This window comes from Bacillus rossius, chromosome 1 (genome assembly GCF_032445375.1).
Source record: "Bacillus rossius redtenbacheri isolate Brsri chromosome 1, Brsri_v3, whole genome shotgun sequence".
Classification (NCBI taxonomy): domain Eukaryota; kingdom Metazoa; phylum Arthropoda; class Insecta; order Phasmatodea; family Bacillidae; genus Bacillus; species Bacillus rossius.
This window is the reverse complement of record NC_086330.1, coordinates 367,929,673-368,073,851: the sequence shown is the minus strand read 5'-3', so window position 1 is coordinate 368,073,851 and position 144,179 is coordinate 367,929,673. Positions and strand designations below refer to the sequence as shown.

General features: G+C 39.2%; 8 protein-coding genes across 8 annotated transcripts; 2 read left to right on the top strand and 6 right to left on the bottom strand.

The window, feature by feature from the left end:
- Positions 1-29,297: 29,297 nt before the first annotated feature.
- Positions 29,298-30,014, bottom strand: LOC134528593 (histidine-rich glycoprotein-like). Its single transcript, XM_063362348.1, has one exon. It carries the CDS (start codon positions 30,012-30,014, stop codon positions 29,298-29,300), a length of 717 nt encoding a protein of 238 aa, XP_063218418.1.
- Positions 30,015-30,095: 81 nt separating this feature from the next.
- LOC134528585 (uncharacterized histidine-rich protein DDB_G0274557-like) lies at positions 30,096-30,425 on the bottom strand. Its single transcript, XM_063362338.1, has one exon. The coding sequence runs from the start codon at positions 30,423-30,425 to the stop codon at positions 30,096-30,098; it is 330 nt and encodes a 109-aa protein (XP_063218408.1).
- A 27-nt stretch (positions 30,426-30,452) lies between these two features.
- Positions 30,453-30,944, bottom strand: LOC134528577 (histidine-rich glycoprotein-like). Its single transcript, XM_063362325.1, has one exon. It carries the CDS (start codon positions 30,942-30,944, stop codon positions 30,453-30,455), a length of 492 nt encoding a protein of 163 aa, XP_063218395.1.
- Positions 30,945-42,958: 12,014 nt separating this feature from the next.
- LOC134530578 (uncharacterized) lies at positions 42,959-49,967 on the bottom strand. Its single transcript, XM_063365541.1, has 3 exons — positions 49,865-49,967; positions 47,300-47,577; positions 42,959-43,303 (listed from the first exon to the last, which is right to left on the bottom strand). The coding sequence occupies exons 1-3, from the start codon at positions 49,869-49,871 to the stop codon at positions 43,055-43,057; spliced, it is 534 nt and encodes a 177-aa protein (XP_063221611.1). The 5' UTR covers positions 49,872-49,967; the 3' UTR covers positions 42,959-43,054.
- A 7,757-nt stretch (positions 49,968-57,724) lies between these two features.
- LOC134530571 (uncharacterized) lies at positions 57,725-61,139 on the bottom strand. The gene is made up of 3 exons (XM_063365529.1): positions 61,104-61,139; positions 59,072-59,349; positions 57,725-58,051 (listed from the first exon to the last, which is right to left on the bottom strand). Exons 1-3 carry the CDS (start codon positions 61,108-61,110, stop codon positions 57,824-57,826), a joined length of 513 nt encoding a protein of 170 aa, XP_063221599.1. The 5' UTR covers positions 61,111-61,139; the 3' UTR covers positions 57,725-57,823.
- Positions 61,140-77,835: 16,696 nt separating this feature from the next.
- Positions 77,836-82,262, top strand: LOC134528406 (probable chitinase 10). Its single transcript, XM_063362005.1, has 3 exons — positions 77,836-77,941; positions 80,595-80,872; positions 81,910-82,262. The coding sequence occupies exons 1-3, from the start codon at positions 77,935-77,937 to the stop codon at positions 82,141-82,143; spliced, it is 519 nt and encodes a 172-aa protein (XP_063218075.1). The 5' UTR covers positions 77,836-77,934; the 3' UTR covers positions 82,144-82,262.
- Positions 82,263-89,131: 6,869 nt separating this feature from the next.
- On the bottom strand, positions 89,132-91,411 carry LOC134530565 (chondroitin proteoglycan-2-like). Its single transcript, XM_063365515.1, has 3 exons — positions 91,332-91,411; positions 89,598-89,875; positions 89,132-89,506 (listed from the first exon to the last, which is right to left on the bottom strand). The coding sequence occupies exons 1-3, from the start codon at positions 91,336-91,338 to the stop codon at positions 89,195-89,197; spliced, it is 597 nt and encodes a 198-aa protein (XP_063221585.1). The 5' UTR covers positions 91,339-91,411; the 3' UTR covers positions 89,132-89,194.
- A 26,176-nt stretch (positions 91,412-117,587) lies between these two features.
- On the top strand, positions 117,588-117,891 carry LOC134528410 (protein TsetseEP-like; the record flags this gene model as incomplete). Its single annotated transcript, XM_063362010.1, has 1 exon — positions 117,588-117,891. A coding segment is annotated over one exon (294 nt), but the record flags the coding sequence as incomplete, so codon positions are not given.
- Positions 117,892-144,179: the final 26,288 nt, after the last annotated feature.

The window sequence follows — 144,179 nt, the reverse complement described above, 5'->3', positions numbered from 1 at the left end:
TATGACTTTACCACTGGAATTTTCATTGATATCCAGCAGTGCCAAAAAGTCTGTTTACTGGGTTTAATGAATCGATGGATGGAGAAGTGAACGTCTGTCGTCATGGGGATCATCACAGACGACGAGGAGTGGTTAGATGACAGAACACAAGTGTGAGGGAAACGGGAGAACCCCGAGAAAACCTACCAGCCTACGGCAACACGGCTAACCTTGGTGGCAGGCTTGACCCACGGGGACGTGATATTCCAATTGGTATTCCTATCAGACAAATGCCACCATTTGCCTGAGACAATCCGCCTTGGAGGAGCCGGGGCGCGAACCCGGGTCCTACAAGTCACAAGGCAGGCGCTCTACCCCAGAACCAGAGTGGTAGAGCGGCGACCAGGAGTCTTCTTAACACTGACATCATGTGTCGTTCCACGATTTCACTGTAGTTTGGTTTGTCGTTAACACGTGCTTACTTCTAATAGTTGATTTGGGAAGTAATTATGTACCTATTTAGAATATTAACAAAAAGTCAGCTAGTCTTATGGTACCTCTTCAGCGCCTATAACATTGTAGCCGGGCATATACCAGATTTATGGCAGGTGTTATGGCCTTAATACAAACCTACCGGAATAAATTCTCTAAACGACGGTAAAAACCAAGTCTAAATCCATTTTGTGGTTTAGAAGAAGTAAGCTAACAGTCAAACGCAAAAAGTTACCTGATATGCCATATTAGGTTTTCCTACATTTTTTGAATATTTATAATATATACTTATAGTTAGGGACACCTGTATTTCGCGATTTCATTTCATGTCAAGGTATTTCACAAAACACTGTAGCTTTTTCTAAGAGTCGTGGCAAATTGTGAGGGTGCATCAGTACGGGCACCACATTCTCATTGGCCCCGTCAAGAGCGGGACGACACCTCTCACCGACCTCAGCCAATAACCACAAGAGAAAAGCTACAGTATTTTGTGAACTACCTTGACACGAAATGTATTCGCGAAATACGGGTGTCCCTAGGCATGAAACATCCGCTGGTGATTTTCGAAAGTGCTCAAGGGACTTGCGTTGCACCTTTATCTCCATTTCTCTCACATATCTCGCGGTCGCCCTGTGCCCCACGAGAAGGCTACGCGTCATCTCAGAGCCTCGCGCTTAGAGGCGATACCGCGCCGGAAGCACCAGCGAGCGTCGCTCTTATCGTCCCGCCTCACTTACACAATACAAGTACACTTATGTGGCTAGGCGGGCTAATGCCAACCGAGATGCATGACTCCCTCATAGTTGGAATCGCAGCTGGTGGATGCTGACTCCAACTCCTCATCGCCAGGGGGGGAATTAGAGCCAGCACGGTGCAGGGACTCTTGAGGGGGGGGGGTCCCTACCACGGCTTGCTGGCGGACGGGTGACTCTCCCACTCCTGACGCTGAGGACGTGACCCGGCTGACCCACGTGTTTCCGTCATCGACACTCCAAGCACCAACCACTCTTCCCCTCCCTTCTTTTCCACGACGTGCTCTTTTCGTTTTGTCGTGTTTTTTGTCACGTTTCAACTGTTGAGCTGAATTTTTTTTTGGTTCAATATTTTTGTGCTGTCATCATTTGTGGGGATTTTTTTTTCGTTCAGTTAGTCCATTTTTCTTTGTTTGTTGACCATATTCCTGTTATGGAATATTATGTGGTGTTTATATCCTCTTTACAACAGCAATTTTTTTGCTTAATTTGTGTTTTTGTCTTTTGTGATTTTTGTAGTTTTCTTCTACAGACATACATACATGTGCTTAGCAATGGCGTATGTCCAAAAGCTTACATCAAGTCATGCACTCCCATTGCACAAATCTTTCAAACATAATAACGTGCTCTTATACTACACCCATGGCGCAGTGCGTTACACGCCATTTAAAACCACGACACGTTCAGTGGAATTCATCAGAAAAATCTGTTAAAAGTGCCACAAACAAAATTGAAACGTTTAAATAGCTTTTCAATTAATTTTAATAGTTTCATATTTAGAGAGCAGCTAGTCTGAACATTTGGGAATCTTCTTCTGCCGATGATTCCTGTCATCAGCAGTACAAAATGTAAGTCAAATATTATGTCACAACTGACAACAAGTGGTTTTACATTTTTTTTGACAAACTTTTGACTGAAAAAAAAATTGATTGTCTGTAAAGTCGGTTTACGGACGATAGTATAACGTGACAACGTCATAACAAAACATTGATGAAATGATTGCATACTTTTATGAATAAAATTGAATCATTTTTATTGAATTATCACTATTTTGTATGGATACAAAGAAAGAGTGAAATGAAATCTACAATTTAATTGATAAATTTACTTTTATTTGCACTCATTAATTCAAATATGTTTATTACTTTAACGAAGAGATTATATTAACTATAACTTTTATAGATGTTTGCTATTTAACTTCTTCCAATCTGTGTTATTCTGTTAAGGATAGGACGAAGATAGGAAAAGTAGGAAACGAATGGGAGTGTTTAAAGTTTAATGTGCCTCGAAAAAGTCAAATCGATTGTTGTTTCAATCGAGTGGAAGAGAGATAGATGCGGTGCAAGCGTACGATGAGCGTAACGGGACAATATGCGTAACGGGACACTTTTTAGTGCGTTCAGGCGGCGTTCATCGATTTATTAGACGTTGTCACGTCAAAAAAAAAAACATTTGGCAAGAACCCAGAAGTATTCGGATTACTCGAAATGCACTACTATACATTGCCGAGAAACAGAAATAAAGACTAAGCGTTTCGACTGCCTCGATGACGTCGACCCCGTGATGTCACGCCACCGCTCTCTGTCGGGAACCACCCGTGCATCCGTGACACTGCGCTCGAAATGGAAGCCTCTGGAAGGTGACAGGCTCGCTACAGCTTCCGTTGTGTAGTTATCGATTGACTGTGGACTTTTGAGAACACCAAATACGTCTGCCCGAGGGGAAAATATCTATCTCCGTACCAGCCTAAAACAGAAATGTAAAATAATCATAAAATACTAGATAGTTAAATTATAAATATCTGAGATAGTTAATTGATTTTTATGATAACCATAATTATTTATGCACTATGATAACAAAACCATAAAAACTCGTAATAATGTCTGTTTTTTTAAAATAACCTGAAATTTACTAATTTTTTTAAATCGTATATTAAAAGTATATATGTATGTACACAGATTTTAAAGTCAGAAACAATCCATTCAGTGACTACACAAATTATCTGATAGTTAAGAGACCGGAAAAATTCGCGGGTTCGCTGACATGTAGGATGAACTCCATAGTTGTACGTACACTCGGTCAAATGCCACCCACTCATTGGCTGCTGTCTTGTGAGACGTCCCATCTTAGCAGCCTGTGATTCGATAAAGCTTTGGTCGGGTGTTTCTCATTGGCCCAGAGTCATCCAGGTGAGTTGTGAGCCAATGGCAGAGGCAGCACTGACCTTTAACTATTTGTATTTTAGCCTATCGCGAAATGAATTCGTGAATTTTTCCGGTCTCTAATGATAGTATTTGATCAAAACCACGGTCATATAGAGAGGTCTGGCAACTTCTTATCCTTTGCCTCGGCTTAGTGAAGCTCGCGGCGGCCTGCGAACTAACGGCGCTAGTAGTAGTTGAGCCCATCATTAACATTGTCTTAAATGAGAGGATCGTATATACTATGATATTATTCCGTATTCCGACTCAATTTTTGTAATTTTTTCCCAGATTACTATTTTTTCCATTCTTTCGAGTGCTTGGTAAATGCCTAATATGAACCAATACCTTAAATTTTTTCCAAATTTGTTAATTAGGTTGAAGTGGTGAGAGAGAATGCCTCGCTCTTGTATTACGGTTTAAAGCTTTCAAGTTTTTTGACGTGATAACGTCTTATAATTGGATGAACGCCGGCTGCACGCACGAAAAAGCATGACTCATTGTCACGTTCCGCCTGAGCTGAGCGTGCAAAAACCGGCCAACCACCGTGCGAGAAAATCTTCTATAGTATCAAACAGGTTAAGGCGGTCTTTTAAACTAATTGTTCGTGATTATATTTAAACAAGTTATTTAAATTAAATTTGTTAAAACTGTAAATAATATTTGAATATAAAAAGTATGAAATTTTTCATCAATGTTTGATTATGACGTTATCATGTAAAATTATCGTCCGTAAACCGACTTAAGACAACCCCATTTTTTTGCTTGTTTTTATACCTAACTAACAACCCGGTTAAAAAAGTGAAAGTACAGTTGAAAACTAAATAATTTTTTTTTGTTACGTAAGTGGCATGATGCAGTGGTTAAACGCAAATTCTGACAGTCTGCCGACTCGTGTTCAATACCAACTAGAACCAATTTTACTTACATTTTAAATTTCTTTTATTTCTCGCAATATTAAACAATTAATTAAATTAATTAAATATATTTAAACAGTTTAGTTACATAATTGGTTGACGTTCTGAACAAAATTGATTTCTTTTTATTATCAGAAGAAACATTAATTTGTTTCAATTTTCCAATAAAATAATATGTTTTTATGACAAATTGCTGCAGACACTTAGAGACTGTTATTAAATGTATGAAAAAAATTTAAGGTAATGGTTCTAAAAACAAAAACCTGTCAGGGCCATGTGTTCTGAAGTCACGAAAGAGATAAAGAAAAAGGATCAAATGGGGATATAATGACAACAAAACGTTATTTATTAAGGACAAACAAACCACGCTCGACATTAAACACAATTCCAAAATGTATCATTTGAAACATGTCTTATTTAATAATGTTAACTAACTAAATTAAGAAAACATTATTAAATTGATTGTGTTCATTTTTAATTATATACATTTAACTGTTTAAATATGTTTTATTTCTGTAATATTAATTTTTACATATTGCAAGAAATAAAAAAATTAAAATGTAAAAAAAAAAATTCAAAGCAGTCATGAGGTTATTTTTGGATATCCAAATTAATTGCTGGATCTTAAATTAAAACTTGTAAATCAAAGTAACAATTATTAATATTAATAATAGAATTAAGAAAATAAAAATATACGTTGAAATAAGAAATACTAACTTTGTAAAATATAATTTTGTAACATAAGAAAATATTTTTTGAAAAAAAAATCAGAGACTTTTTCTCAATTTTTACGAAAAATATTATTACACAACAAATTTGTTTTATCACGTTAGTAAAATAACTCCTACATTACTATAAAATACGCATTTCATAGTAATTGTAGGTATTAAAAAAATAAATAATGATGTTCTTAATTTTTAGGTTATATTGCTTTAACGTCTCCGTTTTCTTCGTTATTCAAACTATATATCTATATGAGAATATTAATATATTTTATACTCACTTTTTACTGCACAGTAATCGTATGCTTAAGATTTAAAATTAAAATTGAACAAAAACACAGTTTGAACACTAATAGGAACATATGTAGTGTTATCGTTAACACGTCACGTGACCACCATGTCGATGACGACTTGCAAGAATTTACTCCCTATCCAAACCTTCCCATAGAAGTTTTCACTTCAAAAAATTGATTGAATTGTGAATCGAACCCGAGCCTGCAGATTTTCAGACGGTGCATCTAAAAACTGCACCTTGCAAACTTAAATTGCGGAAAAAAAAATACATTTTATAATGTACTTAAGAATCTTTAAAGATTTTGTTCTCGTTTCCTAGGGCCCCCTCAGACGAGATACTTCAGGACGATGAAAGGGAAGCCTACCTGTTTCTACTCACACAGTTTAAATCAAATCGGTGAGCCCCGATTCAGACCCTTCCCTTGTTAAATTAAAAAGAATTACTGGATAAAAATCATATTTAAAATAATGATGCTTGAAGATTAAAATCTATAGGAAACAAATATTTTTGACTGAAATTTTTTAAAATTTAAAATAAGTTTTCTTATGGGAGTTCCCAGTTTGTTTGAAATCCGCATTCTATACACTTGACAACTTTTAACTGACAATTGCAGCAAAGTTACAAGTTATTGCTATGCATTAAGCCCCAAATAAATTTTTAAAAAACTAATCTTTACCCTAAGTTAAAAACAAACAGTAAGGGTTTTAAAAAATATTCCCACGTTTATACTAAACTCTCATTTAACACAATGTTAATGATGGGCTCCAATACTACTAGCACCGTTAGTTCGCAGGCCACAGCAAGCTTCAATAAGTTAACAAAGCTAAAAAAATACGAGATAAAGTTGTTCTTGTAATAATAAATTGTATATACATTCTCTTTAAAAAAAATTTAATCTCCAAAGAGGACAAAAAACATTATAATTATACAAACAAAGCATTTCTTTGCGCTCGCTTTAAGTTGTCGAACACGGTATAGGGGAAAAAATTCATGAGAACTATTCGTGTTCTCATGTTGCAAATAAACTTATAATACGAAACTCGAACATTACATTTAACGTGGAATTCTTCAAAATAATTCCGAGCGTGATAAATATACGAAAATTGTGTTTTCAACCACATTTTTTGACGCTAATCACACGTAGTTTCCGCACCCGCCGCTAGAAAATGCTGCCGGAGCAGCTACGTTGACTATTCATAATTTGATTAGCAGACCGAAAGGTTAAACTATATAATGAAACGGCTACGATAAAGGCGAAAAAAAAATTCGCAAAAAAATAATAAACCCCGGCTTTGGTCCTGAATTTGGACAAGGAATGTTATTAAAATATTGCCCATATTTTTAATATTCACTAAACAGTTAATATAACGTTTCCATTTTGCTGCTATGAAGTTTAGTTCGTGCCATTCGCCACAGATGGCAGCACCGTGGTAACACATTTCCGTTCCATGCGACTTCCGTTACATTCACGAAATTACTCCTACCAAATGCCGTATACCGAGAGCTAAGATGTTTTCACTTAAAAATTATAAAAATTTAAAATCCCTCATAATAATAACTTTTCACAAGATCACGGTTCTGTATTTTTTTAACTTCGTTAGATAAGTCACACTTAAGTTTCGTAAATGATTAAACACAATAATCTTAAATGTTGAATAACTTATATATTTCATTTGTAACAGTTGGAGTTCCTCAAAAAAAAAAAAAAAAAAAAAAAAAAACAGCAAACTGCAAGAGACATCTGACGGCTCGTAGCAAGGGCGCGACTGTAAATAAATAAACGGTCACTTCGTTTGTTATAATATCTAAGACCGCATATAACAGTGTTGATCTTTCGTGCACTTCCAGAGAACGAACGCATAAAACGCCAGAGACGAATATATATAAAATAATAATAGATATTTTTTTTTCATCACGGTGGTGCGCGTGGACGTGTAATCGGGAGATATATATCGTGCTGGTTCCGGCTGGTCTGTCGGTTGTCATGTCGGTTCGCGTGCACGTGTACGGCGAGAGAAGGCCGGAAGCATGACCCCGCTGCTGAGGGTGGTCGTCAGGAGGCTGCCCGCGTCGACGACTGAGGACTCCTACCTGGCGGAGCTGCGCGCGATGGACCCGCGGCCCGAGGTGCAGCACGCGTACCTCGCCAGGTCGCGCGACGACGGCCCCTGCCGCGCCTACCTGCAGTTCCGGCGTGAGGCCGACGCGCTGCAGTTCCTCCGGAGCGCGTCTCTCCGCGCGCCGGCCTGGCAGGCGGTCCCGGCGCCGCACCAGAAGCCCCTGAGATGCTGCCGCGCGGGGAAGGAGGAGGAAGACCGTCTCAGCGGCACGGCGGCGCGCAGCAAGGAGTTCGCTGCGTTCCTGGAGCAGCTGGCGGGGGAGCGCGCCCGCTCCCCGGGCTCCGCCCTCGAGTACTTCGAGCGGGAGAGGCCGCGCGCGGACAGCAGCAGCACGCCGCTGCTGGAGTTCCTGCGCTCGCGCCGCAGGCAGGCGCGCCCCCGGCCCAGACCGCCCGCCGTCGTGTCGGCCAAGACCTCCGAGGTCGTCCCCGACTGCCCCAGGTCCGCCCCTCGCCGGCTCGCACGTTTCAATGTTTTTTGGTACTTATTAAGGGGCCCGCCTCGTCAAGGGTGTAGTAACTGTGTTAGTGAGGCGGGATGATAAGCGCGACGCTCGCTGGTGCTTCTAGCGCGGTGTCTCCTGTGGACCGGCGCGCTGTCTTCACGTCGTCACAGGACAACTGTGAAATTTTAGCGGTGACAGTAGCATTATTTTGCGGAGAAATGAAGATAAAGGTGTAATGAAATTCCCTCAAGTGCGTTCAAGAATCTGTAATGGTTGTTTTACGCCTAAAAATTACTCTGAAAACATGCGTTTTAGCCATTTTAACTCCTCTAAAAATAAAAAATTTAAAAACTTCGTCCAAAATCAAAAGTACTTTTGGGCCCTCAGCGAACTCTTAAATGCTTTTCGTAAGCAGACCCCATTCTGATATCTTGAGTAGTTTTGAAATCGCGTTGTTTATCCTTGAAGCTCTGCTCACCGTGTGTGTGCCCGGGTAGGCGGGGGCCTTAACGCCACTGCAGCAGAAGTTGCGCTAAAAATAACATTGTGGACGGTTGGTAGGGTTATAATAGCTATCATAAGAAAAACTATGAAATATATCTTATGAACGAACACCTGTATTTCGCGAATACATTTCGAGTCAAGGTATTTCACAAAATACTGTAGCTTTTCTCCTGTGGTTATTGGTTTAGGTCGGGGAGAGGTGTCGTCCCGCTCTTGACGGGGCCAATGAGAATGTGGTCACCGTATTGCTGCACCCTCACAATTTGCCATGATTCTCAGAAAAAAGATGCAGTGTTTTGTGAAATACCTTGACACGAAATGAAATCGCGAAATACAGGTATCCCTACGTTATGGTTAGAGACCGGAAAAAAATCGCGTATTTCATTTCGCGATAGGCTAAAATACAAATAGTTATATCTCAGTTCTGCCTCTGATATTGGCTCACAACTCACCTGGATGACTCTGGGCCAATGAGAAACGCCCGACCAAAGCTTTAAAGAATCACAGGCTGCTACGTTGGGACGTCTCGCAAGACAGCAGCCAATGAGTGGGTGGCATTTGACCGAGTGTACGTAGAACTATGGAGTTCAACCAGGAGGTCATTTAACCCGCGAAATTTTCCGGTCCCTACTATATGATTGCTTAGGAGTTACCAATTTAAGATGTAGCTATCCTGACCTAACCAACCCTTCGTGTGACTTTACAAATTTCCAAATCTGTAGCTGCGGTGGCGTTAATACGTACCTGTTTTTTTTGTTTGTCATGGCTTAGGACTTAGCATTGGCTACATGTCCAAGTCAACACAAGGAGAACTGGTGTGATTGTCACCATAGTTTAAGTCGCCCGCGTGAAATAATGAGTAGAGACCTGCAAAATTCGCGGATTCATTCGGTGATAGGTTAGAAGTCAAATACATATACCTTTTAGATGATTTTGCTAGTGGCTTACTGTTCATCTGTACGAATCTCAACCAATTATAAACCCTCAACCAAAGAAGAATCGAATCACAGACAAACCAGCTGAGACGACTCACAAGTCAGCAGCCAATGAACTGGCGTTATTTGCCCAAGTGTATAGGGGAATGTGCAGTCTATCCTGAAGGCCATTGAAACCGCGAATTTTTCCGGTTCCTAGATATGGTACATAGCTTTTAGGCGTTGGCACTGTATTCATCTCCAAGCCTCGTGGAAGTCAAACTTGGTTCCCTTAATTAAATGTGAGTCACTATTGGAGTAAGTGTACAACCTGCGAGCTTTACAACCCAAAAATTACACGTTGTCAATCATCAACTTAGAAGTGGTATCCAATTCCCTATAGAAATTAATTTTCGAAAAATATAATCTGTATATAAAGCTCTAATTTAACACGAACATAACCTAGTATTTTCTTGGTAAATTTACCAGAAAGATATAAAACCCTGTTTCAGAACTAAATGTCCAACTAAAGGAATATATATATATATATATATATATATATATATATATATATATATATATATATATATATATATATTTCAATAAGAGGCTAGCTATTGAATTTTTTTCATGTGTTTTGCAAGCAATATAGTACTATTATATTTTTAAAAAAATACATTAACCTTAGTAGTATTTGCAGTTATGATTTATATAGTTATGGAGTAAAGTCATGAGATTAATTGTGATATTAATTTCCACCAGTGTCTTAATGAAACAAACTAAGCCAAAATATTTCAAGCTGGGCATCTTGAAGTGGTCCATGAAGTGCGAACCCCCTCGGTTGAAAATCTAAATACACTGGAACGCAAAGGATTTTTCTGATCATTCATTAAAAAATTTCTAGTGTAATGCAGATTTATCAATTTAAGTTGGGTTGTCAAGAGTCGAAACCAAGTTTTCAAGATTTCTAAAAGATAGGTTATAGGTAGGGACCGGAAAAATTCGCGGTTTCAATATCCTTCAGGATATACTGCACATTTCCCTATACACTTGGGCAAATAACGCCAGTTCATTGGCTGCTGACTTGTGAGTCGTCTCAGCTGGTTTGTCTGTGATTCGATCCTTCTTTGGCTGAGGGTTTATAATTGGTTGAGATTCGTCCAGATGAACAAAGCCAATAGCAAAATCATCTAAAAGGTATATGTATTTTACTTCTAGCCTATCGCCGTATGAATCCGCGAATTTTTCCGGTCTCTAGTTATAAGTAATCCTCACAGTATTTTCAGGTTAACCAAAGTATGAAATAAATTTTTGAGAACCATAGAACAAAAATAAATGGGACAAAATTATGAGGTAGAAACAATTACAAATTCCAAAAATTAGGAAAAGAAAAACAAACTAAAACAAAAGAAAAATATACTAACCCACAAATATACGAAAACGCATTGACTTTGTTCTCATACGCAAAAAATCCAACTATAAGAGATATTTTTAAGACTTCGAAACAGTGACCACGACACGAATGTTATCATCCACACACTTCTGTTTTCAGCAGGTATGAATCAGTTAGAATCCCAATCAAATAAGTCACCACCCTTTTTTTTCGTACAAGAGTCTATAGAGGTTATGTCATAGTAGCTAAGCTATTTATTGTCACGGTATAACAAAGACAAGAAAAGATACATTTTGTATAAAAATAATAATTTTGGGAACTAGATATATTTGATAAGACATATATTTTACCCTTTAACTCTTTGTGCATCAGTGTCTTTTAGTAACAAAGGGGCACGGAAACTTTGTAGATTTGTTTGGTAGCAATGAGGCGGGTCGTTACCACAACCAGAAATACCATAACGCCGAATGTCAAAATTGGCCACAATGCCGAAATACCATAACGCCTAATGTCAAAATTGACCACAACACCGAAATACCATAACACCGAATGTCAAAATTGACCACAACGCCGACAGCTAGAAAACAGCTGTGTACCACAACGCCGAAATAACAACTGAATGAATTTGTGTTTCTTAAATGTACCTTAACGCCGAAATACCACAATCAAACCTAACCTTACCTAACCTAACCTAGCGTAATATAACCTAACCTAACCTAGCGTAATATAACCTAACGTAACTTAACCTAGCCTACCCTAGCCTAGCCTAACCTAACCTAGTCTAACGTAACCTAGTCTAACCTAACCTAGTCCAACCTAATCTAGTCTAACCTAACCTAGTCTAACCTAACCTAAACTTTGTGGCAGTCCTGCAATGACATTTTTCGGCGTTAGTGTATTTCGGCGTTGTGGTGCGTCCCCCAATGAGGCCATGAAACACTGAATGTTTGTTACTGCTTTTATCGTTGGTCCATGGTTACTTTGCTGTGTCGTCTAGGCCCAATACCTGCATCCAATTGTAGTTCGCAACGTCATTCTCCAATAATGCACCACCAAATATTAATTTTTTTTTACAGACAAACTAACTGTAGAAGTGTGAAAACTAGTAAAGAAATAATAATTGGCAAGTTATATTTATTCCCGTGATACCTGATCTCCAGATAGTCTCGAGAGACAGATATTGATTTTTTTTAAGGACAGATGAGAAAAACAATGTATAGCCCGGTAGCAAAAAAAAAATCGTTTACACTCAACAGTTCCGGAAGCTCTGGTTCGCTGACCAGCAGTGCAAACTGTAATCCAGTGGAAGAATGTATCATAATAAAAGTGCCATCAGATGGGGACGCACCACAACGCCGAACGTACAATAACGCCGAAAACCATAACGCCAAATGCCAAATTGACTACAACGCCGACAGCTAGAAAACTGCTGTGTACCACAACGCCGAATTACCACAACGCCGAAAGACATTAACGCCGAAAAATGTCATTGCAGGACTGCCACAAAGGTTAGGTTAGGTAAGCAAGGTTAGCACACAAATTCATTCAGTTGTTTTTCATTTTGCTCCTGTGGCCCCCCCTCCCCGCAGCAACATTTTTCGGCGTAACTGTTTTTGGCGTTGTGGTACACAGCAGTTTTCTAGCTGTCAGCGTTTCGATCAATTTGGCATTCGGCGTTGTGGTATTTCGGCATTGTGGTAACGACCCCCATCAGATTGGGCGAGTTGGTACTTAGCAAGGTTACTCGGTGACCGTATGAGATTCAGAGCGCATTATTGTGTGTGTGAAGGGTGGGGGGGGGATAGGTCTCCTCTAAAAGTTTTGGTCCACAACTATACGTTATACCAAGAGAGCGCAAATATGTATGATTCTCAAGGAGTGGGGGGGGGGGGGAGGGGGGCCGAGAATTTTGGGCGTGAGTTTTAACCGATACGAGTCATCTCTGTACAGGGTACTTGTATGTCGTATACTGCCCATGTTACAGCCTATATGCATTGAAATATACCACATTAAACGTAGTTTTTGACGTTTGGATTCATCTGACCAGTTTCACGGTAACGGTTCTCGTGGAATTGGGCCCCCTCAGTGAGGGGCTTCCTAATTCCAGGGGGATAGGGCACCCCCTGGCCCCCGGGATATACGCCCATGCGTATAGACCTGAAAAATTCGCAAATACAAATAGTTATACCTCGGTGCTACCTCTGCCATTGGCTCACAACTCACCTGGAGGACTCTGGGCCAATGAGAAACGCCCGACCCAAAGCTTTATCGAATCACAGGCTGCTACGTTGGGACGTCTCACAAGACAGCAGCCAATGAGTGGGTGACATTTGACCGAGTTCAGGTAGAACTGTGGAGTTCATCCCGGAGGTCATTGAACACGCGAATTTTATCCAGTCTCCATACCAGGGGGCATAGTGTAAGGCGGGGACGCACAGCTAGTCTAGTCGAGGCGGTGACTCGAGCCGGTGACCGCCTGCCAGAGGCCGGAGCGACCCCGCGAGGCGGATCTTCAACCACAAGGCGGCGGCGGCGCGGAGGCCGGACCCGGACCGGGTGTTCGAGGAGGAGCTGCAGCGCCTGATGGCCCGCGGCGGCGAGGACGACCCCGCAGACCGGAGGCCCGACGCGCTCTGCCGGCGCCGCTGCAGGTTCCTGCCCATCTCGCGGCGCAGCGAGCTGGCGGCGCTGTGCCCGCAGCAGCAGCAGCAGCAGCAGCCGCGCCGCCGCCGGCCCGACATCGTGCTGGGGGACTTCTTCGTGCCGCGGCGCGAGGAGGCCTCCCCCTCCTCCTCCTCCTCCCCCTGCTTGCCCGGCAAGGTGGTCAAGGTCGTCAGCCTGGACCGCGTCGTCGGAGGCGAGGGAAGCCTCAAGCTGCTCGTGAGGGCACCGCCCCGCAGCTGAGTCCCCAAGACCGGGACACACCCCCCTCCATGGTGGACGTCCACAAGGTTCCGCCGTCGCAGGAAGACTTTCTTCCGGGCTCAGGACTCCTGACCCACGTGCTCGACGCTGCACGACCGGCAGTTTCAAATCACAGCTAGTTGTTGTAAATATCTGGAATAAACCATCCAAAAACCAACCCACCAGGTTCCTAAAGCTTTTTCATTTTTTCGATACCGTATTAAAGTTTAAAATATTGCTGCCGATACCACGTGAACCGATTTCATACATTTATGAGGGACGTACTTTGTTGGTTTACAATCTTACTGATGTATCGACACCCAGTTACACAATAGCTGACAGGTCCGCCTTCTCTACACAATCTTCCTTCAATTGTATGTACGTTTGCCGTTGGTGTGTCAGCGTCTCCAGACCCTTCTGGAACAGTTCTTTTGAAGGTGTCCCGTACCCATGCCTGGATCGCTGTTTCCGATTATTCGAGGTCTGTGAAACGGCGACCGCGCATAGGTGACCCCCGAACAAGCGATTGTCGCTAGGTGACTAGTCTGGAGAGGATGGTGAAAGAGGCATCATTGGGAATCCCATCTGACCAATGGCAGCAGATGTTTCCTGGCTGGCGTGGGGACGTGCATTGTCACGCTGCAGATATAAACCTTTTATCCTTTTTCCATGACCGCTTCTTTTGAATTGCACGACGTTAAGCGCTTGAAGGTCGACATGTATCCTGCACTGTTCATAGATGCCGCTAACTCCAGCCAGGGGATTAGTGTCCCCGAACAGTTAGCCACACTCTTGCCAGCTGAAGGCACTGTTCGGCATTTCTTTGGCGATGGACTGCCCCATTGCTTTAATTGCATCAAGCGCTGGTTCCGTCTCTGGCTCATAGTGATGAACCGTGTCTCATCACAAGTCACAAGCCTAGACGTGAGGTCCGCTGGATCATGGCGTTGCAAGAGATCTCTGCACACGTCTTCACGGCTTTGCCTTTTTTTTCTGCAGACAAGAGTTTTGGAACCAATGTGGCAAAGTCCCCTGAACAACTCCATTTCTGACAATGTCATGTATTTGTTCTCTTTAGGTGGGTATCCATATGTTGCAAACAACCGTAACGTAGCCCCGTTGCGTAGTCAAAATGTGCACGTGTGGAAGGGACTCGTTGCAGCGTTTCGTGTCAATACTTGTCACGAAGATACGCAACGGACCCGATCCGTCATTGGTCGTATTTCGCCGTCGCATCAATTGAGGTCACGGCTCAAAAAAGAGCCAGTGTGGACGAGTGTCATTCTTTTTCATTTTTCGGCCCAATTGAACACAGAAAATAATTCGAATTCCGTCGGATGCAATCTCGTAAAGTTATTGCACAGTCCACTCACTCACTGCTTGAAACTTTAAATCAGCCAACAAACTCGAACCAATGCACAGCTACCTACTTGCAAATATCATTGACATCCACCAACGAGGTGACTTCCTCTTATTTCTTCTGTTAAGCGCGAGGTGTATAAAAATGAAGGCGGCCGCTGAAAGTTAACCTGCGTTCGTGGAAATTGATAAGCTGCCCTTCTGGGATGTAACATTTGTTTTATTTATGCAGATACGCTGTAACGGATGAATGACACGGTGAAAATCCCAACACCATTGTACCGTGTCGTGTCGCAGGGTTATACGTGGCGATGCCATGCAACGTATAACATGCAGCATATGGATACCCGCCTTGAGATAAGCGCTCTCTACCTGGGTTATATTGGCTGGCTTTGGCAGTGCCATTTTTCCTGCATGGACTGGTCCTCGTTTCAATCGATTTGCGCCTCGTTCTCCAGGCTTTCACCCAGTTGTAAACCATTCCGCGAAGGTGCGTTCTCCACACACTGCAATCAATAGCATATGGATTTCTACAGTGGTCACGTCCTACTTCCAAGGGAGACCTAAGATGCACATAAAGTTCTGCCATTCCCGATTACACCCGAACAATTCACCTTCGGCCAACTTCGGGATTTGTTTTATTTTTGCGCAGGAAAAATGAATTCAAATATTAAAAGTGGTCGGTTAGGCTAGCTACATTAAAACACTTTAAAACACTATGGACGGTTAGTTAGGTTAGTTTAGCTACATTAAAATAAACAGAGATATAAATATATATAAATAAACCCGAGGTTTGCCGAAGGTGAATATTCGGGCGTGTTCGGGCAGGGACAGAACTTGATGGACATCTTAGGCTTTCCTACTTCCAATGTCCTTAGTGTACGCGTGCACAATGACGTGTTCGCAGCTTTCATCCTCGTTGCAAGTGGCGCTACCGAGCGGTGGAGCACTGTACTACTTTCCCGTGACTGCCTTCGAATGGTTTAATGGTGAACTGTGCCTGGAGGAAAATAACACAGTATCAATCAATAAAGTTCTCCCCCCCCCCTTGTATGTTTACATTATGTACACTGTCTAGTGCCGTTGATCTCAAAGCGTGTTGCTAAAACAAATAATGCTAGGCGATTTTAATTTACTAATACATATTTCTGGTATGTTTTTCTTTAAATATTAAATTATATTATTGCTTAGGCATATGGTTAGATCCAACATTGAAAAAAATGATGCGTTGATCCGACTTCGTGATAAAATTTTAGGGATTTTGATTTGTTTGCAAGAACAGTAAAATATGAATCATATAAACATTTTTGATAATTTTTTTTATTTGACTAATAATTTTTGAAGGCCCTTTCACACAGTTAAATGATTGTCTCCAACCATATTTGACAATAGTGTTGAAAGGAAAGTAGTGGGGGTAAAAAGGTTTCCAATATCGTTGGACAGATAACCTAAAATAAGTTATAGCTCCCTGTAAAATATAAGGTACAGTACATGCTATTACTGTAAATAATCTGAAAGAACATATACCTTTTCATTAATACTGTTTATTTCAATCAAAACATTTCTACCGATATAATTATATTACATTAATTTAATTATTATATATTGTTTGTAATTAATCAACTATATTATTAATTACTTAACCATTATTGAAGACAATATTTATAATGTATTGCAGATGGCTAAAGGCTATAAAATAGGTAACAGAAATTAACTTTATAGTAGTCTTTAAAACCATGGATAAAATGAAATCAGAAATACTTTGAAAGGATTTGTTAAATTTTACACAGAAGAAAAATGTGACTTGCATTAATATTGTCAATTAATATTCTAAAAATTATATATTATAAATTACTCTTTTTAGTTTTATATTATGTATAGTAAAATGTTTGCTTTTTTATAAGGCCTAGTCTTATTCATACAACACAGGTAATTGTGGTCGTATTAACCTTTAAAATTTCAAAGTTATGTAATACCGCGTCGTAAATGGATATACTCAAGTTGGGTAGCCATCGTACTGAGTTTATAAGAATTTTTTATGCTGTGATTATCAGATATAATTCATAGCAAATACTTATAAATATAGCACCTTTAGCGCACGAGAGAGCTTTATGTTAAGAAACTCAAATCTCATCCATCTAAAACAGGTATCAGCTAGTATGTTTATGCAAAAATATTTTGTTTAGTTGTGTGCTAGTAAGTGGCTAGCATATGTTAAATATTAATATATATTACAACATTCTGAAAAATAAATAAACAACGAACATACACTTAATATTAACATTACATATCCACACCAGGATCTTATTTTTTTCAACAAAATCTGATTTAATGTGTGTCTTTTTTTTATGGTGATGGCCTATTAGCTCACTCGATCGTAAACATAATTCCCCAACTGATACCACTCAGATAGACACCACTCAGTCATCCACGAGATATCTTCTCGCAACGGAAAACTAGTGGAACGGAAAGTTCATAAAAAAAAAAAAGGTTAAAGAGACGTCAAGTTATCTCTCTGAACAACTTTTGACTGTTTTACAAGTAAGGCTTTAAAACACATGTTCAAAAACAGGATTTCTTGTAGCACTTCAGTATTCAAAAAAAGATTAAATCAAATTACATGCGAGTAATTAAAAACCAAGTTATCACTAAAGTGAACACATATACACCACGCATTTAAAGATTATGATTAAGTTGTAACAGAATTTTGCCAAACAATTTAGACACACATAGTTTTTATTACGGCACAGGCCATGTAAAAAACTTGACAGTTTTTGAATATTTTCTCTATCTTTTTATCAAATACTTCTTGTTAAAAAAAATTGTAGGCTGTATTTTCACAAAAGTTTTTGTGGTGGGTAAAAAACTTTTTTTTTTCGACGTTGTTTGGTAACCAAATCGTTTGTAATATAGCTGGGAATTAATTGCAAACCAGGAAAATGACGTTATCTTAAGCCATTTTCTTTTAACTCCAGGACTATCATTGACAGGAAAAATCAAAGGTAGCACACTTGCAAAAAATTCCTCTCTTATGTTCGAGCTAAACTCACTAGAACTTATGACAATTTTAAAATGTATATATGAGAATAACTGCCATATATAATACTCTTTTAAAAAAATATTTTTTTTTTTAAATTTTCTAAAGACTTTTTTTTAAATACACGCATTTAACATATCGTGAACGGATACAACGAACAAGAAGTAGTTACATGAAGTAACATGTTTGTGACTGACACTGTTCCCGAGATTGGTCTGCATTAATTTTTTTCCGATTGCTTTTCAATTCGAACGAAGCATCTAACACCTAAAGGCTTTGGGCTAAGGCGTTAAAAATGGAAATCTACTCATGGATATTGAAAAAGGCGACCAATGAAAATGACATGTTTCATGAATGACTGGCATTAGCGAAGCAGGTCGCAGCAGGCACGGGACTTGAAGGTTGGAAGTCCCAGGGAGCTACGTCACGGTACAAACATCACTCAAAAAATTCAGAAGAAGGAAAAAAAAAAGGTTTTTGACAAGAGAATATTACCCTGAAGAAGTGATTGAAATTTTTACCGAAACGTCAATATATCCTTCACGTTCGACGCGGCCAGAAGCCACGAGCCAATTAACCTTAATATATGGCCGCGAAAACCTACGATCCTTATAAATAGTACACTGTTGATTGTATCGAAAATAGATTAAGAAATAATGTATAAGGTTAAAGTAAAGGATGTTTATATTGCCACAGGTCCGGGAGGAAAGCCGCATGAAATAAGCACAGTTTTGTTTATTTACTAATATTCACATTTTAAGTCAACGTTTGACTTACTCTCCCCACTGGAGCTCGGCTTGACAGTAGCTCTCTCTACTGCTCGTCTATTACCGCTCACCTCTGTCCCAACACACTGCCTCGCACCGCTCAGAATGTCCGCCGCGCACACAACACCGCGTCCCAGATGCTTCGGTCCGTCGCTCGCTCAAGGGTGCCTTCACTGCGCTCATCTCTCCGAGGATTCGCCAGTCTCACACTTCCCCGGTCTCCCAGCCGGAGGTCGGTGTGTCGTGTCACACACCCGGCAAGTCCCGCCATGGGACCTCTGCATCCACACACACACACACACACAATGTCTCAGCAGGACCCAGTCACCCTCTCTATTGATCCTTTACCCACTTCTGAACAGGTCCAGATATCACTCAGTTTATCGATTCATTGTTCCCTTCTGGATTCACACACGCCGATGTCTCAAAAGTTCCGCAGCCCTCGGAATCGACTGAACACCCGAAGCTCCGAGAACGATGGCGTTCTAGTTACGTCACTTCGAGCGGACGAGGCTCGGGACGTGCCGAACACTCTAGACGGACAGAGCAGGCGCCGTGTCGCGGGGTGACGGGCGCTACCTGTCCGGGGGGTGAGGCCTCCCCTGGACCCCCCGCTGGCCTGTCTCGTTCCCAGCAGCCTCACAGCACAGGCCTGCCTCGTCTATAGCATCCTCGAAACAATATGAAAATATGATAATTTCATCCACGCTAAGGCATTCACATTGAATTTCATCCACGCTAAGGCATTCACATTGAGAAACAACACAACGTCCAGCGAGAAGAAGTGCGACAGGTTCGTGTATTAGGCGCCAGGCAGCGGAACTCCGACCAGACTGCAGGCAGTCAACAAGTTTCCTCTTTTAAAAGTAACAAATGTCTCGAGCGTGTTGGATGAAGGCCAACCACTGCACGACGAGTCGAGGAATGCTGAGCTGAACATTATGGGATATTTTCCTGCCCTGTGACAAGGAAAGAAAAAAAATTATGTATGTGAACATAATTTGCAATAAAATTTCTTTCCCCCGCTGTGCTGAACCCTAAGTTTTCGAGAATCTAAAGGGGGGGGGGGGGAAATTGGGATCGCATTTCACGTGAGGTCCGAGATGCAAGGTCTAGTGTTTGATCACCTCCGTGTCTCACTGCAGATGTTAAATAGACGCCGCTGTGTATCCAGCTCTCTTGGCCGTGGGAGGGACTCAGGTGACATTGGCCTCGGCGCCAGCAGACAGCTGAGCAGCTCGTAAACTGCCGTCTTTACATGACCCGCCTCTCTCTCCTCCCAACACTGTTTATTTCTTCGAGAAATGCTTCTGCGGCAACGGGAATAACCCGCGCGTTAGAGGAAGGACGCGGCTGTGGATTGGCAAGATTATCAGACGCACAAACTATGGACGACTAAACATATTGTTCCTCTCGTTTTTAAGGGTTTATCATTACTATCATGCAATATTTAATTTATGAAACAAATGAACTAAATCAGCAGGCAAGAATTAGCAAAGCATTAAAAGTATTAGATACTACCTGAATGTTAGTGTAATTCAGTTCAGAAATATAAGGTAGTCAGGGCCCCCACATGGCCGGTGCTACCGTTGCTATGGCAACGGGGCCCATGGGTCTAGGGGGCCTGCGAAGGAAAGAAAAATAACTTAAAACAAAAAGTAGACAATTTTAAATATACCGTATAAAACAATTAAACAGTACGGCCTAAATTTAGTTACCGATGAAATATTACACCAGCGTAATATTATTCGGAATGTGCTGTGCGTACAGAACGTGTCTGAATCTACAACTGTGAGTAACAAAACCACCACCAATTGACGTGACACCATGTTGACAGTGCAAAACACTTACACTCATTTATTTGCCATTATTCAAAATAAATTTACGTTGAAAATCGAAACACTGACTTAAAACTAGTTTTAATGTGTTTTAAAAATAATTGTAAAAAGGTTAAAAAAATATTATATATTTTTAAAAATATTATATATTTTTTTATCTGATTATATATTATATAACTAAAACAATGTACATAAAGGAAGAAAAAAACATGTTTTTATCTCTGTTAAAAAAGGAAGGGGGGGGGGGGCATCATGACTTCTAGCAACGGGGCCCACAGAATGATGTTGGGGGCCTGAAACTATTGGAAAGAGAGACAGAGAGAGACTTGTAAAAATTGGCCCAATATTTATCTAAGGGGTGTGGGTGGTGGAATCATTTCCAGTCAACAATAATCGCGAGCAACGCCGATGATGTCTGGGGGTCCAGTGTTCTGGTTGTTATCCCGACGCTAGACCGCTATCAGTCCATTACAGTAATCTGCATGAATAAGTAATGGACCCTGAAAAGACTGCAGGGCTCGGCCAATAGAAAGTTCGATTCTCGGGAATAAATCACTTTTTAATCTGCCTCGTGGGCGTCAGCGGGTCGTAAGCCGCGCGTACGGGCGTTTACAACACCACACGTGCATTAGGTTGACGTAACTGCGCCGCAACTTTCTAAGTTTCCAACCACTTCTAGCCCGCGGTGGAAAATTGTTTCCAGTCGATCTGGTCACAGCCTCAATTTTCACACGAAAATTGGTCGTTTGCGCGGATCGGGTTTCGTTGTTTATTTGTTCAAACAATGAAGCCAGTAGAATTATAATTTACTTTGGTTGTTTATGGCTTCTGATTTGCCAATAAACATGTCAAGTGGAAACTTGATAAAAATCTGTGTACCTTTCGCTGTTATGCAGTTATCAGATTACTTTTATTTAAAATGTCTCAACTTCCAACGTATTTCGATATTTTTTTTTACTTCTTCCTAGTCAGGTCCTCACGAGTTAACATAATTTTTCGGACCTTGATCCAGTCTTTCTGTAAATAACTTTTCTGTCATATCACCATAACATTGGTTAGATAGATTTAAACTTGGAAGGCTAGATACAAAAAAAAATAGAATTTGACATTTTGAGAAATAAGTTTTTATAATGATTCTTACAAAGATTACTTTTTATGTAAAAAATCGTCATCAAGCCGTGGAAAGCCGGGCATCACAGCTAGTGATTCAATAAAGCAAATGCCAAGAAGCTGGTTTCCAATGGATTATCCGCACTAGTCACCCACCCCATCATGAAACAGCCAGAAGCCGAAGAACTGCTGGACTGGGCTCAGACGGTTGTTTTAGTCTGTTCGGTCACTTTAAATAATCAGAAGTGATATAACTAGGGACTTGCATATAATTGTTCGGCTGCAAGACAAGTAGGCCTATGAACAACTTTGTACTTTTGTGAATTATCATTTTCATTCGATTACCTACAGGTAAGGACTGGAAGCCAATAATAAACTTAAATGTCACTTGGAAGAACCGAGTACAACCCAGCCAAAAAGTTAATTGTAGAAGCAGCCAACACAACTTGGACTTGGATTGTGTAGAAAACTGTGACACATAACTCAAATTCCTACCTGTGACAGATTCTAAACGTAAGGTAGTATGTAATACGTTTTATAGCTCGCCAGTATGATGGATGTTGGTATTTCCCGTTAATTTATTTTACACAAGGGCATAAGAATGTTTGGTTGATAGAGATTATATTCGCCATTTTGTTTCTATTTTTCTGGCAATCAGATTCTTGGTATTCCGAAACTCACGGTCAACGTTGAAGATCAAGAGGCCTTGGCAATGTTATTTGTAACTTGTTCACACTCTTCTGCTGATATCTCCTTGAAAGGCGATAATTTTCAGAGTGTAAGATAAGCGACCTCACATAATGGAAATTTATCGATCTCTCCTTGTAAATTTGATGGTTAGTTTGCTCAACACTCGAAAGTGTCACTCTCAAACATTTTTTTCCCTGTGATTCTTGTCACAAGTCATCTCACGTGACAGACGAGTGGCGTTCTTGGAAACAATTTACTCGAGTCATTTACTCCGCTGTCAAAATTGAGTAGATACATCGCACATACGCAATGTGGGACACATACTGGACAGTTCAGTGCGATATCGACACTTAGCATATCGTGCAGGATGGGAAATATCGTTTCCACGTGTCCAGAAAAAGCATGGCAGTAAAAGTAGGCCTACTGTGATCGACTATGTTGTAGTAGACACTCATTTCACTTCAGATTCGAGTTCATAATTGTGGTAGTTGCCCCTCGCTTGTGTCCATTCCCACCTAATCTCCCATATACAGTGGAATTACTAACATTACAGTAAAGGACACCTTAATGAAAGCAAATAGTTGCAATGCCTTGGTTCATGCCCTGGAAATAGAAACGGTGCGCAATGCATCCAGGAACACCAATATCAAGACAATAAGAACAGGATTAGTAGCATACCACGAGGGAAACAATAATGCCACCACCAAAGAAGAGGATATCATCAGGGCTCTGAAGAAGCTGCTGAATGGTACTCAAGGTTCCTACTTTCAGAGGACAGGATATCGCCCATGGTACTTTGCCTGCAGAGAACTAGGGCATATTCAGTGGCACTGCCCCGCAATGAATGTAAACCCCTAATCAAGAAGAGCAACAGGGAAATGAGTAGCTGGTGTGAAGGGGCGCATGACAGTTAACAGCTGAGAAGAACACCACTACCAACCAGACCAAGGACAGTAACTGGGGACACTCACCAATGCATGAACAACTAGACCTGGAGTTAAAAATCAGAACATGGACATATGTATGGACATTTCTTGTTGCCGAAATCACTGATGTAATTCTAGGAATAGATATCATGAATCAATATGGTTCTTGACATGGAAAGACAAGTGTTGTGAATCAGAGAGGAAGCGGTAGTATTGTTTACTTCCAACTAAGTGGAAGTGCATGGAATGCAAGTAGTAGTTGTAAATGAAACTGTTTCAATCCCTGCCAACCATGAAAACGTGATAAATTGTTACTAGGGGAAACACGAGCTAAATAATTTAATCAGATATTACTTCTAATTGTTCGAGCATTTCTTAGATTGGTAAATTCGTACCAGTAAGGAATGCCAACTTTGACTCAAAAAACAAACGTTTGGAGACAAGGAGAACTAGCTGTGAACCAGTCCTTTGGATAGCCCAGCATGAAGCTACTCAACCTCACGAGCACACTCTACCACCACTGAGCCCTAAACTAGAGCAGTTATTAAAGCAATTTCAAGAGAACCTTGCCCCCTGAAGAAACAACCAGGATGTGTTCTGCCTGGAGGACACTAAACATGGACGAACAAACCTAGTCTACCCATCACATCACACAGGCAATGCATCAGTATGGCAGGCACCACGATGGCTGCTCTTAGCAAAGAATATGATTACAGATATGATAAAATAGAGCAATCAATGAGTCCCTAGGCATCCTTAGTCATTCCGGTAGCAAAATAGGATGGCAAACTTAGGTTTGTGTAGACTAACAGAAGCTGAATGACGTAATTAAAAATGACAGCTACCCCTTTCCACATATCGCTGATACTCTGGGCACACTTGCTGACATTAAGTGGTTCTCGAAATTGGACTTGAAGAGTGGTTATTGGCAAATGGAGCTTCACACAGAGGACAAGGAGAAGACTGCTTTCTCAAACGGAAGTGGATTGTTCCTGTTAACTGTGCTGCCATTTGGATTATGTTATGCTTCTGCAACTTTTGAAAGACTGATGGAACTTGTTTTGACTTGGAAAACATGCCTGGTATATCTGGATGGCATTATCATGGTGGAAAATACTTGGAAGGAGTACCAATAAAATATCCAGGACCTTTTTTTAACAGGCTTCACCATGTACAGTTCAAGTTATGCCCTAATAAGAGTTTCTTGTTCTAACATGATTTAAGATTTCGGTGTTATGTGGACGATCTAGTCTGTCAAGGAGTGGCCTTTACCCAAAATTAAATATGAGTTAAGGAATTTATTAGAATTTTGTACCTACTAGGCAATTCGTGCCTGGATTCGCAGCTACTAACAGACCACTGCATCAGCTGACTGAGGAAAGGAGACAGTTTTTGTGGACTTCTGAGTTTGAGGCTGGTTTTCAGAACCTTAAGGATGCACTATGTTCTAGCAACATACTCGCCTACTCACATCAGCATGGAGAGTTATGCTTGACACAGATGCAAGCGGATATGAGCTAGGTGCTGTATTTTTCCAGGTTCAGGATGGAAGCGAACGAGTCATCAGGTACTATAACAAAGCTTTATCTATGCGCGAATGAAACTATTGCATCACAATAAATTAACTTCTAGCTGTAGTTAATTCCTTGCAGTATTTTCAAAAGTACTTATATAAGAGAAAATTCTTTTTACATACTGACCATTTATTGGCTATTGCAGTTCAAGATCCCAGAGAGACAAGTTGCTAAATGGATTAAGCAGGTACAGCTGTATGATTGCCGAACTCCCAGCAATGCTGAGACCCTCTCTCACCGATCATGCAATGTAGACTGAAACCATTGTAAAAAGGGCAGAAAAGAACAAATAAATAAAAGACATCCCTTGTACGACTATCGTTAACAGTGTGGATAAATGGGACCATGCCAGCATAAAGGTAGCACAGCGAGCACCTGACTTAGGGCCCATTATAGGCTGGCTAGAGTACGTCCAGCGTGGCATGAGATGTTCAGTAACTAAAAGACCATGAAAGCTCATTGGACAGAAAATGGTTTCCTTAAGTATGGTGGATGGATTATTGAAGAGGGCATGGGAGAGTCCAAATGGGAAAGTGGTCACCATGAAGCTTATCCTTCCATCAAGCTTGGTGTCAGAAGTGCTGAAAGAAATTCATGAAGGGACCTCTGGTGGCCATATTTGAGAAAATAAAACTAGCCAAGATTTGTCAGCGCTACTACAGGTTGAGGTGCGGAGATTGGATCATCGGGGACCGAAACATCCGGGATGGGTTGTGTGTTTGGTGGACGAGTAAGTAGTGCGAAGTAGTGTTTTGGATTCGAAATTTGTGGTAAAAGACAAACAGTAGAAATGTCACTGTCAAGCCAAGCTCCAATGGGGGAGACATTTAACAGACCTTTAAATCGTTGTAATTAATTTAAGGGTATAAAAATATTAGCTAATAAATAAATTTGTAACTTCTTGACCTTTTTTCACTCCCGTTATAATATATTGTCAGAAATTATCGTAGTTTTCCAGCCAGGCCTCAGGCATCACATTTTTGAAAGTTATCATGCTATCAACAAAAAAAAACATCACTTCTTTGGTTCAGTAAAGTTTATGTAGCTAAAGCCTTATCTTAAAAAGTGGATTTTTAAATCGGTTCGTATACCTAAATTGTGACACAGCTCAATGTTTTCAACACAATGATGGCCAGGGGCTCTCTGGTTTCCGGGCTTTCGAGAAATCTGAATAAAACACACGTTTTCACATTAATTTATGGTCAATAAGAAACAACACCACAGGTACATTTTTCCATCATTACTGGTATAAATACCAAAAACTCATACACTTAAAGTAGACACAATTTCCAGTACATTAAAAGACAATTTAAAATTTACAAAATACTTTTGATTATGATGTTGGATACCATCTTCAGAAATTTCAGAACATTGCTGTAAAAATTATATTTATTATGGCTTGCAACACTCATTGAGATATAAATGTTTTTCTTATGAAATTATAAATAACAGGCAATAGTCTGAAAACAATAGTTATTTGACATATTGATTGATTGCCGACCTTGGTTTCATGGCTCAGCTCTTTAAAGTAGTTGTCTATGGTACAGTAAGAATTGAACTAATTAATAATTCAGTTCATCTGTGTGACTGTAAAAGTAATTCCACTTAGTGTTTCAGTGCCGTGGAGATATTCAGACATCAAAGTTTCTTCATATTTCCTATCTATTCTACAATTAATTTTGTTTGAACTGAAAATTTACTTTCTTAAGTACTTGAGAAATATTTTATATACTTTCTCATAATAACATTACTCAGGTTAATGTCAACTACAACTTACTGTGATGATCTCTTGTGATGATGGCGTTGTCTGTTTAGAATAATCTCATTATGGTTTATATGCTCACATCTTGCTATCTCATGTCGAAGTGATGTACACTGTTATTCACATGAGTTCGAAATAACTTCACTTCTCACTAGTGTGACTTTTTGTTCTGTGTTATTTTCTTTCAATGTTTCAGCATGAATTAAAAGTTGGTACTTGGCAATGCTTCAAAAATTCGTAATTGTTCAAAGTTTTGTGATGGTTTGACATTTTGGGAAAGATCAGTTTCATATGATGGATAACCCACAAAACTCTGGTCCATCTTCTTGCAGAGGTCCAGATGGTTGTGGTAGCCCAAATCCATTAGATGGTGCTGCGGTTTATTTTTGAATTATCATACTAAAACATACCATCATAACATTACTACCACTCAGATTGCTTGGGTTTTTCTGTTGAAATGGTACATCTGGTTTTTTAGCTGTTGAATGTTGCAGCACATAATATTGTGGTTGTATTACTGGTTCTAAAGTCCAATATTATTAAAAGGTGTAGGAAGTTTCCATTAGTCTTCTAACTCACATGACACTTTTCGTTGTGGTTGTCCATCTAGTTCTGTGGTCTGTCTAGTTGTGATAGACACTAGCCGGTCCTTATCACTGATCTTGGCCAGTGAGTTGTTGTGTTTTTTTCAAATGGTCTGTGGTCTGTGTTGGTATATTTGGTTCCGGTGGTCCTTCTTCTTGCTGTTGACTGTTTGGTAGCTATTGTTTTTTTGTTGTGATTGTTCAGCTGTATGTGATGGTCAATTAAGTGGTGTCAATAAGTTTAAATGTGATGGCCCTATTCGTTGTTGTGGAAGTATGCTGTTTATAAAGGTCAGTTTATCTGTGTTTATTCATATTATTGATGTAGCAGCATTTCTAGCTGAGACAATCTAGCTTCCTATGGTTGCCCCAATGGTTTATGTGGCCTGTTAAGTTGGGATATTCCAATTGACGGCAATGGTACAAACACACGGATCTCTTTCATGGTTCACTTGAACTGGAAGGTGCTGTAATTTTTTTTCCCTAGGGCATGTTGTGTTACAGACTGTTTTGTTGCAAAATGTCTAGTTTCAGGAGCGTACACAGAATTTCATTCTGTTTTGGAAAAAAAAGGAGGGGGGGGGGTGCGGATAGAACCACTTTGCTCGCTGTTTGCTTTCAATTATTTTTCTGTAGGTGGGAACCATAAAATGGTTTTAGGAATTCAGGGTGTCCAGTTTGAGTGATGCTTTAATAGAAATGTGATGACCAATGTGTTTGATGGTTTTTGCTTCATACCATTGGATTGGTGGCTATGGCCTATTTTATTTGGAATGCTCCAGCTAATGTCAATGGTCAAACTACGTTTGACAGTCCATTGGGAATTGGTGGTCTTGCTTGCTGTTGTTGCTCTGTTTGCTCTGTTATTGTAGTATATTTAGTATATTTAATGCTGGTTGCTAGGGTCCCTTTTTATTTTATGGAAAATTTGTATTGTATTATCCTTCAAGCTGATTCGCAGACTGTGTAGTGGCCAACTTTGCTGTAAATATCCAGCTGATTTTGGTGATATCACAAAGGTTATTAATTAAAATGTATTAAATGCCTTTATTAGTAGTGTTTTCGACAAAGGTTACCATTACCTATATTGTTGTGATTTTTAGATGTATGTAGCGTGTCTTGTAGTTCTTTTCCTGCTGACAGTTACTGTCTTACTGGCTGTTTTAACTGTTTGAGTTTGATGTCGTCTATTTAGCAGTAACTGTATCCGTGGTTCCAGTCGACTGTCTGGTGGGAATGGGTTAACAAATTGAATTGAGTCTGCATGTTAATGTTGGTTTTCTGGTAGTTGTGGTATATTTCCTTGTGTTCCTCCATTTAAGGTTTGTGAGGATCTCAGTAATAGTATTTGGCCAGACAGAGGTAGTGGTAAATGTTGTTGTGGCCCATCATTAGGTTTTAGATAGTTATTGGCTTAGATTGTCATGCTTGTTGTGGTAGTAGTCAATGTGGTAAATAAGGTCTACTTTGGGGTGGCTCTAAATATGGTTGAGAGTGGTTGTATGACTGGCGGTCCTACTTGTTGTTGTTTTCAAAATTATTGTTGAAGTATATAATTCAATGGCTGTACATTTGGAGATGGATAGTTAAATGCGTGCAATGGTCCTCGTGGATGTGTTTAGCCTAATCATAATTGTAGTATATTTGTTGTGATTCTCCCTTTGGTTGTGGGTGGTTATTTGCATGTAAAGTTACTAATTATGATTGCTGGACATGTTGTAATTATGGTCAATTGTGGTGTGTCTTTTTACTTAGTCGAGGGTAGTAATATGATCACAAGGATTCTATTGGTTGCCATTTGCCAGATGGTTGTTGTGGTCTATTTTCATGATACTCTCCATTTGGTTGTGGGTAGTTAATTGGTTGTGATGGTCCTGCTTGTTGTTGATGTACATGTGGTAGTGGTGGTCTATTTTCCTGAGCCTTTCCATTTGGTTGTGGGTAGTTAATTAGTTGCGATGGTCCTGCTGGTTGTCGTTGTCCATGTGGTGGTTGTGGTCTATTTTCTTCTGTTACTCCATTGGGTTGTGGGTAGTTATTTGGTTGTGATGGTCCTGCTGGTTGTTGTCCATGTGATAGTGGTGGTCTATTTTCTTGTGCCTCTCCATTTGGTTGTGGGTTGTTAATTGGTTGTGATGGTCCTGCTGGTTGTGGTTCTCCATGTGATAGTGGTGGTCTATTTTCTTGTGCCTCTCCATTTGGTTGTGGGTAGTTAATAGATTGTGATGGTCCTGCTTGTTGTGTTTGTCCATGTGGTGGTTGTGGTCTATTTTCTTGTGCCTCTCCATTGGGTTGTGGGTAGTTAATTGGTTGTGATGGTCCTGCTGGTTGTTGTCCATGTGATAGTGGTGGTCTATTTTCTTGTAACTCTCCATTTGGTTGTGGGTAGTTAATTGGTTGTGATGGTCCTGCTGGTTGTTGTCCATGTGATAGTGGTGGTCTATTTTCTTGTGCCTCTCCATTTGGTTGTGGGTTGTTAATTGGTTGTGATGGTCCTGCTGGTTGTGGTTCTCCATGTGATAGTGGTGGTCTATTTTCTTGTGCCTCTCCATTTGGTTGTGGGTAGTTAATAGATTGTGATGGTCCTGCTTGTTGTGTTTGTCCATGTGGTGGTTGTGGTCTATTTTCTTGTGCCTCTCCATTGGGTTGTGGGTAGTTAATTGGTTCTGATGGTCCTGCTGGTTGTTGTCCATGTGATAGTGGTGGTCTATTTTCTTGTAACTCTCCATTTGGTTGTGGGTAGTTAATTGGTTGTGATTGTACTGCAGGTTGTGTTTGTCCATGTGGTGGTTGTGGTCTATTTTCTTCTGTTACTCCATTGGGTTGTGGGTAGTTATTTGGTTGTGATGGTCCTGCTGGTTGTGGTTGTCCATGATATAGTGGTGGTCTATTTTCTTGTGCCTCTCCATTTGGTTGTGGGTAGTTAATTGGTTGTGATGGTCCTGATTGTTGTGGTTGTCCATGTGGTGGTTGTGGTCTATTTTCTTGTGACTCTCCATTTGGTTGTGGGTAGTTAATTGGTTGTGATGGTCCTGCTTGTAGTGGTTGTCCATGTGGTGGTTGTCGTCTATTTTCTTGTGCCTCTCCATTTGGTTGTGGGTAGTTAATTGGTTGTGATGGTCCGGCTTGTTGTTGTACATGTGGCAGTGGTGGTCTATTTTGTTGTGCTACTCCATTTGGTTGTGGGTAGTTAAATGGTTGTGATGGTCCTGCTGGTTGTGGTTGTCCATGAGATAGTGGTGGTCTATTTTCTTGTGCCTCTCCATTTTGTTGTGGGTAGTTAATTGGTTGTGATGGTCCTGCTGGTTGTGGTTGTCCATGTGATAGTGGTGGTCTATTTTCTTGTGCCTCTCCATTTGGTTGTGGGTAGTTAACTGGTTGTGATGGTCCTGCTTGTTGTGGTTGTCCATGTGATAGTGGTGGTCTATTTTCTTGTAACTCTCCATTGGGTTGTGGGTAGTTAATTGGTTGTGATGGTCCTGCTTGTTGTGGTTGTCCATGTGATAGTGGTGGTCTATTTTCTTGTAACTCTCCATTGGGTTGTGGGTAGTTAATTGGTTGTGATTGTCCTGCAGGTTGTGTTTGTCCATGTGATAATGGTGGTCTATTTTCTTGTGCCTCTCCATTTGGTTGTGATGGTCCTGCTTGTTGTTGTCCATGTGATTGTGGTGGTCTATTTTCTTGTGCTACTCCATTTGGTTGTGGGTAGTTAATTGGTTGTGATGGTTCTGCTTGTTGTGGTTGTCCTTGTGGTAGTGGTGGTCTATTTTCTTGTGCCTCTCCATTTGGTTGTGGGTAGTGTATTGGTTGTGATGGTCCTGCTGGTTGTGGTTGTCCATTTGGTAGTTGTGGTCTATTTTCTTGTGACTCTCCATTAGATTGTGGAAAATTAGTTGATGTTGATGGTCCTGGTTCATATTGACCAGTTGGTTTTTGTGTTATACTTTGTGGTGTTGTTGTTTTGACTGGTTTCGAAGATATTTGCTCGATACTTGAACCTGTATTTTTCGTGACATTTGTTATTTTAGTTGCTGTTGTAGTTGTTGTTGTATGTGGTAATTTTGTTACACTTACGTCTACTGTTGAATATGTTGTCATATCTGTTTGTCCAGCCGATGTTGGGTAAGTGGTAGTGGTAGCAATAGTTTGCTTTGTAGATTTTAGTTTTGTTGTTGTAGCTTGTGTGGTGGTAACTCCTGCAGAGTTTTCTGAAGCTGATTCGTCTGATTGCGTAGTGGTAGAATATGTGGGCTCGTGTTTCCACAAACAGCCAGCATGGTTTGGGTAGTCGCAAGTGAGCAGCTGGAACAAAAAAGTTGTTACTGTTATTTATCTAGATATGGGTGACTACATTCCAAAACTGCCTTCAACAACCAGTGTGAAAACAGAGACTCACCTTGGTGTTCCAGTAGAGGTTGGCGGCACACTCCATCCTCACCGCCTTGTAGCCCACGCACTCGTAGTAGTAGTGGCAGTTGGTGCGGTCCGGCAGGTACTGGGACTTGGCGTAGCTGGCGAAGAGAGGACTGCACCACCTGGAGGAGATGATGCCCCACTGCTCCTGGGTGATGGCCTGGAGTTCCTCCGCAGACAGCGCGTCCACCTGGGCTTGTGTCAGCTCGGTGACGTCAGCCTGGGCGTAGGCCACCAGCAGCAAGGCTACCACTGTGAATGCTGGAACACAGAGGAAACAAGTATTCACCATGTGTCAACCCTACTTCTTGATGCTTACATGGTATAATTTTTATAAAGGCACATCTCGAAATGCATGCACTAACTTTTAGCCTAGACCCAGGTGATAGTAAATATTTAATAAAATCTCTTTGGTGTTAAATGTTTACTGTGAAAAAAAAAAACCTATACCTGTTTGTATGTATTCATAGAGAAATGTTTGGAATTAGACAGAAACCTGATGCGGTTGAAAAGTTGTCTTCATTTTTTCTGTTTATGGTCATTCTTTTGAATGGTTAGATTTTAATGTGAATGCTCCATGCTGCGAACTGTTTCTGGAAAAATTTGCAAGCCAAATTGACCCACTACGAAATAGCTTGTCTACTAAATATCTTCTGTTTGACTGAATTTACGAAACCTTGCCAAAATATTTTATTGTTTTATTTATTTCATTGGAACACGCACTGAGAACACTGACCAGCAATAGAACATTTCAGGGTTGATCAGCTGGTATAAGGTAGTTGAAAACTACATTTTTCAGTGTTCGTTCTATAGAATGAAAGGAATTTAAGTGTTAACTAAACTTGTAACTATACCTTGCCCGAAAAAAATTTCCTCTTGAAAACTGTAAAAAAATTGGACGCCTTATTGCTGCCATACTTTTAGTTTCGCAGTGTAGATGTGGCCATAAAATGTACAAAAAACGACCCGCACATGCAAAGACTTGCTTTGGTAGTTTGATTAGTTACTTTGATTGGCAGTTGCAAAAGTATGCTTTAAAGTATTTTAACTTCTAGGCAATTAGCAGAGTTACATGTTTTTTATAAGTTATTCTTCTTTAGGCATGTTATGAAAAAATATGAGCGTGAATTTTTACGATGCCTACTCACCAACCAACGAAATTTTCACTGATGAAAAATACATACATACATACATACAAAAATAAAAAAAAATAATATGTTTTTAACATTTTAATATTTAGTGATTGATGTTGAATATTGGCCTGTATTATTGAAAACATTTAATTTTTTTGAATATTAGTGTTGGTTTGTGTTTATAAACTTTTTAAAGTGTATTTTCAAGTGTATTTATATAAGTGAGTGAGGTTATGGTGCCGTCAGTATAATTTTTGCATTATAAATTGTAAATTATTACATTACTATTTAATACATAATACAAATTAATAAGAACAAATATTAAGCACATTTATTGGTTTTCTTTTCTTATAAAATTAAACTCGATTATATTACTTAATGAAATAATTAATTTTATACATGTGTTTATATTAAGTTTTATTTACATTTTTAATTTATTTTATTTTATAATTAACAAACCGTATTTATAATATCAATCAATCTCTTTAATTATTTTATTTATGCAAATTATTATTTGCATGCAAAATTAAATTTTTATTTTTATTACGCCAAGTAAGTATTACCTCTTAACTTTGCTACCCATTCAATGTTAGGGCTTGGGTACAAAATTCTTTAAAATTACAGTATCTACTGAAAAGGATAATTTGCTCGATAATGGAAAAATAGATATCTAATAATAAACTAAGAAGTCTATCAGAGCCCATCATTACTATAGAAATTTAACTCAATAAATTTAAGTTACAATTAATTACATTTTAAATTTTTGTAAGATAATCGAAAAATAATTTTTAGCTATTGATTATAAAGTTATGTAATTTTGCCAGTTATAATCGAGATTTATAGGTTCATGCATTTATTTGAAAGGCCTATAAATGCTCTTTTTTAACTTGAACATTTTAGTTTCATATTGGATGGGAAAAAAATCTTTACCTTGAAAAAGTTTACATCAAGTAGTTTCAAATACTATTACGTAAACATATGTGTGTGCTTTATATTTACTAAATATATCAACTTCATGTGGCCATTTAATGGTTTTACATTTTTTAACACACAAGGAAGATTTCTTACCTATTCGCTTATTAAATATTAATGAAAACAATTGGCAAAGTTATAATAAGAAATTGAAATGAAAACCAAATGAAGTTGAAACTTTTTTTACAGTTTATTATCAAAGTAAGTTTCATTTTATACAACACATCTAATAAATAGTTCAAATAATGCCTTATAAAATGTTATAAGGTGATGGATATTATACTAAGTGTATTCTAGTAAAACAAACAGTATTGAAGATCAAATTATATTATATTTAATTTTTTTTTCGATAATGACGTACGCTGTTTTTTATTTATTATAGTGTACTTAAATGTATTGAAGTGAAGCAGTTATTAAATTACTTTCATGTTTTGGATAACAGTTTAATTAACTGAATTTATTTTTCAGTGTTGAGGTAATACAAGTTACAGAAAAAAATGAACATACTTGTTTAAAATTTTGTTATCTTTGAAAGATTTTTACTATATACACTTTTTATAATTTTTGTAAACTCTAAAACTACAGCCGAAATATCTGTCACAGCATTATTATTTTAGTAAATGTGATTATTACACACACTTTTCTAATGTTAATGAAAATCTAAGGAAGGCAGTTTCTAATTATTTTTTTTAATGGTACCAATACTAAATGTGTGGTTTGAACAGAGATACTTGTTTGTTCAGTTAGTGTTTTATTTTAATTTTATCCTTAGTAATTAATTGTAAAAAAAAATACTCTGTTCTACTGGTAGATATAGTTTAGGTCACTGGCTTCCAGAGATAAACTTTGCAATTATTCGAACCGTTATTGCTGCATAGGCTGCAAAGTAAGCGCGTTTGCGTTGCAGTTTAATAGACTAATCAACACTTCTGAAAGTTTCATCGACTTTACCCTTAAATAGAGCAGCGAAGAACATTATTACTTAAATTTTTTTTATAACTACTGACCCCAAAAATTGTGAACGTCTAATAATTACTGCAACAGTATTTTTTTTGTTTTTATTTAATTATAAAATCCTATCTCCATCATTCCTTACCTCTCATTCTTGCTGTCACTCTTGATTTGACAAGTAATTCTATAGAAAACCAATTAATTATGAACCTTTATACTAGTTGACGTTTCGGGCATGTGTAAATACGTGAGAATATAATGAGATAATGTGTGCGATAAAGTAGTGGAGTGCTTCACGTGTCAATCACAGACATCACTGTGCATGTCATCACGCTCTGGCGAGGATTCGGTACTCCCAGGCCTCCGTCATGTGCAACAACACTGCAACACCAAAACATTAGCAACCAGAACGTTATGTTGCTGCTAACAATTTTTTTACGTGTACTAAAAGTACGCTAGCATTGCCATTATAAGTGACAGCTTTCCATACGACGAACTTAGCTACTATTAACTATAAAGAAAAAATTGGTTGTCTGTAAAGTCGGTTTATGGACGATAGTTTAACGTGACGTCATAACAAAACATTGATGAAATGATTGCATACTTTTATGAATAAAATTGAATCATTTTTATTTAAATAATAAAAGAATAAATACTTGAAATTATACTAGTAATCAGATGTTTAAAATGCAAGAATAATTCACTTTTACTGTCGAAATAGTTGTTGTAATAAGCAATGAAAACCACATTAACTTTTCACTTCACTTTATAAACAGTCGACGAAACAGTTCACGTGTAGATGACTTGTAATTAATTTTAAAAACTGGCGTTTAGCTATAAAGTTTAAATATAATTATGAACAAGTTTTCATATAAATAACCTGTTATCAAATATCTATCATCAATTATATGAATCACCATAATTTTTTTGTCAATTGTAACATAACCTATTATTACTGCACTCGCCGACAGCGTAACGGCACACAGCGTAACGGAGCAATGAGCGTAGCGGGACACAGCGTAACGGAACAATGAGCGTAGCGGGACACAGCGTAACGGAACAATGAGCGTAACGAGACACAGCGTAACGGAACAATGTGCGTAACGGAATACTTTTTCGTGTGTGCAGCCGGCGTTCATCGATTTATTAGACGTTGTCACTTCAAAAAATATGTTACAATCTGAATTATTGTAAAATAAAATAAATATTAATGACATAATAAACACGCGAAGAATAAATCATCAGCATTAATTGCACCATTGTTGATAAAATGTTAGATTTATTTCGTTTGAACACAAAATTGGTTTGGTTATTTTTTATTTGTCATTAAGAAGAGGTTTTACATTATATTTGTTTACTTTATTGTAAACCTCGACTTATGGCTTACGTGCAACGTGTGAATGGCTGCCAAGTACATTAACGACTAGTATACAATGATTTGTATACCAATTATTGTCTAATGAAAATGTTCCGAAAACTATATCCATCGCATCATTAGAATGTTCTTTCTAAGATTTGTTTTCACTTGTGTATAAATACTAGTGCCGTTTCAGTATTCGAATCTCTAGTTGCAGTATTAATTAAATGGATATTGAATTTTTCTTATGCTTTTTTTTCTTAACCCCTGCAATAATATCAGGTTGAAACAAGAAATATATTGAATCATAATTTAAGTCATAAAATATAAATTAATATTTTTTTGTGAAAATATGGAAATTTGAGAAAAAAATTTTTTTTTTCTGAAATTGTTTGTACGGCTGTGTTTAGGAAAGCATTAAAAAAAACACTTCGTAATAAAAGCTTGACAGCAAGAAAGAGAGATGCAGAAGAAAGTGGTCTAATTTTTAACGTAGTGCAAGTATAACTCTAACATACCACATATTTAGCGTTATCTTTAAAAGATTTGTGCAATGGGAGTGCATGACTTGATGTAAGTTTTTGGACATACGCCATTGCTAGAGTCAAGATTGTGTGGTGTTATTTTAAGACAAATTTCGGTGTAAAAAAATAAAGATTTTGGTGTTATATGGTTTTATTTTTTTGCTCAAAATACCCACGGTAAAATTTTCTTGCTTTTCTGTACGACATGCAAATTTATTAAAACAAATATTAATATACACTAAAACCTCATGATCTAATTACAATTAAGTTCATTTGCCAATTCATAAATTAAAACTTTTAAATAACTACTAAAAATTTCACGACTTAATTGCAATCACATACACTACAAAATTACACAATTAAGCACTTCCAAAGTTACTATTAAGACGGTTTTATTGAAATGCTATCATAGTTAAATTTTTCCGCATTTTCTGGAGTGAGACGTTGTCTTCTGTCACTAACTACCAGTGAGTACCTGGAAAATGAACGTTCTGCATCATTTGATGTTGGGAACCAGATTGCCCTTAAACTGGCTTGAGCAAATTCACTGTAGTCCCCTTTAAGGGAGCAAAGTACCTTTGCAACATCAATTTGGCTTGTTTCTGGCAATGAAAGTTCATCCTCAATTATTTTTTTGAAAGCAACATAGCCATGTATGAATGTATCAATGGGAAGATGGGAAACAGAAGGCAAGTTATGCAGAGACTTCTGTAGCTTTGCATCTTCTATGCTAACCCTACTCACATTTCTTGGGTTGAACAGCAAATTAATGGCATTAAAGACTCTTAGACAAGGATGTCGTTTAACAGATGAGTTTTGCTTCAAACGCTTATGTTTCTCACTCGCGACATGTTTCACAAGCGTATCGCGTCTCTCGTAGTCTAGCCTGCAGTTACAGAATTTGCACAATAAAATTTTATCACTGAAATAAAATCCTTCGCTGGAAAATTCTTTCGCTCTGTCACTGGCAGAAACCTTCGTTTTAGGCATTATCAAAAATTTTTAATCACATAGGAAGAATTTAACCTCTTAATTCGCAAAAACTTGCCGTGCTGTAAATATCAAAACAATGGAGAATAGATGCGAATACAAACGCTTACCGAATACCAACATACGCACGTGAAAATTAATGCCAACATAAACATGTACTATTTATTATTTACAATCGTTATGTTAAGCAGGGTTAATTTTATTTTCGTACCCTAAGTACTTTATTTTAAATAAACAGTAAAAGCAATGTGCTTTAGTGTGTAATATTTTAATGATTAAAAACGTAATATTAGAAAAACATATTTTGGACGTTTGTTATTTTTGTATTTACAGAAAGTGAACGGCGGCCATTGTATCATAGTTATCAACATCTTAAATTATTATGGTACACAAGATTGCCGTTAATTCTGAGACTTCATTTAAAAATCTATAATGAATCACCGTTGCATATAATATATATGGCTGCTAGTTACTGTCAGAAATATTTGATTGTACTGAAGATAGTGAATTTTCCTTACAGAATGGGAAAAAAAACGTAAATAATCAGGATAGACGAAATTTCGTGACATATCGCGGATTCCGCACAATTTCGTTTTATTTCGTGTTTTCAAGCGGTTTTCGGTGTTATTTCGTTTTATCGCGCATTACCATATAATCGTGCCTCTAGCCATTGCTAAGAACTTTTCCTGTTGAAGAAAAACTAAAAAATAAAATAAATAAATAAAAAAAAACCAAAAAGACAAAAACACACAAAAAATTAAGCAAACAATTGCTTTTGTCAACAAGGATATGAACACCACAAAATATTCCGTAACAGGAATATGGTCAACAAACAAAGAAAAACAAAGAAAAATGTACTAAGAGAACGAAAAAAAAAACGAAAAAAAAAAACCACAAATGATGACAACACAAAAATATTGAACCCAAAATAATTCAGCACAACAGTTGAAACGAGACAAAAAAACACGACAAAACGAAAAGACAAACGAGCACAATAGTTTTACCAAAACAGAAACAAGCGACGTTTCGGGAACTGCTATCTGCTCCCGTCCTCAGGCAGAGACGCACATGGTACGGAAACACAGGTGCGACTTTGTTTTTCTTTGTTTGTTGACCATATTCCTGTTACGGAATATTTTGTGGTGTTCATATCCTTGTTGTCAACAGCAATTGTTTGCTTAATTTTTTGTGTGTTTTTGTCTTTTTGGGTATTTTTATTTATTTATTTATTTATTTTATTTTTTAGTTTTTCTTCAACAGATAAAGTTCTTAGCAATGGCGTATTTCCAAAAACTTACATCAAGTCACATATTTAGCGCCGGCCCGGATAACTGATTAACTGCAACACTGATTTTGGCAAAATAATAATGGACAAACATAAGCTTGCTTTTAACAGTGCATATTGATGCATTTGATTCAAGAAAATGTCCGTATGGATATATTTAACTTAAAAAAATCGTGTCTCCTCCCAATTTTTAATATAACGTATCTTTGTTACTAATACCAAAAAATATATATACAAAACACAATGTTAACTTATTATCTTTGAAAGATTTGTGCAATGGGAGTGCATGACTTGATGTAAGCTTTTGGACATACGGACATACAAAATACTTTAAAATAACTGAACAGGCTGGCCTACACGAAATGGAATAGGATAGAAAACACAAACAGTAAGATGGACTTTTTACTCTATTATAGGTGTTACGCTGTAGAAGCATTGAAATCGCTTGACTTTAAAAACGTATTCACAGTATAAATAATTTACATGATTAATAATTTTAATGCACAATATTATTGAGTATAAAAATTAATTTTACAGTTATTATTCCGCATTTACCGCTCTCAAACGATTAAAAATACAATGTTTGCAACTTTCAGTAAAAAAAAAAAATCACGCTACGATCTTATGTACAACGTATCGGTTTTGACACACTACGCACATCCGTAAATTTACTCCGAAGGGGTGGTTTCGTAATTCCTACTGGTTTGTGAACAAATAACAGTTTACAGCTTACATTACAATACCTATGTATTCACGCAATCGGCGACATTCATTTTTTAACCGTGTGGGTTTAAAAAAAAAAGTTTTGAAAACTTTTGTCAGTTACAGATACCCTAAAACTCTCCACTAATTTTTGATCTTGAAATAAGCAATGAGATATTTTATTAAGCCAAACGCACCATTCTTTCCCGGTTTTAATAAGTCACCTATGCTAATCTTTTTGGGCCTGCCCTGCCTGTGCTTGACTTGTATGAATCTATTTTCCCATCTTGTTCATACCGAAGAACAATACATCACTAATACCATTTACGCCTACACGTTTTCAAAACACTGTAGCGACTTGCTGATTTTTTTTCGATTGTATTGGGCAAATTAGATACTTATGAAACAGATTAGATTGTTAGAGGCTAATCACAACTCCCTACTGTAAGCATGGGTGTAGCTAGATTATGTAATAAAAGCGGGAAAAACATGTTTAGGAACATGATAACATAAAAAAAGGATCCAACACCCACCTGCCTAGCGAATTTTGTTGACATTTTTCTTCAAATGTTGTGGTCTCCGGATTATCGATATTACTAGTTTTTTTTTTCCTCAATAGCTCGTTCGCAGATTTCGCTTGTATGTTTCGATTCCGTGGACGAGAATTCCGAGGTTTATCCGGAATTTGTTTATCCATTAATACTTTCATACTACAATACAGAAAATAAAATTTTTATTATTTCTACAAACTTCACTTCGCTTTACTTCTTCATACTTATGCTCACTCTGTCCCTTGAGCCTCGAAAAGTATTTTTTGTAACTTGTGTTTAAGGTCAGACTCTAGCCAGAAACACAGTTCCGCGCGACCTAACGGCAAAGGGTGCGTGCAACACAGCCTGTCTCAAAGAAGAGTGCTGTAGGCAAGTGAAATATAAAAAATTCAGTGTTGCGCAAACAGATACGTTTAGGGGGGTTTCAAATTAGGGCCCTACTAAAAGAATCAAATAAAATTTTATTTTACATATTTAGTTTCAAACTATCAACTGAAATATGTATTCTGTAAATCTTAAGTTGAGATATTCATTGTGGTTTTACCAAAATATTAATGGCTAATTCAAGTGAAACTCAGGACTAAAACACACACGTTAGGCTTTTGATTTATCGCCATGATATTAGGTTATTTTATGCAGATGGTAAAAAGCACATCAAATTCCAGTTATTTTGGTGAAAATCAGGAGTTGATTAAAAAATCTGTTACAAAAAAACCGTAAATGATCAAACATTTTGGAAACTAACCATAAACAACTACAATTACAACTACAATTTTAAAGCATGTACAACTCTTTTAAATATAAAGAAATATCTGTGATATCTGGCCTTAATAGGTAAGTTTTGAGATAACACAGATGAGGTGTTACCTCTCATGATGCTGAACCTCATGGTTTTAATATCGTGGGCTTAGTGGGAAAAGTTGGTAAGTCCACTTTTTTGTGAAAATGAGTTAACTTCACAGATGAAGTTGTAAGGGCAATATCTTCGCCAAGAAAACGGTTGGAAGTCCAAATAATGAATGATTGTGGACGTTTTCTTCTAGCTTTATTTCGGCAAGTCCATTATAACGCTATTCTAGGCAAGGAAAACTTGGTAAGTGAACTAACAGTCTTTATCCAGAAATTAGACTTACCGACTTTTTCTAGTAAGCCCACAATGTATAGAGTTGGCGTGTGATCACGGGAGTGAATGGGAAAAACCTGCAACTAGTGTGGCCAGCCTGACCGCGCTTGCTCACGACTGTACATTCTTGCAACACACACCAGAAACTAATCAACTCCGGACTTCCAACAACCAATCACGGGCAAGCGGTAACGCAATGTGCAGTCAGGTGCACGACTTACGTTCCTATTCAGAAAGGAAGCAAGCCGTTCTGCCACAGTTCACCCCAGAAGCCACTCACTGCCTGTGCGTCATTTCAGCGAGAAATCTCTATAGTCCTGCATGTTCCGCAGCCTATCGAAGAAATACATGGCAAAATATCAGAAAAGTTGTATGAAGAAAAAGATTTGGAAGTGGGTATAAGAAATCAATCAATCAAATTGTCACCCCGTAACCAGTGAACCATTTTCCGAGTAAATACCAGTGTGCTGAAGGAAGTTTCAAAGTGGTCACGGCGAAAAGACTAAAAATTTACACTTTTACTTCTACATTTTGAATTTTATAACTATTTATAAAAAATTTATTTAGGAAAAGGCCATAAATACTTCTGTTGGAAATTGCAGTGGACATATACAGACTTTTGAACGAATTATAAAACAATAAAGGGCAGAGTTTTTTGTAGTTCTAGTTAGTTGGATCTTCTTACAGACTAAGGGAAATTCCGGCTTCTGTGTTCCGTCGTATACACGCATATGGAAAGAAGAAGCGTATTTGCTGAGAATTTAACAAGTTTCTGAAGATTTTTTTTGTTATTGCGAGATTTTTCTTGTGAGCTCATTTTATAAATAGTGAACTAAGTACCCATAGATTTAAGAATATATCTGTGGTTTAAGTAGATCCCAGTCTATTTGTAACAATTGTTCTTAGTAGATTTAAGGTGAGCATTTTTAACAGTGTACTGTAGAATCAGTCCATGCATAGGTGGAAAAGCGACGTGGCTTTTCCCCATAATTGCCAAATGTTAGACCAAGATGTTAAAGTAAGAGCAGCACAGATGTCTGATATTCCCAAATTGACATGGTTTGTAGTCACATAACTGTCGATTTGCTGTATATACTGACAGATTCCTCATCACTTTTACTTATTGCATGTTTTTTTTGCAACACGTTCATCCTTCTCAACCATCTTTCTGGCAAATTGTAACACAAAAATGTGTTTGTTGCATTAGGAGTCAAAATTTCTCGTAGACAAATGAAATATTAATGAGATACACCAAACAAAGAAAAAATTATCTTTAGGTCGTATCTCATAAGGTAAAAGAATATCGGAATTTAACTTTTATGTGAAATTAGCATTTTGTCATCACTAGAGACTGGAAAAATTCGCGAGTTCGATGACCTCTAGGATAGACTCCACAATCCCCTACACACTCGGGCAAATGCCTCCTGCTCATTTGGCTACTGACTCGTGACACCTGTCAACTGGGACGCTTGCGAGTCGGTACTTTTTTTGTTTGAAGGTTTTTCATCGGCTCAAAGTCTTTCAGATAAACCGTGAGTTAATCACAGAAGCAATATAAAGATACAGTTTTTTGGATTATAACATATCATGAAATGAACCCGCGAATTTTTTCCGATCTCCAGTCGTCACGTCATAAAGTCGTAATGAAATTTGAGTTAGTGAAAGGCAGGTATTTCAGTACAATTTTATTCATCTTGTTAAGTTTGTCCAAACACACACGTGCATGACTGGGTGGTTCCGGAAGAACTGGTGACGAGGGACCGCTTGTTCAGTAAGGGTCGACGACGACGGGGTTGTTGGCGATGGGGATCTCGATGGCGCCGTTGTCGTTGGTGCCGGCCGGCTGGATGGGCAGGTGCTGGTTGGGCACGGCGCCCTGCTGGATGGGCAGGTTCTGATTGGGCACGGCCTGCTGACTGGGCGTGGTCTTGGCCGGCTGGCCGGAGGTGGGCTTGTTGCCGGCTCCACCACAGCCGCAGCTGCAGCCCGCGCGGTACTTGTAGTCGCACGTGTTCAGCTGCAACAGGGTGACATCCCCGGGTGACACCGCGAGCTAGTGCGCACATGGTGCTGGGGGTTTGTGGACCGGCACGCGACCTCGAAGGAGAAACTCTAATTGCCGACACTGAGACCTGGTTATCTGAAGTAGTTCCCGAGCCCACCCGTTAGAGTGTAGCTTTCATTATATATATATCTAGGTACACCTGTATTTAGCGAATACATTTCGTGTCAAGGTATTTCACAAAATACTCTAGCTTTTCGCCTGTGGTTATTGGCTGAGGTCGGTGAGAGGTGTCGTCCCGCTCTTGACGGGGGCCAATGACAATGTGGTCACCGTACTGCTGCACCCTCACAATTTGCCACGACTCTTAGAAAAAGCTACAGTGTTTTGTGTAATACCTTGACATGAAATGAAATCGCGAAATACAGGTGTCCCTATATATCTAAGATAGCTTCACTGATTGTGAGAAGTAATGCATGAGGTATTATCAGGCAAACAAACCAGTGAAACTTAATTCACTATATTTTGTTAACCACATATATTTTGTGGAGCAGCATACAGGAAAATTTTAATCTCCTAATAATTTATATAGATCATGTTTTTTTTAATACAAAACATAATTTAGTATTTCTCGCACAGTTTAAATCTCTGTTATCAAGCAATTATAGTCGTCAAGTAGTTAAATTAATAGTTTAAACCTAACACGTTGTATTTAACCGGTCCTTCCAGTTTTTATTTTTTGCTAGTAGTTACGGGCCCACCCAACAGATGTCGCGCAAAATATGGTTTCAGTTTCTACTGTACGAGCCACACTTCTGTGTATCCCTCCTTGCTCTGTGCACGCAACACGTGCGGCACAGACAGTTTGAACCCAACACTCTGAGAAAAAAAAGGAGTTGTCTGTAAAAACTGTTCACGGACGATAATTTTACGTGATAACGTCATATTTTTTTTTAAATTGCTGCTTTTAAAAATGCCTGCCTTAACCTGTTTGATATCATAGAAGATTTTCTCGCATGGTGGTTGGCCGGTTCTTGCACGCTCGGCTCAGGCGGAACGTGACAATGAGTCATGCTTTTTCGTGCGTGCAGCCGGCGTTCATCGATTTATAAGACGTTATCACGTCAAAAAATGGGGTTTTGCTGTGTCATGGACACGGCCCGTGTGTTGTACGTGAATACGTGTACTTAACAGATAATATAATTGTTTATTTTATTTTTAACAACATATATATATTCACTGAAACTATCTCACACTTATGTTTTTATATATGTAATCGATAGATTTTGACGAGATCTGACGATTGAAACCCAAACGAACGTCTTAGCTTCTCTGAGTCAAAAGTTATGCTGAATGGAAATCTCGAAACGCAGCAAAACGACCTCAAAATGGCGGCGCTTTCCCCCTACACCGCGCGCGATGCGTCAAAGTCCTCACTTAGCGTAACGAATTATTTTTATCCATTTGTGTGATTAAATTTGGTATGGATATGATAATGATAGATATGTAGCTGCAACACCAAACTGTATCCCCCGATTTTGTTGTCATTCGTTTTTTGAATTGCCTCCTACTATGGAAGCAACTTTAAAGACGTATTCACGTCAAAGAAACGTAAGTTTACAGGAACCCAACCTCGGTACCCACATGGAATGGTAATACACGGAGAGTTATTTGATGGTTGTTGGTACCTTCAAGCTGTTCCCGGAACTCAAGAAACCTTACTAAACGAAAATTTTAGACTGTAGTGTAGGTATACTGATAATTCTGTTTCTGGTGCTGAGTTCTGTCGTCCTTTATCTGTTCGTGGTGTGTAACGGCGGATGCAGCAGTGTTGCTGTTGGGGTATGGTGTAGCCATCAAAATGCCTGAACTGGCCAGCAACACGGAGCAACATCCGAGGGACCCAGCTTCTCATTTAAAAAAAAAAAATAAATAACCGGAGGATTTCGGGTGGTATGAAATACCTTCCAGTTAACTGAGGTGTTCAAAATTTTGAAGAAAATAACAGCCCCTTAAAAAAAAAGCAACTTTAACTCATTACTGACTTCTTGAAAGTCATAATAAAAACTAGGGGTTTTTCTGATTTTTAAGAGTACTAGGGTTTTGAAAATTTACTCACTAAACAATAGAGCTGAAAATTTAAAAATAATTCATTTTCACAAAAAAAAAATGAACAGCCTTCAAATCAAAAGGCAAGTGCGGACTGCAGCAGGTTATTTTTTTGTTATCCCTACAGTTTTTATTTCAATAAGAGGCGAATTATGGACGGCCGCGGGACAGCCAGTGGGCCAACACAATGTACCAAATATTGTCCGCGGGGAGGGGGACGAACCCGCCACATGTCAAGCCCAGCCAATGCGATAACTTCAACAGATAGGTGTGGCCAATCTACACACGGCTGCTCCAGCAGTCTTACTCAGTGAATAAATGGTCACTTACGTCCATGTCAAAGTATACGCCGAGCCATCCCACTTCTGTGCGATAGTTAATTAGTAGGGCGATGAAAATTTCGCGAAAAGATCCTGAGAGTAGCTGGAAGTTAAAACACTGTAGCATCGTTTGTGTTTCGTGATTGGGTGAGTTACTTTGAGGTGCATGTCGATTGTTACAACAACCAATCACACTAATTCAGTGTGGAAGCAAACTCGTACTTAGTGGCTCGAGCAAACAAGGCAACGACTTCTCTTTCAGATGGCCGCCAATCTCAAGGAAGGAACCGCTGGTGTGGGTATACCTTGTTGCAGTCTAGTAGGCGTTCAGATTTTTGCGCGAAAAATGCCTGCCCCTATTTATTAGACAGCGGTGTCATTAGAACAGGCCTGGCAATTTGGCTGGTTAATTTAACTGCACGCTGGAATTGATGGTGCTGATATTTTGAGTCCTAGTTTTTTTATCATTGTCTGCTGTGTGAGATGCAGCAGTAATGTAACGAATTGTTGGAGGAACAGCCATATTTCATACTTGCGAAAAATCCGGCTTTGACTCAACTGCGCATCGAACCAGGATTCCCACTCAACCACCATAGGCTCAAAGCCTCAACAATTGCCGCGTGGTTATAACTTATACGGCGTTTTCTTCATCATTTTATGGTCTTTGGGAAGACGTGGGTGATAATGCATCGCGCTTCATAGCAAGACAAATGGCAATAGTTTGAACAAATCTACACACATCAGTTTATTAGAAGATAGCCTATAATTTCATGTTACATGGCGTTGACATACTGACATAAAAATTTAATTTTTTAAAATTGTAACATTGGACCATCGTATAAATAACCTGCCTGAGAGAACTTTGAACCACCTGGAGGAAAAAATTTGGGCAGTTTGGGCTCTAGTGGCCAAAACGTTTTAGCCAATGAAATCATGAGAATTTCAGTATTTACTTGTGACCAAATGAGCTGCGAAGTGAAAATAACCAAATTTATGAGCACCATGACCATTGTGCAAGAGTTGGATGCCTAATGTAACTTTGAAGATCTCGTTACATAGTAACTTTCTTTACAGGGACATTTTTTTTTTTCAAATGAAATAATGTTCTAATTTATTATGAGCTCCAAATCACTCGATAGTATAGCTCGATTTAAAACAGTAGTGACTCTATTGTTTGTTTTATCCTGTACTTAAAAGCTAGATTTCAAAAGGCACTACTTGGGGAAATGTCAACTTGTTAGCTGGCTGCCAAATTTGTAAGAAGATTTTTTACCCGCCTTGAATCATCCACATAGAATACAAACACTCGTGTGGTGCTCTAAATCTTAAAATATACACACATTTCTCTGTAATGGTCCAGTGAGGTAATATTACATGAAACATTAGAATCCTACAGTCAAGTAAGTATTACCAGATGAATGATTTAACTGACATTTAAATAAAGAAAACAAGTTGGAATCAAGGCAACTCGAGTAGTTTTCATTGTCTGTACTTAAATGTATTCGATGTTGGTCAATAGGTGTTGAGACATAGGGTTCCGAAATATGTCAAGACTCTACTGACGCCAAGGTTAAAGTCTTACCGTTGGATTCCAGAAGAGATCAGCGGCACACTGCATCCTCACCGCCTTGTAGCCCACGCACTCGTAGAAGTAGTGGCAGTTGACGCGGTCAGCCAGGTACTGGGACTTGGCGTAGCTGGCGAAGAGAGGACTGCACCACCTGTTGAAGATGGTGCTCCATTGCTCCTGGGTGATGGCGTTGGTCTCTTCAGCAGACAGCGCGTCCACCTGGGCTTGTGTCAGCTCTGTGACGTCAGCCTGGGCGTAGGCCACCAGCAGCACGGCTACCACTGCGATTGCTGGAACATAGAGGAAACAAGTATTCAAGACGTGTCGGTCATATGTAGGGACACCTGTATTTCGCGATTTCATTTCATGTCAAGGTATTTCACAAAACACTGTAGCTTTTTCTAAGAGTCATGGCTAGAGACTGGATAAATTCTCGCTTTCGATGACCTCTAGGATAGACTCCACAACCTCCTACACACTCAGGCAAATGTCACTTGCGCATTGGCTACTGACTCGTGACACCCGTCAACTGGGTCGCTTGCGATTCGATACTTTTTTGGTTGAAGGTTTTCCATTGGCTCAAAGTCCTTCAGATAAACTGTAAGCCAATCACAGAATCAATATAAAGGTACAGTTGTTTGGATGCGAGCATATCGTGAAATGAATCCGCGAATTTTTCCGGTCTCTAGTCATGGCAAATTGTGAGAGTGCAGCAGTACGGTAACCACATTCTCATTGGCCCCGTCAAGAGCGGGACGACACCTCTCACCGACCTCAGCCAATAACCACAGGAGAAAAGCTACAGTATTTTGTGAAATACCTTGACACGAAATGAAATCGCGAAATACAGATGTCCCTATTCATATGTCTTAAAGGTTAACACTTATTTGGCGAAAGCGCGAGAAATATAAGTATCCATGGTTGGCATTTTCAACTGATTGGTCATTTTTGATTGGTTTAATGTGGTCTGCAAGATCATGGTCGTCATGACATGATGTCTTAAAAGGCCGTGAATTTTTAATTCAGTAGTGACAATTTTGGTTTACTGAGCGGGAATCAACCACTTCATATAAGTATCGAACTGTAAAACTACTGAGAATTAGTGTAATTTTACTGAAGAACTATTAAACTGCTCAAAACGAATCTATAATGGAGGAGTACTAACAGTTTTCCTTTCAAATTTCACTTATTCGCAGTATTTTTTAATAGTTATATATTTTAAGTGTGCGGCTGGATTTTTTAAAATGAATTCATCCTCACCAAAAGCCTGAGTGAATAAAGGTCTGATTATTCAGTCCAACCGTCACTGTTGATATCTCTCTTCGGTGTAAAATTTTCACGCTTAAATGAACATTTATCTACCATCAGTATCCATGTTTTCATTAGAAGTTAAGTCGAGGAACTACTGATCTTTCTTGATACGTTGCTTCCTCCCCTTTAGGTGAAACCAGAGGGTGAACATGATCTTATATCCCCATTTTAAGGGCAGTTTTTTCTTCACATCTTATTTCAAAAGTGATCAAATGGACCAGAATGGACAGCAGTTGAGGATGCTTCTGTCAGAGCAATACCCTGCGTCGCACTCTGTTATCGACGCGGATGGAGAGATGGTTGAAGTGTCGTCGTAAGGCGTAGCATGTATACATTTTCAAGATATCCTCTTCGTGGTTGGTCCAGACAAAGAAGAAGTGATAATCATTACTAATTAAAGTGTAGTCTGTTCAAATTGTGTGTAGTAATTATTTTAACATTGTCGATTAAATTATTGCCCATTTCACTGCAACCGATTTTAACGTTTATGTATTGTTTATGTTAATGTATTGACTCATTTATTGTTACAAAGTAAGCTTCTTGCATTTATTTATATGACATTAATATATGTACGTAATAACTATATTATTTTCCTTTCTTTTAAGTCTGCCAAAGTTACATGTTTATGAGGGAAATATAAATATTGTTTGGAAATATGTTTAATAATATGGTAAAATAAAAGTAAAAGTCAATATTACATAAAAGCTTTCGAAACACTCTGTCTTTAAAGTGTCAATATAAATAAAATGTTTAAAATGATTCATGATTTAACATCACATAATTATCATTACATTATGTGGTTTCTGGGGAACATATCGAATTATGTGATTCCTTTTCAAAATGTCATTTAAATGGTTTGATAAAGATGTAACAAAAATCAATCACACACAATATTTTGGTGCTCAGTAATAGCCCAACACGGAAACAATGTAATAGCATATCAGCACTGTGTGATAATGTCACTCTTCAATTGGTCGAACAGTGACCACTCAGAAAATGGTACATTTAGAACGTTTATCTTAAAGCTACCTACTTGACACGCTTCAAAGCTCCGAGTTCACTAACCTCGCCAATTTGCAGTGATCGCACTGGAATACGTCACTGTCCTAAATAGCATGCTTGATCAAGTGCTATCAAACCTGGATGTGATAAATGCCACTCGTCTAAACTGAAGGGTGGTTATCCCACACGCATATTATTATATTAAATACACTATTTAAAAAAAATCTATATAGAGAGATACCTTAAAATAATTCGATGCATTACCTTTCATTTTAGTTCCCGCTCTTTCAAGAAGGTAGTGTTGTGCGATGTTGCAGGCTTATTTATATCTACACCTTCGGTCACGTGTCAATTCATTTCGCAACAACAGACAATACTTTGTGATACTTATTGATAAAATAATTTTTACAATACTTTTGTTTTGAATAATTTTTCCAGTGCATATTGCATGCAAGATTAAACAATGAGTGCAAGTATCTACACAGTTGGACTTTGCGATCTATAAATTATCATCGAAGTCAGTCCAGCATTGAAGTGAGCGTTTGTGGGATGTGTCTGACTATCGCTTGTAAAACATTTTTGATTCCTTTTGAACGAGTGTATCTGTATAGAAGTGAAGCAAGAATCCACATCCAACATTCAAAAATTATTAAATTGTAAGAAATTACGTTAACTGGAAATGTTCGTGGGACCCTATTTTCTTGAACATTTTTAATGTGTATACAGTTTACGCAAATTGAACGACAACAACATAGTGATTTATTTATGGGGGAGAAAAATTATTTGACTTTTTATTTTCGTATTACAAATGTTTCGATATTGTTATTGCCATAAATAAAATCATGTGTTAAACATATTTTTAAAATTACTTTTGTTTACAGTCAGGGCGTTTATCACCTGTCAGAAACGTCTACTTCAGCTCTGAGGCCGCTCACAAAAGCATAGCGACTGTCTCTGTATGGCGCGTGACTCAACCCAGGACGTCAATAGATCTCTCTCTCTCTCTCTCTCTCTCTCTCTCTCTCTCTCTCTCTCGGACTTTTCCTGCTCTGAGGAGTATAACGCGGCTAACCGTGCGCATAGATAGTTCGTTGTCATTTCAGGTCAGGAGAAGGCATTTACCCTAATAACACGTGTGACTTCTTCCCATATAACATGTCTAGTTTTGAAGTACTGTAGCATGTGTGTGAAATATTTGAGAAAACGTACAAGCAAAAAATTACTAAATAAGATAAACATTTGAGTCAATGCATGTAAATGCGTTAATGAAACATTAACAAAACATAGACTGCGTAAATTAAAATGTAAGTGATTAGAAAAAAAGTAAAAATTTATCCACTAAAGGCGATCATTGTTTATTCTCACCTCCAGGATTATACCCCATGAGCACTGGGCTGGACCTTGTGACTCCGCAGTTACACTCGCCACTGGCTGAGAACTACAGCAACGTCAACTGCCACTTGCAGCCACCGCCGACACGTGACATAGACACTTATGTATCTAAACATAACCTGCGCAACCTCACTGTATATTGAAGTGAAAACTTCTTTAGCCACGTTGAGCGATTTTTGGTAGGGGCAAAACTTATGAGTTCGCGTCACCGACATGCTAGTGACGTGTTGCGCCAGACTGGTGAATCGCAGCGGCCTGTGTACATGTATACGCACATATAAACTAATACATTGTATATACTCGACTGTATCATGTGCGTGTTGGACTCTTTTTTGGATGGGTAAAATCTTGTGAGTTCGCATCACCGACGTGCTGTAGAAGCAGTAAGTGAAGTTAATTTGATCACGTGAATATATGACCTAGGTCTGACGTCACTGGTAAGTCATAGCTAGGTAATGAATTTTTACGTAATTTTTACATACCACTGACATCTGTTGTGACTTACAAATGATGTAAGGATAAATGGTATCATGCTGACATCGTACTGATATAATACCAAAATCATTTTATTACGTACATTTGACGTAGAAATGACGTCATATTACACATTTAAAAACAAAGTTTTAAATTTTCACTTCTGTTGACAGTCCCTATGACTGGCTATGTTTATTTTTATTTTTTGTAAATTACATATATTGAGATCTAAATTTTTGGTCCACTACAAAAACCTTTTTCACAGTAACACTGGGTTCGGATTATTGCGTGGAAATGCAGGCTTTGTTCTGTACCAGTACCTACAATAGTTACGGTTATTTGTAAATCGTTCCCTGAATAGCTTTCAAGTAATCGTTGCACACATTAATAATAATAATAATAATAATAAAATACCAAAGTCCAGTTGTTGAATATGAGGTTATATTTTCCATGGTTTGAAAAAGTTATGTTTATAATAAAACATAGATCAAATTTACGCTAATTTCCATTGGTGCAACAAGGAATATTTAGTATTGTTTCCAAATACGTATTCCTTAGATGCAAAAATAACCATAGCTATGCGTTGGGAATATTTTGTAAAAGTATAAAGTAGTATTATCAGTGCTGAACAGTCTTCTCCAAAACCCCTTACAAGTGGGTGTTTGAGGTGTCTCTCTGTGGTGTGGGGCAAGCAGCAAGTCAGGATACAGATACTGTGTTTATTAGTATTGCAGGAGTCGTACAGAAAAATTCCCTCTCCAAACACATAAAAATATTGAATTTTTTATGTAGGTACTTCATGTTTGTTAGGGATGTTATCACGTAGGCCTTAGGCTTAGGAAGTGCATTATTTCGAAACATCACATAGCATGAAAACTCAGAAAATTCTATAGATATGTAAGACCTTGTAAACACTCCAGTGATGCAATTACTTCACCTGCCAGAGATGAAGAAGGTTAACTGACTCGACAATTTATACAATCTGTCAATATGACTTTTCACAATAAATTTCTTACGTGGAAAGGACTTGGAAGAATTCGCGATCCAAAAGATATCAGATAAACTTTACAGGTTCCCTGCTAATAATTTACATGAATATATAAAGTTGTTACACATTACTCTCTCTTGATGACTTGTGTAACTTAAATGTTCCCTTAAAATGACTTTGCGAGACTGGTGGATCTTTTAGTTTCAAAAGACTGAACCAAAAAAAAAAGGCGTGATTTCGTCTGAATATAAGTGCCTAAATATATATATTTAACCATTAATTACTTTAACATCAATAAAAAACAATTTTACAAACAGGTTAAAAAGTTTACTTAATTTATGTATATGTAATGACAAAGTATATAAAAATTATAGCATTCAATGAGTTGGTTGACAAATATATTGAACTTATTAAATTATATTAAAAATATTAAAATTACAACATTTAACGCATGGGCCGGCCCGCGTTAGAAGACTACCATTAAGTTTACATTTGGCATAATTAGAACGGAATAAAAAACAATAAGTTAACATAAACAATGCTCAGATTTTAGAGTTATCAAGGTTCCGCAATAAATTTTTTTGGATGTTCCATTCTCTTTGACGTAGTTATCTGCTGGGCATGCTGAAGACATCGCGAAAATCTGGAGGACTGGAGATTTGACGTTAGTTGGCCGAAGGTGACGTGTTACATGGTACCGGGGTACCTTTAGTCGTGCAGCTTCCCGGAGGAAGGAGTCGAGGGTGGTGCGGTCAAGTCCACATCCGGCCCTTGGACCCTGTCTGCGAACAAGCGCAAATCGAACATGATCAGAACTGGTTCACAGACAGTTAGTAAAATAGGCAGAAAACGCCCACTAAAAAACGGTGATGGTCGGGGAATAAAGTTTGACGAAAACTCACCCGATAGGGAGGTGGCTTCTAGCGTCAGCAGGGTGCGAACCTCGCGAACACGCGCGGTTGTCGCGGACGTTTCCAGGTTTTAAAAATCATTAATAAATTTAGCAAAGTTTAACTACCTCTACCAGGCACGCAGACTGACTAATTAATGATCAGAAATGAGTTGTAGGGAGAACATCCCTTACCTAGTTGACTACATATTTGCACGACGACTGGACTGAAGTCTTGTTGTGCGGCTCGCCGACGATGCCATGTTGTCAGTCGGCTCTCGCGGCGCAAATTATTTTCGGGGCGGCAGCGACTCGTAATTAAAAAAGGTGAAGTCAATAAAAAGAAAGGGGGGAGACTTCGGCATCCGGACCTAAAGGTTCCTATGATTTCCGAGGAGGTGGTCGAGAAATACTGACTTAGATATTTCGAAGTTGATGGCACTGGCCGATGTCAGCACAACCTACTGAGGGGTGTCCGAAACAAGGAGCGATCGACTGGCGTATCTCTCGCAAGATATGCGTAGAGCTTATGGAGGGGACTAGTGCAGCGCTCTGGTGGCTTGGAAATGAACAACGGGGCACTGTTTGTTGCGTGAGGCACCAGAGGGCAGGTGTTTAACAGGCGTTCCAACGCCCAGGGGAACTAACTCGCAACTCCGTCACGAGAGGGCAGAGGCGGTACATTCGAAGACTGATGGGTGTCCTTGAGGTTAGGCCGGGGTTGGGGACCGGTCAGTGAACTGGGCCTGGTTCCCTGGAAAGGCTGGAGTGATGGGGTGGGGTGGAAACTGCGCTGCTGTGGGAAACTCCCTCGGCAGAGGCCGGAGATGTGCCGAGGAGGTGGTTGAGACGACCCGCGGGTGTGCCTGAAATCCCTCGCATAAGACTGGCTCTCTGAACCTAGCTGCTCTAGTAGCCTGCAGGACATAGTAGTTCGTCACGGCTCGGAGGAGGATTACAGGCGACGGCCGTGCTTCAAAGCGGGTATAAAATTAACGCACAGTCTGACTTGCACTGGCTTGACAAAAATCAGATTTAGTGCTGGGAAGGGATTGGGGAACTAGCCTGACAAAGATTAAATGGGAGTGTACAGGAGGCGGAAAAAGGTTTAAGTGTTAACAGCAAAAATGACTGGCAAAATCATTTTTCAAAATTCAAATTTATAATTGTGCCGAAAAATGCTGATTGTCGGCACAAAGTCAATAACTTTCTGACAAGCCAAATCTGTATGCGGAGTGTGCGGTTGTAAATTCACCTAGGTCAAACATTAAACAAGCTGCTGACACCTTAGAGCTTACACAGTCACAATGTCCTGGAATACCAACACGGCCAAAATGCTGTGGCAAAATTCCAAAAAACACATCCCCACGGATGGCGTCCGCACGGGAGTTCAGGAAACAGACGCGCTCCTGTGTGCAAGCCACCTCGAGGGTGTTTAGTTCTCTCTCAGGGAAAGACCCACTGCTCTTGGGAGATTCGCATCACTGCGGAAATTTCAGACGAAACGCCACTCGGCCAGACCGGGTCGCGAGCACGAATCCCCTACTCATAAGCTGTCTTTAGAATGTATTTACAGGAGGAAATATAACAAGAAAAAAATAATATGCGTGAACATATTGGCAAAGTTATTTATTGTTAAAGTTATTTATGTTTGATTTTTATAATAGCCGCTGACACGCTACGAAGCCAATGTGTGGAGAAAATGTAAAAAAATAATAATAATTGTATGACAAAGTCAAATAGATTATAGATATCAACAACAGTCTCCATGTAGCTTCCATTGTTCAGTTTATAATAGCATTGACATTACACAGCGGCGTTTCAGAAATCATGGAAGAGGTGGTTAGGGGGAAGAATGTGTCATGTATGGATAATAATGTTATATTTTTTAAATAAAGACATTATTTGCCCTTTTAACCCCCTCCACCTTTTTTTCCTCTTACGACTCGAAATTAACTTAAGGATGAAATTTGTTCAGAAAATAATTTCATCTTTAGGAGTATGAATATTTTATCTGCATATGAACGTGTGGCTTATTGAACTTTCTTTTATTCATCATCACTCTTTCCATGAAAAATGAACTCCTACATATAATCTGTAAGTGGCAATTGTATTACGTGTGCACTAAAATATACCAGCAGACTGCGAGTCAGTAAGTGTTAAGGTATTTTTTAATTATACCTTTACTTAACCAAAAAGCATAAATGATGGTATATTTATTATTTCCAATATGTATCGCGAATAGTCATATATTACACGATTTTCAATAATTCCAAATTTTGTATCGCTTTACGGAACAATGTTTTATTATCTTTATTGTTAAATAACATATTTATGCATGATCCTGGTAGACATATCTGACACTACACCTGAGCGGTGATTTGAATACCAATAGCATTAATTTAAATACCCTTAATTTCATAATAAGATATTAATTATTCCTCTTCCTCCACCAACACCTTCCAGCTTCCTTTATCATCTTCCCCACCCCTTCCTTCACCTTTCCCTCCTCCTCACGATTAATTTAAATATGTTCTTACATTATATATTTACTCTCCAACTTATAAATTTCAACTCCCCCTCTATTCCCATATTTATATGTCTTATTTACATCACTACTGTTCAATTTAGTCTTTGGTCGAGTGGATAAAGTGCTCGCTTCCCAACCTCGATATCACAGTAGTTGTTACGGATCGAATCCCAGCCACCTCACTCAGATTTTCACAGTAAAAATTCCTCAGACTGTGGCGCTACCTACCATCCAACTTCTCAACAAACTGTGATGTGATTCAATATGGCCGACATTAGCGACACCTACCTCCAAAATTCTCAACTAAGATATTATGTATACCTGTCATAACAGAAAAAAATTGAATAAATAATGACTAAACGGGGTGGAAAGAAGGGTATGTGTTCTTAAGAGGAGGGAGAGTAAACATACCTCAAATATTAATGAATGACAGGAGGGAGGGTGGAGGATTACCTAATTTGCATATCCTTTGTTTTCCAAGATTTTCTATCCTTATAATGTTTCCTTCTTTCATTTAGTTTGTCCAATTTTCCGATATTTTGCTGTCCACGTAGTGATTTGAAAAAATCTGTAAATTGGTGTGGCATAGACATGTGTCCTCAATCTTACCGTTTGCTCGATCTGCAGCCGCCACTGCTTATATGTAACACAGCTCAAACAATGTAATTTTTTTGTTTGTTAATGTAACAGATTTACTCATGCACAATTAAAGATATATGAAAGCAACTATATCACTACAAAATAGTGCTCGCAATAATATTGGGATCGGATTCTTACCTGCGCATTTATTCTTTGTGCTGTTCCAGTACCTCCCTGAATAGCTATTATGCGTTAATTGCGCCCATTATCAGCATGGTTCAACCAAATAAAGTCAAATGGTTAAATATTCAATTATCTTGCACATTGGTTAAAAAAAATCATGCTTGAAAGAAAAATTTCAATTAAAATATAAAATGATGCCTGAATTTTAGTAAGAAATACTTAGTATTGTCTCAAAAAACATATTTCAGATAGGCAAAAATAACCATAGCTAATTGTAAATTTTACAATCTCTTCCTTGTAGTGTTACAAACTATATCTTGGCAACTTGTTTATGAAGGAAACCTTTGTAAAAGTACAGAATTATTTTTTTCTATGAAGTAACGACTTGATGTATGTAATATATAAATGGTTCCTTGATTCTAATGTAATATGTGTTTTAGTCAGCCAAGCTAAAAAATAGAAGTATACCTACACGAATCATTGATTCAAATAGGCCAAAACCATTAAGTGCCACTTAGAAGGTACCTACAAAATTACATCGGTTTTAACATGAATTATTTAAGTTGAAACAAATGGTTAAACTTGACGCATTTTAAGGGGCCCGCCTCATCAGGGGTGTATGTGTGTTAGTGAGGCGGGATGATAAGCGCGACGCTCGCTGGTATTTCCAGCGCGGTATAGCCTTTAAGCGCAAGTCACTGATCTGGCGCGCATTCGTCTCGTCGTCACAGGATAACTGTGAAATTTGAGCAGTGACCGTAACATTATATGGCGGAGAAATGAAGATAAAGGTGTTATGCAAGTCCCTTAAGTGCTTTCAAGTAACTGTACTGATTGTTTTATGCCTAAAAATTACTCTGAAAACACACGTTTTAGCCATTTCAACGATTCTAAAAATACAGTTTAAAAACTTAACCGAAATTAAAAGTACATTTCGGCCCTCAGCGAACTCTTAAATGTTATTCGTAAATAGGCCCCACTCGGATATCTTGAGTAGTTTTGAAATCACGTTGTTTTTCCTGAAGCTCTGCACATCGTATGTGTGCCCAGGTAGGCGGGGCCCTTAAGGTGTAATCAGAACAAAAGGTATCACTTACTAGATTTTTATTTGCTTGTCAATTCATTTACATAGGATGTAAAAAAGATTGTAGTGGCCATATCTCTTTCGCACACAGCCAGGGAAGAGGATCACTGCTTGTACGGGTCGACGACGGCGGGGTTGTTGGCGATGGGGATCTCGATGGCGCCGTTGTCGTTGGTGCCGGCCGGCTGGATGGGCAGGTGCTGGTTGGGCACGGCGCCCTGCTGGATGGGCAGGTGCTGGCCCTGGGCGGGCTTGGCCGGCTGGATCTGGGCGGGCTGGGCGGCGCTGCCGTAGCTGCAGCCCGCGCGGTACGGGAAGTCGCACGTGCTCAGCTGCAACAAGGAGCACGACACTCGGCAACACCGCTCTCTCCGGAGACTCACGGCCGCGCAGTCGTGGTCATGTTCCTGGGAGCGCAGGGACTGGGGATCTGAGCACACCCACAGCGCACTCCGGAGTCCCGTTAGAGACAAATATACAGAAGAAGATTCGTGTAATAGTTCCATCACATATTCCAATGTCGTCTACAGGAATGGGGTTTATCAATAGTGATTGGGAAACAATAATACGGGAAATGTCATACACCTTTTTGGCTTCTGGCTTGTGAGGCATCCCAAAATAGTAGCTTGTGATTTGAAGCTGATTAGGCCGAGTGCTTCTCATTGGCCCAGAGACCTCCAAGTTATTTGAGAGCAAATAAATCTATCTTGAAATATATTCACGAATCTGTCTGGTATCAAATGATGATCAGTAGAGAATTTTGGATAGAGTTTTGCTCTGGATGATTTCCAGATTTAAAAATTCTCTATAATCTTATTTTAATTGTGTAAAATCTAAATGTTGTACTTTCTGGCTAATTAAAAAATATTTTGTTTTAATTACAGTAATATACCAAATTCATGTTTTTATTCTTCAGTTTTATTTAAACTTTTTCCCTGATGATTTGGTAGGGATTATTTGTCAAGTGTTAGTTGAAATTGCTCAACTCTGATCCTAGGTTCGTTAAATGTGTGTCCAGTATAATTACAGGCAAAAAAATAAGCAAGAAACAGTTACTGCCCCCAACTGCGTCGTCAATAAGTAATCTAGTATAAGTTATAAGTGCTGCATTCCTTGGTAAACACTTTTGGTCCACATCTCCACGCTATAGTAGGTAATAATGACTCTAGAGCTTTAAAGGAATTCTCTCACAATGATGAACTTTGTTAGTTTCCCATTTTTAAATGGGTATGCTCCCACTCGATGTCATACTTAAGAAGCAAAGAGGCCTGCAGAATTCATAATAAACCCCAGCTACGGTGAAGAAATTTTCATCTTCTGGTGCTGATCTTCAATCAGGGTTGGAGTCTCACCTTGGTGTTCCAGTAGAGGTTGGCGGCACACTCCATCCTCACCGCCTTGTAGCCCACGCACTCGTAGTAGTAGTGGCAGTTGGTGCGGTCCGGCAGGTACTGGGACTTGGCGTAGCTGGCGAAGAGAGGACTGCACCACCTGGAGGAGATGATGCCCCACTGCTCCTGGGTGATGGCCTGGAGTTCCTCCGCAGACAGCGCGTCCACCTGGGCTTGTGTCAGCTCGGTGACGTCAGCCTGGGCGTAGGCCACCAGCAGCAAGGCTACCACTGCGAATGCTGGAACACAGAGAGAACAAGTATTCACCACATGTCGGCCATATGTCTTGACAACCGAATGTACAATTTTGGGAACATATTGTTGACAGGGGATACTAGAAGACCACGGCCACTGTCGCCTCACACTTGTGCGTCGAGGGTTGCAGGTCCTAGATCAACCCCTCTGACTCCTTCCTCCGATGACTCATATTACTTATGAGCACCCACTAATGACAGGAGCCTTGGAGACCGATATTACCTCGTATGTGCCGTAGTTTTAGGTATTTCCGCGCGTCCTAATTTTGTCCTTGTAAGAAAATCGTAAGCATAAAATACAGATTTGCAGTGGCGTACGTCTGCAGTTTTTTTCATTGTTTTTACTTATCGTATTTATTTTCAAGAGCCTCTCAAAGAATCATTTTCCCCTCTGCATGTAACGACATCTGATAGGTCAGGGTGTGCCGATCTGATTCAAAACTCTGGCGTTTGTTTCTTTCTGTTTGGTAATTCAAGATGAGGTTCCGGTTTCGAATCCAGGATAAATAAATAATGTGTGTGACATTTTGCAGAAAAACGCTTAGTTTTTTATTAGTATATTGGTAACATCTTACTAATTTCAACAGCTTAAAACTTTTGAAAAAAATGAGGTTATTTTACGTATTTTATACGGCCTGTCATGCCTAAATTTATGATAGATAATTAAAACTAAATATTATTGTAAAACAGTTACGGATAAAAGGGGAAAAAAATTGCTCATTTCTTCTAAAGGCTCTTTCTTCTACGAGAAAAATTTTAATTTTTTCAAACTACGAGTAACATTTGAAAAACTTTCCTTTTCGTGCTTGCAAATGGCCACATTAAAAATATTTTCTAGTAGTTTAAGTCGGCTGATCTCGTGTTTGTGGCACGGTTCGCGCCTGACCGCTTATTGGCCGTGTTGCTGGAGCGCGTGGCTGGAGTCACCAACCGAGCAGCTTCTCTCCTGAGTGCTGACGAGTCCCGCGCCCGAGACAGAGGGCGCGCCGCACCGCACCCAGGACTTCGCACAAAGACCAGCGGAGAGGTGGTGCACACTGCTGTGGAGTCAGTCCGGAAGGCCTCTTGACCTCTTGACCCGGCTGTCTTTCCTGTCCTTGAGGACGTATTTAAGGGGCAAACACACGAACCGAAACACACCATTTTGGTATCAACGGAATTTCGGCCATAACAATTTTGTATCTTTAAATTTTAAATATATAGCCCATTTAAGGTGTAGTATATTGAATTCCTATAGTCAGTTGTGTCTGGATGCTACAAAACGTGTTCTCTGTGGGTTCATTGGCGTTTGTTTTGTATTAATGCTCAGGAAGGACTATAACTGTGGCAACACTATCAATTTACGCTTTGGTCTAGTCTTTATCACTTAATATTTCATCTCTTTCTTAACCAAGGCAAATACTCAATATTAAAAGTAAAAAAAAATAGTTATAGTATTAAAACTGATGAAACCAATAGGTAGTATTTCGGTTTCTCTCAAAATTAAAGGTTGTGATGATTTCAAACTTCGAACGCATAGACGAAAGTCATTAAACTCACGCCCAGTTTTATTTTGAAATGCCTTAAGGGAACTCAAGAGTACCTTCATGAACGAACGTGTGATTGGATGAGAGTTTTAATTTCTATATAATTTGAAAGAATCTGAGATTTTCATGAAGTACTAAAATAACCCCATTCGCAAACTAAATATGTGTTCCTGGAATAGCATTGCTATACCTAAGTCCTATTTCAAGCCTCACCTTTCATTGTCGCTGTTAATGTCGCAGAGAAAACTATGGTTCGTGTGTCCAGCGCGGACTCTTTTATACTGCTTCAAAAATGTATCGACACCTTCAAAATGACAGATGAATGACACTTTGCGATAAAAGTTTTGAGTGAGTTCCTGCTGAAAAAAAAGCTTAGTGCACCTACATGAACGATTAATCAATTAATGCTTGTCTGTTATCAAGATTTCGAGATTTAAAGTGAAGTATTATTCGGCGTAGTAAATTTTTTAACTTGACGTGATTGGAAACGAATTAAATGTTATAAGAAATATGTTACTTAGTTGTTAGAGAACAAGTTAAAGTCAATTTATTCAATTATTATTAGGTGTGCTTAAATTCCAAAATATCATTAGCCTGTGATTTATAATTATTTGCTCTTTATTTAACCAACTTTCAAAAAGTTTTAGGTGGGGTTTTACGTCCCAATAGTATGCAAAGAAAGGCTTAAAAATAACGTGTATTAGTTTGTACCAAATAAACATGTACCCAAAATGTTTTATATAAGTGTAAAATATTTTGGGTGCTGATTTACGCTGCGTTTGGTAAATATTTATTTAAAAAAAGTCAAAATGAAATGATTTCGCTGTTATTCATTACGTCCACCAACGTGGCAGTCATATTTACATTTGTGTTAAGATCATTGTAAAAGTTATGTAATAAGGACATTCACTAATATACTGTGCTAGATTTACTTCGTGTACAACAAAAAACCGCATTTTGATTAAAGCACGCTGGAAATAAGCAGTCACCTTAAATTTATAGAAACCAGAACTTGTAACTATGCAACTTTTATAACCTGTTGTTTATAATGGTCTGTATGAATATCATTCTGCTGCAGGTAATACAGCTTGGTAACAGGTAGAGACCGGAATAATTCGCGAATTCATTTCGCGATAGGCTAAAATACAAATAGTTATACCTCAGTGCTGCCTCTGCTATTGGCTCACAACTCACCTGGATGACTCTGGGCCAATGAGAAACGCCCAACCAAAGCTTTATCGAATCACAGGCTGCTACGTTGGGACGTCTCACAAGACAGCAGCCAATGATTGGGTGACATTTGACCGAGTGTACGTAGAACTATGGAGTTCATCCTCGAGGTCATTGAACCCGCGAATTTTTCCGGTCTCTAGTAACAGGTCTGTCAACCCCAAATACGAGGCCACACACAAAGCTATTCTATGTTCGCTATGTTCGCTATGTTCGCCAGCAGAATATTATCATAGTCGGAATCACCACTCGAATCCCACGGAATTCGTCTCTCCGACATCGCGAACCTAGACTGAACTGTCTGGTCACCTGGCGCAGCGAACACAGCGAACATAGCGAAAATAGCGAACACAGCTCGGTGTGACCAGTAACACCTTATATGCAGCTGGCTATATTTTACTCGCGTAGCGAACATCGCGAACATAGCGAGCATAGCGAACACAGCTCGGTGTGGCCAGTGACACCTTATATGCAGCTGGCTATATTTTACACGCGTAGCGAACATCGCGAACATAGCGAACATAGCGAACACAGCTCGGTGTGGCCAGTGACACCTTATATGCAGCTGGCTATATTTTACTCGCGTAGTTAACATCGCGAACATAGCGAGCATAGCGCCCTGTGTGGCCGCATCTTTACAGAACTGTTCTGTTATCTTTCCTTTGCACATTAGTTTTGAGATATTTAATTATTTCTGTACATGCTAGGACTGACATTTAATTTTGCCTTAAATTTCGTAAGAACCATTAAATAAGGACTTGTTTAACATAAAATACATTTTTTATAAACAATTAAATAGGGTTATATTTTGAATTTGTTTAAAATCAAGTTGCAAAAACACGATGTATTAGAAGCAAAATAATTGAGGATACTAACCCCTTAAGCTATTATTTAGGGTTAGGAACCCGCAAAGTTTAGTAACCTGTTGTAAGGTAGTTATTTTTGGCTAAGATTACTAGGGACATTCATTAAGACTCGTCATAGATTACGAGTCCAGTGTACCTGAATTAATTTAACATGTAACAGCTATCAGTTGGTAATTGATCTAAAATTCTACTTTCTTTGCGAAGATGACGTATATTCTGGCAATAATTTTGTGTACCTCAGTTTCCCACATGCAGGTACCACGTAGGCTAATTCGGAACGCCTCCTCAAAGGACATACAGCGTAAAGGAAAGTGCATATTAAAAGATGTCAACCCTTCTGTTGAGCTCCCGAATTTTAACAAAAGTCCTTAAAGAAATGCCGATGCGGCCTTTCGTAAAATGACCAGCAACTTGTGGCCTTTGAGGGATTTTTGTGTTACTATCTTCCAGTAAAATTGTAACGATAGTCTGTTACTTATACAACCAACTGTTGTCTGCTACCTTATGTGTTTATCTGTTACTGTCACACGAGAAACTTGAATTTGTAAAGAAATGAAAATTTCCTGAAATTGAGCGTGAAAAAACTGTATAGGTTATTTGCTGAAAAACTGCCTTTGTCTCTGAATATTGCCTTGAAACTAAAGGATGTTTTGATTAAGGTTTATTTAGTAAATGGCACATCATTTCTGTTCAGAAACAGCATTAGTTAATATTTGAGGAAGAATTAAATAAAATATTATAAACTCGTGGGTGCAACCTAAAGAAACATTCTCAATCAGTGTAGAAAAATACTAAGTAAAAAACTAACTTTATTTTCTGCGCACAAATCATGGGACAGTTTTTTCCCCCGCCGATCAGATTAGCGTAATCAAATCTCTTCCTGGCTAAGTACTACCACGTGAATTATTGTAATTATGACAGCTTTCAGATAGCTGTCAATCATTCATTTTTTTCCACCGCCCGCAAGATAAGGTTAAAATTACATTGTGTGGGAAGATTTTGCGCATGAACGGTATCGTTTTAATCTTTGCTGTTTGCAGAGGATCGCCAGCTGTACAGTCACGTTATTTCAGCGTGTATATGTGTGTATGTCAGTGTGATGTGTTTGTTTGCATACATTTTTAAAATGTTAATAATAATATCCTTACGTAATAGTTCTACATAAATTTATACAACTTCGTCACCAACCTTAATGTCGTCTAGACCATAAAAAAAGCACAAATAAAATTCATTAAAAAAATTACTATAATTATTATAATTTTTTTGACGTGATAACGTATTATAAATCGATGAACGCCGACAGCACGCACGAAAAAGCATGACTCATTGCACGTTCCGCCTGAGCCGAGCGTGCAAGAACCGGCCAACCACCGTGCGAGAAAAATCTTCTATAATATCAAACAGGTTAAGGCGGGCTTTTTAACTAATTGTTCGTGATTATTTTTAAACAAATTATTTAAATTAAATTTGCAAAAAAAATTGTAAATAATATTTGAAAATGAAAAAGTATGCGATTTTTCATCAAAGTTTTCTTATGACGTTATCACGTAAAATTATCGTCCGTAAACCGACTTTACAGACAAGCCCCCCCCCCCTTTTTTTTTTTACTTAGCAAGACGTATTTTAGGTTGAGATGAATTTCTCGTTCGCACGCGCTGACTGCGTGGAAACCAATCAAATCACGGCTGTTCATCGTGAGACACAGCGGGATCTGATTGGCTCGGTCACACGGCACTCCACTCCGTCAGCTGGTCGATGAAGTGTCCTCTGACGGACCGAGACGATGAGGCTGCTTCAGCTTTGGTACTGCAGGTCTGGAGGATTTGGCGCTGGAACGACTTGTCACTTGGGTGTCACATAGCCCGCTCCCAGAGACCATGGAGTCTGCCGGTTGGGATGTCATTTGCCTGTTGACTCCTGGCTGTCCCTCCGATCTGTAAATGTATACTGTTAAAAATTACAGTAAATCTACGGACTTTTCAAAGAAGAATTCTTTTCAAATAAACGAAGAGTGCTTCGTAATTCAGATAACAGTATCTTCTTTGAAACTAAGCCGTATTTCAAATCCTAAATTTTGGTTTTGTGTATAAACCGGGTAATCGCAATCGTATAATGCGTGAGTCCTGGCCAGATTCTGAATGTTTTTCTTCTATACAAAGATTTTTTAGTAGATTTACGAAGATAATGGTTAATTTACGAAGATCCCTGGATAATTTGTAAACCAGCGTTCTTCGTAAATGTAAGGTGAGGATTTTTTGACAGTTTACTCCTGACCCTTCCTGTATGAGATGGACCGGGGGATGTTTTCGGGCGGGGTCGCTGGATCTGGTGGCAGTGATATACCCTCCGACTGGAGAACTGGGGAGAGGGAGGGTGCTTCGGACCTCCCACGACCAGGGAAGGCTGCGCCGCACCAGCCTGCTGACTGGGGGTCTCGGTCACGTGGCGACGTGTGTGTGCTGGCCGGGAGGTCGCCTGACCGCTGGGGCCTGCCCAGGCTGCACGAAGCACGAGCTACGAGCTGTGGAGTCCTGTGCATGCACGCTGGGCTCACAGGCTGTGCCTGGACACGTCCCCCAAGCCTGCTTGGAGCAGTGGGTTCTTGTCTCCGGCTCTGTTGGAGCCTCCAGGGCGTCTGCGTGGGAGGACAGGAGCAGAGCCAACGAGCCGATGAGAAGTAGCTTGGCCTCTGGGTTGCAGCCGCGTCCTTTGTCGAATAATTCACCGACGTTTCGGTCGACATTGCAGTCGCCATCATAATGGTAGCAGTTACCTACCTCGTCAGTAGTACTGTGTCGGTTACCGTGTCAGTAGGTAACTGCTACCATTATGATGGCGACTGCAATGTCGACCGAAACATCGGTGAATTATTCGCCAAGGACGCGGATAAAACCCAGAAGCCAAGCTACTTCAGACCAATGGCCGTGAATTCCCGCGAACATTTTTTAACGGGCCGATGAGAAACTGCAGATTCTAGATTCAAACTTTATTTGCCTAACAATTTGACGTTGTTTTGAAGAATCGCAGATTAAAAGCAGAATTTAATTTACTCTCTCCGCGCATCCAAAATGTATAAATTTAGCAGATAGATATTTTTATAGGAGAAATCTTGACCGCATATAAAGCTATATTCAGATTTAAAACATTACTTTCTTTATGTGCTTTGGCTGGCGGATAAATGGATGAAATTTTGGCTTGTCATCTCGAACACATCCAGGTCATTAGAGTCAAAGACGTGTGCATTGACGGAACGATATATGAGGGGAACGCGATATCCCGGAGAAAACTCACCAGAACACTTCAACGACCGCCAAGTTTCACCACTTGAAAAAAACTTTGTTAAAAACGATCGCATGCCTTTCGTGGCAACAGCGGGAGGTTTCTTGGCATTGCATTCGCCATCGTCAGAGTAGAAGTCTCTTAGGAGTGGGAGGAAAGTTTAAACTGAGAGCAGGTGTCACAGGTTTTGTCAGGTCTGGTTCCGCGAAAAAGGAACAGGAGACCACGGTAATATTCTGCTAAAACACCACGGTTTATGGCACTATGATGGTGACTGCTGCCCTTACTGGACGTGGATATCGTCATTATCACAATAGGTTTTAACACGATGCTGAATCGTAATACTTATTGCCTGAACATTCGTTATTTTTATTATAATATTCATGGTTATAATTGTTATTTGCCGGATATTTCACTAACACTTGCAAGTTTGTAGTGAATCCCAGTTGGTTTCAATTTATAATCAATCAGTACAAAATTATAATGGCAATCAACACGGTAATTTTCGCAATCAGCCAACCTCAGCTTGCGTATTTTAGCATCGTAGCAAATCACATCAAGGTTGTCAAAAAGTATTGCTGTCTGCGCTTGTTTATCTTATCGCGTGTGCGATAGTGTCGATAAACGATTCCACTGTAGAAAAAATGCTGACAGGAAAATGTTATAAACTTTTATTTTGAGACATAATAGAATCATAGTCTTTTATTGTAATTATTGTATTAAACGATAGGTAACATCAATTTTAAAAATTCGTTCGTTTATCTATGTGTTATGTTTGTTTGGTGACTCATGCATCAGTAGTACCTAGGTTCAAAGGTTTTCATTCCATTTTGAGATCTAGAGTGACTTAAGTAAAATTTATGGTTATTTTATTAACAGGAAAATGGTCTGAAATTATTTGAAACAACAAAATTACTTTAGTTTATTATAACCAAAATACATGCGATGCTTTACATACATTAATGAAGGTTGTTATTATGAGTATTATGATGTTTTAAATTGAACGGTTCTGATGGTCTGGACAGGATATACTTCATATAAATGATATAGTTGAAGCATTCGTCTTTTGTTAGCCAGCTACTTTTCCCGCGCGAATTCTTTTTATTCTTCGTTGAGTTACCCATCTGTCGACCTTTATTTAGACTGGTTGATTTAGCCAAAAAATAAACCATAACTTAAAGCAAATTCCAACGAAGGGTCTGTGAACAGTTTTTGTCTGTACCAAGTCTACATACTGAACACCAGAAAAACAGTCTACCAAAATCTAAGAAAACGAAATGAGTCATTTCCAAGATGGCTGCCGGTAACTTTTAAAATATGATAAAATAAAACATTCTTATTTATAAGCATAGAACAATTATTTGTTTTTTATGGTCAAGGATTTTATTTAAACAAACAAATTTGGCCAATGTGGTTAAAAGGGCGACCAAGAGTGAATAATAAAAAAAAATATTTCTTATTAGGCCTTACAGGACCTATGCAACTTCCAGGAAATTATATATTAGTTACTGTTTTCGTAATTGCACGGGTCAACACTACTTTTAAACCCTTCGCAATGTTCCAATGTACCTCTCGAGACCAATTTTGTAGTTTTCTGTATTGAAAATAATGTAATAAAAATTTAAAAATTGTACTAAAACAGCTGTGCGTCATAAGCGCTGTATTGCTGTGTAATTTGCTTTATTTAGTGTATTTTATGTGCCGGCAAAGTTATTATTGCTAATGTTTTGTTTGAAGGAAGATGTCGATGTCCATGCGAACGAGTCACTGAAAAGGATATACGTGCATAGTATGAATGGACAAAATGTATATTCATTTGCTTTTAAGAGGACAGACAGAGCAAATACCTTCAGTAGTCCATCAGCAGTCACAGTTGCGCATGGAAAAACCACTGATCCTTGCTTACGATTCCAGCGATGTCTTGTAGTCTCTAGGACAGGGAAACTAGATCTCCAGGTAGTAATGAGCTGTAAGCTTAGTGTATACCCACTATTACTGTTTGAGCACATGCACACTTTCATAAAGGACGATTAACCACATCTAACCAATGACAGTGATGATCATTGTAACAATCAAACAATATGATTTAGTTCAGTGTACAGAAATATATGTTATTAACTGAGGCTACTTGTAACGCAAACTGAAGTGGAAAAAGGGAGACAACTAAACATGAAATAGCCAGGGTATATTTAGATTTTACGATTAAACACTGCAAATAGACAACTGTTCGGATTGATGAGTATGACACAGGTACATCAATAAAGTATAATGGACACAAAATAAGGCAAAGAAAAATCAATCAGCCAGCAGTTTACTTGAGTGATCAAACAGATTTTGAAGGGAAACAGGAATAATTCCTTTTAATGGGTCATAATAAACATCTTTTCAACTCATTCAATGAAGGAAATTGTGAGTAGAGGCTGTACTGTGGTCTTTCAGTCGGTTGGTGATGCTGACTTAGACATTACAGCTGCAGTTGACAGTGAACAGGAACATTCTACTACGCTCATTGGAAATGGTGCTGACCGGTTTATTCTTGTCCTATATTATGCTGAAGCTACTATCGAATAATTCTATCATTGATAGGATAATCAGTCAGGAGACACTCCAAAAGTGTATCACATTAATAATTTGAAGTCTGTAATTGGCATTGCGTTGTTATTTATTCATGCATTTACAGGATGTATTTCCACCTCTCGTATTTATGGGATTGGTAAAAATTCAGTATTCAAAATTTTTTTTTAAAAGATAATCATGTATTTTATTCCTGTGAGAATGCTTTCACTTCACCAGAAGAACCCTGCTAAAATAAAGTCTTGGCAGACAAGCATGCTTGATATTTTCGGTTGCAACAGTACAAGTTCTTTGGCAGCCTTGCGGTACCGGGCACTTACAAAGGAAGTGGTCACAGCCAAATGGTTCCTTCATCTAGAATGCCTTCCTCCAATTGAGACTTTCAAAAAATTCCATTCTCTAAGAGTGTACTACTAGGCCATGGTATGGATGAGTACGGTTAGCGAAATTAATCGTATTAATTGAAGTTGGAAACTCGATGGCGATGAACGTTTATCGGCAATTTATGAAAAAATGGTTGCGCCAAAGAATCCACTGAAGATTCTACTTTGTACTTGTAAAACTGGCTGCAGTGTTAACTGTTGTAGCTGCAGAACAAACGGATTTCTATGCTGTTCTATATTTGGGTCTTGACAAGTTGCACAATATGACAACCAAGAGTCAGATGAACTAGAAGACAGTGATGAGGACTAAAAAAAATAGTGAAGTAGTGTCTTTGATACCAAAACATGCGGTACATTTTTATAACCTAATTTAAATTGTACTTGGAAAAATTATTTGTATTATTATGTAGATTTCAAATATATACTACCATTTGTAGCCGTTACCATGGTGAGACTTTCGGAAAATTGTTATATATTTGTTCGTTTCATGGTCCATAGACCCCAAAAAATTCAACTCAAAAGTTTATGAATATTTATATATATATATCACTTTATTGTTGACATGATAACTGTCGCAATTTAACACAAATCACTCCCCAACTGATACATAAAATCTAGTATTGGAAAATCTCGGTCGAGTTTGTTAATGGGCAATATCCGACCAAATGGGTAAAAATGAAGAATTTTTAAGTATAGAAAACTTTCTGTAACTCGCATAATATTAAAACGTTCAATTCCGTTTGAACGTATTATAGCTCGTAGGAGTATTGCCAAAATCTTTTGTCTAAATAAGGTTTTGATACGACCAACCATAACTGCAAGGGGTGTAAAAAACAAGGGTTGGAGGACAAAAAAAATCATAACTCCCTTCATAGGAACAAAATCGAATTAGTCAGAAATTGGTATTAATCTTATAATTTTTATCTAAAGCTTTTATCTTAAACAATTTTTGATCAGACGAACCGTTCCTTAAAGCGGATGAAAAAATAAGAGGTAGAATTTTTAAAAATCCATAACTACCTTAGTAAGTACACAATCATTTCTGCTCCAAGTGTTTGTAAATGTTTTAATTTTTATCTAAAACTTTTGTCTGAAACAATTTTTGATTAGACGAACCATTGCTGCAAGGGGTTGAAAAAATGAGAGATAAAATTTAAAAAAAATCATGACTCCCTTAATAGAAACACTATAAAATCCGTTAGAATTGTTTGTACATTTTATAATTTTAATATAAAACTTTTGTCTGCAAACATTTTTGATTAGACAAACTATTGCTGCAATATTTAAAAAAAAAGTGGTGGAAATAAAAAAAAATCATAAAATCCGTTTCTTTTACACTAAAAAATCCATTCCTTTTTATTGTAATACCTAAAAATATTATCTACATCTTAAGTCCAAAATTATTTTTATATGACCAACCATTACTGCAAGGGGTGGAAAATAACAGGGATTGAAGGAAAAAAAAATCACAACTTCCTTAATATGCACACTATTAAATCTGTTCAAATTGTTTGTAAAGTGTATAAATATTATCTAAAACTTTCGGCTAAAATAATTTTCCATTCGACCAACCATAACTGAAAGGGATGGAAAAAAATAATAGTTGTAAGTCAAATCAATTATTACTCCCTTAGCAAGGACACAATCGAATCCGTTAAAATTGTTTGCAAATCTAAATTTTTTATCTATAACTTGGGTTTGAACACATTTTTGATAATATGAGCCATTGCTGCAGAAGGGTGAAAATACAAGGATGGAATTATAAAAAAATCATAATTTCCGTACCGGGTACACTACCAAATTCGTTCTAATTTATTCCGAAACCTTGAATTATATCTACAACTTTTGTCTGAAAAAAATTTTTTTATACGATCTACCGTGACTCAGAAAGGGTGGAATAAACAGGGGTTAAATAACAAAAAATTCATAACACCCTTAGTAGGTACACTATCAAATCAAATTAGTATAAATTGTTTGTAAATCTTATAATTTTTATCTAAAACTTTTGTCTGAAATTTTTTTTGATAATACTGAGGGCTGATCGCGCATTGCCGGTGATTTCGAGATGTTAACTACGGGCGCCACCACGTGGAAGGGCACGTGGACCCGGCGGAGTCTCTCACTCAGGGCGTGACGTAGCCCAAGTGGGGACGAGTTACCAGCCCTTTCTATCCTAGCTACCCAGACCTGGCCCGCTCTAGGCGTCGGGCACGCCACACTCCTAGACTCACTCACCACGTGATTAAATAAGTACTCACTTTATATTTATTCTCCAGATTTAATTTCACTAACACGTCTCTCTACACGCCCGTTACACGTTACACATTACACGGTTAAAAAAGCCTGAGGCACGAATCGGTTTAGGTGAAGGCATGGTCCACACACGTGGCCATGCTGCAAAGTTTACTTATTACACGGTGATGAAAGAAACTCGACTGAGACAATTAATTAATTAAACAGTCCGCTGGCCGAGAGCTGCCCCGAGGATGACGAGCGAAAGAGATTCAGAAATACTTAACGAGACAGAATTACTTGGTCAGTGCAGAACAAAGGTTGAAGTCCCCGGGGTGCTGGCGCGTCTGCTCTCGGTCAGTGATGAAGATCGACTGGGCTGAGCTCATCGCTCGCAGGTGGCAACATGGCGCCCTTCGCGCCAACACAATTACCGTTACTATATTCTACGATTCCGTGCCCCGGCGAAAGTTGAGTAAATTACAGATAAACATTAAAAATATATAAAAATTACTGACAATGGAAAGTTCGTTACTATTTACTTATTTAATGACAATTTATGTAAAAGCATTCCTACCCTCGTCCAAGTCCGTGCCTGTTCGGGTCCGCCCGGGCAACGTCTATAGTTATTTAAGGTAACCTATTTAAATTAAAGAAAACACAAGTAAATTGCACAACACTGGGGCAAAGACGAATGAAAACAAAAAGGGTTTACAAATAATATTAAAACGTAGCAAATTAGGGGTGCGGCGCACTGCAGCTAAGCGCCCTCTTGCCGGGCTAGACACACACGCACACACGCACGCACGAGCGGGAGGTTTGAATATAGATGGTGGTTGGGCGGTGTCGTATCGGGCTCAAAGGGGCCGCAGGCCCGGACGACGTCAATTGCCCCCTCCGAAAGTAGGCCGATATGACAGCGCCGTTTGACAGATGGTTGGGGGGCGTTGCCTGTGGTGTTTACGTCGCGCACTCCCACGTGGCAATGTTGATGTTTATGTTTGTGCGGGCAGGTGGCAATGTTGACATGACGGACGGACAAGCAATGTTTACACGATGGAAGGGCGAGCAATGTTTACATGACGGCGGCGAGCAATGTTTACAAAATGACAGTTGAGCAATGTTTACACTATGGGGGACGATACACACGGACAGAATGGGCGCTGGCTAACTAACCTTGTGGGTGGTGACCCACCAGTTGTCCCGAGCCCCAAATCTGCGTCAGCTGCGGCTGCTGCGTGTGACAGCGCGGCGGTGGCCAGGGCGCCGGCCGGCAGGGCCGGCGGCGGCCAAGGTCAGGCGGCTCGTGGCAGGCGGGCAGCAAGCGCGGGCGGCGCTCGGCACGACCCGGCTCAGCCTCGCCGACAGGCGGGCGCTTCGCGGCCCGTCGTGACAGACGGGTGACAGGTGTCGAAGTCCGGGTGACGGTCACGTTCGGCGGTGGGACGGTCGGGCGTCCCGGCGTCGTGGCGTCGACCTGCATCGCGACAGGCGGATGTAGGGAGCTCAGGCGACTCTTCACTGTGCGGCGTCCCAATGTTGCCAACTTGCGACATTTGGGTGGCGTCTCGTGCGGCAGGGCACTTGACCGGTGTTCCGGTACTGCGGCGATCGGCGTCGGAATCGGGCGTCGTGGCGCCTCGGTCGATTCTGGCGTCGTGTCAGGTGGGCATGTAGGCGGCGTCAGCGTCGGCGTCGCGCGCGTCCGTCTCTTTCGGTCCGGTTCATCCGTCTGTGCCTCGAAGCCAGGCGGGCACAGAGGAGCAAATCCAGGCGGCGGGGCGGCGCTCAGGCGTCTCGGCGTCATGGCCCTGGACATCGTGTCGCAAAGCGTCCTGTTTGCGACTGCGCACTCTGGTAGCGGTGACGACGGCCGGATGACGTCGAAGCCAGGTGGTGGCGACAAGGTGACACGAAGCGTCGGCGTCGAGTCTGGTGGCGTCCGTGGCGAGTCGTGTGGCGGAGACGATGCGGGTTTCGCCGGAAATGACCTTGGTGGCGTCGGGACGGCGGTTCGGTGCGGTGGCGAGGTCATTCCGGCGTCGGGAGGTGTCTCCGACACGAGGCGGGTGCTGGACGGCGTGGCAGACTGCGGTGGGACGGTCGTTGTCGGGCGTCGCTCGGTTGGCTTCGGCGAGTCAAGCGTCATCATAGTCGGGATGAGTGGCGTCAGGTCGGCGAAACGAGGTCTTGCTGGCGATGATGCGTTTGGACCAGCGTCGGGAGACGTCAGGTCGACGAGAGGTGCCGAGGTTGGCGGCTCCAGGACAGGAGGTGGCGGAAGCGGAATTGTCGGCGTCGGGACGGCGAGCGTCGGCGTCGGGATAAGTGGCGTCGGGTCGACGAAACGCAGTGTGGCAGGCGGCGGCGGGATCGGACTTGTGTCGGGAGACGTCAAGTCGATGAGCGTCGGCACGGCGGGCGTCGGGACGGCGGGCGTCGGCGTCGGGACGACGGGCGTGGGCGTCAGGACGACGGGCGTCTTTGTCAGAGCGGTAGGCGTCGGTAACGTAACACGTGGCGGTGCGGGTGACGTCAGGACGTACCTTCGTGGTGCTGGGGTCGGCGTCGTGCGTGAGGAGTCGGCTTGGTGCGGCGGTGACGTTCCGGCAACGGGCGGCGTCCTTGGCACGGGCTGCGTCGGCGAGTCGAGCAGCGTCTTTTCCGGCGTGGTTGGCGTCGGCGTGAGCGGAGTCGTTTTCGGCGTGGTTGGCGTCGGCGTGAGCGGCGTCTTTTTCGGCGTGAGTGGTGTCGGCGTGATCGGAGTCGGTGTCGGCGTGAGCGGCGTCGGCGTTTCGGGAAGCGTCGAGGCGTGTCGTGGAGGATTTTCCAGCGTCTCTGCCTCGTACTGCGCCTGGGTGGCTAGGTAGGCAGTGCACCGTGCGCACGTGAAGGTAAAAAACTTGCGCAGTACGGTCCATTCACGTTCGCCGATACAGCCACGATGCCACAGGCCGGCACATTCCTGGCAGCGGTATCCCTCGCTACTACCTCCGGGACACGACCTAGCTCCACATTTCGTCACGCCGTGTATGCGGTACTCCGTACAGTAGCCACACTCGTATCCGGCGGCGGTCCTGCCATGCAAGTCCCAACTCGGGCGGGAAAAGTAACACCCGATACACTCGTCCGGATACGGATACATGTCTACGCACGTGGTACTCTGCACACGAACAGTCCTCACGAACACATCAGCACTGTGTTACTTACTGCGCTCGGAGTCCGTTGTTTGTGCGCGGATTCCTGGAAGCGTGCGCTTGGCTGATCACGTGGCTGGCGCGCCAGAGTCCCGCTATGCACTCCGCGCGAACAATAGTTCCAGCGCGAACTTTAGTTCCGCGCGCTCCGCGTAACAACCGCCTATCTCACACGCTCGTACAGGTCTGGTTTTCGCGGAAGATGTAACTCGCCCCACGCTCTTGGGCGCCATTTGAGGGCTGATCGCGCATTGCCGGTGATTTCGAGATGTTAACTACGGGCGCCACCACGTGGAAGGGCACGTGGACCCGGCGGAGTCTCTCACTCAGGGCGTGACGTAGCCCAAGTGGGGACGAGTTACCAGCCCTTTCTATCCTAGCTACCCAGACCTGGCCCGCTCTAGGCGTCGGGCACGCCACACTCCTAGACTCACTCACCACGTGATTAAATAAGTACTCACTTTATATTTATTCTCCAGATTTAATTTCACTAACACGTCTCTCTACACGCCCGTTACACGTTACACATTACACGGTTAAAAAAGCCTGAGGCACGAATCGGTTTAGGTGAAGGCATGGTCCACACACGTGGCCATGCTGCAAAGTTTACTTATTACACGGTGATGAAAGAAACTCGACTGAGACAATTAATTAATTAAACAGTCCGCTGGCCGAGAGCTGCCCCGAGGATGACGAGCGAAAGAGATTCAGAAATACTTAACGAGACAGAATTACTTGGTCAGTGCAGAACAAAGGTTGAAGTCCCCGGGGTGCTGGCGCGTCTGCTCTCGGTCAGTGATGAAGATCGACTGGGCTGAGCTCATCGCTCGCAGGTGGCAACATGGCGCCCTTCGCGCCAACACAATTACCGTTACTATATTCTACGATTCCGTGCCCCGGCGAAAGTTGAGTAAATTACAGATAAACATTAAAAATATATAAAAATTACTGACAATGGAAAGTTCGTTACTATTTACTTATTTAATGACAATTTATGTAAAAGCATTCCTACCCTCGTCCAAGTCCGTGCCTGTTCGGGTCCGCCCGGGCAACGTCTATAGTTATTTAAGGTAACCTATTTAAATTAAAGAAAACACAAGTAAATTGCACAACACTGGGGCAAAGACGAATGAAAACAAAAAGGGTTTACAAATAATATTAAAACGTAGCAAATTAGGGGTGCGGCGCACTGCAGCTAAGCGCCCTCTTGCCGGGCTAGACACACACGCACACACGCACGCACGAGCGGGAGGTTTGAATATAGATGGTGGTTGGGCGGTGTCGTATCGGGCTCAAAGGGGCCGCAGGCCCGGACGACGTCAATACAAACAAGATTTGCAAGGGTTTGAAATAACCTGGGGTTATAATGAGAACATTTATAAAAATTCCCTACCAGATACACCATCGAAACCATTCTCTTTTTTGTTTAACTATCTAAATATTGACTAAAACTATCTTTAAAATAATTATTGTTTACACAATAATTACTGCAAGGGGTGTAATTAACAATGTTTGAAAGTAAAAAAAAAATCATAATATTTTAAAATTAGATACACTGTCATATCCGTTATAATTTATTGTATGAATCCTAAAAAATAATCTAAAACTTTGGCTGAAGATGTTTTTGATGAAAAGAATTATTACCGTACAAAACATTGGTTGAAAATTCAGAAAATTCAAAACTTTCTTAGTATCAATTTAGTTTGAATTTTGTTTAAATCATCTTAATATTATCTTAAACCTTAGTGAAAAGAAAATTTTTATACGACCACGTTATTAGCGCAAGAGATGAACAATCGTGTTTGAAGGTCAAAAAATTGAATAACTACATTAGTTATCATTAAATGTAATTCGTTCTAAGTTAGGCATTGAGTTAAAAACATTCATAATATATTCGCTGCATGGAAAATAAGAAAATGTTTAATCAATAATTTAGTAATAATGGAGAACATGAATATGTTATGTACATCAAGTTCTTAAAATGTTCCAAAATTGTATAGAAGTTTCCAAAATATTTACAAAAGAAATAGTTACTTCTAAATCTATTTGCGCCTGTAGGCTGTGGCGAAAGGAATTTTTTTTAACTCTCCTTCTAATTTTTCTCAATCCGTAGCAGTAATGTTTGGTTGTATCAAAAATTGTTTCAGACATAATTTTTTTATAAAAATTATAAGATTTACAAAGAATGTGAATGGTTTCGATGGTGTACCTACTAAGGGAGTTATGTTTTTTCCACCCCTTGAAGTTATGGTTGGTCGTATCAGAAAAATAATATAGACAAAATATTTTGGTATTACTTCTACGAGGTACGTTACATTCAAACGGATGTAATATTTTTCATATTACGTGAGTTATACCGATTTTTCTGTTTTTTCATTACCTTCGCCATTTCTACACCTTTGGTCGGATTTTATCCATTAACGGACTCGACCGAGTGTTTTTCCATGTATGTATTTTATGTATCAGTTTGGGAGTAATTTGTGCCCAATTACGTCAGTTATCGTGTCCATAAAATTGTGACATATATAAACTTTTGAGCTGACGTTGTTTTTGGCGTCTATGGACCATGAAACGAAAAGCTATATAAACATTTTCCAATGGTCGCATCCTGGTAACGGCAAAAATAGGTAGTATTTCTTCGAAATCTACCAAAAATAGTATCTACGTGAAATAATAACCTAAATTTAACTAAAGTTATCTATTCTCCTCACAATCCATAATACATTTTACAAGCGTAGTATTCAATATGCTATATTTTATATAAAACTTTCCTGATAATGTTTGCAGGAAAGAAAAAAACAACAGGTCTGGAAGTAAAAAAAAATATTCTTCTTATTCTAAGGTAAACGTATTTTAAATTAATAAAAAAATCACTCTACCAAAGTTTGGTATAAAAACAGTAGATTTTCTATGTGATTATTATGTTATCGTAAACCGATATACTCCATAGGACAGTTTAAGAAATAATTATCTGCCATGATTAGTTTTCTGAACAGCTTTCGCAACATTCCTTTGTCCTCTAAATACTGCGCAGAATGAGATTATAAATTAAAGCAAAAAATATATATTACCAACACAAATTCCAAAGTCTACGTAGCCATTAGCTAATCGTCAAGGCTCTTAACAACTGTCAATCAAACAAACAAGCACTTGAAAATGCTATCGTTGAATGCCAGACATTGTAAAATTTAAAGCGGTCAGCGTGTTGGTAGAGGAGTATAAATAAGTCCACAGTGGAATCACTCGGCAGTGTATTTTTGCGAAAACAAGACAACACACCAAAATGAGAGGTAAGGGTTCAAAAGTTTATATTATGTCTGAAAGATGGCAGGTAGCCCGACCAAATAACTAAACATAATCTCATCTTACGGATGAAAAGTCACTCACATCTATGCCTCATAAGGAATCAACCCAGAACTCCTCTCAGCTACGATGAACTTCTGAGGCCAGACCTTCTTCGTCTTCAGCAAGGTGGATGTTTTCGAGACATAGCGCCAGGCGGATTCATAATAATCACCCTCTTTATACTTGTGTAGGCTTCTACGCTACTGCCAATTCCCTTGCGGAGATTTTCAGTGATTGGCTTTGTGTTTTCAGAATCAATTTTGATTACAGTACTTTAAAATTTCTCACGTGAGCGTCAATGACAAAACCTAACTTTGAGTACACTTGGAGAATTTTAAACGATGTATGGCCTTTGAGTTCCATATTCACATTTTATATCCCGTAATAAACTACAAATGTGCTTAAGAAGATGTTTACGACGTTGCCAACCTGCTGTAGAGGCCAATTTTATTAGGACTCGCGTGAGAGAAGGGACCTTGTTCCCCCTGACAATAATCCAATTCATTATTTAAAATGATAATGTGACAGACTCGGAATTTTTCCATCCTCTGGAAGCGGCAAATTGATAAAAAGAAATGATTTATAATTTAAAAATATTTCGCACCAAATAGTTAGCAATACACTGTAACTATTTTTACTGGTAACAAAACAAAAATAAACTTGAAATTGGTGTAGATATCTTCAGGTGAATTCTAGACGTTTAATTTTGCAGTATATCAGTTGTCGATTCATTCAAGAGCGAAACGAGCAAACCTGGCCGTAAAGAAACAATGACAAAGGAAATAAAGCAGAAATAAATAACTCTTTATTACAGCTTTACAAAAGAACAGACGTTGACATGATAAAACACTATAATATAAGAAGTCTATTAATAAAAATAGAGCTATTAAACTAGATTCCAGTTTCTATGTGCACAAAAACTGTTCCATTCACCAATTCGGTCAACGGTTCTGTGAGAGGCTATATTGGTGTGATCTATCTAGCTACACTGTAAATATTTTGTAAATAGAACTGAAAAAATCATGTTTGAATTACAGATGTATTAAAATATGTACATTGGCATGAAAACAACTGTATCTCTACAGAGAAATGTTTGCAGTAATACTGGGTTCGGAATATTTTCCGGGCATTTTTTATTTGTTTTGTCCCAGTAGGTACATACATTAGTTAAAGTTATTTGTAAACCTTTTTTTTTTTCTGCATATCTTTCCAGTATTAACTGCACACATTAAAGGAGCATAATAAAACCAAATAAAGTCAAATTGTTGAATATTCTATTATACTTTCCATGGTTTAAATAATGTATACTTATATAAAATCCCAAACAAAATTTAAATATATGAGTGAGTTTTCGTAATTGTGACAAGAAATATTCAGTATTGTTCCTAAAAACGTGTTTCATATACGCAAACAAATTACAGCAAACAAATTTACAATATTTTATTGTTTTATCACTGAAATGGTTTCCAAAGAAGTATTTTGAAAAGTATTTATTTTGTGTAGCATACTTCTATCACGAACGCCCATAATAAGTCACACAAAAAGTATGAACGCTTGAAAAATGGCCAATATGTAAAATTTAAATTCAAAACACCTATCCGAATTACTTAACAACCCTCACGAAAGCAATTGGCAGTTTCAAATCGAATACGAATTCGAAATCTGAGAATTGGCGTTTCACAAACCTGTCTTCGCGATCAACGTGAACTCAATCCAGCGACGAATGCGCGAATCTTTCATCAGAAATGCACTTTGTTTTGCTACCAAGAAAGTTGTATTACTCTCCTAGGAAAATATCCAGTGTGTGTATTGACTAAACTGCGATTCAACCAAAACAAAATAAGGACAGCTGCACTTACAAAATTACAATAAAAATAATTTATGGTCAAAGAATAGAGGACTCTATTTTAATAAAAGCCGCTCATTTTTGTTATTTTTATTTCATTTAAGACTTTTAAAAGCACTTGTAGACAAAGACAGAGGTTTGATAAAGCATGGCCCTTAGTGCAAGGTATCATGGGTTCAAAATCCCAGAAGTAAGGCACTTAAAAATTTATCTTTTTTATTATAATATTCAATTACGTTTAAATTGAAAGTAACGACTTTATTATCTTCGTGGTATAAAATCGGAGGCGTTAATAGGTCCAAACATAAAATATAAAAGAATAAAATACTTTGGCAAGGTTTCGTAAATTTAGTAAAATACTAGAAGATATTTTGTAGACAAGCTATTACGTAGTGGGTCAATTTGACTTGCAAAGTTTTCCAGAAACAGTTCGCAGCATGGAGCATTCACGTGAAAATCTAATCATTTGAAAGAATGAGCATAAACAGGACATAAGAAGTACACTTTTCAACTGAATCAGATATCAGTATATAACCAAATAATTATCTGTGAATATATACAAACCGGTAAAGGTTTATTTAACAAGAAACATTTAACACCAACAATATTCAATTAAATAACTACTATTACCTGACAGTACGCTAAAAATAAGAGCATGCACTTATAAATGTGCCTTTATAAAAAAATAGACTATGTAAGCATCAAGAAGTGGAGTCGACACGTGGTGAACGGTTGTTCTCTCTGTGTTCCAGCATTCGCAGTGGTAGCCGTGCTGCTGGTGGCCTACGCCCAGGCTGACGTCACCGAGCTGACACAAGCCCAGGTGGACGCGCTGTCTGCGGAGGAACTCCAGGCCATCACCCAGGAGCAGTGGGGCATCATCTCCTCCAGGTGGTGCAGTCCTCTCTTCGCCAGCTACGCCAAGTCCCAGTACCTGCCGGACCGCACCAACTGCCACTACTACTACGAGTGCGTGGGCTACAAGGCGGTGAGGATGGAGTGTGCCGCCAACCTCTACTGGAACACCAAGGTGAGACTCCAACCCTGATTGAAGATCAGCACCAGCAGATGAAAAATTCTTCACCGTAGCTGGGGTTGATTAGGAACTCAGAAGACCTCTTTGCTTCCCAAGTATGACATCGAGTGGGAGCATACTCATTTAAAAATGGGAAATTAAAAAAGTTCATCATTGTGAGAGAATTCCTTTAAAGCTCTAGTCATTATTACCTACTATAGCGTGGAGATGTGGACCAAAAGTGTTTACCAAAGAATGCAGCACTTATAACTTATCCTAGATTACTTATTGACGACGCAGTTGGGGGGAATAACTGTTTCTTGCTTATTTTCTTGCCTGGAATTATACTGGACACACATCTAACGAACCTAGGATCAGAGTTGAGCAATTATAAGTAACACTTGACAAATAATCCCTACCAAATCATCAGGGAAAATGTTTAAATAAAACTGAAGAATATAAACATGAATTTGGTATATTACTGTGATTAAAAAAAACTATTTTTAATTTGCCAGAAAGTACAACATTTCGAATTTATATAATTAAAATAAGATAATCGTGAATTTTTTAATCTGGAAATCTTCCATAGCATAACTCTATCCAAAATTCTCTACTGATCATCATATGAGACCAGACAGATTCATGAATCCATTTCAAGATAGATTCTATTATTTGCTCACAAATTACTTTGAGGACTCTGGGCCAATGAGAAGCACTCGGCCTAATCAGCTTCAATTCACAAGCTACTATTTTGGGATGCCTCACAAACCAGAAGCCAAAAAGGTGTATGACATTTCCCGTATTATTGTTTCCCAATCACTATTGATAATCCCATTCCACTAGATGGTATTGGAATCTGTGATGGAACTATTACATGAATCTTCTTCTGTATATTTGTTTCTAACGGGACTCCGGAGTGCTCTGTGGTGTGCTCAGATCCCCAGTTCCCGCGCTCCCGGGAACACGACCACGACTGCGCGGCCGTGAGTCTGCGTGCCGGTGGCTTCACTGAGCGAGAGCGGTGTTGCCGAGTCTCGTGCTCCTTGTTGCAGCTGAGCACGTGCGACTTCCCGTACCGCGCGGGCTGCAGCTACGGCAGCGCCGCCCAGCCCGCCCAGATCCAGCCGGCCAAGCCCGCCCAGAGCCAGCCGGCCAAGCCCGCCCAGGGCCAGCAGGCCGTGCCCAACCAGCACCTGCCCATCCAGCCGGCCGGCACCAACGACAACGGCGCCATCGAGATCCCCATCGCCAACAACCCCGTCGTCGTCGACCCGTACAAGCAGTAACACCCGCTTGACAATTCGTGGTTTTATTTATTAACTAAGATCCTGTTAAGTTTATACTTGATATCTTACTAATGTATACACTATGCAAAATAAAACCAATGTAAATTCGTCTTGCTAAACTGGAATTTATATGTTTACTTAACTATCAACAACCCAAAATAATTATAAAGTGATAACTGATAAATTAATTCTTACTTTTACAGAATTTTCTGTTACTATAAATTTTATTTAATAGTTTTGTACTTAACATAAATTAAATCATATTTAATATATCCATAAAAACTAATTCAATAGTATAAACATAAACAAAATACATCTAATTATTTATCAAACATTTATCTACATCCTAAATTTGTCTTGTTAGAATCTACTAAACCACTATGTTACCGAAGTACCTCGAAATTTTTAAAACATTTTAAAAATAATACATACTAAGTACTTTTATACGTTTGAGGATAAAATTGTGTTCTTACCTTTGATATATTTGGAAATACAGGCTGTCCATAAAGTCTTTCCTTCATTACAAACATTAATATCATGAAAACTACAAATGCTAGCAAACTGCAGTTTGGACGAACCTTTTGTGTAACTCATATAGTTTATTTGCCAGACAAGACTAGACAACTTCTACATGTGCACCGTTGATGGCCCGCAGAACATCAAGGCGATATTCGATTTCTTGCCATGTTTTCTTCAACATTTTGTCTGAAACAGAAGTGACTGCCTCTGTTATCCGTTGAACCAGTGTTCTAACATCAGGCACACGTGTTGCATACACTTTATCTTTAAAAAATCCCTAAAGAAAAAAGTGGAGGGGGGTAACATCGGGTTATCTCGGTGGCCAGGATGTTGGTCCATCGTGTCCAATCGAACAGTCTGGGAATGTTTCATTAAGGAATTCACGGACATTCAATCCCGAATGTGGCGGTGCACCATCCTGTTGGAACACAACCCAAGGCTGAAACTCTTGTAGCTGAGGTGCTGCATAGAGGTCCAACATGTCTAGGTAGATGTGCGCTGTTATTGAGCTCTCTGCAAAAAAGAACGGCCCAATGACTTTGTTATGCAGAAGGGCGCACCAAACATTGACTTTTGGGCTATCCCTCTCATGTTCCACAATTGAATGAGGGTGTTCGGACACCCATATACGCACGTTATGCCTATTAATAGAGACCGGAAAAATTTGTGCTTTCGATGGCCTATAGGATAGACGCCACAATCCCATACTCACCAGGCAAATGCCACCTGCTCATTGGCTACTGACTCGTGACACCTGTCAACTGGGACGCTTGCGAGTCGGTACTTTTTTTGGTTGAAGGTTTTTCATTGGCTCAAAGTCCTTCAGATAAACAGTAAGCCAATCGCAGAAGCAATATAAAGGTACAGTTTTTTGGAGTCTAGCATATCGTGAAATGAATACGCGAATTTTTCCGCTCTCTACCTATTAACTGTACCAGACGTATGAAATGTTGCTTCATCGGAGAAACAAACACGCTGTAGATATCCATTATCAGCGTCAATACGATGCAACATTTGTGTCGCAAATTCAGCGCGAAATTTTTGGTCATTTGGTTGCAAGGCTTGAGCAATTTTAACTTTGTACGCATACAAATGAAGTCTTTTGTGTAAGATTTTGTGCCCTGTTGAACGTGGAATACCAAGTTGACGGGAAGCCTGACGTGTCGATTTGGAGGGGCTTCGTTGGAATGCTTCTTGAACAGCGTGGACAGTGTCATCTGTTACAGAAGTACGACCTGTTCGCGAACGGTGGCCCACACTACCAGTCTCTTTAAATGTCTCATACCAAGCTTTTATGCTCTTGTGATCAGGTGGTAGACGTCCATACTCCCTTCGGAAATTGCGCTGAACCGTAACAGGGGACCTGCTCTCGTGATACCACAGAACACATTGAGCCTTTTCTTGCATGGAGGTCATTGTGCCTTTCACTCTTCAAACACCACCTACCTGAAACATACACACAAATAACTAGCACGCTACACTACACGTTCATCCATGCCGCATTTTGCTAGCATTTGTAGTTTTCATGTTATTAATGTTTGTAATGAGGGAAAGAATTTATGGACATCCTGTATTTCATGTATCAACATCCTACTAATATTATAAACGCGAAAGTTTGTAAGTATGGATGGATGTTTGTTACTCTTTCACGTAAAAACTACTGAATGTATTTTAATGAAACTTTACAATAATATAGCTTTTACATCAGAATAACACATAGGCTACATATTAATATGAAATTCCATCCTTAATGGAATGAAAAAGTGAACAATTCATTTTATAACAGAAAAAATCATAGGTCATAGACATACAAATAGTGAGTGAGTGTCATTTTTCTATGTCTGCCACACGATCATACACATAGTAAGGTCTTGCAAATTCATATTTTTCTCCTTGGTGAGATCAGCCCGCTTAGTGGAGCTCGCAGTGGCTAGCAAAATAAAGGTGCTAATAACAGTTTGGTTCTTAACTTCGTCAATAGATAGAGTTGCCTTGAATTTTAAACGCACCTTCGTTCGATGCGTTTGTCATGTCTTTAATTTTAGTTTGTTGTGCCGCATGCGTTCCTATGCCATTTATCCGATTGCGATTAAATTTTGGTGAGTTGTTATGCGGATGCCCGTGAAGGTTTCTGAGATGGTATAACTATTTTGCAATAGTTTGAGCACGAATAGTTTCAAAAAAAATGTGTTTATTTCATATTATATAGCGGACTTCGTCTGTTTTTGTTGTCTAAGTGCGCACGCATGACACAATTTATTTAAATTTAAAAGAGAGACAGAGATAGAGTGATATATACATATATAGAGTGAGATATAGACGGAGAGACAAGTTGAGATAGAGCGAGGTATAGAGAATGAAATGGGTTAGATAAAGAGATATACCTATAGATGTATAGAGCTATATAGAGACTTATATTTAAAATATATAGATATAGTGGGAAGTATATATGTAGACATAAAGAAATAAATAGAGATAGAGAGATACATAGATGTAGATAGAGATAAATATATATAGAGAGATGGATAGATGATTTGTATATGTGGAATTACTTCAAACATATTACAAAACAAAACTGAATGAGGCATTGCAATGCAGGCCGAGCATTAGCTAGATAATGGAATCTTTTCAATATTAGTAATCTCTTATTTTTCAGCTTTTTTGTATATTGCTTTATGAAGTCTAAATTACATACAGACCAGGTAAATAACTATAAACTGGCAGAACAACGTCTGTCGGGATCTGAAAGTGATATAAATTAATTTTCACACTTGACATTCAAATTAAGAAGACTTTTACTAACTACATCTGATTTCGAAAAAGGTCCCCTTCACCCTGTGTTCATCCCGGGCAACGCCGGGTATTGCAGCCAGTTATTTATAATGCAATGGCTCTTGAGTATCTTTAACTTATTAAATCGAAACATTTTGCAAAAAAAATATATCTGGGACGATAATTTAAATTGTATACTAAAGTCAGTAATTAATGTTATATAATAATTTGTACTATATTGCCAGCTAACGCTAACAAAGTATTTATGCATATAATTTACCATTAACTCTTAAGCATTAAGAGTATAAAATATTCTTTAAGTAAGAAAAAACTGACCACAAAATTAAACAGAAGCTGGTTTTGAAATGAAAACTTTTGCAGGTGCAAAAAGAAAAAGTATTTAGTAGAAAATTGTCTACTCGGAGTCCTCATAAAAATCACAAGGATTAGGCTGTAATCTAAAGAGCCTGTTCTTGAGTAGCAAGAAGTGAGACTGTCCGATGCTATCCTGAAGGACTGCAGAGCACGGGATAGTGTCCTGGCTATAATATTAGTAAAGGCATAGGTTTCAGAATCCCATTGCGATGTCAGGGGCACCAAAGGCATGTCATCATATTAGACTACTATTTTCTCACAAATTACTTTGAGAACTCTGGGCCAATGAGAAACACTCGGCCTACTCAAATTGAAATCACAAGCTTTTATGTTGGGATGCCTCACAATACACAAGCCAAATAGTAGATGACATATTATTCTGTATTCTTGTTCACAATCACTATTAATAGCCCTCCAGTAAATTACTTTGGAATCTGTGCTAGAACTATTACATAAATTGTTTGAGTTAATTTCGATGTTAAATAGACATATTTTGCATTAATTGGGGTCTATTCTACTTTGATTTTTTGAGGAAATCGTGTGATTTTTTTACGAATTTCTTTATTAGTTTTAATGGGTGCATTTACTAATGTCCATTAATCCTCATGCAACGTGATTAGTTCAAGTGTTAGTTATAGTTCACTGCAAACACTACGTGGGGTTAGGTTTATAAACTGAAAAAAAAGAGTGAATATATTTCTAGAAGATACTGACAGAAGACATATCACATGGTACATGCAGTCTAAGCATGATATTTCTGAATATTTTGGTGCTTAGTAGTACACAACTCACTTAGAGATATAGTGGTTTAACTTTGTCTTACTGGGAGGCAAAAAGTCACCTCTTCGAGGGATAATGCAAAACGTCGACACATTTTATTGCAGGTGAACACATTTCTCCCCCTCCACATAGAACTGTTGATATCTTATTCTGGTACTGTGGCACTGGATGCCCCAAATCTCAGAAAGATTTCACGATGGAGGGATATGACATTGGTGGGAGTTGTGCATGCAAAACTGTGTTTTAATATTTAGCTAACTGTGGTTGCTTATTCACAGAGTCTGGATTACATGGGCTCTCTCATTACATTTCATTACAACTAGCCACGTCTGTATTATTTATGTGCGACCAGTTAATAATAAATAATTAAAAATATTTTTTTTTATTCTAGGGTATTGCACCCATTTTTCTAAGCTTTTAACTATCACCCTTCTTCCGATTATTTCCATACTACTTATAAAACTACTATTCCATATAAACCTTACCATTTAGATATTTAACAAGGAAAATTTGTGAATATGATGAAATGGGTCAGATATTTATTTTAGTGTCCGCTTTCCATTATGATCCTGCCTTCAATAACATCACTAGCGACCAGATAAGATTGAAAGATCCATGCTGATTGTTTTCTTAAGTAACAAAGTATTTAGACACAAATATCGTCTTCTTGAAGTAAAACATATAAAGTTGTAACTGCCTGGAAATACCTCACCAAGATGGCAGCATTGTCTGGGTCGATGATTATCAACCATAGACCACAACACTGTTATAAAATGACTACTCTACCACTAAATAGCATTAAATAAAACAAGAAAAGCCTCCTTACCGGATATAAATTTAAAAATAATTATTGTGGTAGAACCTTTACAGTGTTTACTGTAAAAATCACACAAAGGTGATTAATCAGTCCACAAAGATGGACTCTTTCATTAAGAGCAGTCATTATGATCCATACGACATTCAACAAATAACTTTGCGGTTATCTTGTAGACATCCCCTTACAAACAATTATAAACCAAAATGGCCTGATATTAAGGAGGGGGTTAGTTTTCCTTCTAAAAATAATATAAAAAACAATTTAGTCCACTAGATATTTAAAAAGTATTCATTGGCCCTGACTATGTAAAAGCTCTTGGTCTAGGAAAGAGTTAATATACCGCCTACTACAAACACGTGGCTAGGATTGACTAGCAAACGATTTCTTAACGTGGCAGTTGAGACAGTTGTTTTAGTTGATGGAGATAGTCTTCAAATCACCTGACATATAAATAAAGTCCTTGAGTATGTTGGCAAAAAGAAGACATCACAGCTTGTACATACTCTCGAACAACGTGGCTTGGGATATTCATGGCTGCGAAAGTTTGACATATGAGTTTCTACTTCAATATTAGAAAAAATCTGGTAACTATGCTAAAGGGAAATACAACATGCACTTTAAAACAAGCATGTATAGGTTCTCCACTGGAATTTCATCATTACTGCAGGCAGGATCAACAGTCATGATTGTGTGAAGGCAGAATGTTGACAACTCATTGACGTACCTCACCAAACCTTCAATGCAATGGTGAACAATAAATGAAGTGATACTAAATATAGAAGTTGAGATCCAATGACTAAGTGAAATATGTGCTCAAGACCTTAGTTTAAATCCTCCGAAATTTAAACACAGACCAACTTTGTAACACTCGGAGAAACACACAAACCTAATCACTAAATTATTTTATATATATTTTAAAAGAAGCATGTTATGTGTAATAAATATATAAATATATTAATGTACAACATATATATTTACTAGGGGCTGAATATATGCTACCAAAATATGTCTTTTATAAATTTATCATTATTCAATGTGCTCAGAGAAACTCTCAAATATTAAAAAATTATCACAAAATAAAAACTAATGCTGAAGACACTTAATGATACTATTATTCCAACTAAATAATGAAGATTTTTCAGACTACAATTTTTACATCCCTGATCTCCATAATATCCTGTAGCGAATCACATTACTTATATTGATATATTTCTGTATTAATATGTTAAACACATTTCGGTATCTTAGATCCAGTTTAACTGTTTCAATATTAACTTTTACTTTAATATTAAAATAAAATTAATCACTTTTTATGGAAAGTTCATCGTCATATTAAATGGCTCCCTTGTATATCTTAAATATGAATGCATCGTGTTGACATATAAGAAGTTCCGAGATCGTCATAATCTTGACGGTTGATACGCCTTTAAAGTAATTTCATAACCGTACCACAACAAAGTAGGTGCATTTTACATCACATATATGAAAAGCTATTTCATAAAGTTGAATGTATGGTGTCTGCAAGTCAAATTGACCACAAATATAAATAAATGGATAAGTAGGTACTACGCTGTATGGAATACCATCATGCATCAGAATAGTTTATTTTTGTAGATTTGTATTTTATTCTTGTAAATATATAAAACATAATACATTTATAAATGATAAAAAATGAAAGTGTAGAATGTATTAAGTTTACCCAATGAAAGAAGTCAAATCAGTAAATATTATGTATCATTTTAACATTATTTATTCAAAGTTAACACTCCCATACATCATTTTTGTTCTTTATTGGTTATTGAATGGGACGACAACTGGAATGACATTTTGGTTCGCAACTGGAATCTCGATTGCTTGGTTGTGGTTGCTTGATCCTGATCCTGAAGCAGATCCTGATCCTGAAGCAGATCCTGATCCTGATCCAGAGGCAGATCCTGATCCAGAGGCAGATCCTGATCCTGATGCTGATCCAGAGGCAGATCCTGATCCTGATGCTGATCCTGATCCAGAGGCAGATCCGGATCCTGATCCTGATCCCGAGCTAGAAGATGCACTGCCGTACTTGCAGCCTGCGTGGTACGGGTAGTCACAGGTTTCCAGCTGTAACAAGAGACTTGCAGTCAGTACAGTCCCAGACAACACTCAAACCTTCCAGCAGGTACCAGAACTCTGTTGGATCCAGCGTTGTTACCTTGGTGTTCCAGTAGAGGTTGGCGGCACACTCCATCCTCACCGCCTTGTAGCCCACGCACTCGTAGTAGTAGTGGCAGTTGGTGCGGTCCGGCAGGTACTGGGACTTGGCGTAGCTGGCGAAGAGAGGACTGCACCACCTGGAGGAGATGATGCCCCACTGCTCCTGGGTGATGGCCTGGAGTTCCTCCGCAGACAGCGCGTCCACCTGGGCTTGTGTCAGCTCGGTGACGTCAGCCTGGGCGTAGGCCACCAGCAGCAAGGCTACCACTGCGAATGCTGTAAAACCAACATTAAAAAAAGATTAATTTTACGTTTTACATCGCAAATTTAGGCAGAGACTCCAAATGGAGCCCAAGGTTATAGTGTGCTCTGAAACACTTGGGTTCTGACTCGTGGTTTATAAATATTAGTCACGCCTGAGTTTTGGGTTCGAAACCCCTATGGCCCTGGCCACATCATTGAAACGGACTATCAATCATGTGTACCGATTACCAACTAGAAATATTCGATAAATTACTCTTAACTCTCCGACATGTTCATAATCATCTTTTCCATTGGCTCAGGATTCTGTAAGACAGATTTATTGAATGAGTAACGTGTGTAAGTGTATCTCAGGGAATAGCAGAAATCACCGGTATGAACATGATAACTCGGATGCATCCATGATATGCAGGAGACTTGTAAATGGTTTTGCTGCGGTCCATTAACAAGGGAAATCACTGCGCACTGCCATAGAACACAACACGTCCAGAGCTACAATCAACGGGATCATGTGCAGTCCCTCTATGTGCATGTTGAGTGGTGTGTGCTATCACGGATATGGCATTCCTCCTAGTATATATAGCTAGAGCATTACCGATGATACTGTATCCATATATATATATAAACCTTTTCGGACCGAAGTTAATTGGAATTTCGTCTACTGGTGTTGCATATACACCTACAATTTTGAATTTTTGGTAAGAGTCCCAATTTTCAGTACAGATTTAAGATTGTTGAAAAAATGTATTGAAACGTCTGCCCGATTAACTTGTGTTGTATCTTGAAAAGCTACATAAGTATCTCATATTATGATAAAATATAAATACTGAGCCCCTGAAATGTGCCGCTAGAAGGATGACAAAGGTGCACCTGATTAAACTCTGTCCTCTCACTAAATTAATATGCGAAATATTTTCGGACATGTTTATTCCCACACACAAAACTGTGATATTAATTAGCTATTTGCGCACTTGTGTAAATATTTGTATATGTAAAACAGTTGAATTAAATGACATCTCGAATTTTTCTGTATTTAAATTTATATTCGACTGTTAATTATGCAATATTAGTTCATCTTTCGTTTTTTCTAGTCTTAAATAAGAAACTGGCGAAACTTTATAATTAAATAATATTTATTAATTTACGATGAACTCTACATTCTTGTACGCAAAGAAGTCGGTGTCTATAGTTCATTATCTACTTCCGTGTGATTTGGCCATTTGAATTTTGTATTGATTCTTTATCCTTCTATCCAATGAGAACGTAGTTCAAGAGTATACTTATATATAGTATTCCATGTCTCTTCAAACATTAACCTGAGTTTTACAGGTCTCTGATCATAACTAATGACTATTTTGTATGCAATTATTCCCAGTAGCAAACAATGGATTTCAAAGGTGTAAACAACGCGAAAGAAAGTACATAAATCTGGAAAAGTTTTAGATATCACAGGAAACAATATTTTACTCACCGTTCATTTTTGAAGTTCGTCTACTTGATGGTCTCAATGCGATGAATGGTTTCTCGTTGCTTTTACATGGCTATTTGTAACAATTCTTAATCGCATTATAAAATAATCATGACAGTTTTAAGTGGTTCAAATGTCACTGCTGTGTGTTTTCTTGGGAATTCATTGACTTGACATGGGCGCTATCAATACGAAAACCATTGATGATATTTTTAAAATCATAACATGAGTATCTCCTCAAGGCCAAGTCGCATTCCTGTCCATACCTTGTGACGTAGGTGTGCTTATGCCATATCAGTGAAGTTGGACTAGTTGGTCATTCAGTCCAGAAAGCTTGATTGTGGTGACGCAGGTCACTCGCATTAGAGAAATGGTGTTTGCCATGTCAGCTTGCATGTGGTGATGGAGGTCACTCGCATTACAGAAATGGTGTTTGCCATGTCAGCTTTACTGTGGTGAAGTAGGTTACTTCATTAGAGAGTTGGTGTTTGCCATGTGAGCTCGCTCAATAGGGGGCTTGATTTTGATGGAGGTTTTCTTTCTTCGTAACGAACAAATTAGTGTTCGTGCTCTTTTCTTATTTATAAAGACACGAGAACACCCTGCCTTCATTCTGTGGCAAAATAAGCTTTTACCTAATATTTGGACCACTTTAATGATTGAAACTTTGCATGATGGTTTCCATGCCTCTGACATCTGGACTTTCTGCGAAGTATTTGGATATTAATAGAGGAACCAAATTCCGTTTCTTAAATCTATGTTATAATTTAAAAAAAATACAAATACTTTACAATTACTTTGAAAATGACCGATAATTAAAAACAATGATAACAAACTATACGGCTGTAATTTAAGTATAACATTTAGATTTTTAGACTTTGTGAAAATGTCTGCAGAACGTGTGAAGTAAGAACGTGGTTTGCCTCTGATTTTATAACAACGTCCATTTGACAATTATACTTCTTACAGTATCCATTATTATTCTAAAATCTTTATTTATTATTTGTTTGGTTTTTCTGAAGAAGCTGTATTTGTTTGAACCGAGTGAGCTGGTGAATTCTCGAGAGTTCAGGTACACAGCTTGTGTCTTGCCACGTAAGTTTAGGTTTCCGTGATCTTCCACATTCAATCCGCCCAAAATTCCTTACCAAAAATCATAAGCGAATCATTCCTTCTAATAACTTCGATCTCTGTGATATATGTCAAGTCTGAAATTGTTAATACCAGGATGGGATTTTTAAGGGAGATCCATGGTGCCTACCGTCCATGCACGATGTTATATAGGATATCATGTGGACTTTTTAGTAGCCTGCCGGCCGTATTCATGAAAGTTCTTGCTACTCGGTTGTATGCAGTTTTTTTCCCAATATTTTCTACAAGATGGAAATATTGAGAAATCTGACGGTAGTTGGTAGTTTTTCTAGAGGTAAACGATGTCGTTAGAACAATCAATGTGATTTTTCAATACCGAAAAATGTGAATTGTTAAAAATGTAACTTTCGTAGGCAAAAATACGTAAATATGAATATTTGTTGTCTTTTAATAAGTAGATTATGACTACCACAATAAATGAGCTCGTCAACATTCATAGCAAATAACGCAGAATCTGTAAGCTAGTATCATGAAACAGATTATTTCATAGAAATGTCTATGCATGACTAAGAAACTTTCCATCACAGCATCCAGGCTTGGTGAAAAAGACAGTCAATATACACTTTCATATCGATAGAATTTTAAATTTCGTTGTGTATGCGTGCGTTTTACACCGACTCATATTTCCTCTGGGCTTTTAAGATAAGAGAGAGTTTTCCACCGGACCTTTTTCCTCAAAAATAACCTTAAATCATAGGCAGCACAAATTAGTTAACGATTTAAAAATTTTATTCTTAATTTCAAAAACATAAATAATTTTTTTGTTTTCAAGTTGTGGGCATTTTTTCAAATGTTTTTATATCCCCGCCCTTTTCCAAATTATTGCATAATATGACTAAAACCTTTTCTACCCAATCATAAATAAATTGATAAAATTCCAAATAAAATCATACATCCTATACTATTGGGAAATAAAAATTACTTATTCGTCTTATGCGGCAACAATTTTTTTAACTTATCACTGTAAAATAAATTAATTTTCTAGCTTATTAATTTATTTGCTTTCATCATCCTTCTTTTGAATTAACTTTTCAAGTTAGTAAGGAAATTATGTTATAGAATGACTTGTCAAATTCACTCGATTATAAATTTGTTACGTAAGTCTTCCAAGTATTATAATTTATTTGGAATCGTTTCCTGATAGGGTTATTTCATGATTCTGTATACAAAATTTAGTCACAATATCTAATAATTTGGTGCAGGGGAGGGATTTAAAAATTTTAAAAAATTGCCTGTGACTCAAAAACTGGACTCTTTTCTTATTTTGGCTTTTTAAATTCAAAACCGTTATTATTCTCCTATAAACTGTTCTCGACTCGTTGATGAGTTATGGGTAGAGACCGGAAAAATTCGCGAGTTCAATGACATCTGGGCTAGCTTACAAAATCCTCTACTTGCTCGGGAAAATTCTATCTGTTCATTGGCTGTTAACCTTGTGATACGTCTCGACTGTGTAGCCTTGTGATTTGATGTTTCTTTGGCTGATGGTACCTCATTGGCCCAGAGTTCTCTAGTTAAACTGTGAGCCAACAGCATAATCAAGCCAAAGGTACAGGTATTTGAATTTTCACCTACCGCGAAATGAATTCGAGAATTTTTCTGGTCTCTAGTTATGGGACACCATATATATATATATATATATATATATATATATATATATATATATATATGCATGTACACCACTGTCATTAAAATCAGAATATTTTAAAAGGTCTACCATTTTCTCTTTCATTATAATCTATTAAAATTTAAAACAAACAATAATATATATATAGTTTGTATTGTCACTAAATACACGTAAATTTAAAACTGCTCTACTTAAGTTTTCATGATGAACTGCTTAAAATTAATTAATTAGGAAATGTTGCCATCGATATCAGTGGAGCCAATGAGGATGAAGTAATGGCAGAATAAATGTGTTGTCTCTCGAAAACAAAATCTGTCAATATTGTTTACATAGTAATTCTTTAGTTATGAGCATTGCGTGTTAGTAGTTACGTAATTTTTGAAAAACACCTGACACTTACGAGAACTTGGCACTTGTGATAATTTACTCGTTAGATCTAAATGGACGCCACATTAGTGTAGATCGCAACCGTGCGAAGCTTGGGCGGGGAAACGGGAGCACCCGGAGAAAACCCCGTCCGCTCGCGGCAACGTCCGCAGTGTTTCCCACTTGTGAGAAGCGGACCAGTCGGGATCCGAACCCGGCCCACCTCGGTGGAGGTAGCGCAATGATACGCATTGAAATTCCCACGTGATATGCTCTCACGCAACTATATTGTGCTTTATCAGTTTCTCAGGAATGTGAAAAGGTTAGAAAAAAAGTCAGTTAAGTTTTCTTGAAAGTAAAGTGATGCAAACTGCACTTTGGTCTCGGTGACATGCTCACAAGTGCAGCAGTCAGATAAGTGTGGCAGTGTGCGAAGAACTAGCACTGAAGTGGACAGCTCTAAGACATATGTTAAAATAAAATTCCTTAGAATACAATCCCATAGTTCAAAGTCCGCCAGACTCTAATCGCTTTTGTCAACTATTATTTATTTATTTAATTGTTTAAACACGAACAAAATTCAGCACTAAGCCGGTTTGAGGTTTTCTCGTGTTAATAACACAGTAAAAAATTTAAATATCATTTTAAACTAAACATTTAAGTCACGCCATAGACCACCACTAAAGAAATTTAATGAACAAAAATAATGAAAAAAAAATGGTTGTCTGTAAAGTCGGTTTACGGACGATAGTTTAACGTGACAACGTCATAACAAAACACTAATAAAATAATTCAATACTTTTATGAATAGAATTGAATAATTTTTATTGAATTATCACTATTTTGTATGGATGCAAAGGAGTGAAATGAAATCTATAATTTAATTGATAAATTTACTTTTTTATTTGCACTCATTATTTCAAATATGTTTATTACTTTAACTAACAGATTATTTTAACTATAACTTTTCTACATGTTTGCTATTTAACTTCTTCCAATCTGTGTTATTCTGTTAAGGATAGGACGATGATAGGAAAAGTAGGAAACGATTTGGAGTGTTTCAAGTTTAATGTGCCTCGAAAAAGTCAAATCGATGGTTGTTCCAATCGAGTGGAAGAGAGATAGATGCGGCGCAAGCGTACAGTGAGCGTAACGGGATAAAGCGTAACGGGACAATATGTCATCCTTTTTCGTGCGTGCAGCCGGCGTTCATCGATTTATTAGACGTTGTCACGTCAAAAAACGTAATGGAAACCATTCCATAGTAAAATAAGCCATTTCTATTTCTTAAAAAAAATTACTTATAAGTTTATATCCATGCATTGTTACACCGTATCTTATAAAAAAATGTGTGGTATGGTGACTGGGTGGGGTCACACTTCCAGTACGCTGACTCTGTTAGCGTGGCAGGGTCCCATTTGACTGTTTATTGTGAAGCAGTGCGCGGTAACATCCAAGAGAAGTTGCGAAATCAATGTTTCACAACTTACCGTGTTGACTAAAAAATTTTCACGTAATTTAATTGGTGCTTCCAACAAGAATTCACTATCTTTCACGGCCTATAGCCTGAGGTTCGCCCACGTTTCGGTAGAAATCGGAGTCACCATCATTAGGGTGATGGGGTAACCCACAAGCCAAGAATCCGCAATCAGTCCGCACTTCGTCGCGATTTACATTTCTGCAAACAATGCTGTGATAATAATGCAAGTTTATTTCCCCTCCCTTTATTTTTTTTTTGCAACTAAGTTTTAGGACATTCTAGACTCGTGTTTTTTAAGAAAATAATTCCTAGCTATAACTCAGAACGTGTTGCGGTGATGAAGATGTATCAAATCAAGCACGTTGGCTGAGCACTCAACCTCGTTTCAACACTTCATCGATACTGAAGCCAGTGAAGATGTGACGTGCGCGACACGGTGATGAGGTTTGATGAAAGTAGCATACACGACTCTCATTGGTCAGGCCTTGGAGTCGTTAGTGCTGAAGAGGCCTAGAGGTTGCGGGTTCAAACCCAGTCCCGGCATTACTCACATTCATGGACACATGCGGCGTGTCCCACACTTAGTGCGCATTTGCTCTCTCTTACCAATGGACGATTACTGGGGGAGCCTACGATTCACTCGTCCTTCTGGACATACCCGAATACTCACGTTGGCAAGCCTTCTTTTCACAGACGAGAGAGCCAACCCGAATTTCCCCGAAGTTCATGCTCGCCTTTTTTTTTCCGTATTTTCCGGGGGAAACCGTTTACATGATTTCACAGTATCTTTAATGTAGCTATCCTAACCAAATAAACCGTCCACAATGTTTTAAAGTATTTATAATGTAGCTAACCTAACCTTATTGACCATTAGTTATGAGTTGTATATTTATTTACAATGAACAAAATAAAACCGAAGATGCACAATCGGGCGTTTGGCTCTCTCGTCTGTTGAAAGAAGACTTGCCAACGTGAGTATTCGGGGAGACCTAAGTTGCACATAAGGTTTGGACCCTGCCCGAACTTACCCGAACAATTCACATTAGGCCAACCTCGGGTTTATTTTCATCCTTCAGATACAAAAATATAAAGACTGCTATATCATTCACATAATAGATATAGAACTTTTCAGGTAAGTGAATAAGCTATTTTTGATTATATGTTTAATAAATGTTATTAAGATACAATTTATTTGCGGGAAAATAGTTTGGTTTTTAAGTTAGGCATTGGTAAATAATTCAACATGCAGAAAATATTTGTTATCTTTCGTCATATTTACTTTTAAAATAAGTACGATGCTTATCAAAATATAATTTAGCAAAGATAAACAATGGAATCGTGAATGGCTGGAGCAAAATATTGGAGAATTTTAAGGGAATTGATATATTCGTGTGTTATATGTATTTTTTTTAATTTTATATGGCTCGATTTTAGCTAACACACTGTCCTTGTCTGTTGAATTAGCTGGACCGTACTAGCATTTAGTTGCACGTGAAAATTATTATTATTGTCTTTTTTTCAGGTTTTAAAGACATGGGTCTAGGATATCGAAAGCATCCTACAGGGTCGCTGGTGTGGTAGCTGTTTACTTGATGTAATTCAGAATATTTTTTAACTTCATAGATGCCAGAGCTGGGTAAATTTCTAGAGTACAGACTTTTCCATAAATAAAGTAATAAAAAAATTCCACAAACAGTGTGTTCAAACACTACAGACTATCCACTACTTATGTAACCATAAAACAAGGTTTGAAAACTACAACTTTATTCTGAGAAACTACTGTGCATAATTTTATTTTTTTGCATAACAGAATGTTTGGAAATTTTTGTTGATGTCTTTGGGGAAAAAAATAGAGAAAGGAGTGAATAGATGTAGAAAAATGTCTGTTAAATAAGATACCTAATGTATTGAGCATATCAAGGTATACCTAAATTTACCATACGAAATGTAGTGTTTACCACATGGTGTGTATTATGTTGCCATAAACATTACTTTTTTCTTATACAGTTTCTGTTATTCACTTTGCCTGCCTCCATAGTGCCATTTGTATGACTTATTCATGACATACTCAGTACTTGTAAATTGCTTCTGTTTGTTGCAGGCATGTGAATAAATTAGAATCATGGCTTATACATTAAATTATTTAGACACCCATGAAAATTAAGAATTGTGTACCTTTTGTTGTAGGCATGTGAAGAAATGAGACCATTAGCTTTACAGTAAACCCATTGGACACTCCATGGAAAAGAAGAATTTATTTTAATTATCCTCATTATAACTATGCTTTTTTCATTGCACGCAGAATGTTTTTTTTGTGTCATTCAATTGATAGTTATTAAGAAAGTTGGAATAAAAATAGGTTTGTGGAATAAAAAAGGAAGTGTATTTTTACAACCTTTTATTTCAACAAGACATGTCAGTAACATCTCCAATGCTAGCATTGTGAACAATTTGTCAAAGAAGGTTTAAGTGTTTCATACAGGAAAATAATTCTGTCATTTGTACAGGAAATAAAGTACAAAGATTTTTTTTGCCAGACCTTCATAATCCATTATTTTACATTTTAATATTGAAAGCTTATCTTTCTATAAGCAAAGAGGGGCCATAGCATGGCATGGACTAAGGAAATGTATCTGTGAACAGGGACTGCAAAGGGACAGATTATTTCAGTTACATAAATTATTATTTAAACGGTTTTCATTTAATTAGGTGAGAAGCCTACTTAAGGTACACAATAAATAATACTGACGGTAATACAATAACAATAAGTTATGCTGTCTGTTAATATTAATACATATAAATTTGGTATACAGACTCCAGAAAATACGTTTGCATTAAACAATGAAAAGACGTCAATGAATACACATTAATTATTTAGAAAGACGAGCATTACAACTATCAAGGCCATCAACAACGCAAGTCACATCTGCATAACAGTGGTATGGTCCCTATACGGACCATCAAAAGGGCCGTTGTGCCCACACAAGGCTGACGCCACGAATACAGAAAATTACATTGAATCAGAAGGCAAAGAAAATACGTGAGTAGTATAGGAATGGGCATCCGGAAACTGGCTTCTGGCTGAGGATTGAGGAGTGTGTCGACCGCCATCTTGGATTGTGACGTCACGGCGGCCATCTTGGATGGTTTTTACCTTGACCTTTGACCTTGACCTTGACCCCGACGGCCATTTTGGATCCGCCATCTTGATTCCGCCATTTTGGATGACGTCATTGTGTGTTCTCGAAAATTCCGGCGATGTGTTATCCGCCATTTTGAATGATGACGTCACCGTTGCAATTTACGTTACGGCCGCCATCTTTAACTTTTTTATTTATTATCCGAATTTAATGAAATTTTTTTTAAAAATTATAAAAGAAATCCATTAATAAAATTTTAATAAAATACTTATAAAAAACCTACATTAACGACACGGAGTTTGGAGTCCTCGGTTCGAACCCGGTGAGGGCAAACAAATAAAAATGGCGACCGATCCTTCCCCCTAGGTGACTGCAGGCAGACTGACTCCCACCACTTTTTTTCAAAGCATATAGATCGTCATCTAGTATGACGTCATGACCGCCATCTTGTCTGCGATGCTGGAAGCCATCATCATTGTATCGTCGGCTAGAGTGCACCAACGCCATGTTAGTTTAATTCTTACCCGCTAGAGTGCAGTAATAATTTATTACTAAGGTGTCCGCCATCTTGTCATTTGACCGCCATCTTGAAAATCCTCAATTACTTAGCTAGAAATTCGGGAAAAGTTCCAAAATTCATTAAATAAATCACTCATTAATTTACATATTTATTAGATCGAATAAGGTCCTTGGTTCGATCCCTGGCCGATACAAAACAACTTTAATTTTAAAAAATACCACTAAAGTGTAAGGTTTGAGTAAATAAAAACACCGCAAGTTCTTTTAAAAAATACTTTTATTACATACATACTACACTACTACAAGTACAAAAAAAATACACAGACAAATTACTAAAGTTTTGGTTAAGATTTATTTCCACATTTAATCCTGTGCTGTTCAAGACACTGTATTGCTGTGAGTCCTGATTTTCGAGGTCGATTAGCGAAATACTTAAAGCACATCTTACACATATAAATCTTCTTTTGATGTTTTGTAACCTGGGGTCTCACAAGTCGGGAGAAGTTTTTGATGTAGCAGTAGTGTGCAGAACTGCTTTCATTTGTCACAAGCAACAAATCGAAATGATTTTTTCTTTCTTGTTTGGTTACCCGAATCGGACACACCTTATTATCCTCATTTAGCGCATACACATTAACTGAGACTTCAGAGTTATTTTTCTCAAAAACTTTTATCTGATTTAATGGTGTCGGATAGCACAGTCCATCGAAGTTGTACTTATTCTCCAAAGCATAATACCTCTTATCAACACGGTTTTGATGACTTCCCTCGACAAATCTTGCCAAAATACTCCATTTAAAACAAAACTGGTCCTTCAAGTTTTGGCAATTGACTACTGCTCTTTTGTTGACTATCGCCTCAGGTAAGGCAATAAATGATGATGTCTGATGGTATGGAAGCATACTATCACTTGATTCGTTTCCTATACACATAATCTTGTGACTGTCCAGACTGTTACAATGCGAAAAAACCTTATCGCATTTGTCGCACTTATATGTCTCTCGAGAGATTGTCAGAGACCTACTGCAGGTTATTGATGCACCACTATATTTGCATTGACGCGATGTACGCTCTTCATTAATTGATGTCGGGAATGCAGATGATGACATGTCAGCTGATGGTGAAACAGCACGTATCTTTGTCTCCTCTGCAGCAGGTATCGGGATCTCCACAGCTGTCGACACCTCAGCCATTGAGCTCTCCGCTGCCGTGGTCTCCTCTGCAAATGGTATCGGGATCTCCGACTCCATCATCGTTGCTGCCATCGAGGTCCCCGCTGCTGTCGGTAAACATTCTATTCCGGTCGAAATAACTAAATCTCATGAAACTTACTGGAGAGAGCACGTCCGTACTGCACCGCGGCCAGAGGTGAACTGCGGGTCCAGTCGTCCGAACCTCGCTTATATACCCACGGTCTACTGGTATACCTCATGAGTCAAAATATTGTCTGTATTTAAAATTATTTTTTTATTAGGTACCTAAAAATTGTAGAAATAAAAAGCATACGAGTTCAAGTTTTACACATTTATTTATAAAAATTACACAAATACATATTAGGTTAAGGAATCAAGCATTTTCACAAGCACAGTCTTTAATGCCGCACGAACTGTCACGTCGACTCCGGTTCCAACTGGTTCGTTGACTCCGGTTCCAACTGGTTCGCAGGCCACAGGATCAGGAACACAGGTTTCCAGCTGGTCATCTTCTGCGACGTTGACAACTCCGACAAGACATGGTCGATGACGTCTGTGACCACGTCTACGCCTGGGCTTTGGCTCAGTGCTAATTGGGACAGATTCACTGCCTGAACTGCGTCGACGAGACACACACCGTTTGGACGTCTGCGTAGAAGCATCACAGGTCGCAACAGGTTGCAACACGTCCATGTTTGGTGTTGCACGTGAAGACGAGGCGACTACCTCAGCGATGCTAGCAGGAAGGATTGTGTGTGGTCTCATGTGATAGACGACACAGTTTCCAGGTTCGCAACAATCTACCAGCTGCTGGGTCGGTTCGTAGGACACAGGAAAGTGCGCAAACCGCCAATGCTGAGCGCCTCCATCACAGGTTTCTGTATATGTACGTAGATACCCGGAATCCCAGTAGCTGTACTCGACACTGCTGAAGCTAGGTCTTGCGCTCACGTACACGTTAGCAGGATGAAACGTAAACATCTTCTTGCAGGTCGAACGTCAACTGAAGGCATGTACGTAGGTACGCCATTTATATATGCAGGCTCCTACTAACACTGTGTGTGCCATTTCTGCATTAACTGCGAGTTTGTACAGGCACAGACACGTTCAAACTTGTCACGTGGCTGCATGTCATATATTGCACTAAGCTTGCGCAGGGAAGGACAGCCGTAGTCGGTCTGTATATCTACGATTTCAGCTGCTCTGTCGTCACACAACTTGCTCAGCCATTTCTTCTGTTCAGGTCCGGCAACGTAGATTGTTTCGTTTTGAACTAGTAAATCTTGAAGTGTGTTTTTCACTTGGTGGTACGGAATTTTTCCTTCGTCCCACTCCAGGCCATGGTAGTATTTACATAGCCATTCGTTCGAGCGTTTACTTTTTTCGTCTAGTAGTTTCCAAGGATACGGAGGTCGGAAGCTGCGGGTTCGAGTCTTGTCTCCAGAGGTGACGGCAATTTCTTTGAGAACAAAGCCGTTTTGGCTCTGAAAACCTTGCAGGTTGCAGTACATCTTGTCGCTAGCAATGCTCGATCGTAACTGAATTATTATCGCAAACGAAACAGTATTTAAGTCAGAATTTTCACAAGTTTGTCTCGACAATTGTACGAAGCAAGCCGATCGTGAAGTATCAGACAAAAAGCGTAGGTGTTTGGGGGAATATTTCCGCTAGTCGTTATCTCGATCCTACAGTCGATGATGTTTGAATTTATTCGATCATCCTGTTTGGAAACGTCAAACACCATTAACGGAGCCTTGTTCTTGAAACTGTCTGGACTCAGTATCGGTGACTGTATCCGCCCATAGTAAGCTTGCTGAAACTTGGCGTACATTTGATATGCTAGAAGAAATCTTCCACTTTCAAAATCCATGTTCATGTCAACGTACGGATAACTTTCGCTGTTTAAAAATATTTTTACATTGCGTATTTGACAGTTATCGAATACGGAGCGACTTACTCCTGCATTGAGCTGCCTTCCGGTCTGAAGCCCAACGATGATGTATCTTGGTTTTTCCGTAGCGAAGCTGGACTTTACTATCCAATTGATACGCTGACTATGAGGCAAGCCGGGATAAGTTTCCAGGCTCCAGGATCGGAATGGCACATCGAAGTTCTTGCCATTTTCTATGTTCTTCAACATCTTGACTCGTTCAACGGTGCTCACTTGGATGTGGGGCAGCATCCACTCGATAGACTGTAGTGTTAGCGAGACATCTTGAGGGTTTTCTGCAGCGGTGACAATTGCATTAATGTACGTGTTGGCTAGAAGCAGTACGAGCTCTTGTTTCGAATTAATGATTATATGCTTGTAGTCCTCAGCGAATCCAAGAAGCATGGACAGAGGAACACAAACTTCGAACTTCCCTTCGGCATAAACCGGAAGCTTATATTCATCCTCGAGAGCCCAACCGGCCATCTTTGCAGCAGACAGTTCATTTGGAGTGAGCGAAAGGTAATTTTTCATAGCAGATGTTATGCCTACATCTCTCGTCTGGTCTACCTCGACACCATTGAGTACATATGTAATGCGCTCGATTAGGTGTAGAATACCATTGCAGGATATTGATGTCGTTGTCGGGTGCGTACCATCCGCTTTTGTAAGCGTGCCTCTTATACGTAGAAATGACTGCGAAGGTAAACTACAAATATCTTGGTGTTGTACTGCAATGCGTACTTCCGATGGTAGTGCGTACGGTCCGAGCAGGAAAGGCTGGTACTCGTGCAATTCCATTTTCGTAATGCTGTCTTCAAAAATGACCGGATCTTCCACGTTGAGGATTTCGTCTTCCATATTTATTCGGCACTTGTCCAATACTGAGAAGATACTTTATGTTGTCAGGTGTTAATGCACCGATGTCTGGTAGAGAACTGTTCTTATTCAAGGCAATACGATTTCTTTTATAACTGTTCGGTGTTACGAACTTTATGCCCATCGCTTCAAGTGCAAACGTAATGTAATTTCTTCGTCTTGAAAATTCACCAATCGTCCTCGCTGGTCAACGATTCGGACGACGACTTCGTGTGCGCACTTCACGACGACTGGAACGTAAATGATACTTTGCGGTACTTCTACCAGTTTATATCCTGGCGGGACCATCGGCGAAAACTCGTGCAGCATGTTGCTTAGTCTTCCGTTGAGATACGTTCCACTTGCCAAATTACAGTTTATTCTTATGACATTCACAGGCAAAATGTTTACTGCGCGCGTAGATTCGTACGTTCTTCCTGTATCATACACCTTTGATTCGAATCCGAGCATGGTACCTATGGTGCCAGGTTTCGTAAAGTCGACATTTTCACTGCATGTTAGAATACTTTTTTGAGTGTTTGGATTTCCACGCAGTTGAAAGTCTACATCCTGTGGTAACATATCCCTGATGTAATTTGCAATGTCGTCAATTTCGTAAGAGCCAACAGGTAACTGTATTTCATGAGCGGTCCCATCGCTTTTCAGGAAGCAGATCTTGCAGTTTTCCTCGTCGATATTAGGTATGGCATTATACGTTTGAAAATCTACGAGTCCGATACACCATTCTCCGACTAAATCCAGAGGCGGGAAATGAACCGCCCGCAGCTCAGATGCGTGACCTGTCAGGGTAAGTGTTATCGACATGACTAATAAATTATCATCACTGCACAACCTTTAAGTAGCAATTTTTTTTATATGTCAGCTAATTTTTGTTTGTTAAAAAGCGAAGACACAAGTGTCCGCAGTTTGTTTGATTAGGCTTCTGTTCCGTTTCGTAATTGTAAAACAACGTAGTGGACCGGCCCAGGTACTGTCGCAGTTCTGGCGGAGGCCTCAAATTACCGAAACTGTCGTAGTACTCGGCCATGTTTCCAGTCTTTACATAGGCCACCCAGTGCGTGCCTCGACCCGCTGACGTGTCTAAATTAATTATGGCGCACTCACGTGTCTTTGGCTTACTGGGCAAAGTGTCTCGCATAAACACGCCGCGGAAATTTGGTATTTTCAGTTTGCGTGCGTACTTTATTAAATCTACGTTGGTGAGCGGACGTTTCGGCAAAGAACTTAGGATTTTTTCATTCGTTTCTTCCTCATGCCTCGTCCTGTCTTGTGAGGTTGCAAGTAGAGTCCTGCGCCGTTTTTTTTACCGATGGCAATGGCTTCCATGTTGGCATTGTGTCGCTGTGCTTCTTTTAACTGCTTGCGCTCATTCTTCGAAGTGTTGACTGCCCGCACTATACCGCTCGTTGCACCGATGAGGCCGCCGAGAGCACCCAATGCAGGCAAAAGCAAAGGAAGAAATCCTCCTATAATCTTCTTGTCGAGAGTCTGTAATTTTTGCTTGGCTTTTTGCACGCCTGCGCCAGTCTTGCGCTTCTTGGTCTTGCGTGAGTTAGTCTTTGACTTGATGGAGCTGGTTCGACGAGCACCCAGTCCTAATTTCGTCTTTGCCTTCATGATTTTAGATACGCCCCACGCTGCGATTTTCTCTCCTAGTCCCGCGTCCGGCGATTTGCTTATATCTTCGGCTTCCTGTGCCAATATCTGATCTGCTCTGTGCCTAGATTCCAGATCCTTGCTTAATGAATATGCGATATCGTGCTGCTTGCACTTTTCGTCGAGAGAATTAATGCCCACGTCACCTCGAGCTAACCTTTTCGCTAGTTTAGTCCCGGGGCCGCAAAATCTGTAGCCGGGAATGTGTAGCTCGAATGGTAGATTGTTTATCAGCGAGTTCACAAGTCCTGCACCGACGTATTTTTTGTTCTTACCTCTTCGAGTCATTACGCACAACTGACCAGAAAGTATAAATACGCTTCTTTTATACAATTACTTTAGTACAATGCAGGTCGTCAAGCAAGACGTGTGTTTGCCCGTGCGCATTACGCAAGACGATGTATTTAGTGCACGTGAATCACGACATGGCTTACTGTTGCCTTCTGCCGTACGATGCATAATGGCGGGTCCGTCAAACTGTGGCAAGACGTGTGTTTTACTGAGTTTACTGGAGGAACCAAATGGTCTTCGGTTCGAGAACGTCTACTTGTATTCCAAGTCGTTGCAACAGCCAAAGTACCAGCGCCTAGCAACTGTTCTACGATCTGTGGATGGTCTGGAGTATTTTCCGTTTAGCGATAATACCGATGTTGTACCTCCAAGCGCAGCAAAAGCCAATTCCGTGTTTGTTTTCGACGATGTAATGTGCGAGAAACAAGGCATAATACAAGAGTACTTTTCCATGGGCAGACACGCCAAGGTAGACTGCGTTTACCTGTGTCAGACGTACAGTCGTATTCCAAAACATCTCCTACGAGACAACGCAAATGTCATAGTTTTGTTTCGCATGGACGAACTTAATTTACGCCACGCTTATGATGATCACGTAAACACCGACATGACATTCCAGGAATTCAAAGACATGTGCTCCTTGTGTTGGAAAGAAGAACACGGATTCCTAGTTATAGTCAAAGACTGGCCTCTATATAAGGGCAGGTACAGACGAGGTTTCGATCAGTTTATCGCCAAACATGAGTCATAGCATTTCGAAATTCGGTCGTAGCAGTCGAGACTTACGTACTGCTCTCAAGTCTCATGACGACGTTATCCGCAAATACATTTTGCTACTGGCTCAAAAAGTAGACGGGGTGAAAAAGGAATTACGTGAGTACCTCGTAGCCATAGACCAGCGCGTGGAAGCCTCGGATTCTCGCATTCGCGACATGATCGAAGTATCGAATGCACAAAGACGGGACGATCTGAGGACTTTTCAAAGTAGTCTGAAAGCATCACTATCTCACTTGTCAACAAATTCAGATTTGGCCAAACACAAGAAAGAAGTTTCTGCGAACGAATAGAAAAGTATAAAAGGAGGTCTTGCAATAAGTTTTCAGCCAGTACAATGTCGGACCTGGCCAGTGACCTTCATCGAGCTATACAGTCTGTTCGCGAAAAATATTTACTTGCTAGACGAACCAGACTTGCACGTGAGATGGAAAATGAGGAGATATTTAAACCAATCACTAGTCGCCTCGACGAACTTAAAAACAAGGAAGAACCAGCCTTCATTGTGAAGACAGAAGTTGAAGATGAAATGCCGACTGTAAAGAAGAGAAAGTATGAACCAGATCGAGAAGAAGAGGACTTAACAAGTACAGAGTCCATGCACAAGAAAAAAATACCGAAAAAGGGACATCAAGTTAATGCAATGGTCCGACCATACCTGATATCGTTTACGAGCCGGAATAATGACACGACCTACGGAGTGTACAGAAAACATAATAAATGGTTCCTCGGTGCTAAAGAAATAGACTTTCTACCAGGAAATATCGTGCGCGTAGCAGAGTTCAAAACGCGCGGGACTACGGGTCTGTACGAATTGCTGTTTCGCAGGGAGCCTAAAGGATATTCTCACAACGACTTACAAGAGTACAAAAAACTGCTAGAGCTAACCAATGCACATTTTCGCGATAACGATCCAGATAGTGGTGTATATAAAGACGTAGATCATGAAAAAATCGACATTCTCGCTAATTCTTCAGTGAACTAACAATACATGGCGAAGGTTTAAAAAAGCTAGAAAGTGGTCAGACATTTGACTATGTATATTGGGACGACCCTAATGAATTAGTTGATCGCCTTAGAATTCTACATGCTTCGCTTAGCGTAGGAAACTATTCGCACATCAACGAAATAGTCTCCATACTTGAAGAACTGAGGGAAGCCGGCTACATACAATGAGTCGAACCGGAATCGCTCGCGAACTTCATGCTCCTGCTAGACGGAAATACCTTCGTCGCAAAGTCATAGTTCGTGGAATTGATGATTTATTCCAGGCGGACCTTGTTGAGATGATACCGTATTACCGATTGAATAAAGGTTTCAAGTACATGTTGACAGTCATCGATGTTTATAGCAAGTTCGCTTGGGCTAGACCTGTAAAATCAAAGACTGCAACTGACGTAGCCAAGGCCATGAACAATATTTTGCGTGATGGACGTGTACCGTCGCACCTGCAAACGGACCTCGGGAAAGAATTCTACAATGCGACCTTCAAGGCTTTGATGAAGAAGTATGGCATCAAACACTACTCTACATTTAGTAACGTCAAAGCCTCCGTTGTCGAAAGGTTTAACAGAACTTTGCGTTCCAAGATGTGGCGACAGTTCACGGCTAACGGAAATTACAGGTGGCTTGACATCTTGCCGAAACTAATAAGCGAGTATAATTCCACTGTGCATTCTACCACGAAAATGAAGCCAAAGGACGTAAAGGACAATCGCCTGCTTCAAACAGTGTTTTCCAACACGAAGAAGAAAGATCCACGAAAGCGTAAAGCTAACGTCGGCGACATTGTGCGAATCTCCAAGCAGAAAGGTTGTCTTCGAGAAAGGTTTCACTGCGAACTGGAGTCCCGAACTTTTCCGTGTGACACATGTTCGTGAATCAGAGCCTAGGACCTACTACCTCGAAGATTTGGACCACAAACCTATCCATGGCGGCTTCTATGCCGAAGAGATTCAGCCTACGTTGTATCCCGATATGTACTTGGTGGAGAAGATTATAAAACGAAGAAATGGACTGTCCTACGTCAAGTGGTGGGGCTTTCCACCTCGCTTTAATTCGTGGGTGGCAGATGCAGACGTCGAGAAATCCACAAGACTTTAGTAATTTGTCTGTGTATTTTTTTTGTACTTGTAGTAGTGTAGTATGTATGTAATAAAAGTATTTTTTAAAAGAACTTGCGGTGTTTTTATTTACTCAAACCTTACACTTTAGTGGTATTTTTTAAAATTAAAGTTGTTTTGTATCGGCCAGGGATCGAACCAAGGACCTTATTCGATCTAATAAATATGTAAATTAATGAGTGATTTATTTAATGAATTTTGGAACTTTTCCCGAATTTCTAGCTAAGTAATTGAGGATTTTCAAGATGGCGGTCAAATGACAAGATGGCGGACACCTTAGTAATAAATGATTACTGCACTCTAGCGGGTAAGAATTAAACTAACATGGCGTTGGTGCACTCTAGCCGACGATACAATGATGATGGCTTCCAGCATCGCAGACAAGATGGCGGTCATGACGTCATACTAGATGACGATCTATATGCTTTGAAAAAAAGTGGTGGGAGTCAGTCTGCCTGCAGTCACCTAGGGGGAAGGATCGGTCGCCATTTTTATTTGTTTGCCCTCACCGGGTTCGAACCGAGGACTCCAAACTCCGTGTCGTTAATGTAGGTTTTTTATAAGTATTTTATTAAAATTTTATTAATGGATTTCTTTTATAATTTTTAAAAAAAATTTCATTAAATTCGGATAATAAATAAAAAAGTTAAAGATGGCGGCCGTAACGTAAATTGCAACGGTGACGTCATCATTCAAAATGGCGGATAACACATCGCCGGAATTTTCGAGAACACACAATGACGTCATCCAAAATGGCGGATCCAAAATGGCGGATCCAAAATGGCCGTCGGGGTCAAGGTCAAGGTCAAAGGTCAAGGTCTCAACCATCCAAGATGGCCGCCGTGACGTCACAATCCAAGATGGCGGTCGACACACTCCTCAATCCTCAGCCAGAAGCCAGTTTCCGGATGCCCATTCCTATACTACTTACGTGAACCACAAATTAATACGCGCGAGAAAGTTTACATACTGTTACAAGTTTACAACGTCGACGTCTCGGGGGAGAACAGTTACTACCTGATAGAAATTACTGAACACACAAAAAGACAAACGGCAGAGAAGTTAATCGAAACATAATTTTCTAGGTGGCGACCGAAAGAGAATTTAAACAAGACAGCCAAAACGTTCAAGTTACATTAAGGCAAGGGCCACCGCCTACTCACAAGAAAGAATACACTTACACGTCGTTAAAAAAGAAGACTAAATGACTACATGCTCGTGACTGACAAAAGAAGCTAATGAAGCTGGAGAAGTAGGATTGACAAGACCGAATAAAACCCTGCCAGCTGCTTATATTAAATCGACAAAGCGCGCATGCGCCAACCCCAGGAGGGGAGGCGAGGAGAAACAGTACACAACACTAGGAGGGGAGGCGAGGAGAAACAGTACACAACACTAGGAAGGGAGGCGAGGAGAAACAGTACACAACACTAGGAGGGGAAAGGAGGGAGGAGAAGGCAGCGGACCTGACCGCTGCAATATGAAGATGTCTTGCAAGCATATTGGTAGTTGTTGATACAAGATTGTGGAAGAATTTATACATTTTAACAATTAATGTTTACTTTGCTAATGTGTCATACTTCTGTTCATGCCACAGTACATAATGAATTTATTTCTGAACTGTACACATAGATTTTAATACAACATGTAAAATTTTATGTGGTATAGGTTGGTAGAAAAAATGTTACTTTCAAGATACATTCACCCACTGTCTACATAAACTAAAACAAACAGTTAGGAAAGATATATGTATGTTATTTTGGGCAGGGATGTTAATGATTAAATAATAAAATGGCACAAGATTACTGTTCACCTTCAAAAACAGGGTTGCTAACAGTCAGGGAAAACCTTGAAAACAGGGATAAGTCAGGGAATTCCATGTATGCTGAGAAAGTCAGGGAAATCATAAAGATATCTGGAATTTACTTTACACACACTTTCTCCCATGCTGTTAAAATATAAATTTTTCAAGTTATGTTACTTTCTCCTATAATAAAACTGCATTTAACTGCATTTAACAATCCACAATAGACCTTGTGTCATGTTATTTAAACTAATTGATACGGCCTGATCTTGAAATAGCATGATGCTGTGATGTACCTAGTGATCAATAATTAGGCGAATTCGACTTATTGATGTGGGCAATGTTAAAATTCTTATAACTTCCATGGCATGCCTTGATTATGTGATTATTTCATTATTACCTATTTAATAATATTGGTTAGTTTAAAAACTACTGTTCGTATTTTTACTTATATTGTTATTAGAATCTACAATCACCTAGAAATTTTAATAACTTTGCTTTTTATAATTTCTGTTTTGGGAAGATTAACATTTAGATTTTGTTTTTGGGATTATCAAGGCCTACTACAGATAGGTTTTGTACCTTCTAATTTTTTAAAAAAGACACTGCTTCGAAGCAAATTGGGAAAACAAACTCTAACTATTCACTTTCTGGAATGACTTCTCTTACAAAAATAATAATTAGTCGTGCAGCTTACATGCTGGGAAAAAAATTGCCGTTTAAGAACTTCTGAAATAAATTACCGAACACGATTACCATCATATGTGATGGTCTGAAAAATTCTCTAATGGACTGGAAAACCTGGGAAAGTCGGGGAATTTCATTTTAAAAAATGTGTAGCAACCCTGAAAAAATTTTAAATGTTAATGCCTATTTTCATAAATAATTCCATTCTTTGGTGAGAAAGCAGACTGTATATTTCTTAGAAATTTCTGTATTATTTCTATACTGGCATTACTGTCACCCTATGCTTACAAAGTAATATTTACACTTTACATTCTACCACCATGTGATACTCCTGTGGTCTACTTGGCCTAAATCCTAAAAGATAAACTTTGGTCCAAACTGTCTACCTGTATGGACAATAACTAATGAGGAGAAACGAATCCAGTATTTTTTGCAAAAAAGAAAAGTAACTATAAGTTATTTTGGCCAACAGAGTTTGTGTAATCCAAAGTTAAATAAATTCAGTAGGCCAAGATACTACATGATGATGTCAGTTGAAATGTAGTATGTTCTGAAATGTACTAAAAGGAACCAAATTCATAGATATTATATTTATTTACTTAAGAAATAAAAAAAATTGTAAACCGTTTTTAAGTGTTTCTAAAAATTTAAGATCAAATTGTTGTATTAAGAGTTTTTTTTGACATACTAAATTAAAACAGGAAGCATCATATGCCATAGGATCAATATTTACAGGATCATGACCTCAGGATCGAGGGATAAACTTGGATACGGGATACGAAACAATTACCATATTTGTTATATAAAACCCAGCTTAATACACACATAAACGGTTATACAATTTGCCAGTTGGTCAACAGTTTCTTTCGTGTGTCGATAGTTGGGACCTTGGGCACACTCCATGTAAAGGTATTTCTCCTCTGTGAATGGTGAGCCAAAGAAATCAATGGAAGGGACATTAGCTAACTTTCCCTGCTTGTACTGGAAATACATTTTTGGATCATCAAATCCCGAAGTTGGCCGAAGGTGAATTGTTCGGGTAAGTTCGGGTAGGGTCCAAACTTTATGTGCATCTTAGGTCTCCCGAGTATTCGGGTATGTCCAGAACGACGAGTGAATCGTAGGCTTCCCCGATTTTTTGCCGTTTAGCGCTGTCCTTGTTTCAGTGTGCTCTGTTGCCAGATTTACGCCATAGAGCACAATCAAATTAGACACCTTTATATTCTAATGAAAAACTTGTAATATCTACAAAATAAAATTATTTATTTGAAGGAAAGTTTGGAATGAGACTTTTTTTTAAAAATAATTCCTAGTTATACTTGACCAAAAGAATCATCAGGTAATATTAAGTACTTACTTTCAAGAAAACGTATCTGAAAGACGACATCTTAGTTTCAACCGCTTTTGCCATCAAATTTAATTATGTAATTTAATATTAAAATTATGACTCTGTTCGAGCAATGTGCATAATTAATGGAATACATTGTTATTTATAGTGACCGACTGCTACAAATAGTTTTTTTGTGTGAAATAGTTGGTGTTTAGCATTGATTTGCTTTCTTTCGGAATGACTATAGCTGTAATACTACTACATATATCTACTGTTTATCAACAAGTGGTAAAATTAAAAAATATATATATAAAAAATTAATTAGATTAATAATGGTATAATAAATAAGATTTTTTTAACACAAACACGCCGGGTGGTATTAGTCAGAACTCTATTCTGCCAAATACGAGTGAGAAATTTAAAACATTTTCATGGACATGCGCCATTGCTGTTTTTAACTGTATGTCATCGAGAAACCACAAGATTGAACGAGCAAGATGTAGGCTATGCACATACCCACAGAAAACCAGCCAAAATCAGCCGAAGTCAAATGTTAAACACACAGACAGCACAGGGGGAATTCCGTGGAAAGAGTTATTTGAAAAAAAAATCACAGCACAGACGAATATTGAGCTGACAACACCGATACAGTTGTAATAAGAACATAAAATACAGACAAACAACAATCTTTGACAACGCAGCGACAAACAGACCAACCCAACGACGATATAAAACAGATAATCCAAACAACATAACGACGCATCAACTGTTTGTCTTAGGAAACCTTCTATGTTCGTCTTCAAAAAAGCTGAATGTATTGCGTCCATTGGGGCATTTATGCAAATTTTCAATTAATTTTGGCCCAATTTCATTTCGTTATAAATTCCACAAAGTTTTTAACGTGACAACGTCTAATAAATCGATGAACGCCGGCTGCACACAACGAAAAAGTGTCTCGTAACGTACATTGTCCCGTTACGACGTGTCCAGTTACGCTCATTGTACGCTTGCGCCGCATCTATCTCTCTTCCACTCGATTGGAACAAACATCGATTTGACTTTTTCGAGGCACATTAAACTTCAAACACTCCCATTCGTTTCCTACTTTTCCTATCATCGTCCTATCCTTAACAGAATAACACAGATTAGAAGAAGTTAAATAGCAAACATGTATAAAAGTTATAGTTAAAATAATCTCTTCGTTAAAGTAATAAACATATTTGAATTAATGAGTGCAAATAAAAGTAAATGTATCAATTAAATTGTAGATTTCATTTCTCTCCTTCTTTGTATACATACAAAATAGTGATAATTCAATAAACGTATTGATGTGTCAAATGTAACTTAATGGTAGTGAAATAACTCTGGAATATATTTAGTAAACTAAAATAGTCATAGTAAAACAAAATTGGTTGTCTGTAAAGTCGGTTTACGGACGATAGTTTAACATGACAACGTCATAACAAAACATTGATAAAATGATTGCATATTTTATGAATAAAATTGAATCATTTTTATATTATAATAATAAAACAATAAATACTTGAAATTATACTAGTAATCAGATTTTTAAAATGCAAGAATAATTAACCTTTATTGTCGAAATTGTTGTTTTAATAAGCAATGAAAACCACATTAACTTTTCAGTTCACTTTATAAACAGTCGAGTGGAAGAGAGATAGATGAGGTGCAAGCGTACTATGAGCGTAACGGGACACCGCGTAACGGGACACAACGTAACGGGACACAGCGTAACGGAACAAGTTGCGTAATGGGACGCTTTTTCGTGCGTGCATCCGGCGTTCATCGATTTATAGACGTTGTCACGTCAAAAGTAATTTTACATTTTAAAATTCATAAGAGAATGGACCTACAATAATTAGAGTACATGTTTACCTAAATTCCCAATGGGCTTAGTACCACAGCTTTAGAGCGTGCGCTTATTGATTTTCAAGGGATGTAGTTAAAATTTCGTCACTTGAAAAACTTTTTTATACTTTTTAATAAAATCGTAAAATAATAATATTGTTGAATCATCTCAGTAAGGTTAAGGTAGGTTCGTAGGAAGTATTTACAGATGTATTTCAGTCGTTTAAGCAGAAACATATTTACAAATATATACTTAGAGTGATAATATGTGTTTTAAAAATGTTTCAGGTTAATATTTTAGTAAGCCCATAGAAATATAATTTATAACGTACGCGTAGACTTTATAGTATTAACTATTAAGTGAATTTTAACAAAACGGACAGTATTTTAATAAAATTCCTTGTCGAAAACATAATCCAAACCGGGGGTTAAGGAATTTTTCAAGACTTTTCCAATACTAACGAAGCCGTTTCTAACAGTTTAAGGTTTCCGGTTGTTTGATGCTAATATCTATGCGTGGTGGTGGCAACCACCTCTTACCATTCAGACAGCGAATTCTGATGGCTGGCGCAGAAAGTACGTGTGTGATTCGCGTAGAAAACTTTGTTAGTTGAAAAGTTAATACTTTCATTAAAAGGCAAATTTATGACACTCTGCGTTATTTTAAAGAATACAGTAAACTCCCTATTATCCGTGGGCGGATGATCCGCGGTGCGGATTATTCGCGCATGCTACGAAAAAATACAGCACATATGTAAATCTGTATTTTATTACAAGTGAGCAAATTTGAACTCTACTGACGAGTGTATTGTGTGCAGTATACAGTAAAACGCCACAGGCCTTCTCGGAACTCACACAGTAGGCTGGCATGCGTTGCTATTTTTGTCTCTGTCGCACTTTGTTTCTAATTCTATGGTTGAGCACTTTCATGCTTACATTACTGAAATGTATTGTATGTTAATTATTTAGTAAAATACTAAAATTTTAGCACCATTAAAAATATTGTACTGTTGATTGTAACTTTTACTGTACATAAATATTTAGACTTTTAAGTTTAAATTAATGTTTCTTTTTTTGTTTCCCATTTTCGGCTCTTTTGCGGATTATCCGCGATTTTCACTATCCGCGGTGGCTCTGCCACTTAATTTCGCGGATAATCGGGAGTGTACTGTAATACGTAAAATGTCGTGTCCCAGTATCGTATTATAAGTTTATTTGCAACATGAAGAACATGAGAAAGCATAAATGTTTTATTGTTGGTGAGGTTAGATGTTCACACATCTTTGGCGAGTACTGAAAGACTAGCACACATTTCTTTTTTTACAACAATGAGCTACTGTGAATTTACACAACGATGCAGTAAAATTAACTGCCAGTCACTGTAAATGTACACATGAATACATATGTAAATTTATATATCACGGAGTAATAATTACGCCAACAGCTATGACACATTTGGCAAACCATGATAGCTGTACTTTTACGCTTTTGATAGCATTTCCACTTGAGCACAAGAGTAAGGACACACCAACAAGTGTTGGTGTAAAATGACACTGACATCGGTGGGCACTTTGCTGCCAGTGCAGTTCACACTCTACAGCTGTAAGTAAAGATGTGGAGGACGGATCCAAGTTTATATCCTGGACGAAGCTCTGAGCGACCGAAACTCCTGGTCTTTAGATTGGTAAAACACAAACCACTAAAGGTTACCAAGGATCGCGCCGTAATCCTTGAGTGGTTCGTCCCTGGTGCTTACTCTCTGGACGGGACTGGGTCTGGGTGTTCGGTGGTCCAAGCGCTCCCTGAGAAGATCAAGACTTCAAAGTGAGGAGCACTGCTTCCAGAGAGCTCTGGTTGAAGCAGAAAAAAACCTGCATTCTAGGAGGAGTTGTGCTGATATATATATATATATAGAGAGAGAGAGAGAGAGAGAGAGAGAGAGAGAGATCATAGATGTGGCACATGACCAGGGGCGTAGGAACCGGGGGGGACATGGGGGGACGTGTCCCCCTGAACTTTTTGGGTGGAGGGGACTGTCCCCCTCCCAACTTTCTAGACCGTGATATTTTTATTTTGTAATATTATTCTGCCCAACTTTATTTGTAATCTCTTCACTCATCAAATTTTATCTTAAGGAAACAATAATAATTTTAACATCGACGTATCCAATGGTTAGATACAAAAACTGCTTAAAAATCGCTATTTTGCACTATTAAAGTCAAAATCTTCCGGTGGAGGACCACCCCACCCCCCCAACCACCCGTCTTAGTAAGAGGGGAATGGGTTTACATGACATTAAAATCATTATATGTCCCCCCCAACATTATGAACACAGCTACGCCAATGCACATGACCCATCGAGTCGACTTATTTGCTGTCACAATATATTAGTTTTTAAAATTTTAAATACATAGATGTATTTTTTTGCCCACTGTGCTTCCACTCTCTCTGTCTAGACACGCCACAGGAGAGATTAAAATTTGTATGTCATAATTTGATGCTTTATCGAAATCCTACATTTTTCCATCAAGATGATTCAAACTTTATAATACTCCTACCATTTACGCACTGGTAGTGCCATTGAAATTCAAAAGACACTCCAAAATGGAATGGCACACTTTAAGTGGATCCACAGTTACCCTCATATTAATCTGAGGCTAAGCCATGAAGCAGAATCTGAAAATCTCTATCAACAGGATTGTAATAACAATATCTTGTAATTACTTTTACACATTCCAGTCTTCAACCGGAGCTTTCGCGAACTTCGAAAGATAATGGATATTCATTTCATTTAAAGTGAAAAAAATGGTAATATGCTGTTGGAAGAGACAGGATAACATCACGAATTTTCTAGGGACAGGATCACTTTCGCAGTACTTCCATGTAAGGGTCAGAGTTTGTATGATAACGCAATATTGTAATGATAATGGACCGGCGACATAATTGCGTCTAAATAAGTAGCAAATCACAATTCTACCTAGTACTTCTCACAAAGCAAGCAGTCTTTGACAGGATTGGTGAAATTGTTCCAAGTACGCTAAGAATTTTGAATCTGAGCCTGCAAGTCACTGATCCAGCAAATATAATCGGGGTGTGAGTAAATAACTGTTTTCTCTCTTGGTAGATATTGTTGTTCATATGTTTCATAATTTCAGCACTTAAGAAGCTTGGATGGATTAAATAATTTAAAATTACACTATTTATTTTTGTATTTCATACCTTAAAAACAAAATTATAAATCGTTGAGTTCACAAGTACTTTTATTGTTTTATATTTTTTAAGTGTACAAATACACACATTATGAACTTACATTATTGAACTCAATAAGACATATTATATATGATAGTTTTTTTTTCATTACAAAGTTATTTATGCCTCATGGAATGGCACAACAACAGGGACTGCATTTTGGTTCGCAACTGGAATCTCGATTGCTTGATTGTGGTTGCTGGACGCTGATCCAGGGGCAGATCCGGATCCAGAGGCAGATCCTGATCCAGAGGCAGATCCCGATCCAGAGGCAGATCCTGATCCAGAGGCAGATCCTGATCCAGAGGCAGATCCGGATCCAGAGGCAGATCCTGATCCAGAGGCAGATCCTGATCCAGAGGCAGATCCTGAGCCAGAGGCAGACCCCGATCCAGAGGCAGATCCTGAACCAGAGGCAGATCCGGATCCTGATCCAGAGCTAGAAGATGCACTGCCGTACTTGCAGCCTGCGTGGTACGGGTAGTCGCAGGTTTCCAGCTGTAACAAGAGACTTGCAGTCAGTACAGTCCCAGACAACACTCAAACCTTCCAGCAGGTACCAGAACTCTGTTGGATCCAGCGTTGTTACCTTGGTGTTCCAGTAGAGGTTGGCGGCACACTCCATCCTCACCGCCTTGTAGCCCACGCACTCGTAGTAGTAGTGGCAGTTGGTGCGGTCCGGCAGGTACTGGGACTTGGCGTAGCTGGCGAAGAGAGGACTGCACCACCTGGAGGAGATGATGCCCCACTGCTCCTGGGTGATGGCCTGGAGTTCCTCCGCAGACAGCGCGTCCACCTGGGCTTGTGTCAGCTCGGTGACGTCAGCCTGGGCGTAGGCCACCAGCAGCAAGGCTACCACTGCGAATGCTGGAACATGGAGGAAACAAGATTTTTTTTTTCATATTACGATACCTGTCGACGTTTATTTTTTTGGAAGTTATTTAAATTTTAGAAGAACAAAAAACAATTTGTGGGGAATATTTGTTTGGCATTTTCATTCGAGATTTTTATTAAATATTGTACCTCTCGCGAGAAATATATTATGTCTTTAAGTACAGTATTGTAAGGTGTTTTATCAACTCACTCTCTCAGAAATGTTGGTAGTTTTGGTAAGGTGTTATATAAATACACTGTCACAGTAAACATAGACATTTTGGTGAGTTGTTTTGTCATATCAGTCTCTCAGAAATCATTGCAAAATACCGTTAAACATCATTCGCATGAAACAGGAGAACAAACACAACTTAATATGTACAACACACAGGGACAAAAGCAGAGATTAGCCGTTTTCAAAACATGTAACCACACTATGAATAATTGAAAGACGAACACGGCTGCGACAATTGTGATATGCGCTGAAATAAGTGCTTCACAGCGAAGACAATAAATGAACGCTTTCCGTTACGAAACTATTGAGAAATCTAAAATTCTAGCCTGATTCCGCCCTCAGATACACATATAGACTGATGTTTGTGTCGTGTATTTCCGGGTCAAGGAAGTGATATGGGCTTCTGTAACTTCTCACCAACTTCTCAACATCTCCATCATTGCAACTAACTTTTTAAGTTTTTGAATAAATTTTTTCCTGGTGTAATACTGATAAAAGCTTCTACAAATTTCCATGTTGACCAGTAAATCATTCCTTATGTCCATGGTACTAAGAATTTTAGAAGTCTTTTAACGTACATACCAATTAAACATTATTATTTTGGACGTATGCCATATCATTGAGAAAACCTTAAGTACTGAAATAAAATCTTTTTTCTATGACATACAGCGTCAAACAGCAATGGCATGTGTCAAAAATAATGTTTTGAATCAATCTTTCCCATTAAAATATAGTTAACACTATAATTTTTAGTGAAATCATTTTAAGTTGAATACCTGTTCGCAGTTTATCAGAATGACTTAAAAAAACAAATTCGAAGTTGAACAAACTTTTTCATCGATAGATATAATTTTGGCGGTCAAGGGTTCAACACATACCACAGAGCTCGATGGTGTGATGAAATTTAATGATAATCATTCAACTTATTTCATAGCTTCATAGTTGAATGATCGTTGCATCAATAAACCCTAATCTGTATTAGCTACGAAAAGAGTATTTTCAACAGGGTTTTCTCATCTAAATTTTACTTGTGAAAATATTAATAAGAGTATTTCTTAACGTTGAAAACCACCACATAATTTTCACTGACAGCTTGGTTGTTAATTAAATTGTTTTTGCTGTTTCTATTTCAAGCGTATTGAATGACCAACATTTATCATATAGTAAAGGATTTAGGAAGATATTCTCTTAACTTATTGTTTTTTTTTTACTCTATGTGTCATTATTTAACAATGATGAACAAAGTTGTACCATGCCACTCATAAAATTTAATTTATATTATAATATTTAATTTATGTTATAATGGTATTTTATTATTTTAGTAGCGATGAAAATCATTGAAATAATCGAGTGATAAAGAGTTTATGTTCAAGTTATGGAGTAGACATGAGACGGTAGGGTCTCATGAAGACGATAGAACTCTTTCACTGACATCTGATATGGAACAGCTCTCATTTACGTGAGCTAAAACTTTCGAGAAGTAATCAATCTTAGCTAAGTATTTAATCAATGTTCTACTCACTGTTCATCTTGTCTGTCAGCTCTTTCACAAACAACTACAAATGAAGTTCGATGTCAGCGTGATTATTTATACGTTTCACGGTCACGCCGTGGAATGTGTCGTTCACGAAAGTGAGTGCAAAATTCAAGTGCGCCAGCAATTTTTATCGGTTTCTCGGTATTTCAATTATTCTGTGTTATCAGTTCAGCGTGGGATTGGTGTGAACGAGGTCCATCGAAACATGCTAAGGGTCCGGGTGTTAAGTTATTTATTCGGCTTCTCTCGATTGTTATATGTACAACTTTTCAAAACCTACAGTTCAATAAAATATCTAAAGAAATTAAGTATTACTGTGTTCATAACTATAAATGCGATATTAGTGTATACTTATAATTTTCGTCCTATCAGAGTAAAACCAGGGATTAAAAATTAAATCTCGAAACTGAATCGGGGTCCTTTCTTGTGTCCCCCCCCCCTCCCCCCGACACACAACCCTCCCTGGCAATGTAAAAAAAATTTCGTACTTTTACGAGGTTAGTCCCTTGGAAACTCAGTTTCCAACGATATAACTGGTAAAATTGCAAGCCAGAGCTTTGTGCCATTGGCAGTTTTACAAAGCTCTGCCTTGCAGTTTTACGAGTTATATCGTTGGTAACTGGGCTTCCAAGGACTATCCTTGTAGAAGTAAAAAAAAAAATGACAGTTTGCCACTGCCTTTCGACGGCCCTGCGGTGACAGCTGTCTGGTAGCTTAGAAGAGGGGAGACGGGACACGGCCGGAGATAGTTCACAAGCTATAAAGGGCGACTCTGGCCTCTTCGAAGAAACACCTTATATTACGCGTGATTTTGAACGAAAACAGTACATGTGAATAGTTTGATAGAAAATGTGAATAATTTATTTCTATGTATACCTAATAAGCAAGAAGTTTAACTTCTGTCACCCATGAACTCCACGCACATACTTTTTTTTTTTAAATTATATTTCGTGACTTACTTAAAGTCACGCTTTACACGTTTGGAAACTTTCTTTGAATACTTCTTGCAGTGGTCAAGATAGATAAAAAAATATAAATTTCGGACTGAAGCCATTGTTGGTTACACTGGATGCCACAAAGAAACCACAATAATGGAAGACACAGGAAACCAGCGAAAATCAGCCGATGTCAAAAGTTAAATGCATAGACCTCACAGAGAATTCTTTGAAAGGAATAAGCCAGTACAACGATGAGGCAGTTGTAACAAGAAAGAGAAAATTTCTTGACAAACTCCACTTCTCCCTGAGGCTTCCTTTATGCTTCGTGCATGGCCCAGTATTCTTGACTTGCTTCGCGTCTTCTAGAGGATTGATTGATTGCCTTGTGCAGTCAAGTCCATGCAGTGTCACTTCGTCACGCTTCGTCACCTCCCCTCGGTGGGGTGGCGATGGACAGGCCTGATGGGTTCGGACACGTCAATCACACCCTTAAGACTGAAGGCCACCCTCTCATCCTGGCCCTGAAATACTGGGTCTGCGACAATGACACATACCTAGGGACACCTGTATCTCGCGAATACATTTCGTGTCAAGGTATTTCACAAAATACTGTAGCTCTTCTCCTGTGGTTATTGGCTGAGGTCGGTGAGAGGTGTCGTCCCGCTCTTGACGGGGCCAATGAGAATGTGGTCACCGTACTGCTGCACCCTCACAATTTGCCGTGACTCTTAGAAAAAGCTGCAGTGTTTTGTGAAATACCTTGACATGAAATGAAATCGCGAAATACAGGTGTCTCTACACATACCATGCGAGGGGATACTATTTTCTTTTACATTTGGATTTTTATAACAATTTCTTGCGACTTTCTTTACTAACATATTACCAAAGACTTACTCAACATATCCACTGTCTTTTTAATTTTAAATTCCCCATTAATCATAATGTTCTAATAATTTGTAGGAAGTTAATATTTTCTGGGACAGTGATTTTTCAGTGGGACAGTGTTCACATTAACCCATGGTTGGTAAACCTCTTTTACTATTAAGTTCACTTGATGCATAAACATGTTTCTTGAGTATAAAAACATTAAATAAAAAAAACATTTAAGCTTAATTTAATATTTTGTGGGTTTTTGGTTATTTAAAGTTTTGATTTAAAATCGTTTTTAATTAATCGCTTGGGTATCACTACTAAAATAACACTATTCATAACTGTTCACTTAATGCAATGAATGGAATGATATTATTTTTACACATTCATGGTTTATTAATTGCGTGGCGCAGAGACGACAAACAAAAGTTTGCTGATTCGCAGTGTTTTTTTTATCACTTAACAATTCGGAGCGCAATAATGTGTTTGCGATCAGGTGATAACACATTCAGTACAGTAGCGCTACTATCTCTAGAGTTTATTTTTAACATCGCTTTGACTTAAGTCTCGTTGCGAGATAAGCTACGGATCACTGGTCAGGGTTTTTTTTTTTGCCGGGGGAAATTTTACGATAAATATGCCAGAACCTGCGTTCTCGTGTGAACGAGAACAGTAAACCAAAGTTCAGTGATATTTAACAAGCTTCAGTTGACTTTTAAGGACATTCACAGACTGTGTGCACTTCCAGGGCCGGATTTAGAGGTCTGGAGGCCTCGGGGCAACAGAGGAGCGGAGGCCCCTGGCCCCAAATTATTTTCCAAATAAAATGAACAATTTTTTCAGTCCAGTTTTCCAATAAATAATTTATTGTGAAATCAAGTAGATTCTCTGAGTATTTAAAAAACATACATAAATATAATCGGAGACAAGAATTAGCTATATGAAATTAAATTTTAGTGTTAATGAATATTTCTGTTAATATTTAACAATAATATAATCATGTACATATGTACAAAGTACTGTAGGTAAAGGTAAAACAGCGAAAAAAAGAATATCAAAGGAAAAGATGTTTACTAGTGTTTACTTGTCGGAATTTGAAAGATTTTTTTTCCCGAAGTTTCTATTGTGGGGGCCCTATGTTTGTGGAGGCCCCGGGGCTTTCGCCCCGGTTACCCTCCCCTAAAATCCGGCCCTGTGCACTTCAGTTCTTCTCAACGTAAAGATATTAAGTTACGTGATTCTTCTCTTAAAATGTATTGTTGCGGGAAGTAGTTAAAATAGGACCGGAAGTCGATGAACGTAAATGCACTACAAAGATCGCGGACCCACGTATAGCAACATAAACCAGTATATAAACAAGTATGCATTATGGGACACACCAAACGTATTCGTGTGCCAAACATAAACTTTATAATAATGAAACTGCCATGGAATATATTTTGGTAAACTAAAATAGTCATAGTAAAATAATCACAAATTTTAAAATACTTAAGGAAACAGGCATAACACGGATCATAATACATATTCTCCTCACTAGATTCTTAATTAAATTTAGAAACATCCGTTCTTTATTTTGTAAAGTTTATTAAAAAAAATTTAATTTGATTTGTTACGTTATTGATAATCAATACATTTAATCAAATTTTATTTATGGTTATGATGATAATTTAATTTTTTTAATATTTTCTTCAATTAAATTTTATTATAATACTTACCAAAGCTCAATTTTTTTTTCATTTACGTTTCAGTATATCAAGATGGCTGTCTCAGGGCTACGTTTGGCGAAGCATTAGATGGAATTAAAAGACTCAGGTTTACTGTAAACTGTAATTATGGTCATTAGACGCTTTAGTTCCATTATTGGAACCTATAAATATTGATATTACTAAACCATTAATATCGGTTTGACGGAGAAACTGTATTCATTCCAAGAATTCCTCTAATTCCATCAGATTACCACTTCGAATTTAAACGTCTGCAATTTCCTGTCAAAGTTTGTTATGCCATGATGATTAATAAGGCACAATGGCAAAGTTTAAAGATGGCTGGTATTGATTTAAGAAATGACTGTTTCTCATGGTCACCTATACGTGGCATGCTCAAGAGTTAGAGACCGGAAAAATTCGCGGATTCATTTCACGATATGCTAGAATCCAAACTGTTCCTTTATATTTCTTCTCTGATTGGCTCACAGTTTATCTGAAGGACTATGAGCCAATGAAAAACCTTCAACCAAAAGAATATCGAATCGCAAGCGTCCCAGTTGGCAGGTGTCACGAGTCAGTAGCCAATGAGCAGTTGGCATTTTCCCGAGTGTGTAGGGGATTGTGGATTTTATCCTAAAAGCCATCGAAATCGCGAATTTTTCCAGTCTCTATCAAGAGTAAGTTCACCTGACAGCTTGGTCATTCTTCAGCCAATGGGAAAAACGAAGAACGTTGTATATAAAAAAGGTTTTAAGTATATAATTTAATATTTTTGATTATATTAATAATTATTTCTTTAGATTAAATCTACTGAATCAGAAAATAAACAATAATCCAATCAATAAATATTCATATTCCAAAATATGTTTGGACCTACAGATAAAGTGGTTTTTAATTCAATTATTTTCAATAGTCTATCCATAAAATAATTTATTTCTTCTGTTAGAAGAAAAATATTTATCAAACTTTCAATTTTGTTTAGTGTTAATTTATTAATAGGATACATTTATCAACTGAAACAGGACAGACATATTAACTAATATATTTTAATAATTTTCAGGTATATTATAAAGCTAAAACTATCATCAATGTAATTGTTAATTTTAATTTACATTTGTTGCATACAAAATTAGTTATCTTTTTTTAACTGTAAGAATAATAACAGTATAAAAAAATAATTGTGTCAAAATAGGAAATGCTAACTTTATGTCAAAACGTTCGTAGTTTTAGATTTATAAATAAATAGTCTATTTTCTCTACAACATCTGAGAAGTATTATCAGAAATTAAAAACATGTATTAAAAAAATAACTTGAAATTATAAGGCAGCACTGATTAATGTGCATTCCATGAAGCAAAAGTAGACTACACCACTAAGTTGAAAAAACTAACTTACATGAACTTACATTAGCTGTTTGGTAAAGAGCGTAACAAAATTTAATATTTCTCTCGCTTGGCATGTATTTTATGCCACGCGAAGCAGGCAGGGGACAGCTAGTGTGTGTGTGTATATATATATATATATATATATATATATATATATATGTGTTCTGTGTGTATGTATATATAAACACACACAGACGAATTGAGAACATCGCCCTTTTTTTTTTTGACGTGACAACGTCTAATAAATCGATAAACGCCGGCTGCATGCACGAAAAATGATGACTCATTGTCCCGTTACGCACATTGTCCCGTTACGATTTGTCCCGTTACGCTCATTGTACGCTTGCGCCGCATCTATCTCTCTTCCACTTGATTTGAACAACCATCGATTTGACTTTTTCGAGGCACATTAAACTTGAAACACTCCCATTCGTTTCCTACTTTTCCTATCATCGTCCTATCCTTAACAGAATAACACAGATTGGAAGAAGTTAAATAGCAAAAATGTATATAAGTTATAGTTAAAATAATCTCTTCGTTAATGTAATAAACATATTTGAATTAATGATTGCAAATAAAAGAAAATTTATCAATTAAATTGTAGATTTCATTTCACTCCTTTGTATCCATACAAAATAGTGATAATTCAATAAAAATGATTCAATTTTATTCATAAAAGTATGCAATCATTTCATCAATGTTTTGTTATGACGTCACGTTAAACTATCGTCCGTAAACCGACTTTAGAGACAACCAATTTTTTTTTAAGTCGGTTAAAAGTGGAAAATTCCTGATATAAAACAAATAATGCCCGTTCTATACGAGTAACGAATGGACGCAGTCGTGGCTTGTAAATGCTGCCGAGACCTCCTCGTGTTCCAAACACGCAATACGACAGAAAAAACCACCTGAAACGTCTTAGGCTGCCATTGGTTACTTTATTACTGGCCACTTATCAGCTCGGAGATAGTGTTGCCTATTGTCCAGTTCAATATAATTCCACGTTATCATTAACACAAAGAAAATAAATGTCAAACAAGAATTTCAGCTATTTTTTTTTACCATGCGTCACGCAAACAGGTATGTTGAAAAATAATTTAATATCTTTTTCCTGAACTCACGGCACACACTAGTCCTCACTGCGTATAAATAAGGTTCATATTATGAACGTCAAAATTTATGATAAAGTTATTTTCATGTCGTGTTGTCTATGGTTCAGAGTAAACAATCTGAGAGCTGGCTGAGATCCCAAAACTTTGTGGGTTGGTAGTCTCCAACGCACTAAGTTCGTATTTACAGCATCTCTATCTGTACTGGCGCTGATGAGCATGAAATACTTGTTTTGTTTCTGATTGGAGCAATAGGAACGAAGAATAATTTCGGAACGTCGTTTTTTTATATTTGATCAATTTATAAAATAATATTTCGATGTAATTGAAATGTACTTTAAATAGTTTGAAGTGTTTATGGACGTGAGTGAAGATGCGATTCTGGAGATTTAAGAAGTCTTGATCACTACTTGCGCAGTTTGTATTGTATGTGATTAAGGAAAACATCTACGGGCGAAAATAAAGGTGTCCTTACAACAGAAAACCTCAGTTTCACAATTTACCAAGTAATTACGTGTTACAGGAAAACGATAAAATTTTTTTAACTAATAACAGAGCACTTGAACTTGGCACTATCACCAAGATCAAATGGATTATAAACGTCCGATCCAGATAGCTTATCTCTGTGCTAAAGGTTTTTTGCAGCAAATAGTGACGGATAATGGTTTTGCGAGGGAAAAAAAGTTCCATTGAGATTCATGGGAAAATTGCGACACGAATTTTTTTATCTATCTTTATTTCATTGGGAATTTTGAACAAAAAAAATTGGAGACCACTCTTTAATGAATTTTAAAAAAAATATTTTTTTTTCATTCGCATGTTTTTTTTGCGACAGGGCGCCCAATGTTCCGTTATTTTTTAATGACATATCATCCTTAATTTTTTAATTTAACACACTTTGGATGTCATTATAAGTATTTTACATTCCCATGATCAAATCATGTTGAATTCTGTTAGCACAAAATGTCTCCTAAGACACATCTACAGTAGGCTTGACGTTTTCACCAAAACAGAGGTCTCACTAATTATTATTAGTACAGAAAATTGCATTTCGCAGGAAAACGTAACTTCTTGGTATACTTGGAAATACTGCGTTCATGTTTGCCACACTTCTCTCTTAATGAACTGCGACTGAGTAAAGACTATCAGTCTGCACCTGACCAGCCTATGAGAATGCAGCTGCTGTACTAGTGAACTGTAAAAAAACCACGCCCTGTAAAAATATAAAAATAAATTATTCCTAGGGCCACCTGTATTTCGCGATTTCATTTCATGTAAGGTATTTCACAAAACACTGTAGCTTTTTCTAAGAGTCATGGCAAATTGTGAGGGTGCAGCAGTACGGTGACCACATTCTCATTGGCCCCGTCAAGAGCGGGACGACACCTCTCACCGACCTCAGCCAATAACCACAGGAGAAAAGCTACAATATTTGTGAAATACCTTGACACGAAATGTATTCGCGAAATACAGGTGTCCCTAATTATTCCAAGTCACCACAAAAGAAGACATGAATGAGCTATAATGGTTTGGAACTACCTTTTACACGTAACGGTTCCTTCATACAACTGACTCTAATTATAATTACATTGAAGGCTAACAAGTGGTCGAGGTTGACCGCAAGAAGTCACCATCTCTAACAGTAGTTAAGGACTGGAAAAATTCGTCGTTTTGATATCATTCAGGATATACTGCACAGTCCTCTGTTTACTCGGGAAAATAACATTAATTCATTCGCTGTTGACTTGTGAGTCGTCTCAACTGAGTTTCGTGTGAATGAATACTTCTTTGGCCTTGAATCGTTCAGATGACCAGGGAGCCAATAGCAAAAGCAACTAAAATTTTTGCCTATTGCGAAATAAAACCGTGAAATTTTCAGTCTCTAACAATTGTGCATAATAAGTAAATATTCGAATTTATACTTAGTTTTTGATAACGATTATTTCACTAATTGTTTTCTTGCAAAGAGAGACTTAAATGTTTCACTGGTAGAGAAATACCAGAAAAATTCGCGGATACATTTCGTGATAGTCTGAAATTCAGATACGTGTACAATTCTTCTGATTCTGCTATTGGCTCGCAGTTTAACTGGAGCTCTCTGGGCTAATGAGAGACTGTCAACCAATAAATAAATGAACCAGAAGCTACCCAGTTGAGACGCCTCACAAGTCAGCACCCAATGAACGTGTGGATTTGCTTGAGAAAAGCAGAGGACAGTGGAAGCTATCCCAAAAGCCATTGAAGCCGTGAATCTTTTTGGTCGCTACTCATACATGAACGAGTGACTTAAGTGATATCATTGGCCGATGCCAAAGGCAGTGTCTTTTCATGCCGTCAACTGAGTTGGACATTTTTGGAGAAACACTTATTCTCGTTTATTATTGTTGGCTTGGCATCGTCCAGCGCGAATGGAGAGACATGCAGTAGAAATGAACTAAAAAAAAAAATTATGCTGTAAAAATTTACATGGAGTTTGTTTGTAATTTCATCATATCTTGCAAAAGTAAAACAGTGTGTCTTGTAATACCTGCTTGTAAAATTACAAGAGTAATGCTTGTAACGCTACATAATAAACTCTTCAAAAAACACTTAATTATAGACGGTCGTGACAGGTCGCAGCAGTAGCATCTCGGGCTAAAGCACAAACGTGAAAAACATGATTGTCGCACGAAACTAGTACTCTAGCTTCCCAGAGGCTTATAGCTAGAGACTGGAAAAATTCACGCTTTCGATGACCTCTAGGGTAGACTCCACAATCCTCTACACACTCAGGCGAATGCCACCTGCTCATTGGCTATTGACTCGTGACACCTGTCAACTGGGACGCTTGCGATTCGATACTTTTTTGGTTGAAGGTTTTCCATTGGCTCATAGTCCTTCAGATAAACTGTGAGTCAATCACAGAAGCAATATAAAGATACAGTTGTTTGGATTCTAGCCTACCATGAAATTAATCCGCTAATTTTTCCGGTCTCTACGTTATAGCTAGAGACCCGTGAAAATCGCGATTTCATTTCGTGTTATGCTAAAATTCAAATAATTATACCTTAGTGTTGCTTTTGCCATTGGTTCACTGTTAATCTGGAGGACTGAGGGCCAATTAGAGACCCTCACTCATAGAAGTGTCGAAACACAGACCACCCAGTCGAGACGACTCACAAGTCAGCAGCCAATGAACAGTTGGCATTTGCCCGAGTGTGTAGAGGATATTGGAGTCTATCCTGGAGGTCATTGAACCCGCGAATTTCACGGGTCTCTAGTTATAGCATGCTTTGAAACCACAAACCTGTTATTATTAGGCACTGGAAAAATTCGCGGGTTCAGTGACCTCCAGGCTAGACTCCACGATCCTGTGCACACTCGGGCAAACGTCACCTGTTCATTGGCTGCTGACATGTGAGGCGTCTCAATTGGGTGACTCGTGATTCGATACTGCTTTGACTGAGGTTCTATAATTGGCCCACAGTCCTCCAGGTTAACAGCGAACCAATGGCAAAAGTTGCATAAAAATTCAGTTATTTGCATTCTAGCATATCGCGAAATGAATCCGCGAATCTTTCCGGTCTCTAGTTATTAATATTATTAATTGTTAACTGATCACTAGGGACAGGAAAAATTCGCGGGTTCAATGACCTGTAGGATGAACTCCATAGTTCTACCTACACTCGGTCAAATGTCACCGACTCATTGGCTGCTGTCTTGTGAGGCGTCCCAACGTAGCAGCCTGTGATTCGATAAAGATTTGGTGGGGCGTTTCTCATTGGCTCAGAGTCATCCAGGTGAGTTGTGAACCAATAGCAGAGGCAGCACTGAGGTATAGGTAACTATTTGTATTATAGCATATCGCGAAATGAATTCGCGAATTTTTCCGGTCTCTACTGATCACGTTTAGTCTAGTGGCTAAGGTCTCTGGTTTTTTATCTTTAGCATGTTATTTCTCGGTCCGTAGCCAACCCACAGCGATAGTGGTTTTCAATGAACATATCTCTAAAAATTTAATTTTAAATAATCTACAACAAGATGGCAGCCGATTACAGATGACCTCGATCCAATATGACCACCGACACCCGCCAGATTAACGTCAAAATATAATAATATAATTTGTAATATGGTACAAAGCTCTGCCATGTAGTTTTACAAGTGATACCGTTGGCAACTGAGTTTCCAAGGATTTCCACCGCATAAGAACAAAACTTTTTTATGTGCTTCTGTTTTGCCACGGATGAAACCCGTGGGCGGTCCAGCCTGTTTCGACAGCGCCTGCACTGAGAGAAAGGTTTGTTTGCCTCAAAAAAATGTTTGTCTGTGTATGACGAAATAAATATAATTTGTTAATTCAAACAAATATTTTGTAGTAGGAAAGATTCTGTTGACCCAACAAAATGATTTTCTCAACTCAAATGTATATTTTGTCAGGTGAAACAAATCATTTTTGTTTCTAAACCGAGTTTGGTTAAGCTAACAAAATATTTTGTTTCGCCAAGTAAATATTTGTTTCGTCATATATAAATAGGGGCAGGCATTTTTCGCGAAAAGATTTTAACACTTATTAGACTGCAACTAGGTATACCCGCAACGGTGGTGTCTTCCTTGTGATTGGCGGCCGTCTGCGAGAGAAGTCATTGACTTATTTGACCGAGCCAATCAGGACGCGTTTATTCCTCATTGACTCACTGTGATGTTGTTACAATCGATATGTAGAGACACGGAATTTTCGCGCATTCATTTAGTCGCAAGCTAGAATGCAAACCTCCACACTGTCGCACTGTGTCATGATTGGACCGCAGTTATCTGGACACGCCCCTCTTCGACCGTGAGCCAACGATGTCTAAAAATGTTCTCGCTAAGAAATCAACCAATGGGAAATTAAAAATGCGTCGAGCACACCTATAACTTTGAATTCTATCCTGAGGCCAGAGGAATCTGCGAAATTTCCGGGACTCTATCGATATGTACCTGGGAGAAACTCACCCAATTAGAAACACAGACGGTGCTATAGTGTTTTAACTTTCATCTAGTCTCAATATCTTTTCGCGAAATCTGCATGCCCCTATATTTAAGCAAATATTTGTTTGATTCAAACAAACCTTTTTCTCTGTGTGGACACAAAGGGAGGTCGTCGACCCCGCACGAGAGCGCAGCCGTGGCCACCCCTGTGTTCGGGCGGGCGTGAAATACGAGGCCCTGAGGAAGCCAGTCCGTGCTTCAGGCAGTCGCCTTCCCCATCGGACACGGCGGCAGCGCTCTCTGCAACAGCGGCCCAAGCGCCACTCGTCCGTCTGCCTTCCCGGCTCGCCCGTCGTCTCCGGTCGACCGCAAGTCACAACCAAAATACTGCACTTTCATCATCTCTATAAGGACCGGAAAAATTCGCTGGTTCAATGTTCTGCAGGATGAACTCCATAGTTATACGTACACTCACGGTCAAATGTCACACCCACTCATTGGCTGCTGTCTTGTGAGACGTCCCAACGTAGCAGCCTGTGATTCTTATAAAGCTTTGGTCGGGCGTTTCTCATTGGCCCAGAGTCACCCAGGTGAGTTGTGAGCCAATAGCAGAGGCAGCACTGAGGTATAACTATTTGTATTTTAACCGATCGCGAAATGAATTCACGAATTTCTCCGGTCTCTAGTAATGACCCAGCCAACCACAGGGAAGCCATAGTGTTTTGTAGGCTAGTCGCCCCGTCGCTCGGCGCATGCGCGGCGAAAGCTTGTTTGTCTCCTGATTGGCTTGGCCGCGCGCACCCAACCCGCGCGTGATGTACGTCCCCGTGATGTACGCCCGCCCTGTATGTACGTGTGTTAGTGAGGCCCAATGATAAGCGAGACGCTAGCTGGTATTTCTAGCGCGGTGTCTCCTCTAAGCGCAAGGCTCTGAACCGGCGCGCAGTATTCCCGTCGTCACAGGACAACTGTGAAATTTAAGCGGTGACCGTAACATTATATTGCGGAGATGTGAAGATAAAGATGTAATGCAAGTCCCTTAAGTGATTTCAAAAATCTCTACTGGTTGTTTACGCCTAAAAATTGCTATGAAAACATGCGTTTTAGCAATTTTTAACTCTTCTAAAAATACAGTTTAAAAACTTAACCCGAAATCAAAAGTACTTTTAAGGCCTCAGCGAGCTCTTAAATGCTTTTCGTGAGCAGATCCAACACGGATGTCTTGAGTGGTTTGGAAATCGCGTTGTTTTTTCCTGAAGCTCTGCGCACCGTGTGTGTTTCCGGGTGGGCAGAGCCCTTAAGCCCGCGCGGAAAGTTGAGCCTTTATTGCAGTCCATCAGTAAACTCCCGACGCGCGAGGTACATTAATATCTGAACTAGCCAACTCCCGGCGCATGCGCACAGAACCAAAAAAGCTGGCGGAAAATGTTTAATCTCACGATGAACCGTTGGTGTGAGAGGAAGGGAAAGGGGTAAGGGAAAGGTTTTCTTCTCTGGTGCCTCCAGACTGACAAAACGCGCGGTGAGAGATGAAAGCACTAAACGCGAAAATGTTTCCGTTGACAAACGGCCGTTTCACACGTAGAAGCGCTGCGCTTGGAAAACGAGATCTCTCGTCTCGGCCATTAGCATTCCTCGGAACCTGTAAGGCGCAGTTCACGGGGGTCTTGCCTCACGTGGGGCTATCACCCGGGAGAAGTCTCTCCCTCCTCCAGGTGACAGTCCCGCCGCTCTCAGATACACCGGGCTCCATGAACTACAGCATGGCAAGTCGGCTGGTTTATGTTGGTGCTAGGATCACCAGCGAAGTTCAACTTCGTGCATTGGTACATACCGGAAAAATTCGCGGGTTCATTTCATGATACGCTATAATCCAAACAACTGTATCTTTATAACGCTTCTGTGATTTACTCACGGTTTATCTGAAGGACTTTCAGCCAATGAAAAAACCTCCAGCCGAAAAAGTATCGAATCGCAAGCGTCCCAGTTGACAGGTGTCACGAGTCAATAGCCAATGAGCAGATAGCATTTTACTGAGTGTGTAGGGGGATTGTGGAGTCTATCCTAGAGGTCATCGAAATCGCGAATTTTTTCCAGGGTCTATGCATTGGCATTTGGAAATCATCCGAGATATCAAAGTGGTGTCTCTGCATTTAGGAATACGTTGAGGTCGGATTAACAGTTCTGTTTCTGTATTTAGTTTATAAACGGTATTGTTACAAGAGTTAAAATGGCTAAATCGCGTGTTTTTTCCCGGAACAATCCTTGAAAGAACTTAAGAGCCTTGCATTACACCTTTATCTCCGTTTATCCGCCATATACATAATGTTATGGTCACCGCGTTGCCCTATACACGACGAGAAGACTGCGCGCCAGTTCAAGGGCCTTGCGCTTTGAGTTGATGCCGTGCTATAAATGCTAGCGAGCGTCGAACTTATCATCCCAACTCACTAGAACAAAATACGTCCATGGCAGGGTGGCATAGGTATTCTTATTTTTTTGTGTGATTCTTACCATTGGGCGATACAAATATTCGAGATTGGTAGGAACTTGAAAATGTTGTGAATTAAAATTCTCTGGGTTGCGCGTTAGTGAATATCGGCCTGTGACAGTCGCTTACGTGTGCGGTAAAGGCCCTTATTGGGGGCATGAAGTAACGTGAAGCATGAAGTCTCCTGGGACTTCATCCATGCAAAAGGCAGTGCGCGTGTGTACTACGTGTTGCGTGCAGTGCAGGCTGATTGTTTGCCCACCCGAGTCGCCTGAGAGCCAGGCAACTCCTCGAGCAATTGTGTTCTGCAGGTCGTCGTCACAGTGCTCTTTACTAATGACATAGGGCAGAAATAATTGTATCTATGTGTGTATACGCGTGTATGCATATGAGTGCGCACGTGTGTCCATATGTATATATACATTCACGTTTTACCTTAAGTTACGTAATTTATCAAAATTATACAAAGGTTTCTGCAAAAAAATGTTAGTTCATAAACAACTTTCAATAAATTTATCGTTTACTAAATTGTAAGTTAAGTTTATCAACATTACCAAAAAAACTCTAATTTTAAACATAGCTTTAAACATCTTTTTGGATATCTATGAAACGCCTGCCAGGTTCTGCAAAGAACTTTGCTCAGATTTTCCACACAACATGGAAAAATATATATTGATATTTTTATTATATATAATTTTTAAATAGTTTTTACGTCACTATAATATATTTGGTTTTTAAAGGGACACATAACACACATATATACTTTCTGTGAACGTAAATATGATAACATTGATAGGCCTAACTACTTAAGTTACAATTGTGGCTGTTCTTGAAAAAATCACAGCGACAGCATCAGGAAAAACAGTTGGTGCAGCCTTTCACTGGAAACTTCAGGCATTCCATAAAAATTCGGTGTCATGTCTAGGGAATGGAAGAAAAAATCGCGGGATCAAGACCTTCGGGGAAGAATACCCAGCCCTGTGCATCTTTGTTGAAATAACTCAGGTTCATTTGCTGATGACTTGTAAGCCACCTCGACTGTGTTTCATGCCATTGGATACTTCCTTGGTAGAGTGTTTCTTATTGATCCAGAGCCCTCCAGATGAACAGTGAGCCCCTATCGAGAGCACCTGTTAGAATTTTAGTTATCGCGGAATGAACCCATAAAATTTTCCGGTCTGCAGATGTGTTTTAACGAAGTCAAAAACAATTAGGTATTAGATACCTGTAAAATTCGCGGATTCATTTTGCGATAAGATATAGTCCAAATACTTTTGACATTATTTTGCTTTAGTGATTGGGCCACAGTTTATCTGAAGGACTCTGGGCCAATGAAATATCTTTAACAGAAGAATTAGCGAATCACGATCATTCCAGTCAACAGGTGTTACGAGTCGGTAACCAATCAGCAGATGTAATTTGCACGAGTGCGTAGAGGATCATGGAGTCTATCCTTTAGGGATTTTAAATCGCGAATTTTACAGGTCTCTAACAATTATAAATATTTAGCGACTGGAAAAATTCACGCTTTCGATGACCTCTAGGATAGACTCCACAATCCCTTACACACTCAGGCAATTGCCACCTGCTCATTGGCTATTGACTCGTGACACCCGTCAACTGGAACGCTTGCGATTCGATACTTTCTTTGGTTGAAGGTTTTCCATTGGCTCAAAGTCCTTCAGATAAACTGTGAGTCAATCACAGAAGCAATATAATGATACAGTTGTTTGGATTCTAGCATACCGTGAAATGAATCCGTGAATTTTTTCCGGTCTCTGCAGTTAAAGGCTCGGCCAAGGTTAGCCACTGTGCAAGTGTCCTTCCACCCCTGGCGTGCGTGAAGTTGTTTCTTGGAGATCACTCCGCGACACCCTGCTGGCGCTGCAGTGTCGCCGGGCGCCGAGGCTGGGTCGCTTGTCATTGGCCGAGGAGCTGCCCTGCCGGGCGGCCAATCAGCACTCGCCAGAGCAGAGCTGGCGACAGGAACTCAGCTCTCGGCCGTACGAGTCACGCGCGGCTCCAAAAAAATCACCAAAATATCGGCAATTAATTAATTCATCGATTCAACCGGTTACAGTGCTTGTTTTGATGTAAGCTTTTGGACATACGCCATTGCTCAAATCTTTCAAAGATAATATCAATGCCCCGTATGGACCCGATATGCATATTTCTCTGAAGAAGTTGGAAAAGAAAATAATTGGTCTATCACAATGTTCCAATAACTTGACTTGTCTCTGTAAATGTTGCAGTAAGGGAGTCGTTCCTAGGGGACCTACAGTCGAATCCCCGGTCAACAGCAAACATGCTCAACAAATAACCCGGAAAGCCAGCCAAAAGCTACTGAGTGAAAGAATTGCCGCATATCACTGTCAAAAATCACATTTGAACAATGAAATTTCGGCACTACAGCTTGAAATTCAGTCCTCAAAATGCTTAGCAATGGCGTATGTCCAAAATCTTACATCAAGTCATGCACTACCATTGCACAAATATTTCAAAGATAATTACAGTGCTTGTTCCCAACCAAAAATAATAAATATGGTTAAAAGTCCTAAAAGAGGCTTAAATTCCTCTACTACCAGTCTCCAGTAAGCTGATGATGACACGGTGGACAGCCAGCCAAATATGCCTACCGTTTTTTTTCCCGATAGTACACAAAATAAATTTGTGTGCTTTAACAAAAGATTCCTTTGTAAACCAACTGACAAGAAATATTTTGAATATACTACAAGAAACTTTGTAACTTTGTTAAACTAATGTATGTTTTTCGAGATAACAGTATTTCATAAGCAAATCGGCGCATGATGTTATATTTTAATTGATGTTTCATTCAAGCATGGAAAATATAATTTGATATTCATCAATTTGAGATTATTTCGTTGTATCGTGCTTTTTGATATGCGCAGTTAATACTGGGAACGATTTACAAATAAAATGAACAATTTGAGGTACTGGGTCAACACAAAGCATAAATGTCTGGGTAATAATCCTGCGATTACTGCGAAAACTATTTTGTAGGGATACAGCTGTTTTCATGTAACTTTACAAAATTACAAATATCTGTAAGTTAACATGTATATATTTGTTCCATTTACAAAAAACTAACTAAGGATAGATTCAAGCCTGGTGGTCAATATACCTAGAAATCATATGGTATCCTTACTTGTGTGTAGAGCCACGATTGTTTTGTGGGATATTTTGCGATCCTAGTTATACTGAACTGTCCTACTTAAACATGCATAAACAAGTCACTTTAGTGTTCTCTATAGCCTAAAACTATGTCAAGGGCTTCTAAATCTTGACATGATTGAGTCAACACTTCTCCCTGGCCCGGGTTCGTTCAGGGTACGTCAGGAAATATTCGGCATGTTATCAAGTCATCTATGCTTCAGAATAAATCTGCCACAGACGGGCATAAACTTTGAGTTCATCTCGTGACAGGCAAGAATTCACACCCTATACCTGTAACCTGCTCCAGTAACTGACCTGCGACTCAACAAGTCCAGATCACAGAATACGTGGTTGTCTTTCAACTAAACGTTACATTCCACGAGGCTCGACTCCGCAGTCTCTCTGGCACTTCGCAGACTAACTGGCACTTCGCAGACTAACTGGCACTTCGCAGACTAACTGGAACTTCACAGACTAACTGGCACTTCGCTGCCTCTCTGGCACTTCGCAGACTAACTGGCACTTCGCTGCCTCTCTGGCACTTCACAGACTAACTGGAACTTCGCAGAGTAGCTGGCACATCGCAGACTAACTGGAACTTCGCAGACTAGCTGGAACTTCGCAGACTAGCTGGCACTTCGCACACTAACTGGAACTTCGGAGAGTAGCTGGCACATCGCAGACTAACTGGAACTTCACAGACTAACTGGAACTTCGCAGCCTCTCTGGCACTTCGCAGACTAACTGACTCTTCGCAGACTAACTGGCACTTGGCAGCCTCTCTGGCACTTCGCTGCCTCTCTGGCACTTCGCAGACTAACTGACACTTCGCAGACTAATTGGATCTTCCCAGACTAACTGGAACTTCGCAGACTAGCTGGCATTTCTTTTACTTCCCTGATTTGGCCATCATGAATTGGCCAAAAGATTATTAAAGAGACTCAAACTGTTCGCGTTGTATCTTGACCAGCAAACCAGACTTAAAACCGGTATATTTTTTTTTGTCTTGGGTGCGAGTGATCTGTGGATATTTAGGCCTGCCCGAAACGTCTGTGATAAAATAATCAGATGCGATTATCCATGGCATAAATTATGGCATGCAAACCGCATTATTTCTTCTTACATTTATGGCTGAAAAAAAGTGTATTTTTAAGTGACAGCTATTTCAGAGCGAAACACACACGGTATGTATTACATTACGCTGAGTTAAACGCGGAAAGATTGTGTCTCTCCCCGATAAATGTTAATTAGAATACATATTTTGCAAATGCGAACGGAATAAATTGAAGCCAAATAAATAGAGACCGGGAAAATTCGCGGATTCATTTCACGATATGCTAGAATCCAAACAACTGTACCTTTATATTGCTTCTGTGATTGGCTTACAGTTTATCTTAAGGACTTTGAGCCAATGGAAAACCTTCAACCAAAAAAAGTATCGAATCGCAAGCGTCCCAGTTGACAGGTGTCACGAGTCAATAGCCAATGAGCAAGTGGCATTTGGCTGAGTGTGTAGGGGGTTGTGGAGTCTATCCTAGAGGTCATGGAAAGCGCGAATTTTTCCAGTCTCTACTAATAAACAGTATAATTTCCCCGCGGTAAGGCGATAAAGATCTCAACTGTTTGAACTCCACGAGGCCTGTTATTGAGAAGGGTGAGTGCGGGAGGGGGGGGGGGTTCTCGGATACGTAGAGGACTGTGGAAGGAAGCCGGCTTGCAAAGATGGCGGCCTGCCCCCAGTCACCCGCGCCGCTAGGGGTGTAACAATCGAGCGGTGACCTTGACCCCTCCTCGAGGCTGTGACCCTTTTCTTGCTGGACGGGAACGCTGTCTGCTCTCAGGTGAAGATCAGTTACGAACTGCGCTCCAAACCAACGGGTTGGGCTCCAGTCAAAACCAGTGTATTCATGTCGCCGTTTACAGATACAGAATCTCATCGATTTGTTTTCCCGGCGAATCCTACTCTTTAAGGCTCAGTTTTTGACGTGACAACGTCTAATAAATCGATGAAAGCCGGCTGCACACACGAAAAAGTGTCCCGTTACGCACATTGTCCCGTTACGCTGTGTCCCGTTACACTCATTTTACGCTTGCGCCGCATCTATCTCTCTTCCAATCGATTGGAACAGCCATCGATTAGACTTTTTCGAGGCACATTCAACTTGAAACACTCCCATTTGTTTCCAACTTTTCCTATCATCGTCATATCCTTAACAGAATAACACAGATTGGAAGAAATTAAATCGCAAACATGTATAAAAGTTATAGTTAAATAATCTCTTCGTTAAAGTAATAAACATATTTGAATTAATGAGTGCAAATAAAAGTAAATGTATCAATTAAATTGTAGATTTTATTTCACTCCTTCTTTGTATCCATACAAAATAGTGATAATTCAATAAACACGATTCAATTTTATTCAGAAAACTATGCAATCATTTCATCAATGTTTTGTTATGACGTTGTCACGTTAATCTATCGTCCGTAAACCGACTTTACGGTCTTGTAACTTAACGTGCTGGACAGAAGCCATTTTAATTCAATTTATTTCCACGATTATACCGGGAGTTTGAATTTAAGCTTTTATAAAACTGACCCAAAAATAATTTGTCAGGAAGGAATATCAAACTATTTTAAGATAAAATAGCGAAACCATTCTCGAAACTAAGTTCCAGATTGGATTTAAAATGTTTGGAAGAGTAAAGTTTTCATGTTTTCCGGGGGAGGGTCTCCAAAAAAGTAAATATCCGGGACCCCGCCACTTCTGCTTACGACTAAAATAATCCGCGAAACTCAATTATATCACTCAAATAAATAATTGTGGTCATTCTGGTTGTCTCTTGTCACAGGCAAATTTGTCAAGGATTCACAAAGTCAGCAGTTAATGAACATGTGACATTTGACCGAATATGCTTTGAACTGTGGATGTTTTGTTTTTTTCCTGAAGGTGACTGAACCCACGATTGTGCCATGTTCCCTCCAAATTAATTATACAGCACACAAGCTTTTCTTCTAACGTCTTGTAGTCTGCCTTCCGAGTCGAGGCCGGGGAAATTAAACTGCCAGCAATAAGTGCGTGGCAGCGCCGAACAAACCTACGACCGACTGATAAATCTCTCGTAGCGCCGAACAAACCTACGACCGACAGATAAATCTCTCGTAGCGCCGACCGGCCGGTAGCGCACGACACAGACGGCCAGGAATTCGATAATTCTTCTGCTTTTCTCCTCGCGCAGGTAGCAGGCGAGAGTTCTTCTTTTTTTTAACGTTATTTCGGGCGTAATTAACGGAAACCTGTTCCCCCGCGAGTGTTAACCCGAAAGACAGGCAGCCAACCTAGGAAAAACAAAAAACTCCCCGCGAGCTGTCTCGTGTGGCGGGGTCAGCGTGGATGTACGAGGTGTCGTAAAAAAATTTTATTGTGAATGGATTTTTATAGTAGCAGCTGCTGACGCTACATCTAAGTTATTTGAATTAATAAGCACGTTGAGATAGCTGGTGTCAAGTCTGGACAAGTTGTGACTCGTCACTCCGCTACAAGGGCCGGAAGAGTGAGGTCGTGTTTACCGTGTATGTCGCGCATCATGGACATAGACCCGAAAATTTTGCGGATTTATTTGTCAACTGGGGAAAAAAATGTTTGCACTTATCCAAGGAAACTCCTTGGAAACTCCGTTGCCAAAAATATCTCTTGTAAAACTACAAGTCAGAGCTTTGTAGCTAATTACAAATTATATTCTTGTATTTTGATGTTATTATGGCGGGTATCGGTGGCCATCTTAGATTTAGGTCGTCTGCTGTCAGCAGTCAGCCGCCTATAAAATCATTGTCACAGTGGGTTGGCTTCGAATCGAGGGAAGCTGTTTCACGTGTTATAGTTAGAGTCCCGGAAATTTCGCGGATTCCTCTGGCCTCAGGATAGAATTCAAAGTTATAGGTGTGCTCGACCCATGTTTACGTTCCCATTGGTTGATTTCTTAGCGAGAACATTTTTATCCTTGTTATTTGTCACTACCTAATTCTCTTACTTCTCTCCTAGCTGGACATCGTTGGTTCACGGTCGTAGAAGGGCGTGTCCAGATAACTGCGGTCCAATCATGAACACAGTGCGACAGTGTGGAGGTTTGCATTCTAGCTTGCGACTAAATGAATGCGCGAAAATTCCGTGGCTCTAGTTATAGTTAAAGATCAGAGACCTTAGCCACTAGGCTAAAGGACCAGTTCAGAATTAAGAAAGGCAATGACAAGTTTATGGTTTAAAGCAAGTTATAAGTAGAGACCTGGAAAATTCGCGAATTCATTTCGCGACAGGCTAAAATACAAATAGTTATAACTCAGTGCTGCCTCTGCTATTGGCTCACAACTCACCTGGATGACTCTGGGCCAATGAGAAACACCCAACCAAAGCTTTATCGAATCACAGGCTGCTACGTTGGGTCGTTTTACAAGACAACAGCCAATGAGTGCGTGACATTTGACCGAGTTTACGTAGAAGTATGGAATTCATCCTATAGGTAAATACCTGTAAAATTCACGATTTCAAATCCCTAAAGGATAGACTCCGTGATCCTCTATGCACTCGTGCAAATTGCATCTGCTGATTGGTTACCGACTCGTAACACCTGTTGACTGGAATGATCGTGATTCGCTAATTCGTATGTTAAAGATTTTTCATTGGCCCAGAGTCCTTCAGATAAACTGTGGCCCAATCACTAGGGACACCTGTATTTCGCGAATACTTTTCGTGTCTAGGTACATCGCAAAACACTGTAGTTTTTTTCTTGTAGTTATTGGCTGTGGTCGGCGAGAGGTGTTTTCCCGCACTTGTCGGGGCCAATGGGAATGTGGATATCGTTCTTCTGCACGCACACGATTCGCCATTACTCTAAGATAAAGCTACAGTGTTTTCAGACATACCTTGACATGAAATGTATTCGCGAAATACAGGTGTCCCTACCATTCACTGAAGCAAAATAATGTTTAAAGTATTTGGACTTTATCCTATTGCGAAATGAATCCGCGAATTTTACAGGTCTCTACCTATAGGTCATTGAACCCGCGAATTTTCCGGTCACTAGCTATAAGCTTTGGGAAGCTATAGTACTAGTTTCGTGCGACAGTCATGCTTGTCACGTTTGTGCTTTAGCCCGAGATGCTACTGCTGCGACCTGTCGCGACCGCCTGTAAATAGGCGTTTATACAAGCGTTTCTCTGGTAATTTAATTAGCATATGTTACAAGACGCACTGTTGTACTTTTAAAAGGTATGGTGAAAGTACAAACAAATTCCTTGTAAATTTTACAGCATTTTTTTTAGATTGTACAAAAGAACAATTGCTAGCGCGGGCATACCTAATTGCAGTATAATGAGCGGACAGATTATTTCTCAAAAACTATATGCCCATATAGATTGTTCATGCCCATATCGATTTTTTTGTGTTTATAAGGACTTCACTGCACTTTGCGAGCGAGTGCCTTCCACGCTAACTCGAAACAGGCAACGGACATCTGAAACTGCCATAATTATCATTCATTGACCTCGCTGCTGTCGTAAAGGTTTATGGGCCCGCGAGGGTCGATGCCCGCCGTTTTACTGCAGCTGCGCAGACGAGCTGCGCGCGGACTCGGTTCGCTTCTTTCCCAGTCCGTGTGATGTCCAGTCTCCAGGCCTTCCTTCCCGCCTCTGCCCCGTGGCCAGTTGCGACTCGTGAACGATTATACACGCCTCGAGGTAGGGACCGGAGAAATTCGCGCATTCAATGACCTCTAGGATAGCCTCCATTATCCTCTGCACTTCTCAGTAAACACGCGTGTTCATTGGTTACTAAATTGTGAGTCGTCTCCACTGGGTAGCTTGTGATTCGACGCTTCTTTGGTCGATAGTCTCTCATTGGCCCAGAGAGCTCCAGTTAAACCGCGAGCCAATATAGCAGAACCAGCAGAATTATACACATGTTTGAATTTCAGCCTATCACGAAATGAATCCGCGAATTTTTTCCGGTCACTACCTCGAGGTTACTCAAAACAAACGTTTGCAGGTTCAACAGACCTACTTTTTTTTATTTTTAGAAAAAAAATCTGAATTTTCACAGAAGCAGTAACTGCATTCTCGCGGACCGACCGCTTCAGTCAGTATATTTTTCGGATTCATTTCACACTGTGTGTCCGCGCTAGCGTTTGTTTACTTGTGATTGGCGGCCGTCTGCAAGAGAAGCCATCGCCCTGTTCGGCCGGGCCATTCAGGACGCGTTTGCTTCCGCACTGGACGGCTGTGATTGGAGCGCTGAAATAAACCTAACCAACCACGAAACACAGACAATGCATAAGTGCTCTTCTATTCATCTGTTATTTGGCTGCTATTTTTTTAAATTTTATACTTCAGATTTATAATAATAGTTTTATCATTATATACACTGGTAGGCCTACTTCACGAGAAAATTGTAAGGTTTCTCAGTCATAGAAACGCCATATTAATACGTTGTACATTTTGTTTTATTATTCGCTCTGATGAATGTAACTCTTTCCAGTGAACGTCCATGATTATCAGCTAATGTTTTGAGATACATCTTGACACAAAAATATTTTGGGACATACGTGTGTAGAGACTGGGAATATTCGCGGGTTCAATGACCTCTAGGATGACATTCATTACCCTCTAGGATGACCTTCATTATCCTCTGCTTTTCTCAAGCAAACCCACGCGCTCATTGGCTGCTGATTTGTGAGACAACTCCACTGGGGAACCTGTGATTCGATGCTTCCTGGGTTGATAGTCTCTCATTGGCCCAGAAATTTCCAGTTAAACAGCAGAAATGAATCCGCGAATTTTTCCGATCTTTATACATGTGTCTCTATCATGTATCCAGTGGCCAATCACCAAATGGTATCGTCTTAAAACGAAAATAAAAATGTGAGGTCTAGCGTACAGGAGATCTGACGTGTGAAAATTTACATTTCCTTCTTTATGTCACGTCACGTAGGTTTTAATCGTGCACGATCGCCGCACATACGTCTGGACGGCTTGCGTGCGAACAAACCGCAATCAGCCCCGCCCTAGCCGCGGACAAGCGCAGATGTAGTCTGGCATCAGTAACCAGGAGCGTGAAAGGGAACAAGCTCGTATATCGCTCCGTCGCTCGTGCGCAGATGTCGTCCTGCATGAACGTACCTCTCCCGCCAAGTGAACCGAAACAGCGTGTATAAATGGATTATCCAGATGTAGCGGCCTCTTGATTTCACATTCTCTGTGCGGTCAGCATCTTTATGGCTGCTAAGAATGTACGGTGGCGCCAGTCAGGGATTGGTAGCTGGGATAACCTTGCTTTCAGACCGAAAAAAAAGTGAGTTACAACCCGTTTAGGATAAATAAACGGTTACTGCTGCGGGAGAAATTGCACCGATTCTCGAGCAGTGTTGTGGGACGACGTGTTTGTTTCGGAGCAGAGATACAATAAAAAAATTCTTTCGAAGACGTAATATTACTTCATATCATTTATTTCATTACGTTTGAGTAGATTT

Bases quoted from the DNA above. Each gene is read 5' to 3' on its own strand.
- LOC134528593 (XM_063362348.1), bottom strand. From the start codon at position 30,014: ATGGAGAGTTACAAGAAAATAGACCACCACTATCACATGGACAACAAC.
- LOC134528585 (XM_063362338.1), bottom strand. From the start codon at position 30,425: ATGTACAACAACAAGCCGGACCATCACAACCAATTAACTACCCACAAC.
- LOC134528577 (XM_063362325.1), bottom strand. From the start codon at position 30,944: ATGGACAACAACAAGCAGGACCATCACAACCAAATGGAGAGGCACAAG.
- LOC134530578 (XM_063365541.1), bottom strand. The intron at 43,304-47,299 runs GTAAGACTTTAA...ACCCTGTTGCAG, and splicing joins ATCTCTTCTGGAATCCAACG to CTGAACACGTGCGACTACAA.
- LOC134530571 (XM_063365529.1), bottom strand. The intron at 58,052-59,071 runs GTGAGACTCCAA...TCCTTGTTGCAG, and splicing joins ACCTCTACTGGAACACCAAG to CTGAGCACGTGCGACTTCCC.
- LOC134528406 (XM_063362005.1), top strand. The intron at 80,873-81,909 runs GTGAGACTCCAA...TCCTTGTTGCAG, and splicing joins ACCTCTACTGGAACACCAAG to CTGAGCACGTGCGACTTCCC.
- LOC134530565 (XM_063365515.1), bottom strand. The intron at 89,507-89,597 runs GTAACAACGCTG...CTCTTGTTACAG, and splicing joins ACCTCTACTGGAACACCAAG to CTGGAAACCTGTGACTACCC.